The sequence below is a fragment of the Lucilia cuprina genome, chromosome 3 (genome assembly GCF_022045245.1).
Source record: "Lucilia cuprina isolate Lc7/37 chromosome 3, ASM2204524v1, whole genome shotgun sequence".
NCBI lineage: Eukaryota > Metazoa > Arthropoda > Insecta > Diptera > Calliphoridae > Lucilia > Lucilia cuprina.
Genome location: NC_060951.1, coordinates 26,995,087 through 27,109,736, shown reverse-complemented (window position 1 = coordinate 27,109,736; position 114,650 = coordinate 26,995,087). Strand labels below are relative to the sequence as shown.

Sequence of the window (114,650 nt, the reverse complement as noted above, 5' to 3'; positions counted from 1 at the left end):
GACAACACCTCCTTTTTGTGCATACCAAATTTCATTAAAATCGGATTAACCGTTTAGAAGTTACCGAATTATTTCCCTCTTTTTTTTTTCCTATACCACTGTGCAGCGTGGTTGTGTTGCCTGTCTAGAACGCCTTTTAATGTCGGATAAAGCACCGTTATAATACACTCTGGAGAAGAGATATTAATCGAAGAATTTATTTGGACCACAAGGATCAAAGATGCTTTCTGCTGGTCTTATTGCACGACCAAACAAAACCAGATTTATTCAATCAATGTTAATTCCATATAAGAGATTGTGGTTTTCTACGTAAAAAAGTTCACCAGAGATCCGAAAGCCATCTAGCAGTATTTTTAAGGATCAAATGTAATATCGCATCATCCTTTGAAAATATTATAAAATCTATATTTATTTGTAATAATCCCGAATAGTAATTAACATTGTTCATGTTCAAAATTTTCGAACGAATCGAAAAAAAACGTTGAATAATTCACATTTCATTCATTTATGCTTCTATGTGTATATATTTAGAACTTGTCACTCACTGTATGATTGTTTAAAATAACTTTGTGCGTGTGTGTTTCCATTTATTTTTTATTTTTTGCGTATTTGAGTAAATTTACTCTGTAGAAAGTAAAAATGATGTGTTAAATGTATTTTATGTTTATTTCCAACATCAACATCAATATAACATACACTACCGCACCCTTTTCCGACTCTTCAAAAAAAAACAAAAAAAAAACGTTGTGTCATAATTTATTACTGTTCTTGTCAAAATATTGAAATTTAAAGTAAAACAGTAATGAGATGTTTTTCTTCGCAATAAAATTGTTCCATTTATTTTCATTTTCCTTATTTTCTTATCAATATGGTCTTCATCATCATCATCGTCATCGTCATAATCAACATCAAGGTCATAGAGAATTGAGTTGAATTAAATTAAATTGAAACAAGCAACCAACCAGGATGATAACAAAATATGTACGTTTATTAACAACAATATAAAAGTTTTCTATTTCAATAAATATTTAGACAAAAAATATTGTTGTTCATTTGGTTTTCTCCTATTTGTACAATCTCTTCTCTACTCTTGAGAAAGTACTACATACATTGTACAAATATATTTTTCTTTAATTTTTTTCCTATAATTTTATTTATTTTGTTCTTTTTTATTTATTAATTCTTGTATGAATTATTATTAAGTACAACATCAACAAGATGTTTTATCAAGACGGCATTAATTGAAGTATTCACTTTAGGTAAGGGCATGTTAAGTTTGTCTTTTAGTTTGTAATTTTTACAATATACTTCCCAGAATTCCCGGAAAGAAGTTGAGGCTCTGGCAAGAGAAGAGCAAAAGAGGCCAGGTTTAGGCCTAGGTGGTTTTCCATCTGAATTGATGGAACATTGAACCCCTTTAAAGTGACTAACTAACTAACAAACTAACTAACTAACTAACTAACTAACTAACTAACTAACTAACTAACTAACTAACTAAATAACTAACAAACTAACTAATTAACAAACTAACTAACTAATTAACTAACTAACTAACTAACTAACTAACTAACTAACTAACTAACTAACTATGTAACTAACTGATTAACTAACTAAATTAATAACTAACTAACTAACTGACTGACTAATTAACTAACCAGCTAACTAAGTATGTAACTAACTGACTAACTAACTAATTAAATAACTAACTAACTAACTGACTGACTAATTAACTAACCAACTAACTAACTATGTAACTAACTAACTGACTGTATCCGTTCGTCTTTCTATTTTCATTTTTTCCATTTTCTGAAGACCCCAGATATACTCGAGATCCAAATTGTCTATAATTCTTTCTGACATGTTTCCAAGAAAATTCTTAAATAAAAATCGAAGATACAAATAAAATCTAAAATTTTATTTGTAACTCCGATATCAGGGCTATTTTTTAATACTTTTAGTTATTTTAGAGTCTTTTATAATATTGAAACTAGAATCAGAGATTTTGGTACTTTTTCATTCTTCAAAAAGTACCTTTGTGTGTAATAATGAACCTAAAAGCAAATCAAAAGTTAGTTAATGAAATCTATAAGAAGAGGAATTTTTGTACTTTAACTAGGACATAAAATTGAAACATACAGAGTCCTGAGTGAACGAAAATCTGTTGAAGGGTATATATAAAATTCGCCACAACCAAGTATAGAATTCTTACTTTTTCTTTTCCTGAGTGAACGAAAATCTGTTGAAGGGTATATATAAAATTCGCCACAACCAAGTATAGAATTCTTACTTTTTATTATTTAATAACTGTCATGTGCTTAATTTCGAATTCCGATTAAATATATTACAGAAAGAAAGTTTATTATAATTCAAATTGAAATAGACATTTGCTGTAAAGTAGTCAATTTATAAAGTTTATTGCTAAGGGATTTACAAAACTAACTATAAGTTAAAAAAAATTGTTAAAGAAATACTAATAAAAGTCTTTTAATATTGTATAAATATAAGCAATTCAAAAAGTTTAATACATAATCAGAAATGACATAAGCAAGACTAGCTAGTGATATGTAATAAACATGTCACTACATACTTTCTCATATAAATAAATATTTGCAACAAAAGAAATTTATTCGATTTTTTTTCATAATTCTTCTTTCTATCAATCATGTTTTATTGTGAATTTTCTCATAAAATATGATTGATTCTGATATAAGTTAATTTAGTTATTTCAATAAAATCTTATTAATTATATTACACTTTATTGAACATATTTGAAAAGCGTAAAAGAATTGTCTAATAAACGTTATTTAGTCAAAATAATCATCTTATATTACCTTAATCGAATTTTCTTATGATAAACATTAATCTGATTATGATTTCTAAGTAACTAGATTTGTGAATTCATAATAATTTCAAAAATATCTTGAAATTATTATGAATTCGATTTTTTTTGGAAATAACTTTCTAAATATATAAAAATCTTTGAAATCAGAAGGCGAACAAAATTGCTAGAACATCGGGGTAGGCCTTGGCCTACCTAATAAGTGTAAATATTTATAGTTGTAAATTCAGTTTATAATACTTAGTTCCTTAGAATATTCCAATAGTTCCCAAAATATTTAGATACAATTTCGCAGAAAATTAAAAGATAACAAAGAACGACTTAATTTAAGGAAATCTGCTTTCAGTCTGATTAAGTCTTAACCCAGATAGTTTATTATTTCGTGAAAGAAATAATATTGAGTGCTTGACAATAACATAGTCATTGAGAAATCTCTTCTCCCTCTTTACAGAACCTTTAAAAGATTCAGATCGTGATGTCTTCATTAAGTTTTATCCCAGATAGTTAATCAATGAGTGAAAAGATTATTATTGAATGCTGGACAGTAGCAGAGTAAGTGAAAACAGTCTTTTCTTCGTCAAACCTGATTTGAATCTAACGTTAAAAATCAAATTCAACAAGCACCTTATAATTCATAAGAGTGATTCCAGTAACGTTAACATTTTTTTCCAAGACGAGCCTGTTCTGTACAGTTCATCAAGTATATAGCTGCCCTGGATATTGCTATAACTTGATACTTTTACAAGCACAGGTTGTGCTTATTAGACGTTTCACCACCGGCCCTTTTTAAACGCCTATGGCAATTTTTGGACATATACATATATGTATATTTTCCGGCCCATGTATAAGCACTTTAATCAATTCCTTGAGCTCATTGCTCCCCGTTAATTAACTTGCGAAAAGCAAAGACATTAACCAATATTTCTTCTGGTGAGTTTAGATTTAAACCAAAGCCACCACGTGCATCTTAAAAGTGCCTCTTCAATAACCGGGATGAAACAAGGTCTGAAATAATTTCAAGGAAAGGCAGAGGATACATTTTATACCACCAGTTTATAGTTCCAAGAGACTAATAGGTATTGTTAGCAAAGTTAAATGAAATTCCATCCGTATAAGAAAAAAGAACATAAAAGTCGTATGATTTATATTTTTTGTGTTTACACGATTGATATAAAATAATGAAATAGTCAGATGGAAACAGCTTTTTTATACGTGTTTACATAAAAATACATTCCTGGTCTAATGAGATCGGATTGTTTTTTGAATCATTTCAAAAAATGAAGAGAGCCATACGACTGTCAAATTTTCCATATATATTCTCTCTCAATGTGTGATGGTTTCATTACATATTGCGTTTAGACGATCCCATCTGTACTCTTCTACACAGGTCATATTACTTGTTTAAAGCCGGCTTAATCCCGTATAATGTTTTTAAACCTCGAAAATTGATTAATAATGATCACCAATTTAGAGATCAGCCATAGCGCGAGAAAAAGTGGTTAAAATATAAAAAAGTGTTAATCTTTAAACTAAATAATAATTTATTTTCTCAAATTTCGAAATACCCTCCTCCATTGACCATTTTAAATGGACATAATTAAAACAAATAGTTTCTAGAATATTTCCGGTAAAATGACATTAGGGTTCTTCAAAGAAACAAGTAAGAAGTTATAGTCGGACGAGCCCAACTATATAATACCCTTCACCTATAACAAAATGTAAATTGTGATTAAGTTTTCATAATAAAACATTTAAGTTGAATTTTACCTTGCCTCAGATATACATAAGCCATTTATTTTTAAATAAAACTTTGATTACAAAGGTTTACAAGCCCTATTTTGGGGGTTCATTTGTATGGGGGCTATGTGAAATAATGGACCGATCTTAACCATTTTAAAAAGAAGATCATATACCAAATTTCATTGAATTATTTTCAAAATTGCGACATATAGTTTGATTACAAGGCTTACATGGACGGATAGACGGACGTACCCACTGAAGTGGTGTAGGATATGAAAACCATCCTCACAACTGCAGTACAACAAATCGTTAACAATTTGCATGTTAAACTCAGATCTTCGTTATAAGTCCTGCGTGATAATCGGTCACGCTTTATTTATTTTAAAAGGAAATCTACACATTTTCCGCTTCCTTAGAGAAATAACAAAATACTTTCTATTTAAATATAATTGTTGTATGCGTTAACTTATTATCTATAGTATGCATGAGACTGTGTCACGCTTCAGTGAAAAATTTAACATTTTGTCACAGATATTTGAGTTTTAGTTGTTGTATATTTTTTTACATTTAGCCACATATATTGATGTAAATATTAAATTTTTGTTAAATTCTTTTGGTTTATTTTGTGTTTTTAGCATACTACTATTCCTTGTACTAGTTCTTCATCTGTTTGGTCTATAAACAAGTTTGAAGTGTCAAATTGTCGTTTGGAGACTCTTTGATATGGTTATACATCATTTTAGTTTTTTATTTTCCAAATTTGTCTATTGATTTAATAAATTTCTTCAAGTTGAGTGATGTGAAAATCTTATAAATACATATGTAATGTACTTAGACCAGTGATGGGTAATTTAGTAAATCATATGTATTTGTTAAAGAAAAAACTCACGGTGCAACATTTTTTGAAAATACATTGAAAAAAACTTTCTATTCTGCTGTTACATACAGAAGTAAGTACATGCAACTTCTACTACGTGACTTTCCCATCACTGACTTAGACCCCGTAATATACCCATAGATATACAATTTTAACTACATACAAGTAAATATATGCATTTAGTATATATGTATTATATGGTTACATTGTACATATGTAAAAGTTTCATAAGAATATAGAATTACATACTTATACTATTTCTTAAACATTTTCTATGACTATGCAGTATTTTGTGGACATCCATATAATTTCTTCATATTCCCATTGGAATATAGTTTCATTTTCTGTTGTTGTAGTTAAACGGACTTACAACCTTCAAATGTTCTCTCAATATAATAAATAATCAAAAAAAAAATACATATATTCAAACAGCTCTAGCCAAATAAACTTAGACAGAACACCACCATCAGGACAAGTGTTCAAGAGTCGTACTTTACATAGCTCACACCCAGAGTTTTAAAAGAGGTTTATTGTTCTTTGTAGGAAATTGATTTTCTAAAATAGACAAGAGTCAAACGCCCTTCTATTTATGTACGTAATATATGTTTATCAGTGTTGATATACTTGAAGAAGTTGTTAAATTTGATTCGTTAAAGGAATTTTTTTTGGTTTCATACAATATGTTTATAGAAATGCATTGTTGGTGTTAACGCAAAGTCTTTCAGAATATCTAATACCTACTGAATAAGAAGAAGTAAGAAATTATAGTCGGGCGAGGCCGACTAGATATACTTTAACCATTTATTGTTTAATAAAACTGTAAATTTTGTTGAGGGCTTTTTATAGGGGCTAGGGTCAATTGAGGCCCTATAAATATAAAGTTCATGAGGGTCATCAAGGCTAGTATAGAACACCGGTTTGCAGCTTTTTGTCGAGATACGAGTATATTAACTGAACCCGCCCAATTTGACTGGTTCAGTTGTATAGAGCCTACGTTAAATAATGGACCGATGTTAACTTTTCGTCTACGGTACCATAAAAATCATGTGCCAAATTTCATTGAATTATCTCCAAAATTACGACCTGTAGTTTGATTACAATGTTTACAAGCTCCATTCGGGGGTTCTGTTGTATGGGAGCTAGGTGAAATAATGGACCGATGTTAAACATTTGCAATAGGTTTCGTCTACGGTACTACAGAATATTATGTGCCAAATTTAATTAAATTATCTGCAAAATTGCGGGCTGTAATTTGGTTACCATGTTTACAAGCCCTATTCGGGGGTACAGTTGTATGGGGGGGGAGGTAAAATAATGGACCGATCTTAACCATTTTCAATAGGATTCGTACCTGGGGATCATGTATCAAACCACGCATAAAAATGCTCTTATTTTATAAAGTTGTCATAGGTTTTCCCTCTTGACCATAGACCATTATTGTTGATTTTAAAAAGCGATCTTCTAGAAAGCAATTCTAAAAAAATAATTGAAGATTCGGATCTCGCAGATGTCAGGAGTCAGACAGACAGACGTTTCGACAGACTTAGCTTAATCGACTCTATCTTTATAGACTCGAAAATTATATTATAGAAATAGAACGAAGGTAAAGGTTATCAGCGAATTTGTATTAATTGTTATGATACGGGGGTAAGTCCATGAATTTTTAAACTAAACAATCCTATGAGCTTTATGCACTTTGTGAAATTAATTTACCCTTTTATTGTCTTGATACAAATACGTCACCCTTCTTACGAAAATCGTGATCATACCCAAACGATCATTCAAATTTGGCCAATTGCTACCAAGAGGCTAACGGATTTTTAATGTCGGTCAAACACAAACTAAATGGCATTTAATGTTCAAATTATGACAAGATTCAACTAATAGATAAGTGATGAAATAATGGATACTAATAAAACTAATCACTTGGGACTGCCCCAGCACTTCATATTCCACTAACCGATTATTTGTGACAAAGAGTTACATTCTGCATGAGATATATCAGCCGATTCTTAACAAAATATAGCAGATCTATAGGGAACATTCGATAAAACCCGTAATCCTGATTGTTATCTATACCGTGGCCAAGCTCGTTAGTGTGTCTTAGTATGGTGGCGCTGTTTGTTTGTTTGTTTCTTTTTGCCCATCTTCCATAAAAGCAAAGAAGAATCATAGACTTAGCTAAACCCGATCAATGCTCTAAAGATATATATAAATGCTCAACTTGCACTGGACGATACCTTGATGATGGGGAACACATGTCCTAATTTTACAGAGGTACTTGTCCCCAACGGTCGAAGAAGTTGCATTACTGGCAAAATCAATCCTATCGTCTCCAAAACGGATGTCATAGAATCAATGGTACTGCCATCCACAGAAAGGTACAGTTCTTAGACGCATAAAAGCATACTTCGAACATTGCATTGACGTCGAGGAAGCACGGACGATATGTCAAAACGCGATGAAGATGGTAGACAATGACTTTGTGAAAATCCCCAGTAAGAGAGGCAGATCAGATGGATCAACTTGTGCTGTACTTCAAGACCTGTCTAAAGATAAAGTTTCTAGGGCTGAAAAAAACCCGAAACGATAATATCTAGGGTACTATACCTACTAAAAGAACAAAACGCTAACCCTTCAATAGAGTATTGACTTATATTTACTTGACTTGAGGCTACAACTCGGGTTTCTCTAGACAAAGTTTATCTTCTAATCAGTACAATGAGGTACATTCCATCTTAGATTATTTTTATGAGGCATTCAAATCGACAATTCACCTTCCTGACTTTGTTAGTCTAAAAACTGGCTACATGAGAGGACATAACTATACCCAAACTATTCATTACCGATCCATATATTTGCGTATATGTTTATTGGTCTCCACAGTAACCTATGGAACAATCAAACTGCAGAGTGCTGATTAAGTTTGAACGTCCATTTGTGGACCCAATTGCTGGAAGACTATCAGAAATTTTCAATCGTAAATCAGACCTCATCTTCATTTGTATATGTGAGAAAAAGCATCAGAAGTCTAAGACTTTATATAATGTTAGATAACCAAGTATGTCGTTAAAATTATGCTGGATATCTGACATTTTTCGAGCCGTTAGATATTTTGTTATATAATAGTTTTACGTGGTTGTTAAACCCAATAACAAAAAAACATTTTGTGTCTCAATAATTGTATGAATTATTTCCTTTAATTTCCTGCAAATATCTACATATGTATGTCTGTAATATACACTAAATAAATTTATCTACGTTTAATATACATATGTAGACAAATAGTTACAGATCTAATCAAACTCCCTTAACACACATACAATATAAAGTGCATATGTAAATGATTATATGTTATAGATTGTTTGAACCCTACTTGAATACCTCATCTTGTAAAAGTAAATTATTTAAATTAACTTAAATTTGTTGAAATAAACCATAGACTTGATGATGACAAAATGAATTTATGAATTTTTGTTTAATATAATTTTCTTTTACTAAAGCTGTTTAATCGATATATAAAATATTCTTACGTTAATGACTCATAGGCTGGCTATTTGATATATATGCGAACAGGTGTCATTTAAGCGGTAAAAATTGTATTTCTTTTTGGTACTTTTCACATAAAACATTGTTATGTCTCCCACTGCGAACTCATTAACTAAAGCATTTGTAGCCCAGAGAAAAGGAAATTTTTGGTACTTCTTAGTTTTTCTAAATTGTACTTTTTGATTTAGAAATATGAAATTAAGAATGTAGAGCCCAGAGTAAAAGAGGACTTTTTGGTACCTATCGTTCTTCTTCGATTTTTAATTGGTACTTTTTGGAATCACTATAATATTGAACCTAGGAACAAAAAATTAATCATACAAACCCCAGAGTAAATTAGAACTTTTTGGTATTTTTTCGTTCGTTAAATGAGACATAAAATTAAGAAGGTGGATATCGGATTAAGTAAGAACTCATAAGAGGGGCCTTTTTGGTACTTTTTCTTTTTACAAAATGTACCTTTTGAATTTTCTATAATAGAAACATAAAATTAGTCATGTAGAGCTCGGATAAAGTGAAAGCACATAAAAGGGACTTTTTTGGAACATTTCCGGAGCATTCTGGTACTTTTTCTTTCTTTAACTGGTTAGTTGGTATGTTAGTTAGTTAGTTAGTTAGTTAGTTAGTTAGTTAGTTAGTTAGTTAGTTAGTTAGTTAGTTAGTTAGTTAGTTAGTTAGTAAGTTAGTTAGTTAGTTAGTTAGTTAGTTAGTTAGTTAGTTAGTTAGTTAGTTAGTTAGTTAGTTAGTTAGTTAGTTAGTTAGTTAGTTATTTAGTTAGTTAGTTAGTTAGTTAGTTAGTTAGTTAGTTAGCCTCAGTTGGGAATTGAGCCCAGACTAATTCACCAACCACTAAACCAACGTAGGCCAAAATTTACGATAACACATATATATTTTTTCCATTATTATGAATGCAGCGAAGCGCACAGGGTGTACCTAGTGTTCATGTAAAATTAATTTCATAGAAATGTCAAAAATCCATTGAATATTAGCAAAAGAAATTTTAATGTCTATACGATTGTATATAGAAACAACAATGACATTATAACAGTTAACAAATCCAATGTCAATCAATTTTCATTCAGTAATCTGTCAACCTAAATCTAGTTGTGAATTTATAGTAATTACTACACCAACAAATTATCTACTTTCTTTCTCTTCCAGTTTAAATATTGATGAGTCGTTAATTGATTTGTGGTGCTAAGTTAATATTACGAAAACAAATATGTTAATGGTTCCCAATAAATGGTACAAAATTTACATAGTTTTTACATATTAATTAGGGTTTAAAGCAAACATTTATACATTTTGAATTTAATTTTAATAAATTTTAAAATTTTTCTTTAATTTTTAAATTTCAACACGTAAACAACTTTGTCTCACTTTAATATCATTTTTGTATGATTAATTTACTGCCTAATGCAAACATAATTAATTTCTTAACTGCCTTTTTCTCTTTTATCCAATAAAAATTTTTCAAAATATTATAAAAATGTTAATGTAAATTATAAATCTTTTAAATACTTTGCTATTTAATTTAGAAAATGTTATATTTTCTTAAGTTGAAATTTTATAGAATGAGTACGATGGTACGCATATTAAAATTAATATACAGATATATGTTTTTGCCTTGTTTTAACTTGTGCAGAAATTAATAGAATGCAACGAAGCGTATAAGTGATATTTATTAAATATTCATTTCATATTTAATATAAATCATACGCTTGATATACAAAGAAGAAATATTTTGCTAACAAGTAGAGAAAGTAATTTATTAAAAAGCAATATAATATTTTATTGTTAAGCATAAATGTATTGTAACGCCCTACATTATTATAGGGAGAGGGGATGATTAGGGTCGATACAATAGCAACATAATTAACATCTGTATGTAACATCAATGAAACGATTTGTATTTTGTGGATTTTGGAGTGAAATGCAATTTTCAAAATTGTTCTTTATTGATCAGATGGACAAGATTGGTCAACGATTTTACATAGACCTCATATATACCTCCATCCGCCCCCGGGTATGTTTTCTTGATGATAGATTCCATCTTGGTGTATTGCAATCTGGGAGTTAAGAGGTGCTACTAGTAACTTTAGTCTGCGGGACTATAAACTGGCGTTGTCACTTCACACCTCGAAAAGTGCTTGGTATGATTTGACATGGGGTCCTACCGAAGAACCATATAATCTGGAACTACTTGTGGCCAGTTGCCCGCAGGACTATGTCCTGGCTGGTCAGTTAGTTAGTTGAGGTTCCTTCGGAATCCCCGTAATGGTTGTGGTTATTCTCAAATTCGCGGACATAGTTAGTGCCGGTTAAAAGACTGCTGTCAAGTAATGTCTATATTGCCGAAAACAAGAGATACAACACTATGGGACTAAGCTTTGGGAATGAGATGGTGTTAATTGAATATGATACAGGATGCGTGCCTCACCTACCCGTATACCCAAAATAAGTGTATCGTATGTCGTTCTCTTATGAGTGTGTCGGATAAATAAGAAGTATGCTGGGTTAAACGATAATGGATAAAAGGTATCACATACAAGTGATAACATTGAATTTTCTTTGCTTGTCCAGGTATGTTTATACTCTAAACTTTAAAGTAAACTCTGTCCATATGTTCAGAATTATCGCTGTGTGTCCTGTGAGTAAGAACTAAATTTCGTCTTATTTGAAGAATTCATACTTTGGTCTAACGGTTACGTCTCTAGGTGCTGTTGCCAACTCAACATAGGACATCCTATCTGCGTGGTTGTATACGGAAGTGATGTTTAACATCTCAGAAGTTAAGCAACTGGGCACCAATGGTTAGAGTTCCATAGTTCGAGTACTTGAGCAAGGGGCACGTATAAAGGATCTACATCCATATACGTAAATTGCAACCTTCGTGTAAGATACACAAAGAGTCAGTGGTTTAATAGGCCGCCAATAGCCCACATATAATTGTGTCGCTTGGGTTATTGCTTAAAGAAGTTCAAACAGTCACAAACAAAGGAATATAATTGACCTATCTATCACCTTATAAGGATCCCTTAAAAAAGTATTAAAATGCTGCTTGCTCAATTGTACAACTAATAAGTGTGCAGCAATATAATTCCACATAAACAGTGTTTTATAGAAAGAGGTAATAAACCAAAATTGATACTGTCCGTTGTCAAAAATGAGCTTACCACGTTTGTTAACATTTAGACAACGGATGTGTATAAAATTTAAGATTTCTACAACGAAACTACAAAACTGTGATAACGGATCTTATTGGAAAATTATATATCTTTGGTGTCAGGCGAACCACCCATATAAGAGCCCAATCAAAAAAAAAAATACTCATCACTGCCTTAAAACTACGAGTACAACAATGAAATTCAACATAAACATGACTTGTTTGAACCAAAACTGTTCGTTACGTGGTTCGGTTCATAATTGATCCTATTATTTTAGAATATTCAATATAAACATAATTTGTTTGAAACAAAATCGTTGTCCAAACGAAGCACATAAGGAATCATTAAGAAAAGGACTTAAAACGCTCAGTACTGGCTTAAAAATAGGAATATATCTATGAAATTTGACAAAAACTAGTTTTGTATGAATTAAAATTTATGTACCATACTTTATGAGGATCGGTTCATAAGTGACCCGACCCCCATATAAGGTCCCTTTAAGAAATTCACTTTAACTTTCATTATTGTCTTAAAAGCACGAGTATATCTAAATATTTTACATAAATATTTTACTTTTTTAAGATAGTAATGGGCTTTTAAGTCATTGGCCTTAAAGGACCTTATATACGAGGTACGTAATTTTAGCATAAAAAGCTAAAGCCGTTTTAAATAGGCATCGACCCTGTACCGAAAAACACATTCGGTTTGCATAGACGCGGCCTGACGGACAAGTCTTAATCAACTCAGAAAGTGAGCCGATCAGTAAACTTTATGGTGGTTGTAGGACCAATATATTTGTGCAATGCAAACATCAGCACATTTACTGATAACTACAGTGGTGTAGGGTATAATAAATATGAAAAAATTAAAATTATTATATTAATTACTAGCTATACCTAGTGTGCTTCGCTATCATAAAAGCAATTAAAAAAAATCTTATAGTTTCTCAAATATACGAAATTTTGTATTTAATTCAAATAAGAATTGTCAAGACTCTTTGAAAGTCCGACCATTATTCGCTAAATATTCATATGAATATCAAAGTTCTTCATGTAGAATTTCAAGCTCTAATAGTTTCTCAAATATACGAATTTTTCTGATTAGTTCATATGGGGAGTCACAGTCCGCTCTTTCTTCTCCAAAATGTTCAGATATGTAACAAAGTTCTTCTTCCCAGATAAACGAACTTTTGTATTTAATTCATATTTAAGGCGCAAAGCACCCCCCCCTCCTTTTGATATTCCGCAGATTTTAGCTTTAATAGTTTCTTAGATATACGAATTTGTCTATTTAACTCCAAGCCCCCCATGATGAATATTGATGAATATTTTATTAATGTGGGAGGTGACGCTCCCCTCAATGTTTACATGGATGTTAAAGTTACTCGTGCAAATTTGTAAGATTCTTACTGTAATAGTTTCCAAGATTAACAAATTTGTGTATTTTATTTATATGGGAGTTGAAACGCCCCCTAATGGTAATAAAGTCCCCTAATAAAGTCGCTCCGACAAAATTTTATATACGGATTAAATATTTTCCTAATTTCGAAACAAAAAGTAGTTCCTTCCAGATATAGAGGAACACAGCCTTCTGTAAGGTACAAACAAACAAATAAACAAACATACATTGATTTTTATATATAGATTATTAGAAAAATATAATTCTTCGCACATTTAAGGCCTTATGTTTCTCACCATCTAGCCTTTAGTTCGTAAGATATGTATATCGCCTTACTGATCAATAAAGCTACTGACTTCATAAGCTGTTATAACATTTAATTATTGTTATTTCATTAAGAGTATTATTTGCAGACCTTAATATACCTTTTACTTCTATTTAGTAGAATTTGTGGAAGGAAATTTTTATTTTTATACATTTTTGACCTTTTTAATCATAAACAAAAACAACGGTTAAAAACATGTTAACTTGTCTAAACTAAATAATTACGTGAAACCAAAAAAAAATAATTCTAATTTATTAATAAGTTTATAAAAGGTTATGAGTGAAAGTATTTGAAAACTTAATTAAACAGAACAGAAATAATTCATTTAAAAAAATATAATTTTAAATCCTACCCGATTCGAATCGAATAATATTCAATAAAAAACTCAAAGGATCCTTCTGAACAGTGAAATTCTTCAACAACAACCTAGAATCAATTTCATAGGACATTCTTTTGATTTTAAAGTGCTTCTTAATTATTTCCTTACAAACAATTCTTTAAAACATTTCTATAAAAAACTAATTCCAGAATCATTCTTCAAACGAATATTGAAAATGAAAAATGTTTTTAAAAAACCTTTTACTAAAACCCTCGTTTATATAAACGTGTCACATTATTTTTCTCTGGTTACAAGTTGAGTTTGAAATGTAATTTATCACTGTATACCGGTATGTAATGTAAACTACACTCAAAACCATCAAAACAATTTACAATTCTAGTGATAACAGGAGTAAGGGGCACACACATACACAGAATGTAGGTCATGCAAATAAAGTAGCAGTGTTTTTATACCCTATACCACTTTAGCGAGGAGGGTATATTGGGTTTGTGCTGATGTTTGTAACGCAAAATAATATTGGTCATTTTCTGAGACGATTTAGCTATGTCCGTCCGTCTGTCCGTCCATGTAAATCTTGTAATCAAATTACAGGTCGCAATTTTGAAGATAATTGAATGAAATTTGGCACATGAACTTCTATTGTCCCGGGGATGAAACCTATTGAAAATGGTTAATATCGGTCAATTATTTCACCTAGCCCCCATACAACTGTACCCCCGAATAGGGCTTGTAAACATTGTAATTAAACTACAGGTCGCAATTTTGCACATAATTCAATGAAATTTGGCACATGATATTTTATGGTACTGTAGACAAAGCCTATTGAAAATAGTTAACATCGGTCCATTATTTCACCTAGGCACCATAGAACTAAACCCGCCAAATAGGGCTTTTAAGTTCATAGTTATATTTAATATACTCGTATCTCGACAAAAAGCTGTAAAACCAAGTTCTATACTAGTCTTGATGACCCTGATGAACTTTATAATTATAGAACCTCATTTGACCCTAGCCCCTCTGAAAAGCTCCCCATCAAAATTTTACTTAAATATTCACAGTTTTATTAAACAAAAAATGGTTTAAGTATATCTGAGGCAAGGTACAATTCAACTTAAGTGCTTTATTATGAAAACTAAATCACATTTTATTCCTATACAGGTGAAGGGTATTATATGGTCGGCCTCGCCGACTATAACTTCTTAATTGTTTTTTTTTTTTTTTTTTTTTTGTTTTGTTGTTGTGGTTACTGCTTTATACCATCATTAAGTATTGACACATTCCGTATTATTAGAAAGTTATTTTGGGAAAATTTCTACAAAGCTAATTGCAGTGTTAGTGACTGACCTACACAGTTGTCCACTGGTAAAACTACATGCTCAAATAATATACACTTTTTTGGACTTTCATTAAATATACATTAAGTAATAAACACAAACATTCCTTCTTTTGTATTCATTGACTTATTTACATAGTCATTCCTTTACTAAACCCCTTAGTTCGGGGAAAACGAACACACTTTTGTTTAGATTACTAGTAGGCAATTAATGAATGAAAAGATATAATGGTTTGAAACAATATTTCTCTTGATTTCATTACGAAACTTAGTGATTACTGGCTAGATTACCTGGGGACATTAAAGTGACAAGTTTCAAGTGAAAATAAATGGATTTAATGACAAACTCATTTGGAAACCCAGGTCGTTATTGCCAGATAAGGAAAGATCAAATTAAAATCAAGAAGAAAGAAGTAAGAAATTATAGTCGGTCAAGGAAGACAATATAATACCCTGCACCTGTTACATGAAGTAAAATTTGATTTAGTTTTCATAATAAAACATTTAAGTTGATTTGTATATTGCCTTGAATATACTTATTTAATGTTGAACGAAACTGCGGACATTTAAGTAAAATTTTGTCGAGATATATAGTTGAGTTGTATGGTGAAATAATGGACCGATGTTAACCATCCTCATAGGCATTATCTACGGTACTATAGAATATCATGCTCTAAATTTATTTGAATTATCTCCAAAATTGCGACTTGCAGTTTGATTACAAGGTTTACAAGCCCGATTCGGGGATTCAGTTGTATGGAGACTAGGTGAAATAATGAACTGATCTTAACAATTTTCAATAGGCTTCATCCCTAGGACAATAGAAGATCATGTACCAAATTTCATTAAAAATTTCGACATGTAGTTTGTTGTTATAAGGTTTACATGGACGGACATAGCTAAATCGACTGATTGATATAGAACCAATATTATTGTGTATTACGAACATCAGCACAAACCCAATATAAAGAGATTTTTTACAAGAAGTCCCAAAGGAGAGTAGGATTATATATTGGCCTATACTTATAAATTTTGGTAAGGAAATTTACGTCTTCTTCAAAGTAAATTTTGACCTTCAAGTCATTTTTTACAGGGGAGTTTGTTTGGCGGCTAGAGTCAAAATTCTATAAAACTAAGTTTTGCCGATTTTTTGTTAAAATCGGGGGCCGACTTCAACAATTTTCAATAATTACTTGACCAAAAGAAGAGTAAGTGCCAAATTTCATAAAATTATCTTAAAAATTGCAACCTGTACCGTTCTTACAAAGTTTACATGAACACACAGACAGACGGACATAGCTAAATCGATTCGGAAAGTGATTCTGAGACGATTGGTATTCTTTAAGGTGGGTATAGAACCAATATAATGGTGTAGGGTATAAAACTAATATGATACATTGATACTACCCCATAAATCTGCAGGGTTCATCAATTTATACAAAATTTATGTAAAATAACTTGCTAATACTGTTACGCATGGCTAAATTTTATGACATTTAAAAGGTAAAAATTGACTTTAGAAATCAGTACATTAATACATACATAATATATCTCGTATATGTAATGATGATTATTAAGAAAAAATACACAAAAGTTACATAATCATATGTTGGTAAATTATGTTAATGATATTGCATAAATGATTACACTGAAGCAAAAAAGTATACGTACATGTTTAAATTAAAGAAAAGAATACTATAATTTTTAATGTTTTTATATCCAACATCAAAAATGAAATATTGGTCATATATATACCTACAAACGTATATATGTATATTCTGGATCCTTTATAAATTCTAAGACGATCTAGCTATGTCTGTCCGTCTGTTTCTTTGTTGAAAGCACTGTAGAGTCCGAACAGAATAAGATATATGATTGAAATTTTCCACAAATATTTTCTATAGGTAAGGTATTGAAAATCGACAATATCGGTCCACGCTTTCGGATAGCCCCCATACTCATACAAATAAAAAAATTCTAACTGACTCACTGGCTGACTGTTTTTTGTAAATTCCAAAGGTTTAGGGAGTAAAACAAGGGGTAAAAAGAGATAACTTCGGCAAGCTCATATCTCCTAAACTAAAAAAAATACAAAAACATTTTAAAGTTTATCGTCGTTCATTAAAAAAAACGGACAGATGTCTGATACCTCTTTCAAACTCAGCTACTTTAAGAAATAGACGTGTAAAAACTGTATTTTGATACTTTTTTGCACACCATGTATCTTTTAAACCTCCGAACATACATTTTTGATTCATTCATAACTTAATGGCAAAATAACAACAAAAATTTAGTACTTTTTCGATATACGAACGTTTTATGGAATAAAATTTTTACCTTTTTTGGTACTTTTTACAAAAAACATTATTTTCTATGTATTGACTTGTACATATGAATGAGTATTTAACGATGGGCTCCCATTGCGATATTGCAACTCTTTGGAGTAAAATGTTCATTACTTCAATAGGAAAAAAGTACCCAAAGAAAAACTGGAAATTTAGACTATTTGTTGGAATTTTTTCTAGTACTTCTTTGTTCTTAAAAAGGTACTTTTTGAATATTCTATGACAAAGAACCTAGTAACATAAAATTAAGCTTGTAGAGTGATGAGTAAATAAGAACCTTTATAAGGGCACTTCATTTTCCTTTACATGTATTGTTTATAATATTGAACTTAGAAACATGAACTTAAGCATGTAGATATCGGAGTAAATATAGGTTCCTATTTAAAAGGGATTTTTGGTACTTTTTTTGAATTTTCCCATAAACATTTAGCATGTAAAGGTCGTAGTAAATGAAAACCTATAAAAGAGGATTTTTGGTACTTTTTTTTGTTTTTTTAAGTACTTATTGTGTTATACATATTTATTAAAAATCAGCATTATTGCTTTTTGAGTTTATTATCATAATTAACCTAGAAATATAAAACTAAGCAATCAAGGGAAAATATATAAATTGAAGTATTTTCTGGTATTAATTCGTTCTTTAACTGGTACTTTTTGAGTACTATAACTATGATATTGATTAAAAATGTATAAAAAGAGACTTTCTGGCACTTTTTTGTTCTTTTACCAATATGTACTTTACAAATTTTGTATAATATTGAAACTAAATAGATAAAATTGGATATGCAGCTTCCCGATTGTATAGCGATTACTGTATGAGTGGAATTTCTGATTGAAAATTAAACATGCATCTTCCTGATTAAATGAAAATCTATAAAAAGTCACTGTACGGCACTTCTGAGCAATGAATTTCGATATAAACAAGTTTTGTATGACCCAAAATCTACCTTGCCCTCCATATAAGGTCCCCTTCAGAAATTCTTTTTAACACTTATTACTGGCTCAGAAATGAGAGAACAACAATGCAATTCGGCATAAACTGGTTTTAAATGAACCAAAATCTATCTACAAACTTTTGTGAAAACCTCATATAAGGTCCCCTTCAGAAAATTACTTTTACTGGCTCAAAAATGAGAGTAAAGCGATAAAATTGGACATAAACAAGTTTTGTATGTGCCACAATCTCTCTATTGAGAGTATATCTTCAAAATAGGAGTACGGCGATGAAGTTCAACATAAACAAGTTTTGTATAAACCAAAATCTTTCTACCAAGAATCGGTCCATAATTGACCCTACCCTCCATATAAGTTCCTATTTAGAAATTTATGTAAACATTTATTACTGGCTCATAAATGAGAGTACAGTAATGAAATTGACCCTACCCTCCATATAAGATCCCCTTTAGAATTTTACTTAAACACTTATTACTGGCTCAGAAATGGGAGTATAGCATACTTGGGAGTAGTTAATTATATCGATTAATTAATTGACGATTTCATTAGCATTAAATTGAAAAAAATTATAATTATTTTTTTTTTTTCATTAGCATTATTTTGTCTAATGGTAATGGTTTTTAATGAAACGATTTCATTAGTAATTATTTAAAAATAAATTTTAATTACCATTATTCAATGGATTTTAAAAATGTTCGAATATTAGTTCTAATTTCGAAATTAATTTCGAATATCCGAACATTATAATGTATTGTCATTAGGTGAAATCATGTATGGCAAATTTCAGCACATTCGGATCAGAAAAACTAGTTTTAACAGCTTTAAAAATTTTTCGAACACGAGTTCGAATTTTCAAATTTTTTTTTTTAGGTTTTATGACACAGAGATTAATTTAAAAACATAAAAAAATTTTCGAAAATAACTTCGAAATTTCGAACTTAATTTCGAATATCCGAACATATTATTGTATTGTCATCAGATGTACTTATGACTGCAAAATTTCAGCCAATTTGGGCTACGGAAACTGGTTTTAAAAGCTTTCAAACCTCGAATCTTCGAAAAATTTTCCTTAATATATTTTTCGACAATTATAAATACTAATTAAATTCGTTTTTGAAAATTCATTATCAAATTCATTACCATTATCAAAAAAAGTTGTAATGAAAAAAAATATAATTTTCATTAAATGGTACTTAAAATATTTTTCATTACAATTTTTTTTATAAATGGTAATGAAATTTTAATGCTTAATGAAAAATTCCCATGTATGGAGTATAGCAATGGAATTCGACATAAACTAGTTTTGTATGAAACAAAATCTATCTACAAAACTTTTGTGAGGATCGATCCATAATAGATTCTACCTCCCATATAAGATCCCCTTCAGCAAATTACTTTAACGCTTATTACTCGTTCCCACGACAATTAGATATTCACTCCGGAACGCCCAAGTCATACTCGGCCAAAGATTGTCAACCCAGCGATAGCTGTATCAAACGAAAGTTCTTTCCCCAGGAAAGAACTATCGGCCACAGATGAGCTGTTACAACAACAACGCTTATTACTGTCTAAAGGCGGGTTTCTTACTTATCAGGTTAACTAGGCTTAACTTGCTGTTGGATTAAACTCGAACAAATTTAGGCGGATTTTAACCGATAATTGTGTTTTTCAGTTTTTTTTTTTTGTAAATTGGAAAATTTTGAAAAAATGTTAAATAAACATTTAAAACAATAATTAATGAAACAAAACAATTCAGAAAATTGCAATTTACTTAAAATATCATGTTTTTGTTCTTCCGAAATCATTGTTTTATTGTTTTTGTTAATTGTGTTTTCTCACTTATAACTTGAGTTTAATTGCCGAATTACACTCAGTTAAACTAAGATAATAAGTAACTTCACTGATAACTGAAAAACACGAAACATATATTAAACCAGGTTTAACCAAAGAATGAAGATTATCTTTATCAGAAAAATTCACCCTAAGAAATGTAAATATAACAAAGAAATTCTTTTTAGCCTTTAAAAAATTATAATGTACACAAATTTGTTAAAATTGAAAAGATAAATTAATACAATAAATAAAAAAACTATTGTTATAATTTCCTAGTTTTATTTTTATCAGTTCAGATACATACATAAGTATGTATATAACTCTCATACCTAAATGAAATGGCATATTTATTGAATGAAATGGCAAGTAACTTAGTAAGCAATTTCTTTACACCATCTCTAGGACAATACCTACATACCTACCTACAGGTACATGTTTTTTTCATTTTTTTGTATAAGTCATTGTAAAGTTTGTTAAGTTTGTCCTTTATTCTATTTCAAAACACTTAAATGTTGTTTTTGAACAGTAACCAAATGTTTAGTCACGTGCAAATATTATATTTTATACAAATAGTGAGATACATACTAATACATACGTTTTATACAAAACTCATTTCAAATTCACATAAGTGCGATAAAAATGTAAAGTATTTTGTCAAACAAACGGCCAAACAAACAGATATTATGCCAAGTTAACATAATTTTTTAGTGACTCCCATGTTACTTTAAGGTAAATAAACTTAACTAGATTTTTTTGTTGTACAATCTTTTTCTATAGTTTATCTAATTTTATGTATCTATTTATATATAGAATTTTGTGAATAGGTAAGCGAATAACGGTAGAATGTATGTGCGTCATTAACCATTATATCTGATATAATAAGAGAAATTTTAAACCTATCTTAATAAACATTTTTGCTTTCAATTTATTTTGAAAAATGGATTCTTTATGTGCTGGAAAGAATTGCTTCATTAGATATAAACATTGAACTTATGAATCAATGCGTTTGTTCCCAGCAAAAATAAAACGAAGTACTTCCAAAAGAATAGTATTTATCACCACTTCAAAAGTAGTGATGTTTACTGACGCCCAAAGAAGCGAAAAGAATACATTTTTTTAATTTAAGGTATATTTTTTACCTTCTGTGGAAGTTATGTTATTGAGGTCCAAAGAAGCGAAAAGAATCCATTTTTTTAATTTAAGGTATACTTTTATACCCTACACCACTTTAGGGAGGGTATATTGGGTTAGTCCTATAACAATCGTATAAGTATACCAATCGGCTCAGAATCATTTTCTGAATCGACTTAACCATGCCCGTCCGTCTGTCCGTCCATGTAAACCTTGTAATCAAACTACAGGTTGCAATTTTGAAGATAATTTAATGAAATTTGGCACATGATTGTTCCAAGCACTATAGAAAATGGTTAAGATCGGTCGATTATTTCACCTAGCCCCCATAAAACTGAACCCCCGAATAGGGCTTGAAAACCTTGTAATCAAACAAGTCGCAATTTTGGTGATAATTCAATGAAATTTGGCACATGATCTTCTATAGTACCATAAACGAAGCCTATTTAACATCAGTCCATTATTTCACCTAGCTCCATATAACAGAACCCGCGAAGTAAGGCTTTTAATTTCATAATTATGTTTAATATACTCGTATTATGACAAAAAGCAGCAAAATCATGTTCTATACTAGCCTTAATGACCATCATGAGCTTTATAATTTTAGGGCCTCATTTGAACATATAGCCCCTATAAAAAGCCCCATTCAGGCTTAGGTACAATTTAACTTTAATGCTTTATTACGAAAACTAAATTCCACTTTTTTTTTGTAACAGGTGTAGGGTATTAAATGATAGTCCTTGTCCGGCTATAATTTCTTACTTATTTTTGTCATTCCGTTTAGTCTTATAATTTTGTATTTGTGGGTTGAATAGAAAATCAAAAAGTATTATTTAAATGAAGAAAAAGTACCTGAATGTACCCATTTAAAGACATTTTTTAAGAAGAAGAAACAAGTAATATTTTTATATTTGGCTGGGCCGAATCTTATATATCCTTCACCAAGTATGTTTTAAAAAAGTTTTTATTTATTTTGTATCTCTGCACACATGAACAGCACAGAACAGCATCCAAACATACAAAAAATACACAGCTGAATAAAACCAAATACATCTCCACACGCACATGTACATCTTTATCCAATTCACAGTGTTGTTGTTGCTTTTTTAACAAAGCATGAAAAAAATGTGGCTTTTTTGATGAAATTTTCAGAGGTTGCCTCGGATTTTTGCTCATATTTCCGTTATTTATAGACCGATTTTGCTGATTTTAAATAGCGATCTTCTCGAAAGCATTTCTAACTGAATTATTGAAGATTTGGATCTCGCCGATATCTGGGGACCTCTAAAAACTGATTTCAACAGACAGACGGACAGACGGACATGGCTTAATCGACTCCGCTATCTATAAGGATCCAGAATATATATAATATATAGGGTCGGAAAATTATATTATAGAAATTACAAACTTATATATGACAAACTTATATATACCCTTCTCACGAAAGTGAAGGGTATAACAAGTAACAAATAGTCCCCTCTCACATGATCTCATTTAACCCGGGCCCTAGGCCCTACATGCTTAATTTCATATTTAAAGTTCAATATTACACAAAACTCTTAATGATATTGTAATTAACAAATCAATATTTTGAATAAACTAATATTTGCAATGATTTTACAGAATTTTACTCATAACTCTGTAATTTATGGGACGATTTTACCAGATTTATATAGAAAATATCACGATAGCATTTCTGATATTGATTTGTCTAAAAACTGAAAACATATAAAAAGAGACGGAGTTGGCTTAATAGACTCATAGAATTAAAATAACTCAGTAGAATTTGGAAACGGATTTACAAACTTTTCTAGTTCAACGATGATTTTTATGAGTCAACTTAGCATACCCTGGGTGCTTCGCTACCCTAACTATGTTCAATATCGTAAAAATATCAAAAAGTACCATCGGAAAAATGAAAAAGTACAAAGATCTCTTTCAATAAATTCTCATTTAATATGGACCGTGTGTTCCGGTTAACCAAATAGTTCCCACTTCCAGAATATTATTCAGTCAAGACCATGTATGTTAAAATTAATGTTCCTAGGTTAAATATTTTAAAAAATTAAAAAAGTACAATTTATGAGATAAAAAGTACTAAAAAATTGTCTCTTAAAGGATCTTATTCAATGAGGACCGTGTATGTTTAATAATCATGTGTTTTCAGTTCATATTAAAGAACATACATAGAGTATCATTTGAAGGAAGAAAAAGTGCCAAAAGTAAAATAAACTTTACCTAAGTGGAAAGTAATAATAAAAAGAGTACAATGTTTCCCATTTTCGCTTAGAAGTATACTTTTTCGAGAATCAAGTTTACATAATGTTCCGTATTCAAATCTACATATATCACAGATAAAACTCAAACGATTCAAATCTGCATTAATTTATTCCAGAAAAAATTTGCTTTAAAAAAGGTACCAAACAATTTACTCGAATTTGGTCTTATATAGGCCTTAGTACCCGAATTCCAAAATGATATACCAAAAGCTTATTTTGTGTGAGTAAATAAACTACTTTTTGAAATTTTATAAAAGTTGGCTCAATAAGTTTGAATAAAATTAAATTTCCCGTTTTCCCCCTTTTTGGTACTTTTTTACCCAGTGAAATAGCAAAAATATTATTACAATAAATATTACAGAGTTAGTCCGTAATTTAATATGAATAATTCAATAAACCGAAAAAGTTTTCTGGATGTGCTAAAAAAAGTACCATAAATACAGTTTTATCCCTTTCACACCCAAAAAGGACTAAATTTTAAAAAAGTACGAAACAGGTGTCTCATAATTTTGAGAGATGTATCCAAAAAGTTACCAAAATCACCTTTGTTACACATTTTTACCCCTTAAAAGTACGAATTTCAAAAAAGTACCAGACACCCATGTGCTCATTTTAAGAGTAGATACAGATGCATTTAAAATTTTTATTGTATCACTAATATTATGTAATATACTTAAGAAAACCTGTTTTACCCGTTTTTTTCCCTTTTTACCCGTAAATGTGCAATTTTCCAAAAATCCCTCCTTAGTGGATCTACATAACCAAAAACACATCTACTGTCAAAATTTCATAATTCTAGGTTCAGCCGTTTGGACTGTGCGATGATGAATCAGTCAGTCAGTAACGCTACTCTTTTATATATATAGATAACAAGTCTTCTTTAATTGGAATATCATTTGGAATGGATGTGTAGGGTGTTGTAGATATACATACTACAACACTTAACATACATAATAATGAGCACATAACACTTTTTCGCTGGTATAGTTTTTATAAGTTCTAGGTGCAATAATAACCTGATTTAAAGGGTTTCCTATGAGTTTGGTTAACAATAGTGCAGATCACTTTTCCTACTGCTAGCGTAGGAACTGCAGTATTACAATGCCTATATACACACCCACATATTTTATACATTTCAATCGAAATTGTTGAAGTCTCTCAAAGATCGAAATGGTTAAAAAGTCTTTCAAAGATTTATTTAGCCAATTAGCACTTACCTCATTGTCTTCGACCTTTTAATAGGTCCGCTGAAAACGAAACTATAAACAACACAACTCTTTGGAAACGGTTTATAACAAACCAAATTGATTCTTGAAAGTATTTTTATGAACATTTTTCGACTACAAAACAAAAGTTTGTAAACTAAAATGGAAATATTTAAATGACTAAATTAAAAGAAATTTGACAACTAAAGATTAAAATAATTTACTGTTAATCTCTCATTTCGCCTTCCTCGTCTTCATCATCGACACCCTTAATATATAAAACATTGTTGCAACGTATTAAAACTTCACCCAAGTTGCCTTAAGGGAAATAAAAGTTAAATTCACATTATTATAAAACAATTTCATATTATTTTCTTTTTATATTGAGACAACTTACCAGTAGGTTGACCATCAATGTGTTCTTCAGCATTTGCCAATTGCATGTTCATGTAGCCATCGACGGACACTAGATAACCTTTATATTCATGTCCCCATTTTAGTTTGATAAGCACTGCCTTACCGGTGAGACCATTAAGGAATGGTTTAGGATTAATTGGCATAGCAGCAGACATGTTGATTTAATTTATTTTTGTTCGACTTTTCTGTTAAGAAAAATTATTTTTATTAAATTTACAGGCGGTAAACAAATTGGCACGCTCACCACAAAACGTTTGCAAAACAAAGCCGACAAATGTCAAAGAAAACTTAAATGTCAAATTTATTTGTGTTTTTGCCAGTGTTGTATTTTTTTGTTTAAGGTTGTAAAAATAAGTAGTATAAAAAATTCCGTTAAATTGTAAACAAATTTAAAATTGATAACAAGACTTTTTGGATTTTTGTATTTTAAATATTCATACATACAGCAGATCTAATATAAAGAAGTCTTAATAAAATTTCAGCGAAAAACGAAAAACAACAACAATAACAAACAGTATTTCTTACTTTTAAATATATAAAATTAAAACAAGTATGATTTTATAGTCGGACATTGCCGACCATATGATGCCCTACACCAGTCAGTATGTTAAAATTTTGAACTTTTTTTCAAATAAAGCATTTAATTTGTTTTATTATGGAATATTTTTACTTATTGTTGATAAAAAAGAGATTTTGTACAAAAGGGCTAATAGGGAAGAAGGGGTAAACATGGGCCTATCCTTATAAATTTTGGTAGATGAATTTACGTCTACTTCAAATTCATTTATGTAGATATTAATAGTTTTATAAGTAATTATAACTTAATTTTGACCTTCAAGTCATTTTCTGAAGGGGAGTCTATATGGGGGCTAGGGTCAAATGAGGCCCGATCACAATAAAAATTAGTATTGGCATTTATTGTTCTATAAAACTAATTTTTGCTGATTTTTGTTGACATTATAAAATATTCAAACATTATAAACTTATGACCCTAAAGGCCGATTCGGGGGGTACAATTGTATGGGGGCTAGGAGAAATAATGGACCGATTTCAACTATTTTCAAAAGCGATCGTCCCTGAACCAAAAAAAGAGTATGTGCCAAATTTCATAAAATTATCTTGAAAATTGCGACCTGTAGCGTGCGCACAAGGTTTACATGGACACACAGACAGACGGACGGATGGACAGACGGACATAGCTAAATCGACTCTGAAAGTGATTCTGAGGCGATTGGTATACTTTAAGGTGGGTCTAGGACCAATATTTTTGGGTGTTACAAACATCAGCACAAACGCATAATACCCTTCCCACTATAGTGGTGTAGGGTATAAACATAGCATTAAAGAGGCAGCGTTCAAATTGTATGAAAATCTATAAATGTGAACTTTCTTGTACTTCTTTGTTTTCCAGTTGGTATTTTAATTGTTTTTTAAAGAATATTTACATATATGTATATGATTCGACACAGCCGAACTCTTGCACCAAATTCTACTTTTTCTACTTTTCTTAATCAATGGAAATCATGGAAATAATTATATCGCTTTTATTTTTACAATCAGTTTTTTTGGGAAAATTGTTGTGTTCTTAAGTATTTCTAATAAGTTTTCAGCAACAGTTATAGTTAAACTAGGGTTCAATGGAACGTATGAATTCTAAAACTCGTTGAAAATCTTAAAAACAGTAATATCTTTATATAGAAAAGCATTTCACATAAACAGGAATAATTTCTAGTATTTGATAAAAAACTAAACAATTGAAGTGAATGAAGTGAAAATAATATTTTTGTTTATAAACCGTACAAAAGTTATTTTCAAACATGAAAAAATCTATGCGCACAGGAAACTGTGAACCATTAGTATTAACTTTGTGTACTCAGTTCTTAGTAGTCAGCTCTTATGCTCCTGTAAAAGGACTTTAAAGTTTAAAAGACCTCCAATTTCAAAAGATGGAATTCCAAATTTTATATTTAAAAGTTGGTATTAATATTAATTTCAAATGAAGCTGAGTTCCTCTGCTTCGAAATAATATAATTTATTTCAAATCATCAAGATCATTAAGAAAGAATTGGAATCTGAGTCGAAAATTAAACCTTTTTAAATTTAATTTCTTTTTCGTTTTTTCTCTAAGTGAGACAGGTAAATAATATAGATAGAATGTAGAGATTCCCATATAAATATTTTAAATATTCCTTTGTAGTCCTTTAAACTTTGAAATCTTTTTATATGGACACAAAAATCGGAGTACTCAATTCTATAAGTGGAATCTATTTTCACATGCTTATTAACTTTTCCATGTGTGAATGCTTTTTTCAAAATTGTTACAGGGTTTATATGAAGAAAATTGTTGTTTAAAACAATAATAACATCTAGTTTCATTTTATTCGAATACCCGAATAATTTTTAATTATCCGATTATTAACCGGCTAACGTAAAACCTCAAATAATTATTTTTTGTCGAATAAACCGAATAAGACAAAAACCCGAATAATTGAATACCCAATAAAAATTACAGATAACACACAATTGTTGTTGCTGGGGTTGACAGCCCTTGGCCGAAAAAATCGGGTCATTCCATTACGTAGATCCGTTTGTTGGGCACCGACAAAGCTGCCAAAATGCCGCCCTAAAGACTTTAACGTGCTGGCTAAATATTATCTCGTAACAAAGGTCCTCCCATTCAAGGAATATAATGTCATGTTGACCAAATAGTTCCATCGGAGGAGTCATCCCAATTTTAACATCACACAGTTGGATACTACTCGGAGGCATGTCAGGAAGAATTTTGGTATATAAGAGGAAAACATATGCAGATATGTACAGGATACATTGGATCAGTCGTCGTATTCGGCAGTTTTGATTCAGGAATGTAATACTTGGAGGTCGCCCACCGACCATAGAAGACACGGAAGAAAACCTGCCGCGAAAACAAGATTAGTTATCATATCGTTCATTTGTTTATTGAGAAATTAAATAATATATATTTTATTTATTTGTTTGTGTTTTTTTTTGTAATTTAATTTTTTATTTGTTTATAAGAAATGACAACAACCAGCTGATTATGATAAATACTCGATAAAAATTAGAGATGACATTCATTCATTCATTTATAATTCACAGTTAATTCAAACTGGATGACGAATGACAGCGTAAATGACGTATAATTGTATGAAGTAAACGGAGTATACCTTTTTCTGCAACTACTCTATTAAAATAGAACTCTGTGTCATTGTTTTTATTTGCTAATCAGAATTTGCGTTGCCAAATATTTGTACAGCAAATACAAAAAAAGTTTTTCTCTAGTTTTTATTTCTTCGCGGTTAATTTTTGTGTTTTTTTATTAAAAACGTATTGTTAATTGAATTTGTGTATTGATTGTTGCCGAAAAATGTCAACTTTTTTAAGTTTGATCAATAATTTATGTGCTGAACTGCGTTCGGAAAAAGTTACAACCCGTAACAAAGCAGCCGAGCAGTTGGATGATCATCTCAGTTCCTCGAAAAATGAACTTTTTGCACAGCTGGATAAGCGCAATGATATGGATGTTTCATGGACTACCATCTTTAATAGTGCCATAGATGCAACCATCAAACATGCCATTAAGGTGGAAGAGGCAAAAAATTCTAAAAGCTATCAGACAATGTGTAATAAAAATTATGTTTTTGCGGCCATTGTCCAGAAATTGATCAATTATAATTTGGAAGGTAAGGCGACAGATGCTTATGTTTAAGTATTGTTTTTCTTTTGATAATTTAACAAATTTCAGATCCTGAACATTTGTTTTCCAAATCTACACTATTTAATGCACTCCAGGAGGGTTTCAAATCTCGTCCGGCTCTTGAGTATTTTAGTGATACATTTTTGAAAATTTTAAATGAAGCTCTGTATAAGTCGCCAGTGTATGTGCGTGATATGAAACTGAATGAATTTAGTAGTAAGTTCTGTTCTAGAACGTTTTAGATTTGTAAAATTTTATTTTCTACTTCTGTCGTTCCCTTTTTTATTTCAGTTATTTTATCCTATTTGTTCGAAAACAATTTGGAAAGCAATAATCTTTTTCTATTCGCATCTTTAAAATCTATTAATAAAACGATTGAACTTTCTCATGAATATGTACAAATGAGTGCTGATGTCATTGCCTATTTTCCGGAAGTTAAGGATTTTGCTCGCAAAGCTATAAAGGATTTACAAAAGGCTGATATTATAAAGTTGTATTATTTAATGATTTCACAGGTTTGTTGTTTATTTAATATTATTAGTACATAATAACAAAATTAAATTGTGTTTCTAATTGTTAGCATTCTGTTGATTATCATAATGTTATCTGTAATGGTCTACAGGAGTTATTGCCCATTATAATAGGGTATTATCAAATTGATATGAAAGCTGAATCAAAGGTTTGTTATTTTTTGTATGGATTGTTTTACCGGAATCCATAATAATGTCATATTTTTTCATTATGTTTGTATCACATATATTGGCCATAGATCCTTGTCCTTATAAGATCTTAAGACACTCTTGAACTGAACTAGAAATGAACTAGAACTGAACATGAACTGAACTAGAACTGAACAAAAACTGAACTAAAATTGAACTGAAATTGGACTAAAACTGAACTGGAACTTAACTAAAACTGAACTAGAACTGAACTAGAACTGAACTAAAACTGAACTGGAACTGAACTAGGACTGAACTAGAACTGAACTAGAACTGAACTAGAACAGAACTAGAACTGAACTAGAACTGAACTAGAACTGAACTAGAACTGAACTAGAACTGAACTAGAACTGAACTAGAACTGAACTGGAACTGAACAAGAACTGAACTAGAACTAAAGGAGAACTGAACTACAACTGAACTAGAACTAAACTAGAACTGAAGTAAAACTGGACTACAACTAAACTCAAACTGAACTAGAATTGAACTAGAACTGAACTAGAACTAAACTACAACTGAACTAAAACTGAACTAGAACTAAACTACAACTGAACCAGAACTGAACTAAAACTAAACTACAACTGAACTATAATATGGAAATCAAAGAACTATAACTGAACCAGAACAGAACTAGAACTGAACCAGAACAGAACAGAACCAGAACAGAACTAGAACTGAAATAGAACTGAAATAGAACTGATCCAAAACTGAAATAGAACTTAAGTAGAAATGAACTGAAAGATAACTAGAACTGAGCTAGAATTGAATTAGAACTCAAGTATTTAAAAACTAGAATAAGAAGAATAGAATTGAATTTCATGGCCATAATTAAAAATAGTCTTCATTAAAGATCATCTTATACAAACTTCATTAACTCTTTTAACTTTATCTTAGGATTTAGAACTATCCAAAACGACAAATAAAAACAATATTAGAAAAAACCTTTGTCCTACTTTATTTTCCAGGAACTTCTTTTTCTATCTGTAATAATATCACTACAAACCTTGTATCCCTATATAAAACAAGGTAAATTCAATACCATCAATATAGTACTCTGTGATACTTGGCCGAAAACTTTAAGAAAAATAAGAACAATGGTAGACATGGAAATCAAAGAAAGAAGTAAAAGTTATTATCAACAAAGTCGTTTCCAGCAAAACGATAAATATCTAAAGATTTTTATTAAAATGTCAGCATTAGTAATATATTTGGTAAATAGCAATAAATTTAAAAAGCCAAAAGAGAAAATAATAAACATATCTATATTTCCAAAGATTAATTGGCATATTGAAAACAACTCGAAGCCTCAAGAAGATGAAAACATGGCATCAAGATCTAAAATAACTAAATATGAAGATAAATTGGAAGTTTTATTACGTTTAGTACAAAACGCTAAAGGGGAATTTAATGAGATTTGGCAAGTAAATAGAAAACATATTTTTGAAAATAAATTATAAATTAAACTTTTTAGGTTATCTGTTTTATCAGAATTGGTTAGAGAAATTCCAGATGTTATAAATATATTCAATTACCAATCTTTATTGTGTTTAAATCTTAATATTTTGAAAAATTATAAAAATAACAAAAATCTTAAAAGTATACGTTTATGTTTATCCGAACTTTTGAGTAAAGAGAAGCATTTTGTTGCTTTCAAATCTATACCTCACAACTATTTGCAAGAGGAATGGCTTAAAATCGTTAAAATCCTAATAACCGATACCTCTTCTGACAATGATATTATAGCTGAAAAACAATTAATATTGCAGCAGCTTATTAAACATAATAAACTAACTGCGGAAGATTGTACTCAATTAATTAATTCCATTATGACAAATGCCGCCTTAAAACGTACTGAATGTGTGTTAACTATACAAGATATTCTCAAACAAGCCGATGTTATGGGTTTGGATAAAACCTCGCCTCTTATAGGGCAAACTATACAGTGGTTGTATGGTGAACGAGACAAAAATGAAGCTAAAACCATTTTGTTAAATATAGAGCCTGTCAAGCCTGCTTTGATAGCAGAAACTTGCGCCATAGCAGTTATAAATTTTCTAGATGAAACGACATTGAACTCTATCTCATCACTAACACAAAATGAAAAAAGTTCTACTCTAGAAATGTTGCAATTTAAATATAATCATAAATTTCTATGCCTCCAAAGATATGGCAAACTTGTTAGAAGTATACAAGAAAAACAATGTGTCCATAAAACCAATAAACAGAAAAATTGTTTATTTCAAGCTAACTATGAACTGTTAATGAGAACTTTAAATTTTGAAACTTCCAAAGGCACCACTTGCAAAGATATTATTTTAGATCTACAGTCATTATTAAAAGTTTCCCTTCTCATGGAGTCTTTATTGAGGTTTGAGGTATTTGACGATTCTGCGTCATCTTTTATGCAATGTCCTTTAATAAAACGTATTGGTTTCTTTCTGAGTCATTTAGAGGTAACTTATTTTTAGAATTATAGTTTTTTTTTTTAAATAAACTTATATTTTTTTATTTTAGTTACAATTTAAACATAATTTACCCAAAAACATGGAGCGTTCCATATTGTGTGAAATTTTAAATATTTTAGATAATGTCATTGTTTGTTTTACCAGCTGTACATGTCTTCTGCAGTATTTGGAAAAACAACCCATTGAGGAAATGGTACAATTTTTGGGAGCTGCTTTAAAACTGAGTGGTAAGTTTTATGATTTTTATTAAGTTTAAAATTACTCAAAATGAAATGTGAAATAGTCTGTAGTCTGGACTATAGTCTGTTCTTGTATATTGTCTAGTCTGTAGTCTAGTCTATTGTCTTGTTTATAGTCTAGTCTATAGTCTAATCTATAGTCTAGTCTATAGTCTAGTCTAGTCTAGTCTATAGTCTAGTCTAGTCTATAGTCTAGTCTAGTCAATAGTCTAGTCTATAGTCTAGTCTATAGTCTAGTCTATAGTCTAGTCTATAGTCTAGTCTATAGTCTAGTCTAAAGTCTAGTCTATAGTCTAGTCTATAGTCTAGTCTATAGTCTAGTCTATAGTCTAGTCTATAGTCTAGTCTATAGTCTAGTCTATAGTCTAGTCTATAGTCTAGTCTATAGTCTAGTCTATAGTCTAGACTATAGTCTAGTCTTTAGTCTAGTCTATAGTCTAGTCTTTAGTCTTGTCTATTGTCTAATTTATTTACCTTTTATTTATAACTTTTCATCTAAACTTTCATTCAGCTAAAAAACAAACTCAACAAAGAGAATTTGATGATTGGAACATTGTCACCGAAACTTGTTTAAGACTCTTAGCCACATTATGTGCCAGCACCACACATTGGAGTGAAGCATTCGAACATATTTCAGCATTCTGTTTTAATATTAAAATACATAAAATAATTATATTAAAACTAACTAAGGTATGAACTAACAAACACATACAATTTTAGTTTAATTATTGCTTTACAAACTCTTCAGATCTTCTGTTTGCAAAAATCTCATTACAAAGAAATTGGTCATTGGTTTGTGGAACAATTGAAAACTATATTTAAACTGTATCATACAAATATCGAAATAATGAATGATATAGTTGAAATGTTGCCAGGTGAGTTTGAAAACAAGAAATAATATTAATAAAAAGAATTTAGAAAGCAATCTTCTTATTTCAAGCTATTTTCGTTTACATCCAACAATATGATGACTGTCTCGATAACATGCTGGTCGCCATGTTTGGTTTATTCAAAATCTCTTTTCGTAAATCATATTCAGTTCAATTGACTACAAAAATTATAAATAGTGTTAGTTATATTGTTCGTGATTGTCGTGATATTTATATGCAGGATAATTTTCGTAATATATGTTTATCTGTTGTTAAGTTTTTACCTTTTACCTCGTTGAAAGTACAATATGAAGCCATTAATACACTAACTTCTTTAATGGATATTAATTGGTTGAAAAATTCGAAATGTAATATAGAAATTTATTATGATTTTTGTGAAAAAATTTACGAAACAATAGAATGGAAAAAACTACAAGTGCCTGCGGCACAAGCTGAAGGTCCCGATCAATTACAAAATAGTATTGCCTTGAATGTTCAGTTACTCGTTTCACTGTTGGCATTTAGTTGTTATCATAGAGAGAATGCTTTGCAAGAATTGTTATTTGTTTGTTCTCTTTACAAGTTAACAGAGGGTAAGTAATTGAATATAGTTTTGGTAGGTCTGCAAGTCTAAATGTTAATATTTCAGCTGATCTTTATGAGTTTCATCGCATTGCCAGTTTTTATAACACCTCTTTGAGGAATGTGATAAAACCCTATATTTCAAGTGCCATACATACGTGGATTTCAAAATCCTATCCGATTTTAAAGTAAGTATTTTGTTAAGGTTAAGATATGTAAATAAATAAGTAAGTAAGTAAATAAGTAAGTAAATAAATAAGTAAGTAAGTAAATAAGTAAGTAAGTAAGTAAGTTCTTTAGACAGTTAGTAACAGTAAACATATTTGTAACTTTTTACAGATTCCCCTTTTATTTGTGTTACAATAGAAAACATGATTTTGTCGCAGACAATTTAGAAGAAATTATTACTTGTTTGTTGATATATGGCAAATCTGCAGATTTAGTTAAACTCGAGAACTATGGATCCCAAAGAGATCTTTTAGAGGTATTTAATACAAACATAAACATCACAAATCAATATGGTTTTCATCTGCTAAAATGTTATAATTATTTTGATCTACTTAGATTGCTATACCCATTTTACGTGCATTCATCTTAACCTCTCAATGTCCAGCCAATACAAATACCGAATTTAAAAATAACATTAAAAATTTATTAAGTTTTGATTTGCAAAAAATTAAAAACGAAGCAAATACATGGAAAATAATGTACACTCTAGTCGATATTCTAAAAGATGATAAACATTCACGCAATATGGCAGGATTTCCTATATTTTTTCAAACAACTAAATGGTATAATATCGATTATAAGTGCCTGCAATCGGTGTTAAATTTATATATAGTAAGTGTTAATTTTTGCAATATTTCATAAAAAAATTACTATTTATGATGAAATTTGTATTTTTCTCAGAACAACAGTACCAATGAACCAAAACCTGATATTCTCAAGTATTTTATTTCGAAATATCCTTTACGTTTGGTCAAAACTTTTGGAGCTTTAAAGAAAAGCTGTAGTGAATGTATTTTTCCCATTGATTCTTTAAAACAATTTTACAAGTTCTATACTTTAGCTGACATGGTCTTGGACACTTTGCAGCACGCCTCAATTGCAAGAAATCTTGCAAATTATTTTACTCGTGATATATTAAACTATTGCCTACATTGTATGGAGACGGCTTCATTGTATGATCTTCAGATATTAGCATTTAAAGCCTTAGAAAAGTTTCTAGACAAAGTAAAACATTTCAAGGATAATGAGCATTTAATGGAAAAACATTTAACTGCTATAAGCAAATCTATAGTACAATTATATAAAAATACCTCTTGTTTAGAGACTAAAGATAAAGCTGCTGAAGTTTGTGAGCATTTAATAGAAAATTATAAAAACTCCATTAAAGATAAAGAAATTTTGAAAAATGAGTTTTCTATAGACGAAAAATTCGCTAATATAAATACTATTCTAGAAACACTGCCAGATATCAGTGGAAATTCGAAAGATTGGCATAATTTCTTTAAAATATTTTTGGAAAATAAAAATTATACAGTGGATAACTTGAAAATGTTGCAGCAACAGGTATTAATATGTTTAACACTTATTAAGCTTTATAATCACAATTAATTTGTGTTGTTTTTCTAGATTTCAAAATCTAAACGTTATCTAGCCAATGACAGTGATTTACTTTATCGTTTAATAAGACATCTTTTGCAAATTGTGCGCCAAACTAAAGTTAATTCAATTTGTTTAGAAGCTCTTAAGTGTTTGGGTGAAATAGGCCCTTTAAATTTAAACCAAATTTCTTATTACTTTGAAGCTGACTACTGTACACAGGAGGTGTGTATTATTCTAAAATCACTTGATAATTTATAAAAATGTATCTGTTTTTTTTCAGCAAACTGATGATATTTTACAAATCCAACATTTTTACAAAGCCATTTATTTAATATTAGAGAAACTTTTAGATACATTCCACCATACTACCCACTCTTATGTTGTTGAAGTGGCTCAGTATTTGGTAAATTCGAAACATGGTCAGGATCTATTGGGTAAGAAAATTTTTAATTTAATATGCATGTAAGCAGCTTAAGCGTCAATACAATAATATCACACGTACACAACGTAGTTATGACTCCCAGTGTTTACTTGATTCATAAGTAGTATATTTTATAAAGGAGAATATAATTAGAGCAACTAATCTTGTCGAGATAGTGTTTCTAATCGTACTGTTCTCCTCATTGAGACTAGATGAGGCTAGTTGTATCAGACTGTACACTACAATGAGTACAGTTTACTAGGGTCCAAATTGGTCCCTTTGTAATGTCTGAAGAGAAAATAAGATGCGTAAAGAGAAGAAAGCGATAAAGATAGCAATGAAAATATTAAGGAAAGAAGAATAAACTGAAATAGATAGAGTTGGTATGAAAAAATTAATGTGTGTTTAAATACACACCCATTTCGAGAATCTTAAAAATGCAAGAATACGTTCAGGTTGAACAGTTGATAGATCTGATAGATCAGAAAAGCAATCCGACCCTATTGCCTGATAACGAATCGTTCCAAGGGCCGGGTAGTTACACAGAAGATAAGTAATTGTCTCCTCTTCTCATTTCGACAATTCCCACAGAAATCATTGTATGGAAGACCACTGCGTCTTGCATGGTTTCTAAACTTTGAATGACCAGTAAGAACTGATGATAGAGTACTCAAAGAGTTCTGCTAAGCCCTAATATGTAGGATTTTTTACTAAGATCCATACAGGGCCAAACATCTTAGTAGTTGAGCAAGTATTTTAATGTTTGTGTAACAACTACTTTGTAATACGAAAGGAGTTATATAGGTGATAGTCCGATCACTTGAATGAGTAGCCAGTGGAGCGCATTACGCTCCACTGGCCAGTCCAATTATTGCGTCACTGCGAGAGATTGTTTGTCTGATCTCGAGGGAAAATATGGGAGTGGCCCCTATAATTGCGGTTATTCATGTTGGAAGTGTTTATCATGACGACCAGAAACTGTGGATAATCTTCTTGAGGTTCAAGTGGCTCCTTTGATAAAAGTTGCATCTCTCAAAAGTTGCTGAAGTTAGTTCTGCTTTTTTAAGGATTTGCAAAAGCTGAGATGGCCTTTCTTACTTCTTAATAAAATCAAAAGACTAGCCACAACTCCTGCAGGTAATCGGGGAAAGAACGCAAGGCGAACAAAGACGGAAAAAACTAAGAACAGGAAGTTGAAGGCCAAAAATGTTCTTTGGCATTCATTTTTTGATTGTTGTATTCTTACAAAGATCGATAAGGGAAAAGCATCCGGCAATGACCAGCCTTCTAAAATGGAGGTTTCAAATTTGCTGAGCTCGGAGGGCGTGGTATCCATATTAAGAAAATATTTCAAGTTAAAGTTCTCAATTTTCAGAACAATAGTGGAAAGAGAAAAAATTTTGTCCCCCTTCTAAAGCCCAGTAATAGCAAAAAGGGGCGTAGCAAAACTTATATTAATTAAAATATAGAAAGTATCGAAAGATTAGTTTCTACTAGTCTAATTTTACCAGTTTAAATACTTATTTTTTAAATTCACCAAATCAATTTCCTCTTTTTCTCTTTAAAAATTCTTTTCAGAAAACTTTCCCTACTTTTCCGTATTTCAATCTGATCATAGCCACAACTATTTGGATCATTATGACGGTATTGTCGCATTAGATTGGCTAAGTATTTTCAAAACAGCTGAATCTTTTGATTATGAACAATGGATTTGTGCATTTGTTTCTAAAATCTATCAAGAATGTAATTGGTTACAATTCAAAGAACTAGCAGCCAAAGATACATATTTTGCAGAGCAATCTTTAATACCATTTATACGTTTATTGCTGCAGTGTTCGGAACAGTCACATATGAATTCAGTTTTAAACATGTTGGAATATTTCTTTGAAGAATTCCTACAGCATTATACTGCAACAACTGTTAGTGAATGGAAAAAAGTCTTCAAAGATAAACGTATTATAATTATGATATTAAATATATGTGAATGTATACGTATTAATAATAATTGGTAATTAAGAATATCAATTAAATATGAATTTTTATAAAATTGTTTATTTTTAGGAAATTGCCTTTAAAACTCCTAAACGTGGCCTTGGCCTGTAATTATTGCCAAGCTTATTTCTTATCAATTATCTATTTAGAGCTGTGGGCTATTGAGGAACAGGAGCAAAAACCGCAGCCAGACACAAATGCCAAAACAAAGGTAGAGATTATGTCAAATCTTCAATTTCAGGAGTTAGCTAGAAAGGTAAGGAATACTAAAACTATATACATATACTAGCTTAATTTCATAAATATATTTTAGGCCTATGATTCAATTGGTTGTAATGATGCAATTTCTGGTTTCATTAATCCCTTGAATTCTCGTTTGGACTATTTAAATCTCACCAACAATTGGTCTGATATACTAATCGAATCGAATGATATTGCCACCAATAGTAATGCGAACTATCTCTGTAATACAATCCTAAAACGTAATGGTATGTTTAATCTAGTCAATGGAGATGCCGATAAATCTTGTATAGATTATGAAATCTGTTGGCGTTTATGTCGTTGGGATACTGTAGTCGAGGGTCATTCCAAAGTTGATACTTTAAATGATATGGAATATGAATTTGAAAAACATCATTTTAATGCTTTAAAATGTCTCTATAACAAAGAAGAAAATAATACATTGGCCGCTTTAACAAAGTCTAGACATTGTGTTTTGAATATATTAAAAGAAATCAGTGTAGAATGTTTGCAAAGTGTTTATAAGTATATGACTTGGTTACAATTGCTGCAACAATCTGAAGATTTTTGTTTGGTAAATACATATAGCGTTAAACACTTTTGTCTTGTTCAAATGTTTTTTTTTTTTTTCAGATTCAATTTTCAAAATCTGTGCCTGTAGAACAAATATTCGAAAAATGGCAATTAGAAGCGAATGATTTACATTATGGAAACTTTTCATGTAAAGAGCTAATATTATCGCATCAAATCTCATTGTTTCAAACTGCCGGTATAAGAGCCAACCGAAAAATTAATGAGTTTTATAAGGTAAGTTCATATTTGAATATTATAAATATTTTATTTAAACATTTAATGAAATGGGAATCACTTGAATGAAACATGAACTGTTTTATAAAGAATTTATCTGGAAGTAACTATTATTCTACAGAAATATAGTTGCGCTCAATTATTAGGAGTAAACCTTTTTTCTTTACTTGAGCGTCAGTTAATCTGACATATAACCTTTTAACAAAGCTATAGGTGTCTTAAGGATGCATATCGTAAGGAGGACGCTTTTAAAAGACTTTTCAAATACATACATGAGACTTAAATCTGAAGAAAACAGTTTGATCGGTATATAGTTTCCACTGATAGATCTAAAACTAAAAATGGTGATGCCGAATGAAACCAAAATAGTACGGAGAACTATAAATATCACCAATATTTTAACCCCTCCCTATCACCCTTCTAACTTCGTGAACATTGTCTATTCAAAAACTCAACATCTCGACGGTCTGGAAGATCTCACTCTCGATACATCAATTTGTAATTGTTTACTGACGAGTCTAAGTTCGCTTCAAACTTTTAGTCTTCGACTGTTAGGTCTGCTAAAGAAGTAAGTTTCTTTTCTGATCGATGTCGTTTTGGCAAACTGAAAACTCAGAGGTCAATTAAAGATTGGATCGAGTATGACCTTAGCACAACCTACAGATAAATTAAAATTTTCTCTCGACACAAAATGACCTAAAGAAACCAACCTTAAATTCGAAAAAAATTAAATTGACATTTTATATGATTATAAAAACAAAAGATATTGATTAGAACCCATTCATTATTTTCTAAATTTAACAGAATGTCTAGACAAATCGGAGAAATAAAAAGTCTCCAGAAATCTTAATTCGTCAACTTTTGATGATTTTTAATTGGCAAAATCCACAGACATTGACTCAATGAATTCGATGTCTCTATAGTTTTTTGACTTAACAGAATCCCTAGATAAATGGGATAACCAAAAATTCATCCCAACTCATAATTACCAAAACAAACTGATGTAGCCGTGGAATCAAATCTCCTCTACAATCGATAAAATCACACTCTAAACCGCCATTTTTTATATAAATGAGGATTTTGAATTTTAAAAACCAGCAGATCTTGATCTAAGTCCTTCCATGCTTTCACATTATTCTGATTTATCCGAATCGCATAACAAATCAGAAAAAATTAAAATCTCTTCAAGACACAGAATGGCCAAAACTAACATCTATTGCGGATTCTGATTCGTCGCTATTCGTCACTATCGATCTTTGTTAAAGGAGAAATTTTCAATAGTCGTTGAGTCAAATGTGAAATGGAAATGGAGTTGTAATACAAATTGCTCCATTGTGAATAAAGGCCCAAACACATACAATACTTTGCGTCGAACCGCTACAGCTGACAGCTACGCAACGTAAAAAAAGAGATTCCCAATCGTTGCGTTGATAAAGTAAGAAAAACTAATTAAACTTGTTCTAAAAACAAATAGTTCTAGAACGAGTGAAAACAGAACCACTTCATATTCTTAAACAACAACCTTGGAACTTTTAGTGTCGCCATTACTTTTGGAACCCGTTCCTTAGAATATTGTTGTGGTTCTTAAATACTTCTAAATATTTTTCAAGGAACTAGTTCTAATGAACTAGTTGAATGCAAATGTATATTTTTGCATTCAACTGAACTACAAGATACTAAAGAGATCCGTAATTGAATGGCATCAGTACTTAGAAGGGAAAGTTAGCTACTTGTAACGTATATTCTTACAGAAAAATATTTTAAAAAGAGGTGCGGAAGAATTATATTAAATTTTTCGTAAGATATGTAAGTTTTGTAAATAACATTGATACAATAGTAAAAATTCCTCAACAGTTTCTCAAAATTGATGCTAATCTCAATAACTTCAAACAAAAACGCTAAAAGAGATGTATTTGTTTATACTTTCCCTAAAGCTTCCCTGGAACTAGTTTCGAGATTGACAAATTCAAACAAAAATCACTGATTAAAGAACTAGTTCCAGAAGCGTTGCAAAGAAGGAGTGTCGATTCCATAACGCTTCCTCAGAACCAGTTCTGATATATATAGTATATTTTTAATATTTTTGCTTTTGTTTTCAAAGTTGAAAACTATTTAAATTCCAGTATTCAAACTCGCTGCTTTCAACAGAATTTTTGGTAGTTGGTTGTTTAAAATCTACCAATTTTGGTTGATACACACCTTGCTCCATTTGTTTCTGGTTGTTTTGTGTTGTGATTCACACTAATGCAGACTACACATATTGTGATGGCTTATATGGAATGGTTTAAATGTCCATTCCTACCTGGCTTTAGAATTAATTTATTTGGGAATAGTCTTCTCAAAGCATTTGGGTTCTTATCAATCTTTTAAATGGGGATAGACATGAATAGATAAAAAGCTATGTTCTGTGAAGTCATTAGTAATATTAGAGAGTTAACCGCTCCTGACTATAAAATATATTATTCTACCATTAAAAATTTCTATAACAGTGTGACCATATGTCAAAATTGCATCGGCAAAGGTATGCAAGATGTTCTAATCTATACCGGCCATCAGAAACACTAAAATTCTGCAAATTGGGACGCACTCGATAGTAGTATTGCAATAATAATTAAAAAGTGCATTTATTTTTAGGAAAATCCCATTGGGAAATGTCTGTTAAAATGCGTACGGGATTGTAAAACTGCTGGAGAAATTAATTTAGCTAAACGCTATATAGCCATATTGAAAAATATGCCCATAGATAATGTACAATTAAAGGTAAATTAGACTCCTAATCCTGCATGTATTTCAACATGTAATTGAAAAATCATTTATTGATATAAACAGGTCTGTGCTTTATTAGAGGATGTTGATATTTGCATGAAAACCGATAAACCCGAAATTACCAAATCTATTCTTCATTACATTTTCAAAAATAAAGAGTTTCAATGCTGCCTACAACGTGTCACGGCCATGCAAATGAATGGAGAATATTTAATGGAAACTAATACCGAAACTTTTGATATTGTTTTAAATAAATATTTTCTGGGCTCTCTGGAGGCCCTTAAGAAATTTGATAATACCAAAGAGGCGATATTACAAAGATATCCAAAACTTTTCGAATTGAGCGAATTTGCCGAATTTGAAGAGAAAAGTAAAAAGAGTGCTTATGAAATTATAGCCAAATATGCAGATAGAGAATATACACAGGTAATGTAATAATAATATTTTCATTGTTTGAAATATTTTGTAAAATTTTTGTAACACAGTTAAATACTTATATAAATTCTGATGAATTCAATATGAAACGTCAAATAATGGAACGTAATCGTCAAACGGCCAGTACGGTGGGTAGACAGGTACGTGATCGTGACAAGCAAATAAGTGCCAATTTTATGAAGAGAACTTCTAATATTGATGAACAAGAAATACAATTAATGGAACAAAAACTGACCACTTATTTGTGTGTAGCTGTGGAGAATTATATTAAATACACCTGTCTCGATGCAGCCATATCAAGTCCTGTTATTTATCGCATTATAGGTTTATGGTTCTCGAATAAACAAAATGAAACTTTACGTACAAAAATCCAGGAAAATATTTCCTCAGTACCCAGTTATAAATTCATTTGTGCCTTAAATCAAATGACAGCACGATTGAATTCGAAAAATCCTGAATTTATTGCACTACTCAAAGATATTATAATACGTTGTGTCCAAGAACATCCTCATCAGACACTATATCAATTGTATCCCATTGTTTATGGTTATATTGATGGTACGGAAAATAAAACCGATAATCGTTCAAAAATTGCTCAGGATATTATAGCAAAAGCTAAAAATAAAACAAATGCTAATATAATTAAACAATTGGAAAGTGTTATACCAGGTAAAAGATTCTCTTGTAAATTCAATTTCCTTCAAAATAATAACTAAATAAATCCCTACTATTTTTAGCTCTTATTGATTTTGCCAATACGGCAATATCAGACGAAAACAAAACCAATTCTACAACTTTAAGCGATAAATTAAGAAAACAGAAAAGCTTAGATGCTATTCATTGCCCCACAATTGATTTGCCCATACAAATTGATTTGAAATATACTATTACCAGTGAGTTAACCCACGAAGAATCAAAGAAAAAGTCAGCAATTTGAATTTTTTCTTTCCCTCTAGGTATTATCAAATGGGATCATAAGGTTTCTCTAGTGGGTGGTATAAATGCTCCTAAAAAATTACTATGCCTTTGTTCGGATGGCAAAACAAGACCTCAATTGCTAAAAGGCAAAGATGATTTGCGTCAAGATGCTGTTATGCAACAAGTATTTTGCATGATTAATAATCTTTTAAAACAAGAACCGACCGCAGTAGAACGTAAACTATTAATAAGAACCTATAAAGTTGTACCATTATCAACCAGAAGTGGCCTTTTAGAGTGGTGTGAAAATACTATACCTATTGGTAACTATTTGACAGCAGCACGTAAAAAATATCGTCCCACCGAATATAGTCTTAGCAAATGTCGTCAATTGGCACATGTAAGCTATGAGTTTTAATAATGCAATCATTAATTTCATTTTTAAAAGTAAAGATAATATAAATTTTGAAAAAAATCACACATTTAATTGCAAGTTTTAAAATTTTATATAAAAACATTTACCAATCTTTGTAAAAGTAATGTATATTTGATAAACCAGTTAATAACATTTTGTATTGATCTTTTATTGTTATCTTTATTTTTATTTATTTTATTATTTAGGCACATCTAAAAGCCGCCGCGGAAAAACGCTTTGAAGTACACATTCACATTTGCCAAAATATTAATCCAGTATTTCATTATTTTTTCTTTGAAAAGTTTTCAAGACCTGGCATATGGTTTGAACGTCGTCTAGCTTATATAAACAGGTATGTAAACGAATTTATTGTCATTATTATGATATAGCTTTTTAAGACATATAACCAATTGGAGTTTTATCATTTATACATTGCTGAATAGATTCATAATTTAGCACCTTTATTCCAATTTAAACTATTTAATTTTAGATACAAATTTATTTAAATTTTAACATTTTTGATGTGTTTTTAATTCCCAGCAAAAAAAGTGTGGAAAAGAAGTAGAATTTTCACCATAACATATTAAAGTACTTCCAATTTTGGTAAAAAAAAACCTATGAATTTTACATTAGCGTGTCATTGGAGGGATGTTGTTCATTTTTGACAACTATGAACTACATCTAATCTTATTCATAGATGCAATAAAAATCCGATATTTGGATGTCAAAAATAAACCGAATTCGTTCAATGACATGTTTATGTTAATTTCATTGATTTTTCACCAAAGTTTGATGTATTTCTAATATGTTACTTGTAGTGACTTTTCTACATCTCTTCCCTCGCTTTTAAATGGGTTTTCATTTGTAAGGAAATATTTGGTTTATAAAAGCGAAAAATATATAATCGCATTGTTAGATGTGATTAAGATGTCGTTTTTTTTTATTTTTTGCTGGGATTATAAATTGAGAAAAGTTTTTTTTTGGAAAAAGTCATCCACTATTCAAATCAAAGATTAAAATCTGTAAATAGAAGAAAATGAAGAGATAGTCAAAGTCTTAAGAGATTCAGTTTAATGGTCCACATTCTGTAAAGGAAAACGCAAATATTTCAAAATTTTTATATAATGTGGATTTAAAATCTTCAACTACAACGATCATATCATATCGGGAGTTAGTTGTTGAAATCCACTTTCTTTAAAAGAAAACGCATATAACATATCGGGAGTTTGTTGTTAAAATTAACAGCTAAAGGCTCATTTCCGTAATTGCAGCCGAAAAAGAAATTTTTTATATATTTCTACCAAAAAAAGTTTTTTTTTTGTCGCAAATGTTGTTGTTGTAACCCAAGAAATTGGGCTACGTCAATAGGGTTAGTCCATAAATCCCTTGGGGTAAGTGAAGTAGGGTGGTCTGGACAGTTGAATATGTGTAGGGCATCATGGGAACCCTGTCCACAAGCTGGACATATATTAGGAACAGCACGGTCTATGCGGGACCAGTAGGCGTTGAGCTTATTGCTTCATCCCGATCTCAGTTTTACCAGATCAATTCTTTTTTCCGCGGTAGATACTTCTCTATTTTTGCTATGGACGGTGGGCGACCATCAAGAACGACAGTCATGCGGTAACCGGAAACCGCGTAATTGATGGCGTTTCTATGAATGTCGTTCAAAGCTGCTGTATACGGAACTCGTAGGGATCCGAACATAACTTCGTATGCTCTCTTAGTATACACGAAGGTTCTTCCTGACATGCCTCGGGGGAGCACCCAACTTTGTGATGTTAAAGTTGGGATGAATCCTCCGGTGGCATCCCAGGAGGAATTGTTTAGTCAGCGTGACATTATGTACATTGACTGGGGGACCTTCGTTTCCTCGTGTAGATTGTAGTCTGAGGTTATTTGCATGCAGCCCGTTACAATCCGTAGGGCAGCATTTTGGCAGCTTTGAATATTTCTCCATTGGGTATCACTCAGTGATGGAGACCACACTGATGCAGCATAATTGAGCACTGACCGGCCAATTGTAGCCAACAAAGGTTTTTTTTGTAAATTCCCCAAGTACTGCCGGCTAGCGCTTTCAGGACCTTGTTTCTACATCACAATCTGTTCATAATTGCAGTGGCATGAGCTGAGGAGGTAAACAGGCTGTCAAAGGTGACCCCTAAAATCTTTGGTTAGTTCACAGTCGGTATTTGGTTTTCATCGACGACGACGCCTAGGTTCAGGTTTACCTCCTTCGACCAGGTGGTAAAAAGTGTAGCTAAAGACTTCGCTGGTGATAGTTTCAGGTTACGTCCAGTGAAAAATTTGTAAATTTTTCATCGCAAATATATGAAATTTCGTTTTCGTTGCCGATTATAGTGTATGCGGATTCATGCCATGATTGATATTTTGATTATAGAATTAGTTCTAGAAAGTATTTTCGGAAAGTTTTATTCTCTTCCAAAACAATATAGCTAAACTGCAACGAAATCAGGACGAATTTATGAGAGCTTGACCTAAAAATAGATACATTATTATAATTAACAGGCAAGTTAAAAATAATTCAGTTGCCAAGAATGGTCTATTCTTCACGAAGTCAAGGAAATACGTATCTAAAACGTTTAGATGAATAATATTGAAATTAAAAAAAGAATTTCGGAGCTCTTTATATGAACTAAGGAATCAGAATTAGTTGCTGTCATTTAGAATAAAAGAAGTCAGATAGAATACAAGAGTACTTGACCTCGATTAAATACGAACATATTACGAACAGTTAAACTAAACCAAGTCAAGAACTCGGTCTTAATCTCCACTAGTAATAAAATAGTGCACTATCGAGAGCTCTAAATACGATTAATTACAAATAGAAGAGAAATTCGGAGATTTTAAAAGTCGGCAATCAGATATTGAGTGCAATGCAAGTGGTTGCTGATGCAGTATTACTTGGGTCCAAATTTGATCTCGCTATAAAAATAATTGTAAAAAGAAAATATGAAGAAAGTGGAAAGGAAAAGAACGATGTACATGTCATTGAATATAGATGTAGTATAAAGATTACGTCCAGCAAAGTGAAAATTGAAAAATTACACCCATTTTGACAGATTAAAACATAGATTTTTAAAGGAGATTGACCCTAGATTTTAATTTTGAGCCATTTTCAGAACTAGAATGTTATAGAGAAGTTAGTCTAAGGTCTCATCATTACTAAAGTTATAAAATTCGCAGTGACCAGTAATAACCGATACCAGATTAATTAGTTGTAGTCTATGACGACCAAGGAGATTTATAGGTAGTTCTAAGTGGGTCCATATGAGACCACAACGGTGTAGCGATATAGAAGGGTACTTACTTGACCAACAGTCCCAAGCTTTGGATTAACAAATGTCTATGATTCGTCTTTTTATTGATACTAGTGAAACTCCACAGAACTGGTCTAAACAAATTTTAATCCCAAAATTTTTCAATGAAGAAGCCACCATAAACTTTTATTTTTGTCTTTCTTTATTTAACAGAAGGAAAGATTTTTGAGATTCCGTATATTGGATATTGGAATTATTTCAAGGGAGACGGTTCTGGGTTACAATAATCAGCGGTATTTTGGGTCTCCTCATATTATCATTGATTTTTTGCTTGACCATAAGACCAAGTGTATCATTTGCCAGTTAATCTTAATCTGACAGCAGAGTACTTTATCATTTTGTTTGTCCTAAACTGTTTTATTACCCTGAAAAAGTCTATGTATTCCCTATGCTACATATTCCTGAATGTTCTAATTGAACAATGACCTTTAGCACTGTCAGAGTCCTTAAACTGCTTCCCTCCAATCCAATAAGTATTAATGTTGTTTTTGCATCAAGTCCTAGCCTAAGACACTTTGCAATCAAACCTACAATTTAAGGCTTTTATCAAGAAGTTAATCGAGGATCATCCTGCAATATTGATATACATGTTTAGATAAATAGTTTTATGCTCATGAAACGTGTATTAGTTCTAGTAGAGAACTATGGATTTTGATTCAAACTATGTAAGCAAAATTTCGTCAAAACGCTGCTAAGGTCGATATATATTTACTCGATATTGAAAATGTTGTCAATATTTGATTATCGATATGTGTTTCTTTGCAATATTGTTGTAAATTGTTATCACATTTTAACATTCATTCAAAATTTACTAATACATTTGATCATTAAAATATATTGATTATAAAATAGATTTATCGTCATCTTTATTGCAAACATATTATCAAGCTGTTTTGAATCTATTGTCCTAAAATAGTATGTTTCCACTGAAATTGGCTGCAAGAAAATTTACTAAAACAATTTTAGATTTGGAATTCAAAATTTACACGGTATATTACAGATATACAGTTCGGTTTGCATTTTAGATAACGATGTAAGAAAGTTTTAACTGATTAAAACATAATTTTCCTTTAAAAACTTAAGTGTGGCCACCACCTCTATGGTGGGCTTTATATTGGGCCTAGGTGATCGACATTTACAAAATATACTTATTGATGAAAAAACTGCTGAAGTAATACACATCGATTTTGGTAAGTTTTGCATATGAATTTTAAAAAATGATTAACTTGAAGTTATTAGTAACTGAGAAAACTCAGGCTTCAGTGCTGCTAAATTCTTTGGAAAATATACTTTGGTATTTGGGTTTTCACTTTTTTTTTAAATTTTTTTGTCTTGAATAGTTACTAATAACTTCAAGTTAAACTAATACCAATTCTTTGTATGAATCTTCAACTAAACAAATACTTTTATTAACTTCTAACTGCAGGTGTAGCATTTGAAATGGGTAAACTATTGGCAACACCAGAAGTTATACCCTTCCGTTTGACTCGTGAAATTGTAGCGCCCATGGGTATCAGTGGGATTAATGGTGTTTTTAAGAAATCTTGTGACACTACTATGACCATTTTACGCAAACATCAAGATGTTATTAACACTATTTTGGAAGTTTTACTTTACGATCCTTTGTATCAATGGAAAGTTGTACCACAGATTAATGAGTATAATCAAAATTCTCATAAATTAAGTAAATTAATTACTCAATATAATTATATAAAACCTAGAATTGATATATAAATTATACTTAACAGAGGAAGGCGCAAATTTTATGGCACAGCGGGCATTGTTGGCGGTTCAAAATAAACTTGAAGGCAATCAGAGAGGATTTTTTGGTTCAACCATTGTTGCTGTACAAGTAGAACGTCTAATCAATGAAGCTATGAATGATCGTAATTTAGCTATGATGTTTGATGGTTGGGATCCATATTTCTAAAAATAAACAATGATTTATTTCATATATATTTTGTACTTTTTTATTCATAATAAAGAAAAAAAGCAGTTTTTAGTTTTTTTTATTAATAAAAGATTCATGGCAGTGGTGAGGACTTTGCTAGAAATCTTGACTACTATATAAAACCTATTAATTTAATAATGAAATGAAAAATCCTTTATTAAAAATATTACCTACATTTGCCTTATTTGTATTGCTTTTTACTGATTGTCAAAACCTAAAGCTAAAACACATTTCCCCGCCCAATTAACACTTATAATTTTTTTCCTCAAACCCAAGTGTGGCCACCACTTCTATGGTAGGCTTTATATTGGGTCTAGGTGATCGTCATTTACAAAATATACTTATCGATGAAAAAACCGCCGAAGTAATACACATCGATTTCGGTAACTATCACATAGTTTTCTACTAAAGAACATTGAACAATTACAGCTAAAAATGAAAAACTAATTTTAATTTTTTAACTATAGGCATAGCTTTTGAACAGGGTAAAATAATGCCAACACCAGAAACTGTACCATTCCGTTTGACTCGTGAGATTGTAGCGCCCATGGGTATATGTGGTGCAAATGGGGTTTTTAAGAAATCTTGTGAAACCACCATGACCATTTTGCGTAAACATCAAGATGTTATCACCACTATTTTGGAAGTTTTACTCTATGATCCGTTGTATATATGGAAAGTTATACCACAAGTTGATGATGAAAATCAAAATGTCAATAAATTGAGTAAGTATGTGAAAATATATCTACTGATCTAGTATATGATCGGCAGAACATTTTTAATAATTTCCGGTCCATGTTATTCTTATAAGTCTCTTATATTTTATAGTAAAACTAATAACATTAAAATATTTCCCATTTATAGCTGAAGGCACAAATTATATAGCTCAACGTGCTTTACTAGCGGTTCAAAATAAACTTGAAGGTAAACAGAAGGGTATTTTTGGTACATCTAACGTTGCTGTACAGGTGGAACGTTTAATAAATGAAGCTATGAGTAATCGTAATTTAGCTATGTTGTTTCCGGGCTGGGACCCATATTTTTAAATGTTTGTTTTCGTTTAAAAGCTGTTATTTTTGTATTATTTATAACAAAATATATAAAGTAAAACAAAACGTTAATTAAGGGAGAGATTTGGGAAATTGCTAGAAATAAGTTTTCATATTTTAAACTATGTCTACTGGTTTTTACTATTCCCTCCAAAAAATATATACTATTGTTGTTATTAATCAAGTTTGTCAAACAAATTATCTTTATGTAACTAAAACGTTTTTTTTTTAAGGATTCAGGATATTAGCAGGTTGGTATATCAAAACATATAACATATTATAGAGCTCCGCAAGACAAAACGAACCACTTAAAGTTCTAGAAGTCATTAACGCTTCCAACTATGTATGTTATAATACCTTCGCGAGTAAAAAGTTGAATAGCTGACAATGGTTTTAAGCAAAACGGGAATTTGAACTTGTATACTTATCGACACCTTATGCCAAATGATTACTTCAAAACGCGTATACGCAGAATCGTTGTAAAAAACGGCCTTTGCCGCTCAAAAGTCTAAAAAATGTTCCTCAGATTGGAACCCTACATTTACCTCAACAATAAGTGAAAGTAAATATAATGCTGGTATTTGTATTTAATGATCGGTGCAATTTTGAACTAAGCAGGACAAACATCAGCACACAAATCTGTAGCAATACCTCAATATTGGAGTTGTAATCGTTTAAATCACAAAAATCACAAAACCGCAGCTTATAATACTGCAGCGTCTTCAAGACAACCATCACCACATATTAAATCGACCAGCCAACCCTAATAGCCCTGGAAAGTACGACTATTATAAGATTTGGAGTATGATTAAAAATCCCAGTTTCAAATGGAATCTTTGGTGCATCTATTAAATGTTCCATTACCTTGATGTCCGATATTATGAAAACTTTATATATTCTTAATCTGAATGATATTGTCTTACAAGTACAGGGTGAGTAAGTTTTTTATGTTTCATTTCAAAAGATGTATTTTAAAGAGTTCTTAAATGTTTTACGTAATTAATACTGTGAATATAAGTTATTTTATCATATTTAATGCTCAGTCTTTACCCAGCAGTTCGACAAAAAGACAATGCATCCAAAATGTACAATCATTTAAACTATCGTCTAACCACCTGGTTTGCTCATCTTTCGTAACTTTAGTAACCCTTTTGTAAACGAGTGCCGTCTTTGTACTGTTACCAAGTAATCTTGAGACTAGACAAAATTACCCCCATATTCATAAATGCTTAATAAATTTATTGATGGTTTATTATTGGAATTTTGTATAAAAAATGTGCGTAATAAAGCTAAAATAAGCGGTTAATAAGTTAGATTATCGCGAGGAAAAAAGTTTATTAAATGAATTATTTTTCATTGTTAAGAAACTCAGTTTCCTGAACGTAAATCTTCCAATCAGTTTTAGTCAGGAATGTTATTTCCGGAATAACATCACTTCCAAGATCTAACTTCGACGAATGCCATGCAATGGCAAAGGAAGTGCTCCAGAGTTTTACTGTCCTTTCCACATGCTCTACATTCGTCTGGATCCGCACGTCTAATTTTGCATAGATGTGCTTTTAATCCTGTGTGTTTACTCAGAATACGTACCATCATATTAACTTCAGACTTGCTGATTTTGAGGAGATTTTTCGTCTTGCTTTCATCAGAATCATCCCACGTGGTTCTACGCACTGTTCCATTATTCCAAGAGGCCTTATGGGACCATATTTTTAGTTCAGCTTTTGTTGCGTCGAAAGCAACAGAGCTACGTTCTCTTCAAAACTATTATATTCGCCCTTTCGTTGCCGACTATCTCCGAGAGGGCTGGTACCCACATGATGTAAACCTTACCTCTATTTTTAGTTTTATCACCTTAAATCGACCTAATTGCCTTCTGGCAATTAGGTGGTATATTTCTGTTTCTGGGTCTTCAATATAGAACACCAGCCCCGATTATTCCCCCAATTTAAAGCCATCCGTGTAACAAAGGATTTCAACTGGTGTTCTACTAATGTTCACTTGACCAAGAAATTCTATCTGGGATCAGAGTGGGATAAAACTTTCCAACATATTCCGCGTCTGGTATTCGATCAGGCACGTCCGATTATTGTTTATAGCCTTACTTGTGTGCAGTATACATTGATGACGTGTCCTACCTGTCGCTTTTGATCACTTTGCCTAAAGTAAAGAGCCGTTCGGCTGTAAGTGCCGCCTTATATCTTAAATATGTTTCAATGGGAGGAATACCTAGCAACGTTTCCACGCCCTCGGTTGAAGTAGTACACATGACTCCACTTATGCCCAAGCAGCATGTACGTTGAACTCCGTGCAGTAGTTTGATATTACACTTTCTTTCCAAAGATTGTTAAAGCATAAGCTAGAATAGGTCTAATAACACTTTTATAAAGTGCCTATAGTTCTCCTACATATCGCCCAGCACCGATATGCCTTTTTGATCCTATCCTCTATGTGGTATCTCCTTAACTTAACTTTGTCTGTTACTGGTATCTTTTTGCCCAGGAAGCAAGGTTCGATATACGTTGAAATTTGTGTCTTTCTTGTGAAAAGACAGATTTCCGTTTTTGCTCCTGATTGTCTCAACTTGCTTATTATCTCTTTGTAATCTTTAGAATGACAATTAACTTTTTCGTAAGACAAGCACATGTTAAAAAAGCTAGTCAATTGGTGTAGGGTGACTAGGCATAATCCTAAGCGGTAGGTTAAATAGATAGTTCGGAACTGTCCCCACGAACAGCTGAGTCCTGTCATAGATGCACAATTATATTCGTATATATACACAAGTTTTCAGCAGACAAATAGCTCCGCTTTAAAGACGGAAACAATCAAAAATTTTTCACAAAGTCCTAGAAAATAGACTACAAAATCATATTTTATTAATTTAATTATTAATTTCATAAAGTACATTATCTAGATAAGTACATACAGACATACATAGATATACATAATTTAAATTCTGATTAAGTACAATTTGTTTTTTATAAAATTCTCTGCTTCTAGCGCTATTGAATAAATGCTTAAATTAAAATTATAAAAAAATGCCTCTATATCCTAGCCTTGTATTAATGTTTAACAAAAAACATTTCTTAATTTCTGTGAAAATTGTGAGTATTTCTCTTCGGAATATTGAGCTTTACGCTGTTCTTGCATTTCCTGTTTATAAAGCAGCCATTGCTTGCGTATAACCGGATCACTGGGACCCCATTCCTCACTGGGTGAACAGGCTTTTTTAATACTCTGAAAGAGGATAACATAAACATTACATTAGTTACTTTTAAGTTTATAAATATTTAGAATAAAACTTACATTCCATATAGAAGCATTACTATTACTAGCTGTACTCCATATAAACCATAAAGGAAATTGTACAAAACCTATGGCCAATAATATCCAACCAGCAACTGTAAATTAATTGTTTTTTAACTTGGTTATTTGTTTTCATAATATCTTGAATATATCCTTATTAACTTACTATTAGCTGCTTCTGGATAATCCATGCCAGCATATTTTAATGTTTTTAATTCCGCCATCGAGTAGACAAAAATAAATAGTAACAATAGTGGTGTCACCACTGCCCAACATATGCGCCAATAGAATGATACATGTTGTTTGGTCATAAATTCAATATCATCACAGAAATTGTTTAAACCTGTATTAAAAGAAGCGAATCAAATTAATCAGAATTCTCCCAAAGATTCGTGTTTTAAACAAAAACATTAAATTACTAAACACAGTGGGAAATTTCAGCTTTAGTTTACTTCAAATGTTGTTCTTTTTCAGTTCTAGTTCAGTTGTGGTTCATTTCTAGTTCAGTTTTACTGACAACCACAACTTCAAACAAGTATGAATGTATAGTCGGACGTAGCCGACCATATGATACCCTACACCTGTCAGTATGTATGCAAAAATGGGTATTATTTAAAAAATTAAGCGTTTGGTTTGTTTTTTTTAACTTTATTTCGGAATATTTTTACTTTTTTTTGCAAAAAAAGAGATTTTTTAAGAGGACTTAAAGGGGAGTAGGGCAAAATATTGCCCTATCCTTAAAAATTTTGGTAGGGGGAGTTAAGTCTTCTTCAATATTATTTATGTAAAATTTAAAAGTGTTATTAGTATTTGTAAGTGAATTTTGACCTTTAAGTCATTTTCTGAAGGGGAGTTTGTATGGGGGATAGGGTAAAATGAAGCCCGATCATTACAAAAATCGGTAGTGTCATTTAAAGTTCTATAAAACTAAGTTGTGTCGACTTTTGTTAACATAATAGATCATTTAAATCAATTATAAGCCAAAAGGCCCTATTTGGGGGGTACGGTTGTATGGGGGCTAGTCGAAATAATGGACCGATTTTAACCATTTAATAGGCTACGTCCTTGGGCCAAAAGAAGCGTGTGTGCCAAATTTCATGCAATTATCCCCACTAAAGTGGTGTAGGGTATAAAGACACGAGATCTGACGCGTCCGGCAATAAAATGTTGTATACATTTGCGAACTAGCTAGGTATCAGCAAACTTTTAACATAAACAAGTCACTATTGTGCCGGAATCCGAACTGTTTGGAAGCTGCTATCTCTGATCTGTACAAGACTTATTCAATATTAAGAAGTACACTTTTCCTAACGATTCCCACAAAATTTATGATGGTAGAGCTAAAAGAATGTTGAAATGTTGTTTTTAAAATCTTTTAGTTGAATATTGTTTTTGAAATCTTTTAGAAGACGACCGATCAATTTGAGGAAAAGAAATTTCTCAGTATTTTTGAGCAATAAACAAAGTTTGTTCAGTCGCTTTGATGACATCTATGCATTATTCTTTAATGATCCAAACTGAGTTAATGGCGTTTTACTAGAAGATTACAGGCCTTTAGTCAACAACTTCATAGAACCGAACTTAAGTTGTATATCTTCATATTATTGTATTCGTTCTTACCACAGCTGTAAAATGCTGCCGAACTGCTTGAATTCGACGAACAGTAGTTCGGACGTGGATCTTTTACAAACGTGTATCGATCCGGATAAAGATTATTGTACCCCAAAATATGCGACGTTAGCAGTTGAAAAGACTTCCGACTTTATTAAATAACTTTCTAGAACCATACTCAAGTTGTAGTTTTTCACATTATGCAACTATTGGTTCCTACCACAGCTGTAAAATGCTACCGAACTGCTTAAAGTCGACGAACAGGAGTTCAGACGGGTATCTTTTACAAATGTGTATCGATCAGGGTCAGTGTGTCAAATATGCTACGTTAGCAGTTGAAAAGGCTTCCGACTTTTTCAACAACTTACTAGAATTGAACTCAAGTTGTAGTTCTTCATTATTTAACTATTGGTCGACGAGCAGGAGTTTGGACTACGAAATCGTTAGGAAAGGATTATTCTATAACCGTTTACCGATCAGTATAAGGATAAGTGTGTCTCTAATATTCGACGTTAGGACAAATAAGCTTGAATAAACTAGCTAAGATAATGCAAACTACAAGTTCTTCTTCCTAAACAGACTTTTTTCAACATGTTACTCGATTTGTAGTTCTTCGTGCGATTCAACTACTCCTGATAAGAAATGGTTTCTGCCACATCTGATAAAATGATTCTACATTGCAGTTCGCATAACAAAAGTGTTATTTATGTCTGATGAAACATTCAATATACTGACTGAAATAATTGAATACCCAAGTGGCAACCACTTAAATAGACTAAACATGAAAAACAGCAGTAATTCAACTTACCATAGACCCATGCAATGCCAATAATTTGAAACAAGGCTAAACCGAATATAACAAATGTAGCACCATAATAATCAACTAAACTTAGGATCCATTGACCGGCCTTGAATTAATTAAATTAAATGTTTTTTTATATAAATATTAAACAATTTCTGGAATTTTTTGTAGCATCAATAATGCGCAACATTTGAAACCATGTGAGTCATTTGAATGAGTAGCATAAAAACAATTAATTGTCAACAAAATGTTTTTTTGGATTGATCGTTATTAATCAAACATTATTTGAAAACAATTATTGTTTTTTTTTTGTGACGATCAATGACAGTGAAATAGAAAGAGAGAGGGAGAATATGTAAATGATATTTTAAAATATAAATGAAATTGAATATGAGTAATATGAAAAGCACACATAAGTACCGGTGTAACGTATATGATGCCACAAAGAAATCCACAAATTGTTGTTATCAAGGCCACCATAGAAGCTTTCATCCATTTGTAGTGATCACATAATATGGCCACTAATGTATTGGCTTGAGCCACCAAGGTACCTATGCCCAAAACAAATAACATAATAAAAAATAAAACGGCAAATAGCTAAAAAAAGGAAAAATTAATCAAATTAAATTGTTTAATATAAAACAAATCAGTTATTTACCTGTGGTACTGCCTTAAATTTGGCTATAGCATCTGGATAGGAAATGAAAGCTAGACCAGTACCACTACGCACCACCTCATCAATATTGCTAACATTAAGATTGTGTGCCAAATTTCCTAATATTCCGAAAATTGTTATGCCAGCTATTAAACTTGTTACCGTATCCAGACTAGTTACGATAATGGCATCCCTGTGATTGAAAAACAAATTTTTGTCACAATTTGTTTGCGGTAATTATTATGATGGTCACTAACCTGTTGGCATTATGATAAAATTTATTATAGGAAGAGAACATTACAATTGGTCCCAAACCCACAGCCAAGGAGAAGAAACACTGTACAACAGCCTCTTTCCAAACCTTCAAAGATGAAGTGTATATGACATTAGTTGAAATTAGGTTATATTGATGGAAAATCAGAATCAAATCAGAAGAAATACACCTTGAAACCGATTTTCGGACATAATTCCTAAGAATTTCTAGAATTTTTGTGAGGTATGTTATATTCGGAATAATATCACTATCAATATATTGGTATCTCATTTTTATCGGAAAGCCTGATCATGTCAAAGATAGGAATCGAGAGTTTCTCTGTGCTCTTTACTAGCTCTAAATTCGTCTGAATTCGCGAGTACAATTCAGTTTCCGTAATAATGAGTGTCCACTGATAATACGTAATAACCGTAGATTTGGTCCTTTTGCCCACGTCAGGTTAACTAAATCGCGCTTCCTTTGCCGACTAATCCCTGGTACACATAAACTTTACCTCTGGAAGAGTATTCAGTTAAATCCAATAGATTAAACTTTTAATCATTTAACGAAATATCTCTTTAATCGAGGCAAGTCCGAAATTAGTTTCGTAGACATCATCTGACTGGACTACTAATCAACGACAAAGATATTTATGAACGGAATCCATTTCTCTCGTATTACTTACACTTCCTAAATCTCTTGAACTTCTTTGGACTAAAAATGTAATATGATACACTGCAGAATGTTTATCGTATATTTTGCTTCGAATCGGTGTATATCTTCATGATAGGATGTTTGTAGCATCTATCTATATATCTATCTATATATCTATATATCTATATATCTATATATCTATATATCTATATATCTATATATCTATATATCTATATATCTATATATCTATATATCTATATATCTATATATCTATATATCTATATATCTATATATCTATATATCTATCTATCTATCTATCTATCTATCTATCTATCTACCTATCTATCTATCTTTCTATCTATCTATCTATCTATCTATCTATCTATCTATCTATCTATCTATCTATCTATCTATCTATCTATCTAATATCTATCTATCTATCTATCTATCTATCTATCTATCTATCTATCTATCTATCTATCTATCTATCTATCTATCTATCTATCTATCTATCTATTTATTTTTCTATCTATCTATCTATCTATCTATCTATCTATCTATCTATCTATCTATCTATCTATCTATCTATATATCTATCTATCTATCTATCTATCTATCTATCTATCTATCTATCTATCTATCTATCTATCTATCTATCTATCTATCTATCTATCTATCTATCTATCTATCTAAATATCTATCTATCTATCTATCTATCTATCTATCTATCTATCTATCTATCTATCTATCTATCTATCTATCTATCTATCTATCTATTTATCTATCTATCTATCTATCTATCTATCTATCTATCTATCTATCTATCTATCCATCCATCTTACAAAAAAGTTGTTTAGGTTTCCAACAATGCCCTAATAACTTACCTTCAAATTTAACAACTCACTCCAATTGGGTTTCAAAAAGAAAATAATACCATCGATAGCACCATCCAAAGTCACCGCTCTAATTAGCAGTGTTATAAGTATTACATAGGGAAATATAGCTAAAAAGTAAGCAGCTTTTCCGGCAGTCTTTACACCTCTTACAATAACCAAAAATGTCGTTCTATGTCTATCTATCTATCTATCTATATATCTATCTATCTATCTATCTATCTATCTATCTATCTATCTATCTATCTATCTATCTATCTATCTATCTATCTATCTATCTATCTATCTATCTATCTAAATATCTATCTATCTATCTATCTATCTATCTATCTATCTATCTATCTATCTATCTATCTATCTATCTATCTATCTATTTATCTATCTATCTATCTATCTATCCATCCATCTTACAAAAAAGTTGTTTAGGTTTCCAACAATGCCCTAATAACTTACCTTCAAATTTAACAACTCACTCCAATTGGGTTTCAAAAAGAAAATAATACCATCGATAGCACCATCCAAAGTCACCGCTCTAATTAGCAGTGTTATAAGTATTACATAGGGAAATATAGCTAAAAAGTAAGCAGCTTTTCCGGCAGTCTTTACACCTCTTACAATAACCAAAAATGTCGTTAGCCATGCTACAAACAGGGCCAACGTCAATTGCCAACTAGGCAAGCCAATGCCTTCAGAAATATCATCATACTCACGTATGACTTCTCTCCTAAATAATAAAAAACAAATTAAAGAACATTATCTACTACCAGTAATCCCATACTTACAAAAAGAATAATTCTGAACTACTTTGTAATTTATAACTAGCTCTGGCATCATCACTATAATTACTATTAGGATTTCCTATGGGATTAGAATCAACACAATTTGGTCCCCATTCCTCACGACAGTAGGACCAGGGTAAAATTTTATTAAATGATGAAACAAAATAGTACAGTGTTAGTGCCAGCAGGGAAGAGTAATAGGTAAGAACACATATACCAGCATAGGCTTGTCCAATGCCCACTCCTATAAAATATACAATTTTATTAATAATATGATCGAAGGGGATTAAATATATATCTAGTGATTTACCAACAAATGAAGGGCATACGGACCAAATTTTTATGGAACTTTGACTGGTGAATTGGCCTAGTAAAACCTCTAAGTAGTACATAGGTTTACCTAAAATAAACAAGAAATGTAAAGACAAAAATATTAATGTAAGTGATAATTGTAGTTGAAGAAAATACATTAGCAAGGTTTATTTATTTTTCTTTTTACCATTGTGCAGTGATCTAATGATTCAGAATATGTATATATGTACATATATTTATCCCTATATTATCACATATTGAATATATTGTCAACCTATCAGTGATAACGTAATTTTTTATTAGTCATTATTTAATTTGGTTCTCAAAAACTTTCGTTTTGCCAAAAAAATCAATGGCATACATACATCATCTCTTTCTATTACAGAGAAATCGAAAATAACCTTTAAAAGACTAATTTTAAATTTAAACAAGTATCTTACAATCCCTTGATCAAAATGTGTATAAAAACGTAGTCAATAAAGAATATTTCCGTTGGGGCTCTAGTGTAATTTCAACAGACTAACATCTAAGATTCTTGGAAATACACAAATCTAACATTACTAAGTAGCTGAAGCTGTAGGGCCTCAAGGTATTGTACCTACGACATGTCAAATGTTTAAAAACATGCCATTTATTAATTTTTTTATAAAGATTGACCTAAAACCCAAAAAGTATATATTCTTAGTCCTCTTTGGATTCTAAGATCTAGCCACGTCCGTCCTTCTGTTAAACGCGCGATAGAGAGCAAAAGAAATACTTGTTATGGATCCAGTTGTTTGGTATTGAAAATGGACAATATCGGTTCAAGATTTCACATGGCCCCCATACAAGAGGCCCCCCAGTATACAGTGATAACTGGCTCAAAAAGATTGCCAGAAGCAAGTTTTATAAGAAAAGATATCTCTTTGAAAAATTTTATTAAAATGGGTCCATAATTGACCCTACCCCCTACTTATTACGGACACAGAAACACAATTTTAGAAATGAAATCCACATTAAACATGTTTTGTGAAAACCAAAAAGCACATAAGAACTCTCAAAATTTTATTCCAAAATCCTTATTCCGAAAACTATACTGACGTTCATATTAATGTAAAGATCAAAGTCCATATACAATTCGCTATTTACTTTCGGCCTTATTTATAAATAGTTTTTTTATGAAAATTATGTTTATAAAACTTTTATAAAAAATGTTTATGAATATTGGGGTTTATCTATACGACATACGGTGAGGTAATTAAGATTCGGCGTAGCCGAACATAAAACTCTTACTTGTTTTATCTCTTATAATTTTCGACCGAATAGTTAGATAGTTAGTTAGTTAGTTACAGAGTTTGTACACAGAGGGGAAAAAATATACACGCCTGGTACCAAAATTACACCAAAATGTTTGTAATTTTTCAATAACAATGTCGAAATCTTAGTTATATACATATCTGCTTTATAAATGTTAACAAACGAATGCCAATTAAATACAAAAATTCAAAACTATTTGAGCTCAAATTATAAACATTTTGTTATCATTTAATCAATATTATCTTCAACTTAAGTTGATTTAGTTTTCCGGGCGGAGTTCTGTCTCACTTTTCTTTATTCCATAAAATTCATAGTAGGTTAGTTAGTTAGTTATTTAGTTAGTTTGTTAATTAGGATACACTAAATATGTTCTAAAATAACAAAGCTATTTAGACTTTTATTTGTCCGTAAAAAAGTGTTAGAACTATGGGAAAAAATTAATTTTTTTTTTTTGAGATTTTTACAACAATCTTTGAGATTGGTGGGTAATAGAAAAATACTTTGGAGTAAAACTGGTAACAAATCAAGGTTTTCAGAACTAATTTTCGTCTTTTCATTTTAGACTTTCTGAGGACTGATTCAGATTCAGCGCAGCTTAATCCTTTAGAAAAGTATACTTTGACTTTTGGATTAAAAATGTGTTTGTGTACTATTATTACTTGATTTATATTAATTAATCATAGGTGCACTAAAACCCATTTCTGGTTCATTCCTCTATGTGATATTTGTATTTCAGTTAAAGCTCCTAATACTCAATTTGACCCCAGCCCAGGAAAATTGTTACTTATCCGGTAAATAGGCAAGTAATATTGGAGAAAAGTGTAAGTAGTTACTTTTTGGGTGAATAACTACTTATTAAATAACTGGTTACAAATCTGCTTACCCGACTTTTCCAGATTTAAAACTGGTTTTGCAGTATATTTGCTAGTCTACGCTCTCACTTAATGTCCCATTAAAAATTATTTCATCATTCTACGTGAAATGGTTTTTACACATATGTAAATATCAAAATTTCTTTAAAAAAAACTTCTCAAATCGACTAGGGATAGAAACACTAACTAATTCCTTAGTAGACATGCACCATAAATAATTAGTTACAAATTCTCATCAAACAAGTAAGAGTTCTATATTCGTCTCTGCCGAATCTTATATATCCTTTACCATGATGTGTTAAAAAAAGTCGGTATCAAAAACTCTTCTTTCAAATCACTTACATCGCGCTGAACATACTTAATTTCATGTTTCTACATTCAATGTTATAGAAAATTCGAAAAGTACCTTAAAAAAAAAATACTAATATGTTTACGTTTTCCGGTTCTCACCTAATTCCGACTCTACATAATCAAAAAGTACCTTTTAAAAAACAAAAAGTACCAAAAAGTTCACTTTTCCTTGTTCTCGTCTAATTCCGACTATACATACTTAATTTCATGTTTCTAGGTTCAATATATAGAAAATTCAAAAAGTACCTTTTGTAGAACAAAAAATTACCAAAAAGTTCCCTTTTATGGGCTCTCACCTAATTCAGACTCCACATACTTAATTTCATATTTCTAGGTTCAATATTATAGAATATTCAAAAAGTACCTTTAAAAAAACCAAAAAGTACCTAAAAGTTCCCTTTTATGGCTTCTAATATATGCCAAGCTCCACATACTTAATTTCATGTTTTTAGCCAAAAACAACACACTAGTGCTGCTTTCGGCTTAATCGACTCCGCTATATATAAGGATCTAGAATATATATATACTTTATAGGGTCGGAAAATTATATTATAGAAATTGCAAAAAGAATGACAAACTTATATATACACTTCTCACGAAGGTGAAGGGTATAAAAAAAAATATTATTGATAACGACAACTCATTAACAAGAAATGTATGAAATAATACACTGAAAATAATCCATGCTCAACTTTACGAAAAAAAAAATCGTAACTTCTATTTTCGTAATATTTACAAAAATTTTGTGTATAATACGAAATATTATTTATTAAAACCCTATTTTTACGAAAGTACGAAAATCTTTCGTAATATTTTTTTTTCTTAAATTTTAGCGAAATTAAACATAATGATATTAATTATATTATGATTAAAAAAAAACTACAACATTTTTATAAAATTTAAGAAAAAAGTATAATATTATTGACGAATTATTTTCATAAAAAAAATTTAAAATTCGTGTGGAGAATAACTTTGAACTAAAATTAGAAAATTTATTTTAAAATGAACAAAAATGTTTGAATAAATTAATATTAGAATATAATATTATAATATTATTCAAAATTCCCTTTTTTCAATTTATGTAAATTAATTTTTTCAAGAATATTTTGCATTAAACTAAAATATTTCGTACTATTTCGTATATATTACGAAAGAATTTCGTGTTGCGTACAATGTACGACATTTTTCGTATATATTAGGCATGGATTTTTTTCAGTGTAGTCATTACCAAAATTTGAAAATATTTTATTTTTTTTTTGCATTTTCCCCCTTTAGGCGCAGTAATTCTCTTAATTAGCGGTTAGCATTGCTTTTTTCTTTATTCAGATTTATCCAAAATTGTTGTGCAAATAACTTGTTTTATGAAAAAGAAAAAAAAAACGTTTTTAATATTTCTTAATTGTTTTAATTAGTTTATTATACTAAAGAAGTAAAGATTAGCATACTTTGTATGTTTTTTTCTCAATTGTCATTTATGAAATTCATTTTAGTAGAGGAATTTCACTTTTTCACATGCCTTAATCTTTTAACAAATATTTATAATAATGTGTTAATTAGCTTAATAACTGTAGTATATATTAGAAAACATTGTTTTCGTTTTTTTTTGTGAATTGCAAATGTCTGGATATTTATAACTCTACTGATATGATTATCGTGTGTTTAATGTGCAATAGACATATTAAGTCAAGAACAGTTTGTCCGATTACGAAAACGACGTCATAAATTAATATTCATAAAAGAAAATAATAATGTTCAAATAATTTATCTTGATTTTATAATGCAAATCATTAGCATTATTAAACAATTAAGAACTACCTGATATAGTCACACCATGTTGAGGGTATATTTTCGTCTAAATCAGATAAGAGGTTCTTTATAATGACTATGTTTAAATTTAAACTACTTATAGCATTACTATTATTAGTATTATTTAATCAATTGTATTGCCATTGGTCAAATACTTGAAGATTAAAACTTAATATTAATATATATTATATTAGGAGAAAATAAACATGCAGATTTTTAACGTGAAAAGCTGCGTTTTTGAGTTTTTTATTTCTTGATCATGATTCCATTTTTAAGGACCTTAAAAGAAGTACAAACTATTTATTAAAAGTTGCGTATCTCAAAAACGGCAAAACAAGACTCCAACTGAACACTTGGGGATAAAACCCAGTAAAAATGTTCATATTTTGGTAATGAGTGTCGTAAGTAATGTAGTTATTTCATACATTATTTGGTAATGAGTTGTCGTTATCAATAACATATTTTTTTTTTTTTTTTGAAAAGAATTTGTAGTAAATTGTCTATAGCGTATGTCCAATAAGGAATTTTTAGTATTTCTAACCGTAGTCGATTTTTTCAAGAAATGTCAATATTTACATTTGTGTGGAAACCATTCCAGATAGAATGATAAAATTACTTTTTAATGGGGCATTGAGTAAGAGAATAGACTAGCAAACATAAAAAATAACTAAAAAAAACTAGTTTCAAATCCGTAAAAGTCGGGTAATAAGATTTGAGGAGATTTTGGTCATCGTCGAACAAAAATAAGTAGTTATTCACCCAAAAAGTAACTACTTACACTTTTCTCCAATATTACTTGCGTACTTACCGGGTAAGTAAAGATTTTGCTGGGAATGAGTTCAGAAAATTCAATAGGTAGAGTTCTAGTTCTATGTGAACAACTTTGACATCCATGTGAACACTTGGTGACAAAATGGTCCTTACCTTTCTTTCCCATTAAAAGAAAATATTAAATTGGTACAGAGAGTAAAAAAATATACAAGCCTGGTACCAAATTGACACAAAAGTGTTTATAATTTTTCAATAACAGCCGTTATCAAAGTATATTTGTATGTACATACGCTCGAGAACCCTATGTAATGTTATCAACGTTGTCAACATTGCAATAATTTGTTGTCGAAATCTAAATTTTATACATAAATCCAAAGTTTTTCGAAAAATGTATTGTTTAAGAGATTTTTTAACCGAAACTTATATGCGAGATGGGGCCTTTTTTGGACTGATCTTCGTAGAATTTGGAAGACAAATTAGCTCACACAAAACTAATTTATGTCGAATTTTATCAGTCTAGTGGAAGAATTAAATTCCGTAAAAAATGGCTTTCGTGCTCAGTACTGAGCGTTAAAAGTAAATATGGACCGATCCCTACAAAATTACGCATATTTGGGGTCATGCAATACTTGTTTATGTCGATTTTTTGGACATATAGGTATTTTGAAGACGTTATTTATCGTTAAAGTCATTTCTACAAGGGACCCAATATCGGGTATGATTAATTATGGACCGATTCCCTTAAAACGATTTTGATTCATACATATCATGTTTATGTAGAATTTCGTTGTTGTACTCGAATTTTTAAGCCAGTACTGATCGTCAAGTAATTTCTGATGAAGGCTTTTTGTGGGGATAAGGTCAGTTAAAGACCGATCACCGTAAAATTTGTAGAACGATTTTGGTTCATACAAATTATGTTAATGTCGAATTTCATCCCGGAACTCGTATTTTTAAGAAAGTAATGATCGTTAAAGTAATTTTCTGATGGGGACCTTATATGCGAACCGATCCCAACAAAATTTTGTAGAGGTATTTGGGCTCATACAAAATTTGCTTATGTCGAATATTTTGAAGCCGGCAATTCGCGTTATAGTAATTTCTATAGAGGACCTTATTTAGGGGTAGTGTCAATTATGGGGGTGGGGTAAAATATGGACCGATCCCCACAAAATTTCATAGAAATATTTTGGGTCTTACAATACTTGTTTATGTCGAATTTCGTCGCCACATAATTATTTTGAAGCCAGTATCCAGTCAGAATTTAATTTCGAAGGTGAAATCGTTGACCGATTTTACCGATTTTTAATACCAAACATTTCTGGTTAATAGTGAATATTTTGGGAAGATTTCTTCTTTTTTTTTTGTAGACGCTATCGTACCAACAACAAACAGACGGGCGGACATAGCTAGATCGTCTTAGAATCTTACGAGGTCCTGGAATTTATATACTTTATGGGGTCTATGAACAATATACCTCTAGGGATAATCAATGTCAGCTAAATGGTCCATACTGGGAAGGATATTATGCATGTGTAGTGATGTTTGTAACGTACTAAAATATTGGATTATACGTGTTTTTCGGCCCAAGAACTGTATAATAACTTTTCAGAGTCCACTAAAACTTAAAGCTTAAATGGCACTGACAATCTGGGCGTGTCATCTAGTAGTGTGACAGAAATGTAAAAAAAAATTATTGTCAATTTGGCATCCGCTAGGTTAGTGTTCAAGTCTGTTAGACCGTAGGTGGTGGGCGGGCTCGGTTCCCACCTGGGAATATAGATAATTTAAATCACACAAAATTTAAATCTTTGCAGTACAAATAAGACACCATTTCAGATCATAAACGTGTGATAAAAAATCATAAAATCTTATTTTAAACACCAAATAAAGCAAATACAAGTTATCTTTATGCCATTGTGCAATTGAAAACTATTAAGCAAAAAACGGTTTGTAAACAATTAAAAAAGTAATAGATAAATTAATAAAGAGAGAATAAATAGTTGATTAAAAGAACTTAAAATTGACAAATTAAAAATAATTAAACTTACCAATTAAAAAAAGCACTACTATATAAGGTATCAGAAAAGCTCCGCCACCATTCTCATAAGCGGTAAATGGAAAACGCCAAATATTACCCAAACCCACAGAAACCGAAATACAAGACATCAGAAACTCCAAACTACTGCCCCAATTTTCACGTTGATTCTCCTGATTGGCAGCAATGCCCGCATTGCTGTTACCATCAGATTCAGCAATTGTAGCTGAACTTTTTTTACCTTCCTCAACAGAAATCATTTTTAACAAAAAAAAATTATTTATTTATATTTTGTTTTTAGTATTTATTTAATTAATATTTGTTTTATTATTCTTTGTTTCACACTATTTTTAAACTATAAAATATTATTTATAGTTTAAGCACGTCACACTAATTACTATATTACAAGTATCACTACATCAATACTATAAGGGAATAATAACCAACTGCTGGTGCATCAGCACCACCTTCAATTTTCAACAATATTGATTGAATGAATGAGGTACTGACTCTGACCACTGACGGTACTTGTAGTAGTAAATGTTTACACGCGATCAATTTTATGTTTTTTTTTTGTGATGATCTTTTTCAATTGTTTATTTTGTTCTGTTAATTCTTTTGGTCGTCTTATGTAAAAAAAATATTTATTTATGTATGTATGTATGTATGTATATTCCTCAATGACGTTAAAGATCTCTTGTCCAACAAAGCAGCTAAGTACCAAGACACGCAATAAACACTTTCAATTTTGATTTATGCATATGACTTTTTAGATTTATTATCTTTTATTTAAATTATTATTATTTTTTTTTTTGTCTCAATTTGGCGCCACTGATGCAGATGTTTAAAATCAAACAACCAATTTTGCAGAAAAGGTTCTTTTCGGCCCGTTCCTATTCTGTCGGTTAGCAATTGAATACTGAGGACAAAGCAAAAGAAATTGAAAATCTTGCTCACTTGATTTTACATCTGAATTCTATATTCTATTTACAAAATTATTATCATATACAAAACCGAAACGAAACAACACAATCACAACCATACTACTAATATTATAATAACAATAATAATAAAAAAGGGAACTAAAAACTTTTATTCTTCAGTGTTCCTTTTAAATATTCTTTGTTCTGTTTAGGTTGTCGTTATACTGTTTAGATTTTATTCGTTTACACTCATTTTGAATGGGTTTTAGTTGTTGTTGCTAGAGACTTGCTTGTTAATTGTCAGTCAGTCCGTCTTTTGTGATAAATTTGTTTTAATTGAATTCTAACTGTTCTGTCAATAAACTTAATGCATTTACTGCTAGTGATGTTGAAAAAAAAAATATGTTAAAATATTGTTATCGATAACAAGATAGTTATCCTTAAAAAAAATTTCAACAAAATCTCTTTTTTTTCGATACATGTTCTTTTTTTTTTTCTTTTTATAGAAAATTTTCTTCTTATAAAATAATTTTGATAAATTTTCTTTTTATAGAAAATTTTCTTTAAATTTTCTTTTCATAGAATTTTAAAAAAAAAAAAAGGTAAATTTTCTTTTTATAGAAAAATTTCTATTTTTATAGAACAATTTTAATTGAATTTTCTTTTTATAGAAAATTTTCGATAAATTTTCTTTTTATAGCAAATTTTCGATAAATTTTCTTTTTATAGAAAATTTTCGATAAATTTTCTTTTTATAGAAAATTTTCGATAAATTTTCTTTTTATAGAAAATTTTCGATAAATTTTCTTTTTATAGAAAATTTTCGATAAATTTTCTTTTTATAGCAAATTTTCGATAAATTTTCTTTTTATAGCAAATTTTTTATAAATTTTCGATAAATTTCCTTTTTATAGAAAATTTTCGATAAATTTTGTTTTTGAAGAAAATTTTCGATAAATTTTGTTTTTATAGAAAATTTTCGATAAATTTTGTTTTTGAAGAAAATTTTCGATAAATTTTGTTTTTTGAAAAAAATTTTCGATAAATTTTCTTTTTGAAGAAAATTTTCGATAAATTTTGTTTTTGAAGAAAATTTTCGATAAATTTTGTTTTTGAAGAAAATTTTCGATAAATTTTGTTTTTGAAGAAAATTTTCGATAAATTTTGTTTTTATAGAAAATTTTCGATAAATTTTCATTTTATAGAAAATTTTCGATAAGTTTTGTTTTTATGGAAAATTTTCGATAAATTTTGTTTTTATGGAAAATTTTCGATAAATTTTGTTTTTATAGAAAATTTTCGATAAATTTTGTTTTTATAGAAAATTTTCGATAAATTTTGTTTTTATGGAAAATTTTCGATAAATTTTGTTAATATCGATAAATTTTGTTTTTATGGAAATTTTCGATAAATTTTGTTTTTATGGAAAATTTTCGATAAATTTTGTTTTTATAGAAAATTTTCGATAAATTTTGTTTTTATAGAAAATTTTCGATAAATTTTGTTTTTATAGAAAATTTTCGATAAATTTTGTTTTTATAGAAAATTTTCGATAAATTTTGTTTTTATAGAAAATTTTCGATAAATTTTGTTTTTATAGAAAATTTTCGATAAATTTTGTTTTTATAGCAAATTTTCGATAAATTTTGTTTTTATAGAAAAATTTCGATAAATTTTGTTTTTATAGAAAATTTTCGATAAATTTTGTTTTTATAGAAAATTTTCGATAAATTTTGTTTTTATAAAAAATTTTCGATAAATTTTGTTTTTATAGAAAATTTTCGATAAATTTTGTTTTTATAGAAAATTTTCGATAAATTTTGTTATTATAGTAAGTTTTCGATAAATTTTGTTTTTATAGTAAGTTTTCGATAAATTTTGTTTTTATAGTAAGTTTTCGATAAATTTTGTTTTTATAGCAAATTTTCGATAAATTTTCTTTTTATAGAAAATTTTCGATAAATTTTCTTTTTATACTAAATTTTCGATAAAATTTTCTTTTTATGGCAAATGTTTGATAAGTTTTGTTTTTATAGAAAATTTTCGATAAATTTTGTTTTTATAGAAAATTTTCGATAAATTTTGGTTTTTTTTAGAAAATTTTTGATAATTTTGTTTTTATAGAAAATTTTCGATAAATTTTGTTTTTATAGAAAATTTTCGATAAATTTTGTTTTTATAGAAAATTTTTGATAAATTTTCTTTTTATAGTAAATTTTCTCTTTTATAAAAAAATTTCAATTAGTTTTTTTATAGGAATTTTTCGATAAATTTTCTTTTTTAAAATATTTTCAATAATTTTTCATTTTATAGAAAATTTTCGATAAATATTCTTTTCATAGAAAATTTTCGATAAATATTCTTTTCATAGAAAATTTTCGATAAATATTCTTTTCATAGAAAATTTTCTTTTTATACGAAGTTTTTAATAATTTTTCGAAAAGTTTTCTTTTATAAATTTGATAAATATTTCTTACTTTCGAAAAATGTTCTTTTTATGAAAAAAATTGATATAAATTTTGTTTAATGGAATTTTTTCATAATTTTTTTATAAAATATTTAAATACATTTTCTTTTTATACAAAATTATCGATAAATTTTAGTTTTTAAACAGAATTTTCGATAAATTTTAGTTTTTATACAGAATTTTCGATAAATTTTCTTAAGAAAATATTTGTTAAAGTTTCACTTAAAAAAAATTCAATTATTTTTGTAAAAAAAATGCAATCGTTATTCTCCCATCTCTAATTAATGAAAATTTATAACTTAAATATTTTTTAAATAATAGCTGTATGTGTGGGGGAAATCTTTTTCATTTTTATGGTGTTTATTAGTATATGACCCCTGTTCAGTTAGATAAAAAGAATTTTGTTTTTTTAAGTACAGTCTGACGAAATGTCTACTATTTAATCTTATTAATCTCCGGGCAAAATTCTACGCTTGTCTATAAAGAAATTAGCTAAATAATAAAAGTGAATTGTTTCGAATGAGGAATATATTCTACCAGATTTTAGGACTATAATGTTGGTATATAATCATTCATAAATTTTGTGATCTGTGTTTAAATTATTACTCCAAAATATCATTAAAATGTTTTTGATAATTATTTTATTTATTTGTGGTACAAAGTTTTCCATACGCAACATTGGTAAATAGGCTGATTATTGTGTACGAGGGTGGTTTGTGTAGTAACTATTTGATTTTAAGTTGATCCTAGTAAATATTTTCAAATTTTGGTAATGAGTGGTCGTTATAAATAACATTTTTCCAGATAGAATGATAAAATAACTTTTTAATACAGCATTGAGTATGAGAATAGACTAGTAAACATAAAAAATAACTTTAAAGTCAGTTCTAAGTCCGGAAAATCGGGTAAGCACATTTGTAACCAGTTATTTTTTGGTCATCGTCAGACAAAAATAAGTAGTTATTCACCCAAAAAGTAACTACTTACACTTGTTTCCAATATTACTTCCCTACTTACCGGGTAAGTAAAGATTTTGTTGGGATTTTTATGGAACCGGGAATAACTTTGTTAGAAATTATAATTTAATAATCAGTTTATTTTATTTATAAACATTTGTATTTATATTTAGTAATACTAAACAATTTGAATTGACATGTAAATAAGATAGCCATGAGAGCTTTCAAAGTCGTTTAAAATTTAATTAATTCTTAAAATCTTAAAAAATGTATATTTAAGGACATATATAGTAAAATATCTTAAATTAATATATAAAATTAATAAAAATTATTTATAATAATTAAGGAATCCACACTATCCTTTCAAAAAGGCTTATTTACAATTAAAAAACGAATTTTAAGTATATTGTTACAAAAGTTTTGTTTAAAATCTACATTTACTTAAAAATTTGCACAAATACTTATTTCGTAAGTGGAAGCACCATTTTCGACAAACATTATTTTTTTAAGATCAATAAAAAGGAAAAATAGTATAATATTAATCTTATGAAATATATCTATTCTTTAAATTCCTGATATATATTTAATAATACTTTAACAATTTCTACGTTGTTCTTCCTATTACATTATTAAGTTTTTGCTTAAAGAAACTAATTTTATTACTACTATTTTGTCTTAGACGCTCTTCCGCTAAACTTGTTTTATAAGCATACCATTTTGCTCGTGTTTCGGGATTTGATGGTCCCCAATATTCTGTGGCTTTTAAGGAAACCACAAACGACTGTAATAACATCAAGAAATTTAATGTTTAAACATTATAAAACCCATATCAATTAAACTTACTGTTAAAAATGATTCCTTGTAATGACTTTTAATGTACCACAGACCCCATAGCGGGAATTGAAGAATACCAATGATAAATATTATCCAACCGGCAGCTGAAAAAAAGGAATAATATATGTTAGAAGTGTACAAATTATAAAATTAAGGGTATTTCGAAATTTGGGAGTAAGTAAGTAAGAAAGTAAGTAAGTAATTAAGTAAGTAAATAAGTAAGTAACTAAGTAAGTAAGAAAGAAAGTAAATAGGTAAGGAATTAATTAAGTAAGTAAATAAGTAAGTAAGCAAGTAACTAAGTAAGTAAGAAAGAAAGTAAATAAGTAAGTAATTAAGTAAGTAAGTAAGTAAGTAAGTAAGTAAATAAATAAGTAAGTAACTAAGTAAGTAGGAAAGTAAGTAAATAAGTAAGCAAGTAAGAAATCAATTATGTAAGTAACTAAGTAAGTAAAAAAATAAATAAGTAAGTAAGTAAAGAAGTTAGTAAGTAAGTAAGTAAATAGGTAAGTCAGTAAGTAAGTAAGTAAGTAAGTAAGTAAATAAGTAAGTTAGTAAGAAAATAAGAAAGTAAGAAGCAGTTTTACATTCACAAGAAACACGTTTATCTCTATTGACCTCGATATATTTAAGCAATTTATGGAATTTTAACAAAAGGGACAAATATTGACCGATCCTGATAAAATTAATATTTATTTGGTCCGGATTTCATTGCGATATTTATGTTTTAAGTAAATTGTGGACATTAAAGGAGACTTTATGTGGCAGCTAGGGTCAAATAAGGGCAAAAGAAAAACTATTTTATTAAATTTTTTATGAAAATTACTCAATTTTTGTTAGTGATTTTCATATATACATTCTTCTTTTTGAATATGGGCCTTAGTTCTGCCGCTTTCTATTGAAATTCAAGTATATTTAACATAGTTTTATGTTTAAAAGCCCTTTCGGGATTTGTGCTGTTTTTCTTCCTTGGACCGAAAAAAGTGTATGTGCGGAATTTCATCCTATTTGTAACTTGGGAAGAAGCCAATATAGGGTTAAAGTTATAAAAAATCTACATACTATCATTAAAAATCGTCCACGAGAATTTAAAATGGTTAAAAATTAAAGTCACAAACTGAACATTTGGACGTTTTTCAAATGAACCCTTACAGCGTTTTGCGACAACTTTTGTGTAATATTTTACATATAATTTACCATTTGCTGAATCCGGATAATCAATACCCTTATAGGTTAAAGGTTCTATCGTAATTACGGAATATATAAATATAATTGTCATCATAACGGGAGTCAAAAATGACCAGCAGATACGCCAATACATGGAAACCTTTCTGTGCGTCATAAATTCGACATCATCACAGAAATTTTGTAAGCCTTTTAAATAAAAAAAACCAATAAAATAATAAATTATAAATATAATATAAATGCTTGCCATAAATCCAGATAACACCAACAATTTCGAATATCGCCAAAGCAAATATCACATAAGTACCACCATAGAAATCCACTAAATTTAAAATCCATTGACCACCCTAAAATTGAAAAAAGGCAATAATAATTTAAAATATACATCAATTTTGAAAATCACTTACCGGTGTCACATAAACAACACCCAAAAGAAAACCACATATGGAAGTTATCAAGGCTACAACCCAATATTTCAAAGATTTATATTGATCACATATTATAGTAACAATTGTACTTTGAAGAGCCACTATTGAGCCCACACCCAAGACAAACAACATAAAAAAGAAAAGTACAGCAAACAATTGCGGTATAGCCTGAAATTTAGCTATAGCATCGGGATAGGAAATAAAAGCTAAAGCGGTGCCACTTTTAACCACTTCCTTTATATTGGTAACATTAAGATTATGGGCTAAATTTCCCAAAATACCGAATATAGTAATACCAGCCAACATACTCGTAACGGTATCCAAACTGGTGACAATCATGGCATCTCTGCAATAAGGAACAAGTAGGAAAGTATAGTCGGGCATGGCCGACCATATAATACCCTACACCATGAGTATATTTTTAAAATTTTTACTTTTTATAAAGAAACTTTTATGTTGAATATTATTCCAAAATATTTAAGCAATTTATTGATAAAAAAACAAAATTTCTAAATGAGGCTTTATATAGGTCAAATATGGGCCGATCCTCGGTAAATTTGGAAAAAGTATATATTTTTAAATAACAGTTAGTTTTGTTGAGTTTCATTGCGATACAAATGGTTACAAGTCAATTTTAGACGTTTAAGACATTTTTTGAATGGGAGTTTGTATTGGGGCTAGGGTCAAATAAGGGCAAATCCTTACGAAAAACTGCAGTGTCATTTATACTTATATAAGACTTATTTTTGTCAATTTTTAGAGAGATAGTAGAATATTTGACGTAATTATGGCATAAAAAGTTCAAATCGGGAGGTACGGTTGTATGGGGGCTAGGTGAAATAATGGACCGATTTCAACCATTTTCAATAGGCTTCGTCCCTGTGCCAAAAAACATGCTTGGTTCAAATATCATCAAATTATCTTGAAAATTGCAGCCTGTACCTTGTGCACAACGTTTACATGGACAGCCAGCCGGACAGACGGACGGACATGATTCTGAATCGATCGGTATACTTTAAGGTGGGTATTGGACCAATATTTTTGTATGTTACAAACATCAGCACAAACGTATAATACCCTCCCAACTATAGTGGTGTAGGGTATAATTAATATAGCTTTTTAAAAATGTTTATAAGAGAACATTTACCTATAGATCGGATGGTCGAAACGATTGTAAGATGAGAACATTATAATAGGTCCGCAACCTACAGCTAACGAAAAGAAACATTGTACTACAGCTTCTTTCCAAACCTGCAAAAATAAATTAGTAACAAACAAATTTCAATTAATTTAAATGTTATTTCAGATATATGAGTCTGAAACTGTTTAAAGTTTTTATCAATTTATCCACCAAGCCATAATTCCACTTTCGTTCGGAATGGAATTCTGTGGCAGATCGCATAATTTTTATCAATTTGAAAAACATTTCATTTACCTTCAAATTAAGTAGCTCTTTCCATTGAGGATTTAAGAAGAATATAATACCATCAACGGCACCGTCTAATGTAACACTGCGTATTAGCAGGGCAATCAGCACTAAATAGGGAAATAACGCCAGAAAGTATGCTGCCTTGCCGGAACTTTTAACGCCCCGACGTATGACCAAGAATATAACGACCCATGAAACAAACAAGGTTAGAGTTAAATATAAGTTCGGCATTCCCAAACCATCTTCTATTTGCAATTTTTCTTTGGCAACGATTTCACTAAAAATAGAAAATAATAAATTAGTTTCTAAAACAAAAGTTCAGAGAAATGTTATCATCCGAATTGAATATTTAAAGGATAAATGAATCGCCGCATTCGTTATATATTCAGATCTAAGGAAAATTACTAAATTTTTTATTTGATATCAAATACCATTTATAAAAATATCGAAAATTTGTTATATATTTTGAATATGTACGTTGATTCGACCCCAGATCTAAAATTACTTTATCATACATTTGGGAAACTTCATTAAACATTCGGTAACCTGATACGTTATTAAATACTTGACAATATTTTAGAACTTACGTAAAATACAACTCTGAACTACTGGTCAATTTATGCGAAGCATTATGATGTTGTATAGCATCAGGTTTTGGTAATGAATCCAAACAATCTAGACCCCATTCTTCGCGACAATAAGTCCAGGGCAATATTGCTTGACAAGAGACCACCATATAATAGAGTGTAAGAGCAATAAGAGATGAGTAGTAGGTGATAACACACACTGTGCCAAAAGCTTGACCATAGCCAACACCTAAACAGAAAACAAAAGGGGTTAAAAAGATCGTTATCTAAATTTTTACCATAATCTCTTAAATCACACTCACCTAAAAACGATGGACATATAGACCACACTTTTACCGAACCTTTACTAGAAAATTGTCCCAAAATCATTTCCAAATAATACATGGGTTTACCTACAATTAAATTTTTTTTTTAATATTTATTATATATTAATTGTTAATTTTACTCACCTATAAAGAATAATACCACCAAATAGGGTATTAGGAATGCTCCGCCACCATTTTCATAGGCTGTAAAGGGAAAACGCCATACATTTCCCAAACCCACGGACATCGATATGCAGGACATAAGAAACTCTAGGCCATTACCCCAATTAGCTCGTTCTTTACCGCCACCTTCTGCATCACCACCGCTATCGACTTTGTCTTCAGACTTTTTTTCTTCATTATTTGTGAGCTGTAATAAAAAGTGTAAAATCAATGTTTCTAAATCTTAATATATTCTTTAATAGAGAATCCATTTTTTAATATTCCTTTTATCTTATGAAACCAAATATTACACCAATTTATCAGACATACATTCGAGGGGTTTGATATTAAAAGTTATTAAATCATTTCATATCAGTTTCTCCATGTAAAAGGGATCTGATATATCTCGATCTAAAAACAAGTTAGAGTGCTATATTCGGCTGTGCCGAATCTTAAATACCCTCCACCAGCTACTTTTATGTTATTAATTTTCTAATTGATTAAATATATGTAAAAATACGTTTTCTCATGTCTTTAATAGAAAAAATCCCAAAAGTTAAATATATTACAATTCCAAGATTTATTGAACATTATAAATTTAGTAATTTGTATGTAAGTGTGTGAAAGATTTAGAGATTTTCAAAATACAAATACGTATATAATTATGTTCTACACAAAATATTGTTCAACACAAATTGATAATGCTCTTTAAATATGGCTAAAGCGCTTTTAGGGTCCTGCCCCTAATATAGGTGAAATAGAAGTACAAAAAGCTAATATTTTTGCCAAATAATGTATTAATAGCTTAATTTGGTAATAAGTAATGTGCGTTTAAGAGATTTTCGTAAAAGAACTTTGTATGTGAGCTATGTCCAATTATGTATATAAAGACAAAATTTCAGAATTCTGTATCTATATCATATTATTGTGATTCTAAGTGATTTTCTGGACCTAGTATGAGAGCTATGACCAAATATGGACTTATGAATTTATGTATATAAGAGCAATATTTTCGATAAATGTATGGATATCAATATGTGGTTATGAGTTATGTGAGTTTTTTATGATTTTCGGAAGGGAACCTTGTATGGGAGCTATGACCAATTATGGACCGATCCAAAAAACTTTCATTGTAATATTTCTGTATATAAGATTAATATTTGTACCAAATTTTATATCGATATCTTAATTTCGTAATGACTACTGCGCGTTTAAGTGATTTCGGGAGGGGGCCTTATATGGGAGCTATGACCAATTATGGACCGATCCAAAAAAACTTTCATGGTTATATTTCTGTATATAAGAGCAATACTTGTACCAAATTTTGTATCGATATCTTAATTTAGTAATGAGTTATGTGCGTTTAAGAGATTTTCGGGAGGGGACCTTGTATGGGAGCTATGACCAATTATGGACCGATCGAAAAAATCTTTTATTGTAATATTTCTGTATATAAGAGCAATACTTGTACCAAATTTTATATCGATATCTTAATTTAGTAATGAGTTATGTGCGTTTAGGTGATTTTCGGGAGGCGACCTTGTATGGGAGCTATGACCAAATATGGACCGATCGAAAAAATCTTTCATTTTAATATTTCTGTGTATAAGAGCAATACTTGTACCAAATTTTATGTCTATATCTTAATTTAGTAATGAGTTATGCGCGTTTAAGTGATTTTCGGGAGGGGACCTTGTATGGGAGCTATGACCAATTATGGACCGATCCGAAAAAGATTTAATTTTAATATTTCTGTATATAAGAGAAATACTTGTACCAAATTTTATATCGATATCTTAATTAAGTAATGGGTTATGTGCGTTTAAGTGATTTTCGGGAGGGGACCTTGTATGGGAGCTATGACCAAATATGGACCGATCGAAAAAAAATCTTCAATTGTATTATATTTGTATATAAGAGCAATACTTGTACCAAATTTTATATCGATATCTTAATTTAGTAATGAGTTATGCGCGTTTAAGTGATTTTCGGGAGGGGACCTTCTGTGGGAGCTATGACCAAATATGGACCGATCCAAAAAATCTTTCATTGTAATATTTATGTATATAAAAGCAATACTTGTACCAAATTTTATATCTATATCTTGATTTAATAAAGAGTTATGCGCGTTTAAGAGATTTTCGGGAGGGGACCTTGTATGGGAGCTATTACCAAATGTGGACCGATCCAAAAAATCTTTCATTGTAATATTTCTGTATATAAGAGCAATACTTGTACCAAATTTTATAACGATATCTTAATTTAGTAATGAGTTGTGCATGTTTAAGTGATTTTCGGGAGGGGACCTTGTATGGGAGCTATGACCAATTATGGACCCACCAAAAAAAGTTTTCCTCTAGATAAATTCTATTGTCAAAAAAATTCAATTTCTAAAATTTTGTGAAAATATCGACATTACGACGGGAGTTATTAACAAAAAACCAAATTTCCGGGAATTTGTACTTTTGTATGGGAGGTATATGAAATTGTGGACCGATTCTGATGATTCTACGCAAAGATTAAGCTCTTGTGCGGAAACGAATGTATGCCAATTTTTATGGAATTATCTTGCATAGTTTTCGAGAAAATTACATCGGAATGTGTAAAAAATGCCTATTTTTTTCGAGGTTGTTTCAAATTTTGATTTATAATTTTTCCCGATGTGAACCGATTTTGCCCATTTTCAATACCAAACAACTTAGGAAAACAAAGAACATTTTGGGTGAATTTGGTTAAATTCTATTGCTTCGTTTTATCGTGAGCGTGTTTTACACAGACAGACGGACAGACGGACATAGCTAGATCGACTCAGAATTTGATAAGGACCCAGAATATATATACTTTGTTGGGTCTCAGATGAATATTTCTTGGTGTTACACACGGAATGACAAAGTTATATATACCCTCTATCACCACTGATGGTGGTGGAGGGTATAAAAACAAATGACAATACAAATCATGTATATCCGCCATAATAATTTCGGATATTTGTGCATTTAGAATAAAAGTATTTAAAGGGTCACACAGGACAGGAAAAATGTCCTGGCTATTGGAGATATGTCCTCGGGGTACACACGGCTGTGGGTTAAGAGAATGTTAGTTAAAAGTCTGATACACGGTAATGTCTATAATTCGGAATAATTTCGCTGCTGTTGCCGAGACAACAGATACCTCACATAAGAGTGAATGTGATACCATTAAATTTTTCTTCTTTTCCATGTTTTGCGGTCTACTTATAGGTAAATGAAAGCGGTGTTTTCTCTTCTCTAAAGTTAAGCAACATGGCAACAATGGTTATTGACAAGCTAGCTTAGGTACTAAAGCAAAGTGCTTGTACCGGTAAAACTATGTACAGTACATTTCTTTTATAGTCGTATAAGTTATAGTCACATTAGTGATATATTAAATTTTATTAGTTTTAAAATCAATTTTATACAAAAAATTTTACCTTTTTTTATTTATATATATATATATATATATATATAAATAATATAAATATATTATATATATATTAATATATATATATATATTATATAATTATATTATAATATATATAATATATATATTATATATATATATAAATAATATAATATATATATATAATAAATATAAATATTTATATATATATAATAATATATAATATATATATATATTATATATATATATATATTTAATATAATATATATATATAATATATATATATATATATACTTTTGTGGGTCTACGACCGATATTTCTGTGTGTTACAAACATAATGACAAAATAACTATATCCCCAATGTTTATATGGATACGCATGTGTATTAGCTTTGTTCCAGAACTTTTCTGGCTAAAAAGAATTAATGAATATTCTCTTTGTACTTGTAAAAAGTACGGGAACAGAAAGAACTAAATTTATCTTTCAATAAATAAAAAAAGGTAAATTTTTTGTATAAAATTGATTTTAAAACTAATAAAATTTAATATATCACTAATGTGACTATAACTTATACGACTATAAAAGAAATGTACTGTACATAGTTTTACCGGTACAAGCACTTTGCTTTAGTACCTAAGCTAGCTTGTCAATAACCATTGTTGCCATGTTGCTTAACTTTAGAGAAGAGAAAACACCGCTTTCATTTACCTATAAGTAGACCGCAAAACATGGAAAAGAAGAAAAATTTAATGGTATCACATTCACTCTTATGTGAGGTATCTGTTGTCTCGGCAACAGCAGCGAAATTATTCCGAATTATAGACATTACCGTGTATCAGACTTTTAACTAACATTCTCTTAACCCACAGCCGTGTGTACCCCGAGGACATATCTCCAATAGCCAGGACATTTGTCCTGTCCTGTGTGAACCCTTTAAATACTTTTATTCTAAATGCACAAATATCCGAAATTATTATGGCGGATATACATGATTTGTATTGTCATTTGTTTTTATACCCTCCACCACCATCAGTGGTGATAGAGGGTATATATAACTTTGTCATTCCGTGTGTAACACCAAGAAATATTCATCTGAGACCCAACAAAGTATATATATTCTGGGTCCTTATCAAATTCTGAGTCGATCTAGCTATGTCCGTCTGTCCGTCTGTCTGTGTAAAACACGCTCACGATAAAACGAAGCAATAGAATTTAACCAAATTCACCCAAAATGTTCTTTGTTTTCCTAAGTTGTTTGGTATTGAAAATGGGCAAAATCGGTTCACATCGGGAAAAATTATAAATCAAAATTTGAAACAACCTCGAAAAAAATAGGCATTTTTTACACATTCCGATGTAATTTTCTCGAAAACTATGCAAGATAATTCCATAAAAATTGGCATACATTCGTTTCCGCACAAGAGCTTAATCTTTGCGTAGAATCATCAGAATCGGTCCACAATCACTTAAACGCGCATAACTCATTACCAAATTAAGATATCGATATAAAATTTGGTACAAGTATTGCTCTTATATACAGAAATATTACAATGAAAGCTTTTTTGGATCGGTCCATAATTGGTCATAGCTCCCATAAAAGGTCCCCTCCCGAAAATCACTTAAACGCGCATAACTCATTACCAAATTAAGATATCGATATAAAATTTGGTACAAGTGTTGCTCTTATATACAGAAATATTATAATGAAAGATTTTTTCGATCGGTCCATATTTGGTCATAGCTCCCATACAAGGTCCCCTCCCGAAAATCATTTAAACGCACATAACTCATTACTAAATTAAGATATCGATATAAAATTTGGTACAAGTATTGCTCTTATATACAGAAATATAACCATGAAAGCTTTTTTGGATCGGTCCAAAAATTAAACGCGCATAACTCAATAGTAAATTAAGATATCGATATTAAATTTGATACAAGTATTGCTTTTATATACTGAAATATAACCCTGAAAGTTTTTTTGGATCGGTCCATATTTGGTCATAGCTCCCATACAAGGTCCCCTCCCGAAAATGACTTAAACGCGCATAACTTATTATTAAATTATGATATCGATATAAAATTTGGTACTAGTATTGTTCTTATATACAGAAATATTACAAGGAAAGTTTTTTTGGATCGGTCCATATATACTAGGTCCAGCCCCTAAAAGCGCTTTAACCGTATTTAAAGAGCATTATCAATTTGTGTTGAACAAAATTCCATGTAGAACAAAATTATATATGTATTTGTATTTTTAAAATCTCTAAATCTTTCACACACATACATACATGCAAATTACTAAATTAATAATGTTCAATAAATTTTGGAATTGTAATAGATTTAACTTTTGGTATTTTTTCTATTAAAGACATGAGAAAACTTATTTCTACAAATATTTCATCAATTAGAATAGTAATAACATAGAAGTAGCTGGTGGAGGGTATTTAGGATTCGGCACAGCCGAATATAGCACTCTAACTTGTTAAAAATAATGGAAATGGAAGCCGTTAAGAGTTGTTAACATATTCCTAAAATAGTATTTTAATATGACAACTTACTTTTTAATTTTATTTATATAATCCTTCCTTATACTTTTTGGTATATATTTAATACACTTCGCCAATTAAGAAAACCTTCTTAAATGTTTATTAACAATTGATTTTTAATACAACACTGTCATATTGTTTTTTATTACTTAAGATTCACAATATTTTAATTACACTATTTTTCTATGAACATTAAATTCAATAACTCATTTAAGTTTTACGATGAATAATTAAAACTGAACATGACTGAACAAAACACAAAACATCACTGAACTTAGCAAAATTTCTGCATTATTTATTTATTTTTTTTCAAGCTAAAAAATGGAGTATTTATATTTTTTTGTTTGTGTACTCTTCTTACTATCATCCGGAAGTAACCTAAAAGTATACGTCCAGACGGAGAAAACTAGAAATCAGTGTATTTTGTTTTTGTAAAATGTGTGCTCTCGTCTGACAATTGTACAGAAGTGACTACAATCCACACTTCCAGATGAATAAAATACAACATTAATGTGAACACTCTTCAAACTGTCTTCCAGAAGTGACATAAAAGTATAAATCAAGAAGATACAAATTAGGAAACAATGTATTTTGTTATTGTAAAATGTGTGTTCTCACCCAACTTTCATACAGAAGTCACTAAAACGTATACTTCCAGATGAAAATTCAACAGACATGGTTTTTTGTTTAAGCAAAATGGATGCACTCTTGAAACTATCATCCGGAAGTAACTTAAAAGTTTATTTCTAGAAGACGAAAATTCGAAATCAATGTATTTTGTTTTTTAAAATGTGCGTTCTCGTCTGACAATCCAGAAGTGTTTCTGACGTGGCGTCTGGGGTGATGTGCAATAGTTTTCTCTTTTAAATGTTTGAAGGGCATACTTCCAAAAATGTTAAATGTTTTACTCTAAAATATTTTTTTAGTTCTTCATAAATTTTATGATTATTTCATCAAATTGTAAGAGTTATATTTTGGAACGCATTAGTCCCTCAACGAAATAAATAAAAATAATGTTATAATTAATATTGAATATACATACTTTTGTATTTATTGAAATTACCTGTTATACTTTAGGAAGCAATAAAATTCACTTAAGATCAATACATTTCCCACCAAAGTTTAAACGGTCAGATCTTTTTTTTACATTTTCTGCAAATATTCGAAATTTTTAATGGAACCGCGTGATGAAATAAGACATATATAATCCGTTTTTTATATTTTAATTCTGTTAGAAGTATTTTAATAGGGGTTATTGCTTTCTAAAAAATAAAATAATTAAAAATTAATAAATTAATTTATTTATTGTTTGAATCAATAAAACGTTACCTTTCATGAACATTTTTTAAATAACTTGGAATTAAACCGTCTATAAAGATCTGAAATTACTAAGTTGTGGATTATTTTAAAAATTATTTACAGTCACTAACGATAGAAACATCTTAACGACCCTATACTATTTTTTGTTTGCTTTCCTCTAATTAAGGAGTTATACGCTTTCAAAAACTTAAGAATATTAGTATCATATAAAGGTCATTGAAAGACCTGGTGTTAATAACTAAAAAAGTACCTATAATTAGAATAATTAAATCCAAAGCTATATAAAAATTAATAAAATTGTATTAAAAAACTTGGTTTTTAAAATATTTGATTTTAATATTAAATATCTTATATGGGCACTTTCGTGTCAAGTGTCCTGACCCAAGTCAAAAAATAAATTATGTATAAAACAGTAGTATTAATTTGAATATAATGATTCAAACTAACGTTTGAATACTTTAAGTAAAATTTTATTGTATTTTTTGTTACGATAATGAAATACAATTTTAGCTCAAAGTGATCATTCGTAAAACGCGCAAATAAAAATTAAATTGAAACGCGCAATAAAAATATATTGAAAGTTAAAATTTAACTCAAACAAATCTAAATAGGTTAAAAATGCAATAAAAACCGAAACGTATAACTTGAAAAAGTCTTTAAAAGCTTTTAACTCCTAAAAAATTAAGAGGAGAGAAGAAATTTAATATAAAATTATTTTTAATTAAACATATTAGACTTCGTTTAAAAATAATGGAAACGGAAGCGTTTAGAGCTGGTTACTTATTTCTAATATAGTATTTTAATGTAAAATATGACAAATACTTTTTAATTCTTTTTAATAATAATCCTTGAAGATAATTACTGTTTGGTATATATTTAATAACTTCATCTATTACCAAAACCATCTTAATTGTTTTCTAACAGTTGTCTTTTAACAAAACACTGTCATAATATTCTTATTGCTTAATATTCACAATATATTAATTATACTCTATTTTTCTATGAATATTAAATTCAATAACTCATTTAAGTTTTACAATGAATAATTAAAATTGAACATGGCTGGACACACACTCAGCCAAATTTCTGCATTATTTATTTTTCCGCGTTCACGCAAAAAATGGATATTTATATTTTTTGTTTTTGTACTCTACTTACTATCATCCGGAAAGTAACCTAAAAGTATACTTCACAGAATGGGGAAAACAAGAAAATCAATGTATTTTGTTTTTGTAAAATGTGTGCTCTCGTTGACTATCGTCCAGAAGTGACTACAATCCACACTTCCAGATGAATAAAATACAACATTGATGTGAAAACTCTTCAAACTGTCTTAAGATTGTGACATAAACATACAAATCAAGGAAGATTACAAAATTAGGAAACTATGTACTTTGTTATTGTAAAATGTGTGTTCTCTCCCAGCTATCATTCCAGAAGTCACTGAAACGTATACTTCCATATGAAAAAAAAATCAACAGACATGGTTTTTTGTTTAAGCAAAATGGATACACTCTTCTAACTATCATCCGGAAGTAACTTAAAAGTATATTTCTAGAAGACGAAAATTCGAAATCAATGTATTTTGCTTTTGTAAAAGACGCGTTTCGTCTGGGGTGATGCGCAATAGTTTTGTCTTAATATTTGAAGGGTACTTTAAAATTTTGTTCTACACAATTTGATAATGCAACTAGTTATGCGGTTATAGCGTTTTTTTAAGCTAAATTTCTGTACAAAAATGCTATATTTCAGTCACAATTTTGTATTTAAATCGTAATTTTAGTAACAAGAGTGTTTAAGTGATTTTCTGAAGGGCACCTTGTATGGTACCTTCGCACCCATGTTATGAACCGATCGTTAAAAAATCTTGAAATGGAATTTTTGTAATGTGCGTTCAAGAGAGAAAGAGAGTATGAGAGCTATGACCAAATATGGACCGATCGTTAAACAATTATATGTAATTTTTGTATATAAGAGTAATATTTTTGATAAATGTTGATGGATATCAATATTTGGTAATGTGTTATGTGTGTTTAAGTGATTTTCGGGAGGGGACCTTGTATTGGAGCCGATCGTGAAAAAATTTTGAAATAACATTTATGTGTACAAAAATAGTATTTGTGCCAAATATTTTATGGGTATCACTATTGGGTATCACTATGAGATAATGATGACCTTGTATGGGAGCTCATGATCAATTATGGGCCGATAAAAAAAATATTTCACAGTATTATTTCACTGTATATGAGTAATGCTTGTGACAAACTTTATATCGATATGTTAACTTAGTAATGAATTATAGGCGTTTAAGTGATTTTCGGAGGGGATCTTGTATGGGAGCTATGTGCAATTATGGACCGAATCAGAATTTTTTCTCTGAATGAATTCTATTGACATGGGATTTCAACTTGTAAAATTTTGTGATGATATCGATACTGTTACAGAAGTTATTAACAAAAAATCCATTTTCCGGGAATATGTACTTTTGTATGGAAGGTAAATGAAATTTGTGGATCAATTCTGACAATTTTCAGCAGGGATCAAGGTCTTGTGTAGAAAAGAAAGTATGGTGATTTTTATGGAATTATCTTTCATGGTTTTCGAGAAAATTACATCAGAAATTTAAAAAAAAAATATTATTTTTTTCGAGGTTTTGAACCGATTTTGCTTATTTCAATACCAAACTGCTTAGGATAATAGTAAATATTTTCGGTGAATTTGTATGTTTGAACGGTATAGACTACTAAACGGCTGAACAAATTTTCTCGAAATTTTCACAGCGTATGTCTGTAATAGGAATATTTTGAAATTTCAAGTGGGCGAGCAGCCATGTCCATATTAATTAAAAAACAGTAGGAAAGTATAGTCGGGCATGGCCGACCATATAATACCCTACACCATAAGTATATTTTAAACATTTTTATTTTTTTATTAAGAAACTTTTATGTTGAATATTACCATAAATCCAAAATATTTAAGCAATTTATTGATAAAAAAATTAAAATTTTTATATGAGGCTTTATATAGGTCAAATATGGGCCGATCCTCGGTAAATTTGGGAAAAGGATATATTTTTAAATAACAGTTAGTTTTGTTGAGTTTCATTGCGATACAAATGATTACAAGTCAATTTTAGACGTTTAAGACATTTTTTGAAGGGGGGTTTGTATGGGGGCTAGGGTCAAATATAGGCCGATCCTTACGAAAATCTGCAGTGTCATTTATACTTATATAAAACTTATTTGTGCCAATTTTTAGAGAGATAGTAGAATATTTGACGTAATTATGGCATAAAAAGTTCAAATCGGGAGGTACGGTTGTATGGGGGCTAGGTGAAATAATGGACCGATTTCAACCATTTTCAATAGGCTTCGTCCCTGTGCCAAAAAACATGCTTGGTCCAAATTTCATCAAATTATCTTGAAAATTGCGGCCTGTACCTTGCGCACAAGGTTTACATGGACAGCCAGCCAGCCGGACAGACGGACGGACGGACATGTCTTAATCGACTCAAAAAATGATTCTGAATCGATCGGTATACTTAAAGGTGGGTATTGGACCAATATTTTTGTATGTTAAAAACATCAGCACAAACGTATAATACCCTCCCCACTATAGTGGTGTGTAGGGTATAATAAAAATCCGTATATTTCATATAAGAGTTAGAGTCCTCAAATATTGTTGGAGCCACTTTACTGCCATTACGATGATTTAGGAGAAAAAGTAGGTGGACCAAATACAAAGATTCGTTTATCTTGGCAACTAGAATCTAGAAGTTAGAATCTTGGGGACTTGACATCTCCCATATGAATAAGATACAAAATATTGTTTATCTAGGAAAATATAGAACTATATTCATCAAATTTTGCATAAATTACTTTAATAATCATCTGAACATTTTGGAGGAAAAAGTGCGGACTTTCATCTGGGGAACTTGAAGCACCCACATGAATTAAATATAAAAAATCGTATATCTAAGAAACTTCAGAGCTAAAATCTTCAAATTTATATGAATAACATTGACGTTCATGTGAACACCCATATATGAATTAAATACAAAATTTTGTATATCTTGAAAACTTTTAGATAATTTGAATTTTTCATAGATAGATAGAAATTGGCATCTCTCGTATTTAATATAAGTATTGTTAATCTGGAAAACTATTGTAGTTAGAATAGTTTTAGTTAAGTTGGGTTTTATACACTGAAAAAAATCCATGCCTATTATATACGAAAAATGTCGTACATTATACGAATCGTTCGTTGTATCGCACCACGAAATTCTTTCGTAATATATACGAAATTGTACGAAATATTTTAGTATAATGCAAAATATTCTTGAAAAAAATAGTGTGAATTTTTTTACAATTATTCCCTATTGATAAATATCCACAAATTCTTAAATTTTTACAGTGTCTTTCTGTATGTCTGGAAGGAACTATAGGATACGATTTACGTTGAAATTTCAAATGGGCGACGTATTACTCCTATATTCAGAAAAGATTAAATCAGTATATCTGAGATAATATGACATCTGAGAAACTATTAGAGCTAGAACCTTTAAATTCGACATGAATATCTTTGACATTCATGTAAATATTTAAAGTATAACGGGCGGAATTTTCAATGCGGGTTTGGCACTTCATATTTGAATTAAATATAAAATTTCGTACATCTGGGAAACTATTAGATTTTTAAAAATTTTTCGTAGATTTCATTACAATTTCAAGTAGGTTTTTATTTACATTGCTTTTAGGGTAGCAAAGCTACACTGAAAATAATCCATGCTCAACTTTACGAAAAAAAATTCGTAACTTCTATTTTCGTAATATTTACAAAAATTTCGTGTATAATACGAAATATTATTTATTAAAACCGTTTTCTATTTTTACGAAAGTACGAAAACCTTTCGTAATATTTTTTTCTTAAATTTTAGTGAAATTAAACATAATGATATTAATTATATTATGATTAAATAAAACTACAACATTTTATAAGATTTAAGAGAAAGTATAATATTATTCACGAATTATTTTCATAAAAAATGAAAATTTGTGTGGAGAATAATTTTGAACTAAAATTAGAAAACATATTTTAAAATGAACAAAAATGTTTGAATAAATTAATATTTCGTAAATTTTAACATATTTATTCAAAATTCCCTTATATCAATTTATATAAATTAATTTTTTCAAGAATATTTTGCATTATACTAAAATATTTCGTACAATTTCGTATATATTACGAAAGAATTTCGTGGTGCGAAACAACGAACGATTAGTACAATGTACGACATTTTTCGTATATATTAGGCATGGATTTTTTTCAGTGTAATAAGTATTATAAAAGCAAATTTTCCAAGATGCTGCAGTAATCAAGAAGTTGACAGTTTATTGAATGTACTTAACATTATTTAATAATAAAACATTATTTATAAATGTTTTTCCAATTTAAATTTGTTGTAATAACTATTCATATTAAATTTAGTTTTTTTATTGGGATTTTTTGTAATAAACTTTTGATGTTTAAGGTTATCCCAGTTGAAAAAGAACATACAAGTTTAAACAAATTATAATAATACGAGTAAATCATTTAACTCATATGATTCATTTCATATTAAAACTAATTTCAAATATTTATGTAAATTGACACGTTTTGTTACATGTGATATATAACTATAAGAATAAAAATGGGAATTTGATTATCTATCTTTTTCAAAGAAATAAAATAATCTCTCACATGGTTGTATGTATATCAATAGTTATAGAGTTTTATACAAATACTCAACATTTTAAAATTTTAAAGAAATTTTAAAAGATTTTTTTAAGAAATTTAAAAACAAAATTAAAATCAATTGTCTTAATTTCTACATTCCTCTTAATTTATTAATTTCGATTTAAATTTTTTTTTTTTTAACTGCGTATGCAATTAAATAAATACTTCGATTTTATCAAAAATATTATCTGGAAAATGTTATGATACAACCTAACAAAATATTTTTATTATCATATTAATATAATAATTGCAAAATGTACTAAAAAATGTATTAAAAATAATTGCATGTTACATGTCGTTAACTGATTAAAATTGAAATTAAATTATTTGGTAGAAAATATTAATTAAATAATCAAGGTCATGAATGTTTTTTAATTTTAATTTGTAATTTTCTTTTAAGAAAACAAAGGCCAACTAAGTTTGAAACATATCGGTTATTAGGTTTGTATGGGAGGTATTGAGAAAGAACAATTATCGGAAAATGCTCAAAAATACGATCTTGGACGTACTCTTTACCTGCCCCTCTTAATAATCTACTAAGACTTCAAGTACTATGGGTCTTCATTAGATGCTCAAATAATCTCAAATGTATGCTTCTCTTGGCATTACTGGTGCCATTAATAAAACTCTACAAGAGTCCTTGGACATCTTTACTGTCACCTTTAAAACATTTCTTAGCAGCTGAAGCGGTTATAAATCCACTCTATGAGTCTTCGTTAGTTAAGTGAGACAGAAATACTTCGTATAATTGCAAAATATACGAAGATGCGGAAATAAAGATTGAGGGCATATTCTTTAACTTGGACATATTCTTTAACTGTCACCTTAAGAGCAATTTGTAGAGGGTGTGTTTTAAATCCAGTTCGTCCACTAGACGAACTGGATTTTAAAGAGAGACCCAGATTCTTTTGCAATTCTTTCTTAGGGAATATATTAGAGAATGGCCCCTATTCTGCATTTCACTTCGAATCGAAATTTTCTTCGTATTTTGCATTTCGATTCGACTCTCCGCCACATAAACAACAACTTACAAAAACGTAGGTACGATCGTAACCCGGAATACACACGTTCGTAAAGCGAAATGGATTTGCTTCTTCTTTTTCTTACGATTCAGTTTTTTGTTAAAATACCTTTTTTCGATCGTTGCGTAACAGAATGCGTAAACTTAATCGAAATGCAGAACAGGGGCGAATACTTCCAGGTTAAAACACCCTATTTACATATTTTGTTTTTTTTTCGAGTGTTTGGTTTCTCTATCATTCGATCTTCACTTTTTATGGTGCATAGTCCATCTAAACATAAATCGAATATCGGGATTTAACACGAATATGTTGTGTACATACACAAAGTATTAACCGAAAGCTTTTCCAGTTCGACCCATTATTTTCCACTTCCGAAAATCTTTTAATCGTAAATAAGGCAAGTATTACGATTATGATATTGATATCGATATAAATTATGTTTGATTGTATTTCGTATGTGTGTATCATTCTGAAAAATTTCAGCGGAATTGGCACATAGTTGCCGATTTCGTCTTTACTTGGGTTCAGGTTGTACCTGTTAGAAAAGAAAAAAAACAGAGAAAGTAGAAACGTGTGAGATGAGATAGAGGAAGCTGCTGAATTGAATAACCAGGCCTTACTGACATGGATAATTAGTGTGGGTAACACCCATTCTGACAAATTTATGAACTCAAAAGAAGTTTCAATTAAATATTTGACAATTCGGATAGATCGCCAAAATAGGCCGATCCAAGCATCCGAATTTGGGTATCTGCCAAAGCAAGACAATCATATAGAAGATGTGTCCCACAGAAGTAATTGAATAAGAGGCCAATGCGTCTTGCAAAGATTGCCAAATTTACAGTAACAATCGAGTTGTGGTCTTTGGAGACCAAGAAGATATTTGGACCTATATGCATCTATTTATGACCACATCGCTATATATATTGAGCACGTGTGTTCACGCGGCCATGGAGAGGCGGTTTTCAGTAATCTGCCTCTTTATTACAAGTAGTGAAACACCGCTAAATTGATCTACTTCCTATCTGCTAAGCATCGTGCCAGTTCTTGCCAAAGTGTCAGCAATATTATTGTCATACGAAATCCCTTTGTCCCCTTATCCAAATTAGGCTGATATTCGAATGTCTCGCCATCTCATTGAGAGACGTCCGGCATTTTTGAAAAATTCTGGATGTGGAAAACACACCATATAGGGATTTAATAGCAGCTTGACTATAAGGACAGTTGCCAATAAATTAAAATTTTTTAAAACTTATAACGTTATACTGATTCTGGCAAACTTTAGACAAAAAATAATATCATTGCTATTGACACGTAATGAAATACATTACACGCTTGATTCGCATGGTCAGAGAAATTTTTAGACAAAAAATTACAATTTAGGAAGCTATTTTGACTTAATGTGAAAGATACAAAGTATATTAATTTAAAAATACCAAGAAAATTGGATTTTACTAACTTTTACTATTTCTAGTAATATATTACTATAGGAATACAAAGTGATCTTAAAACAGTCATTTATTTTTATCGCTTAGTGTTTAATTGTTTTTTATTCGAATTTTTCATTAATACGCATTATTGTTACTATTAATTAGTGTTTAACTTGAACAAGTGTTAAAATAATTTATTATAACTTATTTTATTTAAACGGCAATAGCATCATTTGTATATAAAAAAATAATATTTAGTCAAGATATTAAGTAAGCAAAATTAAATTTAATTGCGTGGGAGCTAAAATATATCAGTTAAATTGTTGTCATATTTATGTCAATAATACTGTAGGGTGTATGTAAAAAAAACCCTTAAATATTCATTATAACAATTTTAATTTAGTTTATGTACTTAGGTGTAATCCTTGACGAAGAGCAGAAGGGACTCTAAGTACAGCCTGAAACTGGACTTAAAGCAAGATTAGGCCAGTTCTAACTTATGTTCATCGTACATGCTGCTTGGGTATAAATGGTACCATGAACACTCCGTCAAATTGTGCGTATAATTGTGTATATACAAGTATGCAAACAATTAATCGTCGTTCGGTTAATCGATTAATTTCTGACGATTAATCGTTCGAATAAATAAAAATTGTCAAATTTCAAATAACGAATAAACCGAATAATTTCTATCAATTAACCGATCAAGAAAACTCACTATTTAGCAGTAAAATTAATATGTATTTTCTACAAAATGTAATATTTTTATAATAAATTTTCTTCTTAATCAATTTTCTATAATAAAGAAAATTTATTTTATGATTTTTGAAAAGAAATTATTTCGCTTTTATTTTTAAAACCAGTTTTTTTTGAGAACATTGTTGTGTTCTTAAGTATTTCTAATAAGTTTTCAGCAACAGTTATAGTTGAACTAGTGTTCAATGGAACGTATGAATTCTAGAACTCGTTGAAAATCTTAAAAACAGTAATGTCTTTATATAGAAAAGCATTTCACAAAAACAGGAATAATTTCTAGTATTTGATAAAAAACTAAACAAAGAATTGGAGTGAAGGATGTGAAAATAATATTTTTGTTTATAAACCGTGCAAAAGTTATTTTCAAACATGAAAAAATCTATGCGTACAGGAAACTGTGGACCATTAGTATTAACTCTGTGTACTCAGTTTTTCATAATCAGCTCTTATGCTCCTGTAAAAGGACTTTAAAGTTTAAAAGACATCCAATTTCAAAAGATGGAATTTCAAATTTATATTAAAAAGTTGGTATTAATATTAATTTCGAATAAAGCTCTGCTCCGAAATAATATAACTTATTTGAAATCATCAAGATCATCCAGAAAGAATTGGAAATCTTAAAGATAATTTGTCTCAAAAAGTTGTTAAAAGTTTTTGAGTCGAAAATTAAACCATTTTAAATTTAATTTATTTTTCGTTTTTTCTCTAAGTGAGACATTTAAATAATATAGATAGAATGTGCTTTCATTTGATACCAATATTAGCATTATAAAATACATATAAATATTTTAAATATTCGTTTGTAGTCCTTTAAACTTTAAAATCCTTTTATTAGGACATACAAATCGGAATACGCAATTCTATAAGTGTAATCTATTTCCACATGCTTATCATTCACACTTTTCCATTTGTGAATGTTTTTTTAAGATTGTTACAGGGTGTATATGAAGAAAATTATTGTTAAAAGCAATAATAACATCTAGTTTCCTTTTATTCGAATAACCGAATAATTTTTAATTATCCGATTATTAACCGGCTAACGTAAAACCTCAAATAATTATTTGTCGAATAAACCGAATAAGACAAAAAACCGAATAATTGAATACCCTAGTATATACTATACATATTGGAAGGCTATACATATATAATTATTGGTCGTGTTGGACCAGACCAGAGACTATTGAAACACTGATCTCATATCATATAGAATGCCATGGTTAAATGGAACAGTTAAACAAATACCCTCAGGAATGCTACGCAAATTGCTCTAAACTAGAGAACAAAGCAGGCCTAGTGTTTTATATTCAGAATCCTGGAATGCGACATAGGATAAAAATAAATTCTGTTCACTCAGAGGTTTATATAAGTATGTACGTGCGGATTCTGAAGAAAGTAGTGAATGTGGAGAGGGGACTGAAAATCTGGAGTACTCTCTTTGTCATTGTTAGGCTTTCGTCAAAATAACGCCCTCATTTTATAAAACGAAACTTTCGTTTACGTATAAAATTTATATGAAGAATAATGGGAAATTTTTGAAATTTTGATTTTTTTCCATACAATTTTTTTGGACGTTTGTCGTTTCATTTTATAAAATGAGACTCTAAGATTCAAATATCTTAGGTAAGATATTATTCTAGATATAACATTCCTGTCGAAAACTGATTGCAGAATTCTGAGTTGGTTTTGTCTGAGAGACTCCGTTTTGATCGACCACACCACTCGTCAGATGTAGTATTTATAGTATTAGATCCAGCCAATAGCTGTGTGAAATCTGAAGATATCATTAAGCCTAGATCCTTATATCTCAGCTAGGTTGGATATGAAATAGCTGCCAAGCAAGGAAGCGGTTTTTCTTAACGGACAGAGCAGGACTTTCACAGAAAAGATAGAAGAACGTTTCCTCCTTTCCCTGCGGCAGTGATCGTATAAGGGTAGCCCAAGCCGACTTGCGTGTCTGCCTATCACTGTTATTACTGCAATCAGCCTTGATATGTCCCGTCTGCTTTGAATTATACGGTGTCTTGTGCGTTTCTCATTGAAGGCCCCTTTAGATGTATCGAGGTTATTCCACCTATTTTCACCGTTTTATGGAATCAAAGCTTGGAAAGAATGAATTCTATTTGGAATTAATTCCCTTATATTTTTAATTCGGCTTTAAATTTTTGAATGTATCATTCTTTAAAATCATTCTTTGAATTTTTAATTCTAAAGCTGAATTCCTAGGTTTTATATTCTATTGAATTAATTCCTAAGAGAATTCATTCTTTATAGGAATGAATTCAATGGAATGATTATTCATATTTGTTTAATTCCTTCTATTACAAATTGAATGAAAGAAAAAAATTTAATTCGGTTTTTAATATACAGAATGCTTTTGAATTATAAAACAAAACTTTCATTCAATCTATTTCAAATTGAATGGTTGAAAAATTTTTAAATTCAATTTGTAATAGATTGAATTCAAACAAAATTTATATCATTCAGAGGGAATTTAAAAATCAATAGGAATTGTTGAAATTAATTCTAGTTCAATTTGCAACAGATTGAATCCAAACAAAATTAATTCATTCAGAAGGAATTTAACCCTCTATAGGAATTAATTCATTAGAGAAACAAGGATATTGTCAGACAGGCCTTGACAGAATTCTAGAGAATTCTAAGTAATATCGGACGACAATACTTCATTGATCAATATATAAGGTTTTGGTTTGTTCAAACAAATATTTCCCATAGAAAAGAACTCACAACGGGAAAGGAACTCACAACATGAGTATAACTTATTCGATCTTAATTGCAATATGCCTCCACAATGTTCCAGGACTGATTCAAAACTATTCCAAATATATTGGAAAAGCATACACATATCATGCATTACGTGGATCCGCAATCATATATACCATGCCTGCATTTCATAGGACCATGTTGCGGATCATGTATTTTAATAAAATTTACAAATGGAGTAATTTTGGGATTACCTAATGGATCATATATTCTTATAATCTTTGCATGTATATATCATCATTTATTAAAAATAATTTTAGAAAATTCATGTTAGCAAATATAATATTAATTGTGTGGGAATTAAAATATATTAACAACTTAAAAGATTTTTTTATATTTACATCAATTGTTAACAACACTAACCTATTAAATATATATACTCCCAGTTGTCTATAGGAATTACTCTCATACATATTGGTGACAGCACTTATGACTAAGAATAATTTTGTGAAATTCCGCTCGTGTTTTTAAAATAATTTTTATAAAAACTGAAATAAAATATACCCCCTTTATTTTGTAAATCACTTTTCGCAATACCTTTGTAGAATAATGCCTATACCATTATAAATTCAAAACAGATTTAACAAATTATCACACAAAATTATTGAAGGCTTCATTTAATTGCTTTCAAAGTAAAGAATTGTCTTAAATTTTAAACCACATCGGACATGACGGAACAAACATTTATCAAACAGCAAGTTAAAATATGTATGAGTACTTGTTTTTGGGAATTACATGTTAACTTTATGAAAATATTTGCATTTCCTAATAAAAAAAAACAAGTATGAATGTATAGTCGGGCGAGGCCGACCGAAGCATTTGATTTGTTTTTTAACTTTATTCCGGAATATTTTAAGTTATTTTTGACAAAAAAGGGATTTTTTACCAGAGAAATTCACGTCTACTTTAAAGTTATTTATGTAGAATTTTATTTGTTTTTTTAACTTTATTCCAGAATATTTTAAAATATTTTTGACAAAAAAGGGATTTTTACCAGAGATATTATAGGAAAGTAGGGGAAAATATGGGCCTATCCTAATACATTTTGGTACAGGAATTCACGTCTACTTTAATGTTATTTATGTAGAATTTAAAAGTGTTATTAGTGTTTATAAGCGAATTTTGACCTTCAAGTCAGGGGATTAAGGTCAAATGAGGCCTGGTCATTACGATACGGTTGTATGGGGGCTGGGCAAAATAATGAACCGATTTGATCCATCCTTGGGCCAAAAAAAAGCGCGTGCGCAAAATTTCATCCAACTATCTTAAAAATTACGACACCTTGCGCACAAGGTTTACATGAACAGCCAGCCACCCAGACAGACGGACGGTCATACCTTAATCGACTCAGAAAACGATTCTAAGCCGATTTGTATACTTTAAGGTGAGTGTAGGACGAATATTTTTGTATATTGCAATCATCACCAAAAACCCAAATATATCCTCCCCACTAAAGTGGAGTAGGGTATAATAAATAAATAACTGAAATGGGTATTTTTTTTAAGCAGTTATTCCCATTCATTATTCAGTGAGTTTTTTTAATCTCATTGTGTCTAATAGTAAGTTAAAACCGGCTTTACATTATGACGTTTTATTACTACACAATACTCACCGTTTGACTTGTTTAAGTTCAAATTCAACTTTTTTATATTGAACATTGTAATTATTTTACATCCATATATATAATTGTAAAATAAAATAATTATACAGACAAGAAATACTGTAGGTTTTTTAAATTTAACACGATATACCAGAACTTGACTATAGAATAGCTATAAACTAGTATTTCTAATTAAAATTCTAATTATAAAAATCGAAAGGGGAAACTGACCACTCTAGTTTTTTTTAATAAGGGGATTTTTTAAAAACTATAAATAAAATCACCATTTATTGTAATGAATTCCGTTTAGTATTAAAAGTTGCAATTTTAGTTATTAAATTTATTTAAAAACAAGCAAGAGAACTATATTCGGCTGGGCCGAATCTTATCTTAAAACAGTCGGTATCAAAAACTCTTCTTTCACACAACTTACTTCTGGCTGAACATACCTAATTTCATGTTTCTAGATTCAATATTATAGAAAATTCAAAAAGTACCTTTTTGCAGAACGAAAAAGTACCAAAAAATTTCCATTGATTTGTTCTCGTCTAATCCGGGCTCTACATTTTTAATTTCATGTTTCTAAGTTTATTATTATGGAAAACCCAAAAAGTACCTTTTGAAAAACGAAAAAGTACCAAAAAGTTCACTTTTTCCGGTTCTCACCTAATTCTGACTCTAGGTTCAATATTATTCTAGGTTCAATATTATAGAAAATTCAAAAAGTACTTTTTGAAAAAACAAAAAAAGTACTAAAAAGTTCACTTTTTCCGGTTCTCGGCTAATCCGGACTCTACATACTTAATTTTATGTTTCTAAATTCATTATTATAGAAAACTCAAAAATTACCTTTTGAATAACGAAAAAGCACTAAAAAGTTCGCTTTTATGGGTTCTCGTCTAATTCCGAATCTACATACTTAATTTCATATTCATAGGTTCAATATTATAAAACATTCAAAAAGTACCTTTTGAAAAACGAAAAAGTACCAAAAAGTTCCCTTTTCAAAAGTTCAGAAAAACTAAAAATAAAATTTTCGAAATTAAGTTCGAAAAAGTTTTAAAACCAGTTCAGGTGGCCTGAGTCTGAAATTTTTAAGTCTGGAGTATACCTGATGATAATTTAAAATTAAGTTCGAAAATTCAAAGTAATGTTCGAAAAAATTTTTAAGCTGTTAAAATAATCTCAAAATTGGGGATATTCACAAAAATATAATTTTAGTTCTTTTCGAGGCCAATTTCTTACACTTTCCATAAAAAAATTGCACGCATTCCCAGCAAAAAAAAACTTCCAAAGAAGCGAAAAATAAGTAAAATTTACACCATGGAAGTACTGAAATAGACCTGAAAAAGTGATGATTTTAACACATTCTTGTCATAGGAGGATGTCGTTTTTATTTAATTCCAAATACCAACGTCTTTACCAAAGACTCTTTTTCCACTTTTCCCTATCTCTCTCTCATTTAATTCTTTTCGCTTCTTTTGGAAGTCAATAAACATCACTTCAATTGAAGTTAAAAACATTCACTTAGTGCTACTTTTGAAGTGGTGATAAATGTTATTCTTTTTGAAGTACTTCGGGGATAAAGTGGGGTTGGGGATCTATATTGAAGATCCAGAAAGCAATTAGGGCGATAAGAGGAGATAGAACTAAATCTAAGACCGTATTACATTGTAAGAAAGCTTTAATTGAATACTCTCCCAGAGGTAAGATTCACATCATATGGGTACCAGTCCATTCGGGAGTAGTCGGTAACGAAAGATCGAATTAATAGCTTTAAAGGGGAGGAAGCTCGAGACAGTTAACCTGACAAAAGCAAAATCATTCGACGCAACAAAAGCTGAACTAAAACAAGTATGAATGTATAGTCGGGCGTAGCCGACCATATAATACCCTACACCAGTCAGTATGTATGTTAAAAATGGGGATTATTTAAAAAAATAAAGCATTTGGTTTGTTTTTTTAACTTTATTACGGAATATTTTTACTTTTTTGGCAAAAAAAGAGATTTTTTAAAGGGGAGTAGTGCAAAATATGGCCCTATCCCTAAAAATGTTGGTAGGGGCAGGTAAGTCTTCTTCAATATTATTTATGTAGAATTTAAAAGTGTTTGTAAGTGAATTTTCTGAAGGAGAGTTTGTATGGGGAATAGGGTCATTTAAAGTTCTATAAAACTAAGTTTTGTCGACTTTTTTAACATAATAGATCATTTAAATTAATTATAAGCCAAAAGGCCCTATTTGGGGGGTACGGTTGTATGGGGGCTAGTCGAAATAATGGACCGATGTTAACCATTTTCAATAGGCTACGGCCAAAAGAAGCGTGTGTGCCAAATTTCATCCAATTATCTTAAAAATTGCGGCCTGTACCTTGCGCACAAGGTTTACATGGACAGGCGGACGGACGGACATAGCTTAATCGACTCAGAAAATGATTCTAAGCCGATTGTTATACTTTAAGGTGGGTATAGGACGAATATTTTTGTATGTTACAAACATCAGCACAAACCCAATATACCCTCCCCACTAAAGTGGTGTAGGGTATAAATATGAGTGAGAGAAACCCATAACACCTCATGGAATAATGAAACATTGTCTGTATTCTGAGTGGACACACAGGATTACGAGCACATTTATGCAAAATTGGACGTGCGAATTCAGACGAATGTAGAGAGGTCAGTGAAACTCTGGAGCACTTTCTTTGCCACTGCCAGGCATTCGTCGAAGTTAGATCAAAGTATCTTGGAAGTGATGTTATTCCAGAAATAACATTCCTGACTAACACAGATTGGAAGATTCTTAGGAATTACGTTCAGAAAACTGAGTTTCTGAACACTGAAACATTATTCATTTAGTTCCCTTTTTTCCCATGATAAGGAGCGCACAACAGGTCCGATTGTGGCCTGGGCGTATTTCTTCAGATTTGATGCAGTATACGTCCTCTAATCAACCTAACCTAAGTACTTCGTTTTATTATGGTTTAATAAATTGAGGAATTTCTAATCATAAACATTTTAATTACTGTTTTATACTACTTTTAGTTTAGAGAAATTTTTAACATCAATCATGCAATATATACCTCTTTTTCGCATACCCTGTTAATATTTACAAAAATGTAAAAGTTTTGTTGTTTATATTTAATTCATTAAACTCATTTATCAAATAAACAAAAAACTGCAGTCCTAATACGAGTCAATTAGTGGAAGTAGTAAGTTAAGAATAAAGATTTTTGTTTTTTTTTAGTAGGTATTACATATGTATTGGCTAATTAAGTTTTTTTTGTTTAAAACAAGTTAACATTTTTTGTTATTTTTTTAATAAGGAAGTAAATATAAATTTGTTTAATGTACTAAACAAATTTTTTTATAGATCTGTTTTAACATTTTAAATGAATTTTTAATGTTCGTTAAATTTTTTTTAATTTCGTTTAAATATAAGTTTATAACTTTGTACAGAATTCCGTTATAACAAATGCGATATTTAAAAGAAATTTAAATACATTTATACAAATTTTTCCAATTAAAACGCATGAGCTCATTTAAAAGTCAATAAGAGAGCAAAGAAATGTTTTTATTTATTTAAAAAAAAATAATAATAATAAAAATAAGACAGTCAGTCAGACTGTTGGTTTACCCACAAAAAGTGTGTATTTAAAATTGAATAAAGTAAATAAATATAAATTATTTTAAAATGAGTTGTTGTTTTTTTTTTTTTTTTTTTTGCAAAAAAACTGAAATATTTAATAAAATTTCTTCTAGATAATAAAAGCAGTCAAAACATTGGTATTCATTTCTTCAGATAATAATCGTTTAAATATAAATAGGTTAATTTTTTAATTATTTTTTTAATTTCGTATTATACACGAAATTTTTGTAAATATTACGAAAATAGAAGTTACGAAATTTTTTTCGTAAAGTCGAGCATGGATTATTTTCAGTATAGTGTGGATCTCCGGCTTAAGTATTCAAAGAGCACAGGATGACAACATTTTAAAAAATTCGAAACCCAGATACTTGACGTTAATAATTGTAAAGGAGCGCTCGTAGATGCAAAATATGTCTATAGCCATCATATACGCAGCTAATCTGCATTTCGATTACGTTTCCGTATTCAGTTACGCAACGATCGAAAATTGGTATTCCAACAAAAAACGAAATCGCAAGAAAAAGTAGAAGCAGTTCAATTTTAATTTTTAAAGAATAATTTAACTATAAATCGGATTATATAAGAATCATAATTTTTTGAGTGAACATCAAGGAGTTAAGAATTGAAATGAGTTAAAATCGAATTTTAAATGTATTTAGCCTTAAATATAAAATAACCGGTTTTCCTCCATATTCGAGACGTTATGACAAAGCGAAGTAATCCTGATTTTAAAAAATTTTGCTGTTTCATATTTCAAATTCCTATCAAAAGGGATCAAGAAATAAGAATTTAATTGTGTTCCGAAATTTTAGGTTAAGATATCTCGAAGAAGAAACATGATGGAAAGGAGGTTAAATTTGTATTTTGAAGACAATGGATTTGTCTTTTAAGTGACATAACAAAATTTGTAAGGCGGCGAAAAACTTAGTTTTTGCTAGCTAAATTCTGAGATATTTCAAAAACCTGATGTATAATTTTTATTGCTTTAGCAGTCTAAATTTGGGTTTGTTTTTCCCGATTTAATTTCATTTCACATTCCTCTGAGTACCTTGATGAAACTGCAAACCACTAGTCTGTCGGGAACTATAAGTACTTTAGTACTTTTTTACAATTTTAAAGAAACATTAAATGTCTTTAACTAGAATTTAGATTTATTTTCTCTGATTTCTAATTGTTTTGTATTCGAATATGACACTCTTAATGACTTCAGTGAAGAGTGCACTATTTGTCTGTTCCGAATCTTATATACCCTTTACATCCCCCTAAACCATATGAAATGTCCCCATCTTGAAAACCTTATTCTAATGCAAAAACTTTTCGTGGAAAACCAATTTTCTAAAACTATTTACAAACAAATTTGTAAGTTTGTAGTTTTTATATGTAGTTTAATTTACATGTTTGGGCACTAAATACTAATGAAGGATAAACCACAGTCCCTAAACTTCTTCCCTTCATCTTGTAAATATCCTAAGTGAAAGAATTTCACTTGTTTATATAAAAAAATCCCATTATATTTAAAAAATATTTTATTTTCCTTATAAAATTGTTTTATCTCAGGGATGGCAAATGGAAACTAATCAGATCACCTAAAACATCAAAATAATAAGCCAGTCCATTAATCCACGTACTAGTCCACTGACTAGGATATTTTATAAACTAGATCGAGACCAAGCCTATAACTAGACAACATACTAGTTTTTAGAGTTTTTCTGTTAGTCCAAAGACTAATTCATAGAATAGACCCTAGAAATACTTTATGACTTTAGAATACTCATAAGGCTAGTTAATAAACAAAAACATTTAGGGCAGGTTTTTCAGATAAAGATAATCTACATTCTTTGTTTAACTCTAGTTTAATATATGTTTTGTGTTTTTCAGTAAACAGTAACGTTACTTATTATCTTAGTTTAACTGAGTGTTATTAAACTTACGTTATTAAACTTAAGTTATAAACACAATTAACAAAAACAATAGAACAATGATTTACTTTATATTTATATATTTTAAGTATTGCAATTTTCTGATTTGTTTTGTTTTAATTATTATTGTTTTAAATGTTTATTTAACATTTTTCCAAAATTTTTCATTTTACAAAAGTATTATTTGCAAAAAACAGCTGTTCATTGTTTATTTTTTTTGAGTGAAAAGTTGGCAGTACTAACAAAGTTAACTGAACTTAAATCCAAAACTGAAAAACACAATCATCGATTAAAGTCCGCCTAAATTTGTTCCAAGTTAAATCTAACAGCAAGTTAAGCCTAGTTTAACTGAGAATTAGGAAACCCGCCCTTAGTCAATAGACTTACCGCCTTATGCAAAAACGATTAATAAGTTAACAATGGTTGTTTTTATGGAAAAAGTGCGTAGTAAACTGTTGTTAACTTTATTAATCGTTTTTGCATAAGGCCCTTAGACTTAGATAATATTTTGTAAACCTAGTTTAATCTAGGTTTTGTGTTCAATATTATTATTGTTTATTTTATTCTAAATTTTTTTTATTTTTTAAAAGTAATGCAAAAAACAGCTGTTCATTGTTTATGTTTTTGACTGAAAAGTTTGCAATATTAAGGGTCAATCTTTAGGTGAAGGATTAGGGATTAAATTAATATTAATCTTCGAAAGTTGTTTTTGAATACTCAATCAGCTAATTTAGATTTCTAGTTTAAGCGCCCAATGGAGGTGGTTTAAACTTGAGTAAGAAATTAAAATAAAGATTAAAATGTTTGATTTATCGATTAGTATAAGTTATGGGGACTTCACAATATATTTTTTTTTTTTTAAATTTAAGTTTCTTTAATTTTTATATTACATTTGCAATTGTCTTCTTCTTTAAAAAAAAAAAAAAACATTCATTGTTTTGATAACAAACAGTGAAGTTTTCTGTTGTTTTGTATGGCAACACTGAGATGTTTAATCTTGTACTCAAAAACATCAAAGGGGATTAACATCAGAATTAATTTATTTTTAGATTAACTACTGTGATTATTAATTGGCATTTAATTGCCATCAAAAATACCCGCCCAGAGAAAGTTAATTGATCTTAAATCTATAACTCAAAAACACAATAATCGGTTAAAGTCCGCCTAAATTTCTAGTTAAACAGCAAGTTATGCCTAGTTTAACTGAGTAATAAGAAACCCACCCTTAGACTAGTCAATAGACAGTCTATTGTCTCTATGGACTAGAGAATATAATAAATTAGGCAATAGATTAGACATTAAATTAGCGTATACTCTTGTTTATAGAATAGTACACTGAAAATAATCCATGCTCAACTTTACGAAAAAAATTTCGTAACTTCTATTTTCGTTATATTAATAAAACCCTTTTCTACTTTTACGAAAGTACGAAAGCCTTTCGTAATATTTTTTTCTTAAATTTTAGCGAAATTAAACATAATGATATTAATTATATTATGATTAAATAAAACTACAACATTTTTATAAAATTTAAGAAAAAGTATAATATTATTCTCGAATTATTTTCATAAAAAAAAATTAAAATTCGTGTGGAGAATAATTTTGAACTAAAATTAGAAAATGTATTTTAAAATAAACAAAAATGTTTGAATAAATTATTATTTAGTAAATTTTACAATATTTATTCAAAATTCCCTTTTTTCAATTTATGTAAATTAATTTTTTCAAGAATATTTTGCATTATATTAAAATATTTCGTACAGTTATATTACGAAAGAATTTCGTGGTGCGAAACAACGAACGATTCGTACAATACAACATTTTTCGTATATATTAGACATGGATTTTTTCAGTGTATATAAGATAATAATATAAACAAGAATTGTATATGTCCTCTTTCAAAGTTTAGTAAAAATTTGACTGAAGTCGTTAGTTCTTTTAACATTGTGTACATATTATTATTTCAATACGGAAATATATTTTAAAACTGTAAAAATATACCATTATTGGTGTATAAATGTTCAATTTTCAAGATTGAATTGGACAAAAAAGCACAATTGTACCAATTTTGTCAACCCTGTTTTAGGTATATCAAAATATTTAAAAATTTAAAAACTATTAAAATTAAGTAATTATATTTTTTATAACAATGACCAATTTAACTGACTATAACTAAAACTAAATAAATTTTAAATTGAAATTTGCAATAACAAATTATAAAACAAAACATTAAAGTCAATAATATTTACTTCTATTGAAACCGTAGTTGTGACTCTTCCATTAATTTCATTTGTTTTAACCTCCATTTTTTTTCTTGTTAATAATATTAACGTTTTAATAATTTTATTAATTTACACAAATAAAACAATTTAATGCTTGGTTGCAACTAAAATTTTTTAAAACTTTTTTTCTTTTGCATTTATTAAGCTAAACTTTAATTTATTTGGCACACAAAAAAAAACAACTTTAACAATTTATTAAGTTTATTAACAAAATTCTCATTTTATTAAAAAAAAATTATTTTAATTATTTTAATAATATTTTATTCCAACACTTGTAATTTTACACGAAAACACGCATTTAAATTTCAAATTGAAAAATAACGTTTCAATTATTTTGCAAACAGGCGATTGTTGTGAATTGTTAAAAGGTTTAAACCGTACTACCGATTGTTTTAAGTTAACATCAATTATTAAAGTAACAATAACATTTATTAACAATAATAATAATATTAAATAATAATATATTTAAGTATAATGTTAATTATTTGCTTTTGTGGCAAAAACCTAAGCTGAATTTGAAACAAAACACAAAAATACAACTGCAAATATGTTATTATTACTCTCGAAACGATCAGAACGGAACAGAATCGAACAAAGAGTTTATTTAACTCAATATTTCACTGTCAATGTTAAAGTAAAAGTACCTAACTGTCTGTAAATGTTCGTATGGAATATGTTCTTATTCGTATTGGTATTCGTTATTTAGACGAATGTTTATTTAGTTGTTCGTTAACATTGAAATGCATTCAATTACAATGTACCACTTAACAATTTTACACCTGTACGAGAATGTATCTTATCTATGCATGTGGTAGTACAACGTTTAACAGTATTTTGTTAAACAAACACACAATGTACATTGTTTAATGTGTACTTAGTTACTAATGCAATTTTCATTAATAATTTAAAATTAATATCTTTCAAAACGCTGGAACCACAATTTTAAAAGTATTTAAACAACTTATAAGATTTCCTTCCAATTTAATCAGCAGGACAAGGATTTCTATACAAATATATGTCAGTAAGTCAAAATAACTTTTAACTAGTTTTCTTTTCGAATTAAAGAATTTGCTACAAAATGGCATCGATTTGTTTTTGCATATTTTGTTATAAATGCATAAATTGCATATTTTGCTTTAAATTACATATATTTTGCATATTTTGCATTTTCCAACAAGCTTCCAGACAGAAGTACGAGCAATAACGGAATGCGTAAATTGGATTAGAATAAATATGGCGCCCACAGTGTTTAATATACTATTTACCGACAGCCAGAAGGCAATTAGGCCAATATCAGGAGATAGAACTAATTCTATGAAATTATTGGATTGTAAGAAAACTTATACTGAATACTCTCCCACAGGTAAGGTTCACATCATCCCAGCCCACTCGGGAGTAGTCGGTAACGAAAGAGCGAATGTAATAGCTTTAAAGGGAAGGGAGCTCGAGGCTGTTAACCTGACAAACGCAAAACCATTCGACGCAACAAAAGCTGAACTAAAAATATGGATTAGAGAATCCCATAAGACTTCTTGGAATAATGAAACAGTGGGTAGAATTACGAAAATCCTATGGGGTGATCCTGATGAGAGCAAGACGAAAAATCTCCTCAAAATGACCAAGTCTGAAGTTAGTATGATAGTACGTAATTCTGAGTGGACACACAGGATTACAAGCACATTTATGCAAAATTGGACGTGCGGATTCAGACGTATGTAGGGCATGTGGAGAGGACAGTGAAACTCTGGAGCACTTTTCTACTGCCAGGTATTCGTCGAAGTTAGATCCAAGTATCTTGGAAGTGATGTTATTCCGGAAATAACATTCCTGACTAACACTGATTGGAAGATTCTTAGGGATTACGTTCAGGAAACTGAGTTTCTAAACACTGTACACGCCGATTGTTGCCTAGGTGTATTTTTTCGGATTTGATGTAGTATACATCCTCCTATCAACCTAACCTAACCATTATTGTTGTCAAAAACTTAAGATCTGAATATATATATTAATATGTACCTTCTGTTTTGGTGCATATATTTCACATTTTTTGTGCATATTTTCCTAATTTATAGTGCATATTATAAGCGCATATTTTTAAATTTTTAGTGCACCAGGGCAAGGAGCATATGGTTTGATTTACATTCCTGTCATTAAGATACAAATATTATTCTACATTCAAGGATATATAAAAAAGGATTAAATAACATCTTAGGAGGTCCTCGATGCTGTACAGAGAAAGAGTTATTTAATAGACCAGATTATCTTGAAAAACATATTTTTCTTCTAAACTTCCAGTAATGTCATAGTGAGTTTAAGTATTATTTTATGTGGCAAATTCTTATCACAACTACGTCGATAAGGTCCAAATTTAATCAGTTACATATTACACAACTATCTCTTTACAAACATATGGATTACTATATAGGTATTTTCTTCGATAGCAGGCGGAATATATATAATCTGACAGAATGCATTAACATCGAAGGCGCCTTCAATAACGTGCACACTGCATACTCTTATCCAATTCTAAGTAAGATCAGTTTTATGTGAACTGCTTGCTTGGTAACTGGATTAACTACATGCTAAGGAATAAGTAGCAAGATGGACGATATAACTATATGAAAAATTCAACCTTAAATGAGTTTCATGTTGACCAGGTGCTCCGTTATTGGATTAACTACATATTAAGCAATAAATAGGTAAACTGCGAAATGGACGATATAATTATCAGAAAAATTGTATTTCACGACCCTAACCGAGAAAGAACTTTGACCTGTATCCTATGCTTACGATTTCGTAATATCACATTATGTCATCCAAGACACTAGAAACTTTTGCCGAAAGGCAAAACACTGATTCCAAATAGAATGTCATAGTATAGCAGACCATTAGAGCAAACATTATGCATGACAAAGGAGTGCACTACAGGTCTAATAGTGGCCTAGGAGTATTTCCTCTTATCAACTTTACTCTACTATTAAAACACCCTTTTCTATGTGATAAACTACTTAATTATGGTTTGACATTTAAATCAGTGAATAGTATTTCATTTAATAGCGATAATTTACGATAATTTCATTCTAAATGATTTAATTTGATTTGTTCAAATAATTTAAGGTGACAAATGTTTACTATTATTAAATGTGATGAAATACATGATTATTCCTACAATAATTGTTTAATATTACAAAGAAAATAACAAGATTTGTGAGACGTTTGGATCATTTTCGTTATAGACCAGAGATTCATGAATAAAATAAAGATAAGTTTAATATTTTCGGAATGCCATACCATTTTATTTAAATAAAAATAATTAAGAACATAATATTGAGGGTCAACCCTGGTGGAAACCCCTTATAACAACATGCATTTCTATATATGTGAAGTAGATTTTTTTAATACAATTAATTTTGATTTGTCATTTAACACCAATTTTTTTTAATAATCGCTGAATTGTAAATAATTGCCAAATTTTTATTTTATTATTAAAACGTAAAATAAATTCAAATACCAATTATTTCTATTTTTAAGTTCAAATACTTTTTTGTTAATTATAAATATTTATATAAAAGCTTACATACATATGATTTTTGTCTTTATTGCTGGTAACTGAAATTCACACACGCCTGAGTCCGTAAACTTTCAGAAGTTTGATTGATAAGAAAAGAGTATCGCAGAATGATTTGTATGTACAATATATTCAAAAATATATATTCAGTGCCAACAATTTCTATTCAAATTGTAACCATAACGTTACAGCTTAAAGTTTAAAACAATCCAATTTGATATAATCTGAGTGAATGAAAAGTGGCCCCGTTCGGAAGAAACTGTTCCGCCTGTTTAATACTTACTTGATGTATCGATTTCGTTTCAGTTGCCCTACGGTCAATTATAAACTGATCTAGGTTTTATTTAGTAATAAAATGTATATTGACATTAAACATTACAATTTTATGTCAAGTGACAAAATACAATGGGCCTTTTTTTGCTTAACAGAAAGCTTTTACAATTTCCCTGAATTGATTTAAAGTGCCATAATGGGAAGCGAGTTTGATTTCCCCTGTTTATCCATTTGGAACTCTTTATTCACATAGTGGAATTCCATTATTTTCGTTGAGCATTCTTTATTTTCTTTGTTGTCGTTTTTATCTTGAAATTTCAGTTGAATACAGAGCTTTTTACGGATCCCCCTAGAGATACACTAAAGAATTTAATCAAAATTTGTAAATAATTGGAGTATTACTGGAGTCGTCAGTGTAGCAGATTCACAAGGGTGTTTCGGATAGCATCTCAATTTTATCTAGTATTTATTTAGACTCCAGTCTAGCCTATAGTGCAATGTATTCAGAAATATCTTATGGTCTAGTATAGTCTAGTTTATAATATAGTCAAGTGAAGTCTAGTATATAGTGTACTTTATAGTATAGTCTATAGTCTAGTATATGGTCTAATAAATCGTATATAGATATAGGATGTAGTCTTTAGTCTAGTATAAGTCAAGAGTATAGTCTGTAGTCTAGTCTCAGGACTAGTCTATAGTCTAGTATATATTCTTGTCTATAGGCTAGTTTATATTCTAGTCTTTAGTCTAATCTATAGTCTATTCTATAGTGTAGTCTATAGTCTATTTTATGGTATAGTCTTTAGTTAGTTAGTTTATATTCTAGTCTTTAGTCTAATCTATAGTCTATTCTATAGTGTAGTCTATAGTCTATTTTATGGTATAGTCTTTAGTTAGTTAGTTTGAAAAGAGGATGTACATATATACATCAAATCCAAAGAAATACACCTAGGCCTCTAATGGGCCTGTTGTGCGCTCCTTAACCAATGCCTCAGGTGGGAATTGAACCCACGACCTCTGGCCTACCAGACTAGAACACTAACCACTAACCTACCGGAGGCCACAGTATAGTCTTTAATCTATAATCTAGTCCATAGCCTTGTGTATAGTCCAGCCTATACTCCAGTCCATACTCCAGTCTAAAGTCCAGTCTATAATATAGTTATAGTCTTCCATACAATATAGTCTTGTATATAATATAGTCTAGTCTATTGTCTAGTCTATAGTTTAGTCTATAGTCTAGTCTAGAGACTAGCCTATAGTCTAGTCATCAGTCTAGTCTATAGTAAGGTCTTGTATATAGTCTAGTCTATAGTTTGTCTATTGTGCAGTCTATAGTGTACTCTATAGTCTTGTCTATATTCTAGTCTATAGTCTAGTCTAAAGTCTAGTCTATAGTCCGGTCTATAGTCTAGTCTAAAGTCCAGTCTAAAGTCTAGTCTATAATCTGGTCTATAGTCTAGTCTATAGTATAATCTATAGTCTAGTCTATAGTCTTATCTATAGTCAAGTATATGGTATAGTCTATGGTATATTATATAGTCTTATTTATAGTCTAGTCTATAGTCTAAACTATAGTCTAGTTTGTAGTCTAGTCTACAGTCTAGTTTATAGTCTGGTCTCTAGTGGTAAGTGTTCTAGTCTGGTAGACCGGAGATGATGAGTTCAATTCCCATCTGAACCACTTTCAAACTACCTAGTTAATTAATTAATTCTGTCCTTTTCTGAAAAATTGATTCAAAATGTTTTCATAATTTTATTGCAAAAAATGTTTTTTAAATATTTAAAGCCTTTAAACGACCCATTTGTTTCCCTTGATACCGATACCTTTGCAACCTGCAAATCCATTATAATAAAAACATAAATTGCAATTATTTTTTAACGAATTTTAATAATTTTTTTTATTGATTTTTTATTAATTTTTTTGTTGCTGTTGTTGGATTTTTTGTTTTATTGTTAATATTATTTAAATCTCTATCTCTGCTCAATTTACTGAGTAATATTTTCTTTTTTGCATTTTGTTGTATTTGTTTTTTATTTGTTTGAGTTTTATACTTTTTTTAACTATTGCTTTGTTATGTTTTTTATTTAAATTTTATATATAAAATAATATTTAATAAAAGTCAGTTGTTGTCTGTTGGTTTGTTTAAAAAATAAACTAAAAATATTTTGTTTAACATTTTAATTTTTAAACTTTTTTTAAATTAAATTCCTGCATTATTATATTGTTTTATTAAAATTATTTTAGGGGGATTTTTTATTATAATTTATCTTATTTTGTTTATGTATTTTAAGTTTTTTGTATATTATTATTTGTTCTGGTAATTCTAAAATAACTTAGATTTTTTTAGCAAAAAATATATGCAATATTTTTGTATATAAAAAAGAATATATATATATATATATATATTTTTTTGTTTATTTTATTTTTTTATCATTTAGAGTTGATAGTATATTTTACATGTTATTTTTTTATATTAGAGGAAATGAATTTTAGACAACCAATTAAGGGGCATTTATTTTTTTATCAAAAATTTTACATTTTAGAAAATTTTAATTATTTTTTTAACAAAAAGTTTAACGGAACAGAACGAGGCATTTAAGAGTTTAAATTATAAATTATTTAGTTTGTTATTCAACAAATTTTTGAAACATTTTGTTAATTGTGTGTTTATAATGTTTAACTAAACTAAATAAAGAAATTTTATTACAAACTTATTACATAAATAATTATTTAACTTAAAATAATTGACACTAAGCCTACAATAATACAACATAAAAAATAATAAGAATTAAAAAAAATGTTATAACAAAAGCCATGGTGTGTTATTATCAATAAAAAAATTATTGTAATTTCATAAAATTAATTATTTGTTATGTAAATATAATGGTCCAATTCACAATCGATGTCGTATTGTTGTATGTCATAAAACTTTTTCAAATAAAATTTCTTGAAACAAAAACAACACAATACAACCGTACAACACCGCTTTTGAATTGGAAAAATGAGTTTTTAGAAAATCATAATAAATAATGTAAGATTAAGAAAAAAAAACTATATATTGTTAAAAAAAAAAATGAATTTAATAAAATTTTAAAATAAACAAAAATTTTAATTAATAATAAACTAATTAAATTGAAACTTAAACTGTAATTTATATCAGGACTTATTCGCCCTTATTTTGCCTTTCGATTCAAACCGAAAGTTGCTCTGTTTAGCAATTCTTTTATTCTACATTTCGATTCGACTTTTATCGGTTAATTAACAAATTTGCTAAATCGTAAATACGATCCCAAATCGTTGAAACATTATGGAATAACTTTTTCTATTGCTCCGTAACGTAATCGAAATGTATTATGGGGACATTTGTAAAGGATTTAGCTGTGCTGAATTCGAATCTAGACTCAAGATTTCACCATTACATTATGGATTTCTAAAGTTTAAAAAATCTTAAGTTTTGACCTTTTTTCAGACGCTATAACTACACCAAGATAGCATTGTTTATGAGATGTATGTATGCTGTCTGAAAGTCCATCCTGTAAGCTTTAAAATAAATGCTTAACATCTGTCATATTTTCTTTCTTCTTGGAGATATATATTCCAAAATTTTGATACAACTACAACTTGAAAATAAAACTGAGTTTTTCGTTGATTTCATCTTTATTTTACGAAAAAAAAGTTTTCTGAAGTGTTTATAAATCTGCTGTAAATTCAAAATCATCCGCTGAAATTGTCGAAAGAACAGACATCGTTAAGTCGAATCAGAAAGAGATTTTAAGTCAGTTAAAACTTCTTCAGATAGTTGAGAATTATATATTTTTAATAGTTTTAAACAATATTTACAAAGCAGAAAACGCTCTACATTATAGTAGTGAAAGCTTTAAATACCATGAATTTGACGAAAACCAAGAGTTTTCAAGCTCAAGGCCTTTATTTTAAAGTTGGCAAAATGAACTTTCATCAAATAACATTTAACATTTTATAAATCCATTCGTCTTGGCGCTATGTTGTAACATTTCAAAATAGATTTTTTTTATCAAATTTCAGAACACGATATCTCAAATTCCAAAGGGGTTACTCTGTAGCTTGATTCGAAAAGAAACATTTTGGAATTCGTTAAATACATCAAGTTTTTTCTTTCGAATCGAAATACGGTGTAAGCCCCCAGATATGATGGAGAATGTCAGATTCGAAGGAACGGATTTTGACTTTTTTTAAATTTCCAATTTGTTTTCTTACGAATGCACGACTAAACACCCTCTCTTTTATTTCGAAAATATTGAACAAAATTGAGTTACTATTTTTGATTTCAGCTGATAATCGTAAAAGTATTAAAGATAAAAATGGCAAGCTGAAATTTGTTTGCTTTTAAGCCGTTAACTCATTCACGTATATGAGACATCGGTGTCCCAAGATGTTTTTGAGTTCGCAGCCCCAGTAAAGCCGGCTTTACACGATCATGCAAGTAATATGATCTATCAAAATTTTGTGTAGAAGAGTACGAATGGGATCGTGTAAAAACAATATGTAATGAAACTATCACACATCACGTCGTATAGCTGCCTTCATTTTTTGAAATGATTCAAAAAAACAAGCAGGTCGCATTAGATCAGGGATATATTATTATGTAAACACATACCAAAAAGTAAAACAGATGTTTCCATCTTACTTTGTTATTGTTTTAAGCAACATGACTACTCATCAAATTTGTTTGACTCAAACGGTAAGTATTTTTATTGTGTAAAAAACTCACATACGCGGTGTAAGTTATTAGACTTTACGTACGTAAAGTGTGATCGTGTGACGTGCCCTTAATCGGTTATTTCCAAACAAAAATAAGTTATTTTTTAGAATTTAATGTCACTAAAAAGATTAATATCCTGCGAAAGCCTTCGAAAACACTTTTTCCATTTTTTTGTGGGGTAAAGGCATATTCATAAAAAGTCTAACGGTTTAAGTTTTGTGCATTAAAGGGTTAATAGATTATCTAAATCTCGAAAACAAGTCAAACTATTTTCTTTTAAAATCGAATAACTAGGATCCTTACTGCTGTCCTTTAAAGCGAATTTCCCTTATAGATTACAGTTAAATTTAAATTTAAGTTATAAAATTAAGTTTCTTATGGTTTGTTTTTGTTTTATCTCTTAAAATTGTTTTAAAGTTTTACATAATTTAACTATGTTTTTAATTTGTTTTGTTTTTCTTTTTTCCTTTAATAAAGCTTTAAAAATATTTTATAATCGTGTATTTTGTTTTTTCTTAAATTCCAGGCATTTAAACGTTTTACAGTTTAAGTTTTACAGTCTATTTAATTATTTAAGTTTTATTTTCGTTTTGTTATCTTTAACAACAGTTTGATTTTGTTCTGAAATATTCAGCGTTTTTTTTTTTTTGTAATTCAAATAAAAAATACAATTTTTAACAGTTTTTTATTTATTTTTTATTAAGAGTATGTGTGTGTGTGTTTGTATGGCATTTATTTTATTTTTTAAACAATTTTATTGATGTGAGTTTTAAAAATTATTGTTTTTATTTTGTTTTAAACTTTGTTATTTTAATGAAGTTTTTGAGAGGGGGGAAAAAGGAAAATTATAAAGTTATGGAAGTTCTTCTTGTTATAAACAAAGAAAGAATTAGTTTTCTCTATCTTTTTCGTTTTTTTAATGGTAGATGAATAGCAAACTTTTTAGCAAGCCTCCTAAAGGATTATGTTGTAATAAAACTAAGATTTTTTTTCTCTTTAATCACCCCTACTCTGCATTTCAATTACGTTTACGTATTCAGTTACGCAATGATCGAAAAAAGGTATTACAACAAAAAACTGAATCGTAAGAAAAAGAAGAAGCAATTCCATTTCGTTTCAATGCGTGTATTCTGCATTTCGATCGCAATTACGTTTTTGTAAGTTGTTGTTTACGTTGCGGAGAGTCGATTTAAAATGCAGAATGCCAAAGTTACCAAACGGAGAAAATTTCGATTCAAATTGAAATGCAGAATAGGGGCCAATAGGGCAGATAGATGATTACCAAGTTTCCCAGAGGGTTATTGTTTATTTAGCAAGTAAAAGTTCAAATTCGAAAAATTTTGTCTTCGCAATGAAGACAAAGTTTAACAGTTTACGTCATACCAGAGAAGTTGCTTCGTAAATCTTGGGGGAGAGGGATTATTTTATTACTCATTTCATTAAAAATCGTATCAAATCGAATCGAAAATAGTTGTTCAAAATAGAAAGTTGGGTACATCCCAACTAAACCTGCTCGATTTGTAACAATTAAACATTGCATATCGCAAATATTCTTCTTTTTTGAAATTCTCCTTTATCTTAGATTTCCATTTTATCTCATTAGTTTTTTATACCCATACTTGATCAAATT

At 29.7% G+C, this 114,650-nt stretch overlaps 4 protein-coding genes across 8 annotated transcripts; 1 reads left to right on the top strand and 3 right to left on the bottom strand.

The window, feature by feature from the left end:
* Window positions 1–25,385: 25,385 nt before the first annotated feature.
* Window positions 25,386–26,012, bottom strand: LOC111680767 (small nuclear ribonucleoprotein F). The gene is made up of 3 exons (XM_023442470.2): window positions 25,977–26,012; window positions 25,713–25,917; window positions 25,386–25,633 (listed from the first exon to the last, which is right to left on the bottom strand). The coding sequence occupies exons 2-3, from the start codon at window positions 25,885–25,887 to the stop codon at window positions 25,542–25,544; spliced, it is 267 nt and encodes an 88-aa protein (XP_023298238.1). The 5' UTR covers window positions 25,888–25,917; window positions 25,977–26,012; the 3' UTR covers window positions 25,386–25,541.
* Window positions 26,013–28,975: 2,963 nt separating this feature from the next.
* Window positions 28,976–50,483, top strand: LOC111680770 (serine/threonine-protein kinase ATM). Of its 4 annotated transcripts, none has more exons than XM_046945437.1 (30): window positions 28,977–29,433; window positions 29,496–29,663; window positions 29,739–29,962; window positions 30,028–30,126; window positions 31,132–31,377; window positions 31,441–31,583; window positions 31,638–32,619; window positions 32,681–32,858; window positions 33,382–33,560; window positions 33,619–33,745; window positions 33,811–34,332; window positions 34,389–34,509; window positions 34,661–34,805; window positions 34,886–35,161; window positions 35,231–35,893; window positions 35,957–36,151; window positions 36,210–36,363; window positions 37,929–38,358; window positions 38,412–38,598; window positions 38,656–39,156; window positions 39,216–39,389; window positions 42,024–42,149; window positions 42,219–42,581; window positions 42,641–43,259; window positions 43,328–43,483; window positions 43,547–43,908; window positions 44,130–44,275; window positions 49,492–49,598; window positions 49,683–49,940; window positions 50,080–50,483. In XM_046945437.1, exons 1-30 carry the CDS (start codon window positions 29,118–29,120, stop codon window positions 50,259–50,261), a joined length of 8,349 nt encoding a protein of 2,782 aa, XP_046801393.1. In that variant the 5' UTR covers window positions 28,977–29,117; the 3' UTR covers window positions 50,262–50,483. The 4 variants fall into 4 exon arrangements, with proteins under 4 accessions (XP_046801394.1, XP_046801393.1, XP_046801392.1 ...); XM_046945436.1 differs by lacking the exons at window positions 49,492–49,598; window positions 49,683–49,940; window positions 50,080–50,483 and adding exons at window positions 48,348–48,454; window positions 48,691–48,948; window positions 49,013–49,262; XM_046945438.1 differs by lacking the exons at window positions 49,492–49,598; window positions 50,080–50,483 and having other exon boundaries at window positions 28,976–29,433; window positions 49,683–49,833.
* Window positions 50,484–53,140: 2,657 nt separating this feature from the next.
* Window positions 53,141–67,754, bottom strand: LOC111680762 (sodium-dependent nutrient amino acid transporter 1-like). 2 transcript variants are annotated; one of them, XM_046945441.1, is made up of 12 exons: window positions 66,677–67,753; window positions 59,528–59,617; window positions 59,221–59,461; window positions 59,067–59,162; window positions 58,430–58,604; window positions 56,896–56,999; window positions 56,642–56,831; window positions 56,404–56,580; window positions 55,990–56,089; window positions 53,737–53,913; window positions 53,571–53,665; window positions 53,141–53,501 (listed from the first exon to the last, which is right to left on the bottom strand). In XM_046945441.1, exons 1-12 carry the CDS (start codon window positions 66,921–66,923, stop codon window positions 53,334–53,336), a joined length of 1,860 nt encoding a protein of 619 aa, XP_046801397.1. In that variant the 5' UTR covers window positions 66,924–67,753; the 3' UTR covers window positions 53,141–53,333. The 2 variants fall into 2 exon arrangements, with proteins under 2 accessions (XP_046801397.1, XP_023298234.2); XM_023442466.2 differs by lacking the exon at window positions 58,430–58,604 and having other exon boundaries at window positions 58,892–59,162; window positions 66,677–67,754.
* A 3,371-nt stretch (window positions 67,755–71,125) lies between these two features.
* Window positions 71,126–104,542, bottom strand: LOC111680763 (sodium-dependent nutrient amino acid transporter 1). Its single transcript, XM_023442467.2, has 11 exons — window positions 104,402–104,542; window positions 75,922–76,147; window positions 75,775–75,864; window positions 75,473–75,701; window positions 74,892–75,162; window positions 74,604–74,707; window positions 73,436–73,802; window positions 73,276–73,375; window positions 73,041–73,217; window positions 71,853–71,947; window positions 71,126–71,790 (listed from the first exon to the last, which is right to left on the bottom strand). The coding sequence occupies exons 1-11, from the start codon at window positions 104,456–104,458 to the stop codon at window positions 71,614–71,616; spliced, it is 1,893 nt and encodes a 630-aa protein (XP_023298235.2). The 5' UTR covers window positions 104,459–104,542; the 3' UTR covers window positions 71,126–71,613.
* Window positions 104,543–114,650: the final 10,108 nt, after the last annotated feature.

Bases quoted from the DNA above. Each gene is read 5' to 3' on its own strand.
- LOC111680767 (XM_023442470.2), bottom strand. From the start codon at position 25,887: ATGTCTGCTGCTATGCCAATTAATCCTAAACCATTCCTTAATGGTCTC. The intron at 25,634-25,712 runs GTAAGTTGTCTC...ATTTCCCTTAAG, and splicing joins CATTGATGGTCAACCTACTG to GCAACTTGGGTGAAGTTTTA.
- LOC111680770 (XM_046945437.1), top strand. From the start codon at position 29,118: ATGTCAACTTTTTTAAGTTTGATCAATAATTTATGTGCTGAACTGCGT. The intron at 34,333-34,388 runs GTAAGTAATTGA...TTAATATTTCAG, and splicing joins TCTTTACAAGTTAACAGAGG to CTGATCTTTATGAGTTTCAT. The intron at 44,276-49,491 runs GTATGTAAACGA...CTCAAACCCAAG, and splicing joins CGTCTAGCTTATATAAACAG to TGTGGCCACCACTTCTATGG.
- LOC111680762 (XM_023442466.2), bottom strand. From the start codon at position 66,923: ATGATTTCTGTTGAGGAAGGTAAAAAAAGTTCAGCTACAATTGCTGAA. The intron at 59,462-59,527 runs GTAAATCACTAG...TATATTTTATAG, and splicing joins CGTATGCCCTTCATTTGTTG to GAGTGGGCATTGGACAAGCC. The intron at 53,502-53,570 runs GTAAGTTTTATT...ATCCTCTTTCAG, and splicing joins GTAATGCTTCTATATGGAAT to AGTATTAAAAAAGCCTGTTC.
- LOC111680763 (XM_023442467.2), bottom strand. From the start codon at position 104,458: ATGGAGGTTAAAACAAATGAAATTAATGGAAGAGTCACAACTACGGTT. The intron at 74,708-74,891 runs GTAAATGAAATG...TTATTTTTGCAG, and splicing joins AAGAGCTACTTAATTTGAAG to GTTTGGAAAGAAGCTGTAGT. The intron at 73,376-73,435 runs GTAAGTGATTTT...TTTCAATTTTAG, and splicing joins GTGTTGTTTATGTGACACCG to GGTGGTCAATGGATTTTAAA.